The sequence below is a fragment of the Eschrichtius robustus genome, chromosome 16, assembly GCF_028021215.1.
Source record: "Eschrichtius robustus isolate mEscRob2 chromosome 16, mEscRob2.pri, whole genome shotgun sequence".
Lineage (NCBI taxonomy): Eukaryota > Metazoa > Chordata > Mammalia > Artiodactyla > Eschrichtiidae > Eschrichtius > Eschrichtius robustus.
Window position 1 is genome coordinate 26,542,283 of NC_090839.1, and position 143,001 is coordinate 26,685,283.

Consider the following 143,001-nt stretch of genomic DNA (forward strand, 5'->3'; position numbering starts at 1 on the left):
GACCAAAGGAGAGAGAAGAGCCGAAGGAAAGGAGACTTGGAAGCCAGGAACCAGGGTAACTGAGGGAAACGCCAGAAACATTTCCAGAAAAGGGAGCATTGAGGGAATGTGGCTTAATGCATGTGATGTTGGGCCGTCCAATTAGAAATAAAAAACAAATACCTAGAAATATGGGAACTGAAACTTGAGTGGCTACATTTAGGGGATAGAGAGAGGAGGAGAAACACACAAAAGACAAGATGGGTCAACCAGGAAGATTGGGATGCTCCAGAGTGAGCCAAGATGATAAGAAATGAAGGCCACTGAACACGGCGATGAAAGGTCACCAGTGAGAAAGCTGCAGAGGTGTATTCATAAGTCCATTTCCGTTCAGAATATTTACCTGTATATGTTGCCACCTGCATGGAAAGAGAGCCTGGAAAAATAAACTCCAAATGTAATGTCAGTTATTTCTGGCAGGTGAGATTACAGATAATTTCTATAGTCTAAAATCATGCATCTCTCTTTTTTTTTTAATTCAAAAGAGGTTCATACCAATCTTTAAGATTTATTTCAAGGGAATGGATGGTGGGTAGCAATTTACTCATCTGTGAAAGACCGTTGTACAAGAGTGGTTGCTGGGAATTCCCTGGCAGTCCAGTGGTTAGGACTTGGCGCTTTTACTGCTGGGGCCCGGGCTCGATTCCTGGTTGGGGAACTAAGATCCTGCAAGCCGTGCAGTGCAGCCAAAAAAAAAAGTGGTTGCTGCAACATCGTTCAGAGCAGCAAAAAATAAAGTGATGACTATCAGTAGAGGAATGACTGAATAAATCAGTACACCTGCACTCAGGACGTTACCCAAGGAATCAAAAGGATGAATCTGACCTTCGGCAGACGACTAGGAGGGATTTCCATGACATACAAAAAGAGTGCACAGAATGATGCCAATATTTATAAAAGAATGACAAACAGGTACGTGCTTACACATATAAGTACGTGTGTACACATACACGCATCTGTAAATGGGACTACCCTTAATAATTATGGGGCCAAGAGCAAAAGAACAAATATTGGTCCACATAGCAAGTCTAGTTATTTAAAATGTTTATAAATTATTACACTGCTAAATAAAATACATTTTATTCTCCTACCTTCACAAATACACTTTCCTAACAAGCTGGAAGGCCAGGTTCAAATTTAGAACTCTTGAATTCCTCAGCTCACTGACAGAATTTGGCAGTGTGGCCTCCAAGCCCTCTGCCCAACCCCATGTCCTCTCCATCCTGCTGAGGGGGCTTGTGGATGGTGGCATGTGGACGGACATCCCAGCCCATACACCCAGGCTGCATCTCCCCCATGCCTCCACTGCTCCATGGCCACTGCAAGCCTTGGCAAGGCTGCCCTCAAAAATGATGCTCTGAGGAATAGGCCTACAAAGACTCTGGAATCAGCTTCAAAGTGATTTGGGTGGGGAATTCCAGTACTTAGAGCAGGGGACGGGGTTGGGGGGGGGCCGGAGCGGGCAGCACATCGGTGGGGCCTGAGTGGCCATCTGCTTAGCCCCTTGAACCTACCTCATCTGGTGGAGAGGGACACGGCCAGAGGAGGGACAGAGTGGGATGCCCTAAAGCTCAGCCCGGGGCAGGGGCCCTTCTTGCCTGGGTCTAAGGGGGTACTGTACTGTCAGCACATACAAAATTATGAGTACATATGGATTATGGGGAGTTGGGGGCCAATGTGGCAGAAAAGGTAGGCCAAGAATAAAGGAATACAAAAAAGTCTGCACTAACACAAGGCACGTATATCACCACATTTATATTAAGCAACAAAGCACTGGTATGTATACAGAAATCAAGTATACTTTGTTTTGCTTTAAAGTCCTGGTTAACATGTGATTAAAGTTAACATCACTGATGAGGGAGCCAAAGGCCCTGCCTCCTGCCGTGCTGGTCTCAAGATCACCACTTCCGCGGTACCATCCACAAACATACGTAACCTGACAAACCCAAACTGCAGGACATTCTACGAAGTAACTGGGTTTTACTCTTAAAATCTGTGCCATGAAGAACAAAGACTAAGGAACTGTTCCAGATTAAAGGTGACTGAGAGAGCTAACAACTAAAGGCAATGCGTGATTCTGAACTGGATCCTAGACTGGGTGGGGAAAAGGTCTAAGGGCCTTTATTAGGACCATCGGCAAAATTTAAACATGACTACGTTCTTAGATAATATTGAATTAATGTTGTTTCCTGCTTTTGACAACTGTTCTGTGGTTATACAAGAGAACATCCTTGGTCTTAGGAAATACACACTTGGGTATTTAAAGGTAAAGGGACACAATATCTGTAATTTATTCCCAGATGGTTCAACAAACGTATACGATGATAAAGCAAATGCGGCAAAATGTTCACCATATTAGTCAGTCTGGGCAAAGAGGAGTTCTTTATACTATTCTCACAACTATTTAAATCTTTTTATTATTTTATAAATATTTTAAAACTACAATAATTATTTTATTTAAAACTACAATAATTAATTTATTTAAAACTACAATAATTATTTTAAAACTACAAGTTTTATGAGAAAGGGAGGAGCTCTGTATGTTCGTGGACTGAGGCCACAAAGGGGAAAAAATATTGGTAGAGGGCAACAGAGACACCCAAGAGCAAAGCACAAGAGTAAGAAGCAAAGAGAAGTACTAGTCCTCTGATACTGGAAGGAAGAGAAGATTCAGCTGTAGAGTTAAATATCTATCTGGAATGAGAGCAGGTAAGATCAGAGGAAGCCTCCTCTGAGGGGAAGGGGGCCAGGGTGTGGGGTTCGGTACAAACCTGGGAACAGGGGTGAGAGCTTACAACTGCCACTAGGGAAGTAGGCAGAGGACGGGAGAATAACTGGTTTGCTGAGTAATTCGTTTGTAAGAATTTACAGGGGCAGATGACTTAAGGCCAAATGCAGTTAAAGCTGTCCTGGAAATCTAGCTCAGACAGGCTCAGCTCTCCTGTTCGGCCTTTAATCTCAGGCAAATGGATTTTAGGGCCCAGGTGTCCAATCTTTTGGAGATGACTTTAACCCCAAACCCTCACTCACCCTGACCCAATTTGCTCTCCCCAGTTAACACTGCTGGCTATATTTGACAGAGGCTTATTGGTTTTCAACTTCCTTCTCGACAAGAGACATCTTGACAGCTGTCCCCAAGTCCAAAGTAGCTCCTCTATGAAGTCGCTGTGGAACTCCAAGGGCCTCAACCTGACTGCAGGGTCAGCTGGCCACACTTAGAACCAGGAAAATGAGAAAGAATTCCGTATGCAGAACACAAAACAGAACAGCAGAATCCATCCCACAAACCATAACCACACAGCCATGTTTCATCTAATCTGAGACTTTCTTTTTATGGATGAAGTTGAACTTACAGCAGACAGTGACAGGAGGAGCTACAGCACACAAAGGCAGGACAAGTATGAGTGAAGAACGACCCATAGGACAAATACAGCGCAGAGCGCCCACAACTCATGGAAACTGTGGAAAATGCCCGGGAGCTTAATGATAAAGCAGCGTTCACCAAAACCAAAAGGCCAACTAGCCCCCACAGCTGGAGGACAGTGGGAGGCACAGCAGCTCTCTCAACATAAGATGCGTGAGCTCCAACTCTTTGAAAAGAGGAAGACTACAAGAGCACTGTGTGTAAGATGGGAGTCCTATAAACCCAGACTTCATGGCAGGCCTGGACTTGATACAGCACTGTTCAATCTTGCCCCTGGCACAATTCAGCAGCATGAGCTGGCCAAAGGCAAATCTCTTGGGCAGAATTCAACCAGGGACATGGATTCCAGACTTAAAGATACCCAGCTGAATCACATTTCATGATGATCTAGATGTTACCAAAATGTTAACTGATCACCAAGCCAAGACCCCTCCCCATATCTTCACCACAAAGAGAACACCCACACAGAGAAAAAATTTCTGCTCCCATTTCATCAACAGTGGAGACAAAAGACTTTGTCACACTGTAAAACATGAAAAGTAGAGTGGTTCAATGAAATGTCATAAAAGATGCAGAAGGTCTTTTAAATCAGAGTTTTATTAAACTAGGTATTAATAAACTAGAAGGGTTTATTAAAAAACAACAACAACAACAAAAAACAGAAACAGGCTGATTTGACTATTCCCCACTGTCTTTTGGTTTGGGGTTTTCATTTTCCAATCCAATGTTATCATTTCTACTTACAGCAGCCCCTGCGTTTATCAACATTTTTACATGGGCCAAAATATGCTAAATTCTATCACAATAAATGTAACTTTCCTTCCCAAAGAAGAAACATGAGAACAAAGGGGAAATAGTAAGACGCATTCATTCCACTTCTTAGGTAAGGAAAAGTTCAGAAAACCCCCACCTAAAACGAATAAAATCGTGATCATCAATAATTCAAGTTTATTAACTCAAGAAGTAGGAGGGAAGGTGTTTAAGGAGAAAAAAATCTCGTAGATAAACCTCTGCACAGAATAATTCTGGAAAAAAGTTCAAAGTCCTACTTGAGACTAGTTCAGCCATCGCTTGCCAATCCTAAGGAGATTCTACTCTGCTCCCTAAAAGCAGAGATGGAATGCTGCCCGAAGGCTTCAAGGACACAGTTACTGCTCCAGGGAAGGCAGCTCCACTCCACTCAGCAGCAGCGCCAACTCTGTCCTCGCCAGCTTTACCACTGCGGGACTTAAAACGTAAAAAATTGTAACCTAACATACAATTTATATGTGTGAATTACTCTTCAGTAAAGCTGCAATTATTCTTCACAGCTTTATAAAATTTATTGAAAATTTTAAGGTGCAACTTGATAGCTAAGAAGACAGGATTTTTCCTTTTCAAAATCGAATAAACAAGACAGAAGCCAATGACCATTGGAACTGGAGGGGACCCTGAGGATTAATGTCAAGATCACACCTTTAGTTGAGACTAACAACTCAACTCACATGACATTTAAAACAATGCTCTTCCTACCACACTGCCAAAGAGAACTCCGGATTCACATACCAAAGATTTCAAAATACCATGATTCAAGAAAAACAGCAGATTCTTGGGGTGGTTCAGTACCTAATTACCCATCTCCTCCCCAAAAAAGAAAGAAAAACAATTAAGTCAGAGAGTTACAAATTCTTAGGAAATTTTTTAAAATAATTTTTATTTCATTCAACGTTGAATTACTGTTTCTTCTCTCAGCCTTTAAAATTACTAGGGAGGGAGGCGCACACACAGGGGCAAGCTGCGATTAGCCTACAGCTACCTGTAAAAAACAGGTTATTCCATTCTTCCTAGTAGGGTTTAAAATTTCAAAGTAAAAACAGCAGTCATATATAATTACACATTTAACTCACATTATTTTGTAGAAAAACATAAAATACGAAAAAAAGGGCAATATCAGGTTAGAAACCTTTAGAATGGTAAAATCCAGATGACCCTGAGGTATGCTGGATCTTAAAATCACTAGAACTACTCCAAAATATATAAATGGGCCCAATCAGGAGAAATATAAATATGAACGTGATGAAACAATTGTGAAGCAAGCAAGACAGGAAAGAAATCTGAAGGTCACTCAAGCTTAGACTAGGATAAATGGTGACAGATCCTGAGTGCAATATATTTAGATTCTTGCACTAAATGGTGGTTCAGGGATGGATGTATTAGCAAAGTTCTCCCTGCAGCTTGCAGCCTGTGGGAAAAAAAGCCAAACACATGTGTTGAGCCACTTTTTACTTCATCTGTCAAAATCTCTTCTTTTAGAGTCAAAACTTTTATTAAAATACAAAAGGATGTACACTTTACAAACCATTTCATTGTCAGTGCAAATTTTTTCAAAATTTCACATGCAAAATGTATGTAGCTGATGCTGAGAAACATTTTGCTTTTCTCTGAACCAAAACTTTCTCAACTGTTGAAAACTGGCCTCCAGAGGCAACACTTGCTGGAACTGGGCACTCTCCCACTCTTTCTGGCTCTGGTATCCTACTGGCGTTTACAGACCTAAGTAACTTTTCCTGGCTCAGAAAGGTTCCTGGGGAAACAATCCTCGCTCATCTCTTCAACTGAGCCAATGAAAAGCCATGCTCTGCAGACCAAGGAGGCAGGGCCTGGAGAAGGACCCTGGTCCTGATCCTTGGCCTCCTGATCACAGCACTTCTCCCTTGTTCATTTTGGAGAAACGCTCCAGCCACACACTCCCTTTATATATTCAGTCTACCCACTTGCATGCTTGACCTTGACTTAACTTTAATAGTCTAAACTGCAATTTGTGAATCATCCATGAAAGCTGAATCTTAGAAACTCATCTTTGTCCCCGCTGGAAACTAGTAAGAGCCACAAAGCCAGCTTTGTTAAGACCTACCCCGACGGACTGAACCTCACTACAGCTTCCCAAATCTCATTCTCCCACCAAAACTGAAAATTAAAGACATTAGCAAATGGAATAAACTGCTCTTCCTCCTTTTCCTCATACCTACATCAAGCCTATCCTCACCAATTCCTGCAGACTGCGAAAAATATTCAAAGTAAACCAGGAAAAAGTTAAGGAAAAAAATTTTTAACTTTTAAGGTAAGACATCTCACAGAATTCCAAACTCACTTTGTAATTCTAAATCTATCTCTTGATACCATTCACAAAGTTCTAGGCTTTGATGGCTAACTTGCTTTGCTTTTCAAATGATCACAAGACAAAGATTTGCCTCTCCCTACCTGCAGAAACATGTCTGTGAAGGCTACTTTCATTTTACAATTCAGAACATCAGAGCATCCAATACAAAAGAAATATAGGTTACTTTAATTTTTTAAATGTGTGTGTGTATGTATATATGTATATATGTATATATATATATGGTCCTGGAATAAGGGGCCTAGAACTCTGACTCTAGGGCTGGACCTGCTTACCTAGATAACGAAATTAATGAGGCAACCTGACCACAACCTCAACAGAAAGCTCTGTGCTCCAGGCTAAGGTAACACTGCTTTCCAACTCAGAATAAGCCAAAAGGGAAACAGACCTTCACAAATTATACCTGCATAACAATCTGGCTGAAGGCATCTGGGATAATGGTTCTAAGGATAGTCAAATTCAATGTAAAAGCACAGAATTCCTCTGTGGGCTTTCTTTCGGACAAGGACTCTGCATATTCAGTTATACTGTCACATGTGAAAACTGAGAAAAAAGCTGCAAGTGTAAGAAATAAGTATGAACTCATCGGGTTTTAAAATTTTATAACTGGAATGTATGAATTCAAAAATACGACATACTCCTAATTTTAAAACAACAGCAACAGTGCCAGACCAGCAAAATGACTGGTGATTCATGAACACTAACTGAAGGCTCAGGTTCAGCTTGGTTCAAAGCAATTACTTCCACTCTGTTGACAGCAGTCAGATTTGGGTCACCCACATACTAGCAAATTAATCTGATTAGGCTGATCAGGCTTAAAGCCTAGGTTTTGTTTGTAGACTATGGTGAACTATGGTAAACATCACAAAAGGAGCTCCTCATACCAAATCTCATAAAAACAATCCTTAAAGAAAAACTTCCCTAGACTCATTTTGGTTATAGCAAAAGAAAACTGCTTCCTTTCCAACACCATATTATATTCTAGAGAGTAAACCCTGAAGAAATACCTATCTTTAAATCAATGAATCAATTACTGAATCACTGAATCTTCATTTAAAAGAAAAAGGGGAAAGGTGTGTTTAGAACACGATTTCACCTGGGGGAAAAACAGGATGAAAATCATAGCCTGAAAACTAAAAGGATCTGGACTCATCAATCAATCCCCGCAAGCTGAAAAAGAAACATTAGAAGAACTTGTTACTTACTTTACAAAATACTCAAAGTCTATCTTAAGGATCACCCTCCTGAATTGTGCCCTAAGCTTTTCTGATCTATAAACAATTTCAGACTGGATCAAGAACCCATGCAGGGCTTCCTAACACTGTGGTCACCTTTTGTTTCTCAGCTCATTCTGATCTCAACAAGCACCCAGTGAGGGAGGCACTGCAGCCAACATCATCATCCCTGTTTAGCAGGTCAGAACAAGAAAAGGGATCAATTAGCTCAAAAGTCACAAAGCTAGGAGGGACCTACAAAGACTCCAATCTGATATCCCCCCTGCCAGAATTAGACTTGAACTTGCAGGCATAAATGTTAGGCCAAAAAGTACACGTCTGAGGACTACATTAAGCCCAGGTCACCTGAGGTATATAGTAAAATGCAGATTTCTAATCTCCTGACTCAGAATTTCTGGGATTGGACTTTAGAAATGTATGTCAATCAAGTTCTACAGGTGATTCTGAAGCCCATCAGTTTGAGGACCACCAGCATGAGTGAATCCTAAATCTAAATCCAGCCATCTGTTTACCTATACCGCATGCAACACAGAACCTGCCAAGCAAACCAAGCTGCTTATTCAAGTTCACCGCACCAGTGATCTAACCTGAATTAGCCACATTAGAAGACTGTGCCTCAGCCTAAAGAGCCAGGCCAATGGACTTACTAGGTCAGAGATACACACAGTTATCAGCGTCACTCTTCCCAGGGTAACGTCTCAGCTGACATTACCCAAAATTATCTTCACAAACTCCATGCACTCCTGGAGGTAGCCTCTTGTAAATTACAAACACATGTGGTATCCAATTCCTTCTTGAAGGTGCCTAACATTTTAAGGAAGGTTTCATACCCTTAACTTCTACAGGAAGTAACATGGGTGTAACCCTAGTCAAAATCATCAAGTTGGGTTTACAGAGCATCCATAACTGTGGTGGGTACCCTAAAGATCATATAGCAAACTACCTTCTGACCATTTAACCTTCTTTTATACTGAAAATGGCAGCACGTCGCCTTTTGAACTCGTTTCTTACAGCACAGAATTTTAAAAGGGAAAAAAAACGGTGATGATTTCAGGTTACAGACTGACTGTGTTCACTGCCTTTGAAACATACTTTCAGGAAAAAAAAGTATTGCCCCATGGTATCCACCAAGCTCTGTCCTGTATATCTCTGGAGGAAACAGCCTGAAAAGGTTTCACGGTAGCTAGGCCAAGCCCTGGACTTCTGAAAGACCTCTCACAGTAACATGAGAGTGTGAAACAGCAGGAGGCTGAGAAATGTACTGTGAAGAATGGAGAAAAAAGAAACAGCCTTACAAATAAGCACATTTGAAAAAAAAAAACAGTGAAGGATTTCAAAAGATCAGTCCTGATTTAAGAAAGAAGCGTGGGTACCTTATCATTTGAACCTAAAATAATATACCCAGGGCAAGACAAATTTCAGAAGACATGACACTCTTGAAATACAGAATTTTATTTAGAAACTGTTTAAAGTAGCAAAAAACCCTGTCAAGACAGACCAGGTGGAAAATGGGTTCCCAATAAAATGGAATTTTAGGGCAACAAAAGTCTAAAAGGCCACAAAAGAGAAACAGCACCACTGTTATTTGAACAATGGCTAGTTACTTGCATTTTTTGGCATTGTTAATCACTGAATCTGGGTTTTCCTCTGAATTCCACACAGAGCATGCACTACACAACAATTTTATCATAAAATACCTGCTTGCTACACACATTTTAGGACAAGCTACCACCAGAAACAAATCAATACAAATATATCAGGGGCAGAACAATCTCAGTAGTGGGTAACACACATTTTGCAGAATTCTGCCGAACAAAGGAACTGAATAGGCTGTGGGCAAAGCAAATGAGGGAGTTAAGGAATGAAATATTTTAAATATTAATAATTAATTCAGACATGGTACTGTATTTTCTGCAAAAGAAAATTAACATTTCGTAACACGCTAACATTTTTATCTCCAAAGAGATTAGTGCACTGGCAAAGTATTCCGATAACAGTGGAGGGCTGTGGACAGCAGGTACCGAAAACACCCAGCCTTGCAGATCCCAAGGTAGCAGTGGCCTTCCTTCACTGATCACTCCCTTTGCCAGAGGTCCAGAAAGAACTTGCAGCATGATCACCTGCCTGCTGAACTTCCACTCTAAGCAGCAAACTTTAAGGAGCCAAAGAGGAGTCCCCAGTGGGCAAGGGGAGCAGAGAAGAGAAACATGTTAAATGTAAACTTAAAAGACAGTAAAATGGGACACAACCCCCATTCAAATCCCAGAGATGCGGGCAAGTCCCCAAAAGTAGTTGTTAGATTTAAAAACTGGACACACCTCATTTCAAAAAAAAAAAAAACAACAACAACAAAACACAGTACATAGAAATATCAGGGATAACTGGAAAAATCACCAGAGAAATGTTCTGTGAAAATCAAGCTCTTCAACTCAACATGTCTCAGGGCTGAAACACACCCTCTATTCATCCAGGCAACAATGCCTCTTGCTTCTTATCAGGGATGCAACTGGTCAAGGACACTAAATGGCTTTACAAAGCAACTTTTCAAACTTTCCTTTTGGGCCAAGGTCTGGGCCTATGAGGATCAGGCAGCCCTGTGAGGGCTGGGAACAGCAGGTCCCAAAGGTTCCAGGTTCTGGCCCTTCCTTCCCAGACACAATGTCAAACACACAGAAGCTCCTGTCATGTTACATTTTACATTTTGAAATATGGAAGCATCTTTTAAATACTCTTAAGGCATTGATTTATTAAAACGTTCTCTATCAAGATTTCACATTAGCTTAAAATTCAAATCAGTCTTTACACTTCTCTACTGAGAGGTCTCCCCCTTCTCCAGCCATCAGTGCTACCAGCATCCACACAGTGAGCCCCATGGTCAGCCTCTTTGTTCCCTGGGTGAACCAACTAGATGTTAATACTGCTCTGCTACAAGGTAAAAGCTCCTAACTCAAACTTATTGGAAAAGGAGTGAAACTTCTGCAAAGTGCACTTTAAGAAGAGGTACTTTTTGCTTATGAAAAGAAACCAGTGAGTCCTCTAAGAATAATAAAAGGGAATATTTTACAGTTAAGCACATGATTTGGAGTGAAGAATTCGGATGATGCTCAGCTGGTCCAGGCTGTTAATACTCTTCTTGTTCCTCCTGCGGGCCCCCTTCATCAGGTATCACGAAGCCTTCCTGAAATGGGAAAATGAGAGGGGAAAGTTATTACTCAACGCTGAATGAAAGATCAGTTTCTACTGTGGGTTCACTTTCCTCATATTTAAAGCCTCTCTAAGTCAACGGTTCTTCCTGTCTTTACCACACACTTGGCATTTAATGGCACAAGGCCAAGTGACCACTATTTTATTAGTTAGGCAGTGGAATCACATCCCACAAAAGGCAAAAACTGAGCACAAATTTACTCTCAATCTTTCAGGGGTGATGGATGTGTACACTGTCTTGATTATGGTGATGATCTCACACATCAAGTTGTACTTAAATATGTACAGTTCATTGTGTCAATAAAGTTGTTTAAGAAAATTTACCCTCAAAAATCCCTGAAGTCACCATAATGGTGCCATACCATCTCCTCTCAATAAACTGTCCATACAGCCAGCTTTTCCTTCATTCATTCTTTTGCCTGCACTTAGGAACCATGCACACATGCTACTGCAGGTGTTGTGGGTGTTCTGTTTACCCAAAACACCCACAACACACATAACAGCCGCAAGGCTGGGCCAACATCAGAAGCATGGGAAAACATCACACCCACGGCTCCCACCTTACACTCACTCCAGGGCATATGGCATGTGCTAATGGCCACACTACCGTAAGAACTTAGACTTCCCCTTCAACCCCCATCTTTTTTTTAACTAAATATCTATGGCTAAATTTACTTAAGCTATGACTCCACTAAAATAATACTCAGACTAGATCAAGGACACCTATATCTTCAACCCCTTTGTTTGTATTATCTGGCACAGAGCAAGCCCGAAATAAGGATTTATTGAACAAATTATCAACTTTTCAGTCATCTGTCTTAATCCCCCCCAATTCACTTGATATGTTTAGAGCACACTGTTAGTAACAGCATTAATGCTGCCTTATATTTGTATACCGCCACATACTACGAAACACGTAGACATATACTGTAGTTTGATCCTAAAGACCTTGCTAGGCATGCAGAAGAATTATAAATAATTGCAGCCATTAAACAGTGGCAAGATGTCAAATCCTAAATCTAGGGAAAATCAGTTTTCCTTGTTCAGCTAACACAGCATGATTCATATCAGCAGATTCGGCTGTGTAATACACATGGATCTCAAGAAACTTGACCACAAGGCACTCTGGGGAAATAGGAACCAGATACACTCCAGGTTGGGAGAAAAAAGGTACGCTCTGACAGCTGTGGGCAGCAGACATCAAACAGGGGCCATGTGCCTGGTTCTCCAGGGCATGCCTTGGGCCCTATTAAAAAGAAGGCAGCACCTCAGGCTGAGGGGTCCAAGCTGAAAGGGGTGGAGTGGGGATAGCGGGGTTAAGAGCACCTTGTGGCACTCATGACCTATCAGTGGCCACAAACTACAGAAGCAGGGCAGCCAGCCACCTGAGTGTCCTATGCCTGCCTCAAAGGCTGACAGACCTCAAGGCAGAGGCTGAAGCTGGGCAGAGGTGCCCTCTCTGGCTGACTTTAAGGGTCAAAGATGAAGTCTTTTGATGAATGTTATGCTGAAACACAACAAGCATCAGTACTGAGTTCGCCGAAACCAACCAGATAAAATTTTTCTATTTTCTCTTAGGTGGCAAAACGGCAAGAAAATATCCTCATGTCAACACGTACATCTGTGGCATAGAGAATGTCCACAATCCTCTGCAATACAGGGTTGTTTTCCCCCTCGTTCTCCTGGCAAATCAATTCAATGTTCCTTAGCTTTCCAAAGTAGAAATCTCTCTCTTTCTCCAAGTCTTCGACGGTAAGTTTCAATACGTTGACCTGCACAAAACATTAGAAAGGATGAGACACCTGGCATTCATGCACCAACAGCACATCAGATAAACTTCTAACCCAAAAGGAGATGTGGGCTTTCATTAAACTCTCTAACAAGGACAAAACCCCACTTTAGTTTAATGTCAATTTTCTTCAGCCCCAGATAAATAACATGGGCTTGTTCATGGCACCCTGACTATAACAATTCCCAGGAAAGGACAGGCTATATCATGGAACATGCAGGAACTTCTCAGGGACTACGACAAGATCAAAGAGAAAAACCCATGGGAGCCTGAGACAAATACAGAAGCAGAATCCACAACCTGGCCCAGCAGAGTGGATGCCCATCATATACTGAGTCTTTACCAGGGCACTTGGTCAATCAAGTTCAGGTCTTTCTGCAAGTTGAAGTCAATGGTAAGAGAGGGTCTGGTCCAAGGGAGCAGGGTAGAAATGATGAGCCAGGAGGGGAAAACTATCTAAAGATGACTAATACTAGCCAAAGACAGCTAGCACTGAGGCAGGCCTGGGCATGGAAACTCAATGGTTCTTTCTCCCCCCCAATATGTTGGGGCTAGGGGGCGATCCATGACTCAAAAGAAAAGCATTCTCTGATGAGAGGGTCCCTGCATCACTCTCTCTCCCAAGAGAGTTTCAAAATGGAGAGAAGATAGCAGAGGCAGGGAGCAGACCCCACCACATTCCACCGCTAGCTCCCCTGAGCAGCCTGTCAGCTCACACCACTTGTGCTGCAGGATCCTCCAGGAGCCCCACTGAGGGACTCTAATTTCCACAAAGGGGCAATGAAGAAATAAATCTCAGTGCTTGCGCCAGGACTCTATCCAGCCACAAGTAATAGAAGTCATAACAACTCTCACAGCCCTTTGTGTATTTTAAGCACAGTATGTCTTCGTTCTAGTATACTCAAATCTATGACGTGAATTCAATTTAACTCTCACTGAATGCAAATTACATGGCATAGGGTGTAGCATAAAATCCTCACAGGCCTTACAGGCTAGGGCCCCATGGAAGGCCGAGCCAGGGAATCAAAGGTGCAGCTGCTGAGAACAATTTGGGTAGCAGGGAATTCTGAGAGCCAGAAGCACCAGAGAAATCTAGTCCACCTTCTGAACTTCTAGCTGCAAAAACAAGCAAACAGCTTATCCAGCTTCCCTGACGAAGAAGCCAGACCCAACCAAAGGATCAAATCCTGTCCTTTCGGAACCTGCAGTTGAGAAGCATCCAGAGATGATCCAGGAGCAGGTGACTGGAACCACCAGGACCATTCCGTCAAAGACTTAATTTCAATGTTCAACATCAAAGGACTGAAAAGACCAAACTAGAATCAAGGTTCTAGACACCCTCTCACTACTCCTTTAGCAACCACAGAAATCACTTTTAAAATAACTGAAAGGATTTCCCTGGCAGTCCAGTGGTTAAGACTCCGCGCTTCCAATGCAGGGGGCACGGGTTCGATCCCTGGTGAGGGAACTAAGATCCCACATTCTGCACGGCCAAAAAAATAATCAAAAAAAATTTTTGGGCTTCCCTGGTGGCGCAGTGGTTGACAATCTGCCTGCCAATGCAGGGGACACGGGTTCAAGCTCTGGTTTGGGAAGATCCCACATGCCACGGAGCAACTAGGCCCGTGAGCCACAATTACTGAGCCTGCGCGTCTGGAGCCTGTGCTCCGCAATAAGAGAGGCCGCGATAGTGAGAGGCCCGCGCACCGTGATGAAGAGTGGCCCCCGCTTGCCGCAACTAGAGGAAGCCCTCGCACAGAAACGAAGCCCCAACACAACAAAATGAATAAATAAATAAATAAAATTTAAAACAAACACAAACCAAAAAAAAAAAAATTTTTTTTAAATAAGTAAAAATAAAAATTGAAAGTTTCAATAAAGTACTAACACCACCTAATCACCAGCAAAACGAAATCATCCATCTGCCCCCACCCTCCCCACCCCTGCTTTAACTGCTATTTGTTGCCTTTCCTTAAACTATCAGTTACTCCCAAAGTGGAGTGAGTACACGAAGGGGACAAAAGGGCAAGAGTAGACTATCCCCAGGAGTGGAAGCTGCCTTGGATCTTCAGCCCAAGGTCCACGAGCCAGGGAAGAGGCCTTCTAGTCACATGAGAAGGAAAGGGAAGTTAAAACAGCTTCACGAGGCACGGTAGCTTGGAGTCCATCTGTACACACACGTTACACTAGTGCCTCCCTCACAAACCCACTGAACCCTTCTCTGGCCTACAAATCAACAAGGGCACCAGAACCGAGCCGGATAGGTCCCACCCACAAGGCCAAGCAGCAGCCCTCCTTGACATCACTCAATAACTATGAATCCACAAGAAACAACACGCATACAGTAAGTCATCAGCTTTCACTTGGCACTCCTCTAACTGGTTATTTATAAGGTTATTAAAAATCTGTGATTAGTAATCAGCGTCACTCTTAGAACACTCTCTTATAGTTAAGTAATAGCTGTAACCTAAGAAGCCCAAGGAGAACGCTTTGGGCCTGCACTGGCCAATACGGTAGCTATGAGCCACATGTGGTGTTTTGAGCCCTTGAAATGTGGCCAGTGCAACTGAGACAGGCTGTAAAGATCAAACACACACTGGATTACAAAGACCTAGTACAATGTTCAAATGTAAAACATCTCACTGATAATTATCTGTAATGATCACATGTCAGAATGCTAATATTTTAGATATATTGGGTAATGTGTTATTTGAATTAATCTAACCTGTTTCTTGTTACTCTTTTCAATGTGGCTACCAGCAAACTTTAAGTTCTATATGTGCCTCACATTTCTGGTTTACATTCTATTTCTACTGAACAGCACTGCTCTGGACTAAAATCAACTAAAACAACATTTCTCCAGGATGACTTAACAGTGTGGAATCATTGCAGATCTCCCAAAGGCTATGGACACCACAAGGTAATTTGTGTAGAATACACTGTTCTCCTCTTAGCCCACCAAGCCCATGTGGCTCTACTTTCCCATCAGTCGTGTCCCCCAGACCTCCACACCTTTATCAAGGGTCACCACTTCAAATACTTTCAGGGTTAGAGACATCATGTAAATGAGCCATGGGAGTCAGTAACAGGGTGTGCTCAGGACTTTGGCAACCTGGAAAGAACCTAAAATCCTTCATATTAAAAAAAATAATAATAAAAATCAAAACCCTGTTCAGGCCAAACAAATCAGTTCTGAGGCAGGGCTGGACCAGCTGGCTGTGAGCTGGGTCCAAACTCCAACTCAGGCTATTTAACCTCTCCGAGCCGCACTGTCCTCTGTAACACCTCACACGGCTGCTGCAAAAATGAAAGAAAATGTTTAGTAGAGCACTGGCGCTCACACTCTAAAAATGGTAGTTTTGTTTTTGCTATTAACAGTTGTGTATTTCACCAAAAAAAATCTAACTCCTGTGAACTTTTAAAACATACTTCAGAACCTATTTCACTCTATCAAGCCCACAGACAAGAACCATAACAATCACAACTGTCTTTCATCTACTGCCATTTACCCCATTTATCCCAAAAACCCTTCTAGGTACTTGGCAAAACATCAGCTCATGAAATCCGCTCAACTACCGTGACCAAAGTATTAGCCCCACTGCATACGAGGCAGTGAATCTGGAGAGGTTAACTGACTTGCCCCAAGTAGAAGGTAAGTGGCAGAGCCAGGATGCACCCCAAATCTACACAACCCAAAGCCAGAGCTCCCTCACACCGGACACAGCTGAACAGCAGTCCCATGGAACCCACTGCATCTTCTCCTGGAGAGCACAAGGCCAACCCAGTGCTGGCTGCCGGGCCTCGGCACTGACACCTCTTTACCCTATTTCTCACTGAGACTGCTTCCTGTGTACACCTGTGCCTGGACACCAACAGTTACAGGGAAGGCTCCTTATTCTCCAGGACTTATGCACTCACAGTGACAGTGCCCACAGGGTGCTTGAAGCTGCCACAACAATGGGGATGGTGACCCAGTCACTTCCACACTCCCAAGGCACCTATGACCATGGGGCACACACAAATCAAAGAATGAAAAAAACCAAATGTGATCTTTGAGCAGGCTTTTGTGTTCTGATTTCCTAGAAGTATGATCTGGGTCACAACAGGTTCTGGATTAAAGTGAGGCCATTTCCTCCAGGCTTTAGGACTTGGCTTTTAAAAGGAAAGTAAAAGGGTTCAATCCCAAAGTCACAGGAATCACAGAGCATCCTTGATTTTAAATCTGGAATGAATCAAGAGAATCATCCAAAAGCAAACAAACAAATAAAACAACTATAAGAATTAGTGAGAAAATCTCTGAAAGTCTAAAACTTGTTCTGATCTACAGAGACCTCTCCCAAGTACCTTCAGGATATTTAATCCTGAAGATGTTTCAAATCATCGACCTATTAAGAACAGAAAAGCAATAGGCTTTGCATACCAGTTCCACTCTCAACTTGATACTCTAGTGGCCCAGGATTTCAGCAGAGAGACTGCGGAATCTTTTTTTAAATTACCATTTAGAAGGGAACTCTATCTTTTGTCAGAGCCAAAATTCAGGAGACATTCTCCAAATCCCACAGAACCCTGACAGCGTTCCAAACACTTTCAACAGGGTTCCATCGTATGGGCAGGTTTCCAAACAGACATCGGTTACTAATAGAAATAGATCTAACAGCGCTCAGAAATGCCTGGCACCCCTCTCTTCCATCATCACCTCCAGGCTCGCAGTCCCCACCAGCTCCAAAGCGCTCACACGTGTCACGAGGACTGCTTTGGTACGCAGACAAGGCATGTCTTCCCACAAGAACACGGACAAGCCTCCCTGGTCAGGGCAGCAAGCACCCCTTCCCCCAAGGCAGCTCCTGTCTTGGACACATGAGGTGCCTACCTGCTGCATCAATTCGGCTGCTTCGTCATCCCCGTTCCCCACACCAGGATTCTTCCGCACCACGCCCGGGCCAGCCTTAGGGGTTGCAGTAGTTCTGTGTGTTGCAATGGGCCTCTGTGGAGCTGAGAGGAGCAGAGTTGTTTTTTTTTTTTTAAGAGGAGAAATTTCAAGACAAAAAAGAACCCACCAGACAACAAGAGGAGGCTGTGACCAACTGCCCTCCACAGTTATGCAGTGAGGAGACCCACCAGAGAGAGCCCAGCATGCAAGACTGCACCCCATGTCTGCCCAAAGTGGTTTTTCATCCTGGCAGCACACTCAAGTACCAATTTTAGCTACGATCTTTCGTGCTGGGAATAAGTCCTTTGGCGTGGCCTTTTTTCCGCTGGGGTGGACAGGACTATCATCTGAAAGAGGCAAAGTCATCCTGGTACATACAGATGATCTACCTTAACCCAGCTCCAACCACATCCACAGACAGGGCAGCTTTATGGAGCAAAGGAAAACTTCAGGCCAGGAGCTCACAGTCCCAGCTGTTGTGGGGTGCCCACAATTCCCCATCTGGAAAGTAAGGTGCCTCCTAACTCAGAACCTCAGGCTCCTTGGATTGGGAAGATGAGGGGGTAGAGCCTGCTTTGACCACTAATGACTTCAAAACCCCATCCTGCTTCCCTTTTAAAAGGTGTTTAGAAGGGTTAGGAGAGAAAAGCAGCACACTGACCAGGACTTAAAGACTTCTCTCAGTGTGAATGGCCAAAGCAGACAAAGATGAGGAAAAAGCTACAAGGGGCCAATCTATCTACAAGTTAAAATAATTAAGAATAATCAAGAATGGGCTACCTCAAGGTAAATTTATCATTCATTATTTTATTCATTCAGCAAGTATTTTGTAAAGCTTGTACATTATGCCAGGCTTAGAAATATCTCATTTTCCTGACATTCCAAACTGTTCAATAACTATCAGGCCTTTCACCCACAGTAACAGGCATTTCCGCTGGAGGATCTCTAGCATATGTTCAACCTGAAGACTAAATACTTAATGCAAGTCTCCACATGCCTGTTAGCAGCATCTGAAATATGAAATGCACAGGGTTATCTATGCAGTTCCCCATTCTAAGAAGCTAAAGAATAAAAGTACTCAATATTTGGAGAAATCTGAACCCTCATATACTCTGCTGATGGGAAAATAAAATGATTCAGTCACTTTGGAAAACCATCAGGTAGTTCTGCCAAAGGTTAAACACAGAGTTACCATACAACCCAAGACTTCTGCTCCAAGAGTATATACTCTTGGAGACAACCCTCAGAATGGGAGAAAATATTTGCAAATGAAGCAACTGACAAAGGATTAATCTCCAAAACATACAAGCAACTCATGCAGCTCAATATCAAAAAAACAAACAACCCAATCCAAAAATGGGCAGAAGACCTAAATAGGCATTTCTCCAAAGAAGATATACAGATTGCCAACAAACACATGAAAGAATGCTCAACATCATTAATCATTAGAGAAATGCAAATCAAAACTACAATGAGGTATCACCTCACACCAGTCAGAATGGCCATCATCAGAATATCTACAAACAATAAATGCTGGAGAGGGTGTGGAGAAAAGGGAATCTTGCACTGTTGCTGGGAATGTAAATTGATACAGCCACTATGGAGAACAGTATGGAGGTTCCTTAAAAAACTAAAAACAGAACTACCATATGACCCAGCAATCCCACTACTGGGCATATATGCTGAGAAAACCATAATTTAAAGAGTCATGTAGCACAATGTTCACTGCAGCTCTATTTACAATAGCCAGGACATGGAAGCAACCTAAGTGTCCACTGACAGATGAATGGATACAGAAGATGTAGCAAATATATACAATGGAATATTACTCAGCCATAAAAAGAAACGATATTGAGTTATTTGTAGTGAGGTGGATGGACCTAGAGTCTGTCCTACAGAGCGAAGTAAGTCAGAAAGAGAAAAACAAATACTGTATGTTAACACATATATATGGAATCTAAAGAAAAAAAAAATGGTTCTGAAGAACCTAGGGGCAGGACAGGAAAAAACACACAGACGTAGAGAATGGACTTGAGGACACGGGGAAAGGGAAGGGGAAGGGTAAGCTGGGACGAAGTGAGAGAGTGGCATGGACATATATACACTACCAAATGTAAAATAGATAGCTAGTGGGAAGCAGCCGCATAGCACAGGGAGATCAGCTTAGTGCTTTGTGACCACCTAGAGGGGGTGGGATAGGAAGGGTGGGAGGGAGACACAAGAGGGAGGAGATATGGGGATATATCTATATTTATAGCTGATTCACTTTGTTATAAAGCAGAAACACACCATTGTAAAGCAATTATACTCCAATAAAGATGTTAAAAAAAAAATTATTTTTAAAAAAAGGGTATATACTCTTGGATATATACCCCAAGAGAAAACATACGCCCACACAGAAACTTGTATATGAATGGTCATAGCAGCATTGTTCGTAAAAGCTAAAAAATGAAAAGAACTCAAATCACCATCAACTGATGAATAAATAAAATATGCTACAACCATACAATAGAATGTTATTTAGCCATAAAAAGGAATGGAGTACTGATATATGATACAATATGGATGAACCTTGAAAACATTATGCTAAATGAAAGAAGCTAGACACAAAAGACTATGTATTCTATAATCCCATTCAGAAATGTTCAGAATAAGTAAATCCATAGAGAGTGGATTAGTAGTTGCCTAGGATTGGCAGGGAGGGAGGAGAGTTGGGGGAAAATGGGAAGTGACTGCTATTAAGCACACATGAGGTTTCTTCTGCGGGGTAATGAAAATGTTCTAAAACTGATCATGGCAATAGTAGAACACATCTATGAATGTACTAAAAACGATTCAATTGTATACTTTAAATGGGTGAATTGTATGGTAAGTGAATCAGAGCGCAATAAAGCTATCAAAATTACAAAGTACTTAATGTCCCTCTCTGCCTACCAGATGGATCAGCCTCTCTCTCAAGGTACTACGTGACTTCAACTGACGTTCTTGCCACCTTCTGAGGAGGAGTTAGCACCTGCAGAACATCCACCCTGCCCCAAAGTATATGTTCTGTGAGTGTACTACTGCAAACAATTTGGGGAAACCCACCAGGACAAGACTTTTAAAGAAAGTCTCTATAAACAGCCTCCCCCTGACTCCTAGATTCTGCTGGCATCACAGAACTTAGCACTCTAGGGAGGGCAGGGAAGCCGTGAGTAAGCACAGGAAGCTGGTCTGCAGACAGAACAATGACGCAGAGCCAAGAGCAGTCCCCAAGAGACCTAGAAAGCTCCTTCAGTGCCTGGGAGTTCAGGTATGGTTGCAACTTCCCATCCGAGGGCTCTAAGATGAAATGCCCTTGTGTTCAAACTAACTCTCTTTTATGTGAGCTAACCTGAGGGACTTCTATTCCATACAACTAAAGTGTGTTGGCAAAATCGATACAGTAACTCATTCAGGCCTCAAGAACAGCCCTCTGGGGACAAGTACTGAAATTCCCCTTTTACAAAGGAGGAAACAGCAGGGTAGAGGTGAAGTGATTACACAGGGCTCCAGGGATCTAAGAACAAACACAGGACTCTGATGCCACAATCCATGCCTCTGCCATATGGCTGGGCTTACGCTCTTCAAGCTCCCTAAGCCTACGGCTACCCAAACCCTTCTGACTGAATACTATAAGAATGAATGTATTTGGAAATGGTATTTTTTGTGTGTGGATTTTTGGGGTTTTTTTGGTTTGTTTGTTCGTTTGTTTTACCTGCACTGCTAGAGCTGAGAGGTTTCTTCGGTTTGTTCAGAGCTGGAGCAACAAGGGAGGGGGCCACCGCAGTTTCTTGACCTTGTCTGGCAGCTACAGGGTCATAGTCTTTCCCATCATAGTTTGCATCAAAAAACTTCTTGAACCACTGAACGAATTCAAAATTGTCCTGAAACTTTCCTTTTACTAATTTGTCCACAGGAATTATCTGTAGAGAAACACAAGACTATTTAGCCCAAAAGCTAGAAGAAGCTTCTGGCAAGCATCAAACATGTCCATCAAATCAGTATAAGGCTCTGCCAAAGGAGAAAAAAATATTTTAGAGGCAAGAACTAAGTGCTAAGTAAGCCCCTGGAAGTTTGTAGAGCAAGTTTCATTCAATTTGCCTTCCACAGAGAACTTAACAACAGCCAGTCCCCCTCTAAGTCCATCAAAAGAAATCAGAAATGCAAAAGAAACAAGTATCATACATAAGTCACATATACACATCCAAACACATCCTAAGATATGTCATTCCACTGTAAAGAGTAAAGCTCCCATGGAACTTGCACGGCCATGGTGCCTGTCACAAGGTATGAAATCCAGAGCACAAACTAACCACAGGCATCCACGACGAACTGTGCTAAAAAAAATTGTCTTAAAAATAGGTCAAGGTATGGAATCAGTCCTGGGATAGACTGCTACAAAATGATATGTTTTTCAAGTAATTCCAGTCCTATTAAAACATACTTTAAAGGACCTGTAAGTTTTTTATTGTACCAGAATACTGTGTTACCAGGTACTACTTCAAATGGTGGGACTGCTGGCCAGAGCTTAACTATCTTTTAACTCTTCAAGGATTCCAGTTACAATCTGAACTATATCCACCCATCTGAGCAAATAAATTTTTAAAAATTTCTCTGTGTGATACTGAAACATTTACAAATAAAATGTTATGTAACTCACTTCAAAATAATCCACGAGTACAGGGGGTGGGATAGAGGTATACATGAAACAAAATTGGCCATGAGTTGATAATCACTGAGGTACATGGGAGATCACTGCACTATTCTCTCTAACTTATATACTTCAGAAATTTTCCTTATTCAAAAAAATAAATTCCATAAAAAGAAAAAGAAAAATAACTGCGTATAATAAGCTACACCTAGTTTAAACTATGCCTGATAACTAAATGATATTCTTCCAACACAAATGTGTATTTTATATATTGTACAGAGACAAAACTAAAATAAAAGACTGATTTCAAAGTAAATAAAAACCAGATACAGCAGCAAGATAATCAGGGGACGATTACAAGCTTTACTAAAAAAAATGTGTCCCCCCCCCAAAATGGCTTAAAGGATAAGCCCCTTCTAATGGGGGGAAACTACTTAATTTTGCAATAATATGTTATCTACTAAAACAAAGCTATTTACCCTAATGAAGCCTGGTGGTCTGTGTTTCTGGTAGCTTCAAATAACCTTGGGGGCAAAAGGGAACATTCCAGCACCTGCCAGCCATCTTCTTTGTACTTTGCTATAAAAATCAAGTTCTAGAATCTTCTCTATTAGAGCTACTTATTCTACCATATGGTATGCTTTACAGAAGTAAATTCAGAGATTAAACGAGTTAGACCTCAGACTAATAGAAATTAAACAGTAATAAAATTAAAAAAAAAAAATCACGGGTACAGATTTACAGATTGATCTTTCAGACAGTTACCAACTTCATGATGAAGAAAGAAGACAGTAAGAGAACCGGGGGTAGGAAAGTAGAGGGAAACTTTGCTCCCAGTAAATTGTTAACTGGAGAAAAGATAACCATATAAATTGGGAAAAGAAAAACAAAAATGTCCAAAGTCATGGCCCAGAATCTGTATCCTTAGTAATTACCACTAGTTAAGAAACACCCTAAATGAAAGAATAAAGTTTACTTACTTTGTCAACACCCATCCTCTTAAAACCTGCTTGTAGTATTTTGAAGTTCTGGATGTATTCGTGTTCTAGCTTAGCTTGGAATTTCACTTTCTTCAAGGCAATGGAGCCAGGGAACAGCATGTCCATAAACTGACAATAGGCAGCCCCTGAATGAGTAACAGAAGAAAATACACACTAGGTCATTAAATGCAGTAGCTATTAAAGCAGCAGGGTGAAAATTTACCCAAACCTGCTTAACCCACTAAATTTTAAAAGTTGTGAAGTGGACCTACAAAACCCCAAAGCTTCATTACCACTCGACTTCGAAATTGATAATAGGACTGTGGTTTTACCTGGTAAGTTCTACAACAGACTTGCAACCTGGAACCCCATGACGAGAAGAGCAATGTTCCCATGAAATTTTAAAACTATTCTTTATAAGAAAACCAGCATGACAATAAAATGACAACTACAGGGGCTTCCCTGGTGGCGCAGTGGTTGGGAGTCTGCCTGCCAATGCAGGGGACACCGGTTCGAGCCCTAGTCTGGGAAGATCCCACATGCCGCGGAGCAACTAGGCCCGTGAGCCACGATTACTGAGCCTGCGCGTCTGGAGTCTGTGCTCCGCAACAAGAGAGGCCGCGTGAATGAGAGGCCCGCGCACCGTGATGAAGAGTGGCCCCCACTTTACGCAACTGGAGAAAGCCCTCACACAGAAACGAAGACCCAACACAGCCATAAATAAATAAATAAATAATTTTTTTTTAAAAAGTAAAGTGATTCTTTAAAAAAAAAAAAAAAATGACAACTACAAAGAAAAATGAATGTCAGCGGGAGGAGGGATTTCCCCAGTATTTCAAAGATCCATCCTCTGACACAGGTTTAAAAAAAAAGTTTTTTCTAAGATGTTTGCCTCCCTGAGCTTTTTACATCTCTAAATAAACTTACCTATCATTTTATAAACAAAGTTGAACAGAAGACATTTTTGTGTTCCTCCATTTAAATTTTTTCAATTTTAAAGGCCACTATAAGAAATTATTGCATATATTTCATCCCATTTGCTCCCCAATTTCACTCCTTCCTCCATTTGCCCATTTTTATCCATCACCACCCCCAAAAGTGTTTTCTTGGCACTTAATATTTCCAGGAACGTTACTTCTCTAATGCCTACCAAAATACACTCTCCTAATACAGGGCAGGCTTCATGTGCACTTACTGCCCTTTCAGGAAAGGAGACAAGAAATCCAGCGACTAAGCAATAGGTGTTGTGCAGAACGAGGCCGCCTTAATACGCATATTCAACTTATTTTACATCAGGCCAAATTGGCTCCCTGCCAGATCTGGCATAAACAGTGCCATTATCATTATTTTTGGAAAGATACAAAGAAAGCAGAAGCACTTCAATGACCTGAGTGACATGCTTAGTAGAAAGGAGCACCAGAAAGTGAAAGCCTGATTTTTTTTTTTTTTTTAATAAATTCATTTATTTATTTTTGGCTGCTCTGGGTCTTCGTTGCTATGTGCGGGCTCCCCATTGTGGTGGCTTCTCTTGTTGCGGAGCATGGGCTTCAGCAGTTGTGGCAAGCGGGCTTAGTTGCTCCAGGGAAGCCCAAAAGCCTGATTCTTGAGGTGGCTGATTTATTTACTCATCCAACAGAAATATACTGTGGGAATTATGTACCAGGCAATGAATTAGCAATATTTATGCTTTTTAAAATGGAGGCACTGGGCTTCCCTGGTGGCGCAGTGGTTGGGAGTCCGCCTGCCAATGCAGGGGACACGGGTTCGATCCCTGGTCCGGAAAGATCCCACATGCCGCAAAAGCAACTAAGCCCATGCACCACAACTACTGAGCCTGCACTCTAGAGCCCACGAGCCACAATTACTGAAGCCCAGGCGCCACAACTACTGAAGCCTGTGCACCTAGAGCCCGTGCTCCGCAACAAGAGAAGCCACCGCAATGAGAAGCTCACCCACCTCAACGAAAAGTAGCTTCTCACCGCAGTGAGAAGCCTGTGCACCGCAAAGAAGAGTAGCCCCCAGTCGCCGCAACTAGCGAAAGCCTGCTTGGAGCAGCGAAGACTACGCAGCCAAAAATAAGTAAGTAAAATAAAGGAAATTTAAAAGTCATAATTTACCAATTGCAATGTACAGATCTGGTTTGGATCCTGATGCATACAAATCAACTTAAAACACACACACACACACAGAAGATAATCTATTAAGCATCTATACCCACAGCACTGCTTTACACATGAAAGATATTCTTTCTGAACCAGCAAAATAATGTGCATTTACTAAATTCTCAGGCCATTCGTGGGACTTTCCATTCAAAACAGCAGTCATCTGCTTCTCAGAAAAAACCTGCTTGAAGAATGTTGCTTTTATTTTAGAGATGAAGAATCCTTATAGCCATTATAAATGTAAAAACTGAGGACCAAAAACTGTAGCCAAAGACTACAGAGGCAAGAGACCAAGCTTAGAACCAGACCCCAGGTATCCTGACTCCCTGTCCATTGCTCTTTTCCATGTCATTATACACCATATTAGAACACCCTACCCTGGAATAAAGAAGCATTTCCTGAATCAGGGAAGAAACTGGTATACCATGCTGCTACACTCTGACTGAAACAGAGTTAACAAAGAAAAACACTGAGACCCCACTAAAAATAGACAAATCAACTGGACAATTCACACAAAAAAATGTAAGCAGCTGATAAACACATGGGGAGCCAACCTAAGGAAATGATTTTTTTAAAAAATATAGCCTGGCAGTCCACTGGTTAGGACTCTGCACTTTCACTGCCAAGGGCCTGGGTTCAATCCCTGGTCAGGGAACTAAGATCCCACAAGCCACCAGTGCAGCAAAAAAAAAAAAAAAGTGAATTTAATAAAGTAATACCAATTTTAAAAAAATACAGCAAAGATTTACACATGAAACTTGTGTAACTTTATTTACAAGAGTAAAAAATGGAAGCAACCTATATGTCCCAAAGTAGGAGCAATCAATTACATAATCTGCACACCATCACCTAAGAGAATATTATGCAAGCATTCAAAGCACTTTTTTTTTTTTATAGAACTCTTTTTATTTATTTATTTATTTATTTATTTATTATTTTGGCTGTGTTGGGTCTTCGTTTCTCTAGTTGCGGCGAGCGGGGGCCACTCTTCATCGCGGTGCGCGGGCCTCTCACTATCGCAGCCTCTCTTGTTGCGGAGCACAGGCTCCAGACGCGCAGGCTTAGTAGTTGTGGCTCACGGACCCAGTCGCCCCGCGGCATGTGGGATCTTCCCAGACCAGGGCTTGAACCTGTGTCCCCTGCATTGGCAGGCAGATTCTCAACCACTGCGCCACCAGGGAAGCCCCAAAGCACATTTTTTTAAAATTGTGGGGGGAAAAGCTCAAGATTTAATATTACAAGAAAAAGCAAGATACAAAAACATATCTATAAAATGTCTTCATATATGTAAAAATATCCATCTTAATATATATGCATAGAAAAAAAAAAAGACTAGAAGAAAACACAATGTGGAGACTTCCCTGGTGGTCCAGTGGTAAAGAATCCACCTTCCAATGCAGTGGACGTGGGTTCAATCCCTGCTCAGGCAACTAAGATCCCACATGCCACGGGGCAACTAAGCCCATTAGCCACAACTACTAAGCTTGTGTGCCTCAACGAGAGAGCCCGCATGCCACAACTAGAGAGACGCCCGCACAATGCAAGGAAAGATGCCGAGTGTCTTAACGAAGATCCCGTGTGCCACAACTAAGACCTGACACAGCCAAAAATAAATAACTTAAATAAATAATATTAAAAAATAGAAAACACAATGTATTAGATTAAACCATACAAAGTTATTGTTTTATAGATCAAAAATGATTGAACAGTGGCCATATCTGGGGACTGGTACTGAATACATTCTATTTTTAAAATATTAATTATGTACTACAATGAATATTACTTTTATAATCAGAACACAAAAAAAGAAGGTAAATGTTTTTTACAAAGAAGTCTGTCAGCTGCTTTTTTACAAAAGGGCTCAAAACTCCTGGCCTGTAGATGTCTCAGCTTGTTTCAGAAGAGGTTAAAAGGGGCTTTCCTTCCAGTCTCTGCCTTAATAACAAAGGCTGGCAACATAAGCAGGGTAAGAAGAGGACCCCTCAGGTCTTCCTTGGTGGTGCAGTGGTTGGGAATCCACCTGCCAATGCCGGGGATGCGGGTTCAATCCCTGGTCCGGGAAGATCCCACATGCCTCAGAGCAATTAAGCCCGTGCACCACAACTACTGAGCCTATGCTCTAGAGCCTGCAAGCCACAACTACTGAGCCCGCGAGCCACAACTACTGAAGCCTGCACGCCTAGAGCCCATGCTCCGCAACAAAAGAAGCCACCGCAATGAGAAGCTCACCCACCTCAACGAAAAGTAGCCCCCCCACTCGCCACAACTAGAGAAAGCCCACGTGCAGCAACGACAACCCAATGCAGCCAAAAATAAATAAATTTTTAAAAAAAAAGGAAGAAGAAGAGGACCCCTCTTACATGGCTGCTGTCCCAATGATCTGGGGCAGGAGAACAGGTCCATGTAAAATCTGTGGCTGGAAAATGCAGACAGACTTAGGGTTGGACCAACTGTGTCATGGCACCAACCACCAAGTCTCTGCTGACTGCCACAGCCCCATTCTACCAGGATCTGTGCTACTAGCAAAGAACACACAAGGGCACAATGCAGCCCCTTCTCCAAAAGCCTGCAATATCTCAAGTGCACTGGCTCTCAACCCTTTTGGGTCAAGGGTCCCTTGGAGAATTAGATGAAAGCTGAAGTCAATATTCTACACAGGATAGATGCCTTTCAGGACTTCCCTGGCGGTCCAGAGGTTAGGACTCTGCACTTCCAATGCAGGGGGCATGGGTTCGATCCCTGGTCAGGGAATTAAGATCCCACATGCTCTGTCACGGCCAAAAAAAAAAAAAGGATAGATGCCTTCCTATCAGAAAACTCTAGATTAAGAGTCCTCAAAGTTTTACACATAGGAAACACTCTATTAAATGTAAAAGTGTTCAGACTTTTGGAAGTAGATGAGGCTTAAGTCATCTTAAAGGATGAATAAAATTTGGAAATAGAAGGCTGTGAGGAGTCATTAATGCAGATATTAAAAGTCGGCCTTGAGACATTTTAACAACTGAAACATAATCCTATTTTAATTTTAAAAGCAAGAAAGAAAACCGTACAACATTGTGTGCTTGTATTTGTTACTTACTGCAACAGTCTGTAATAGCAATAGACTGGAAACAAACTAAATGTCCATTAATAGGGGACTGATCCAAGGAAATTATGGTACTACACAGCCATAAAAGAAAAGAAAGTGGCACCTGCTACATGGATATGGAACACTCTCCAGAGTGTCCAGTGCAATTAAACACTACCACTTGTGTAAAAGGGGGGAAAGAGAATACACACACAAAATACAGACAGATGGATGTTTCTGCTTGTATACACTCTCTCTGGAGGCCACCCAGCTGATAACACTGGTTACTTCTGGGTTGGGGAACTGGGTGGCTAGTAGATGGGCTTACTTTTCACAGGGAGACTTTTCACTGTTTTTTTGTTCCTTTTGAATTTCAAACCATTTGAGACTTTCAGTTATTCAAAAAGTATGTCAATTATGTTTTTAAATTATAGAAAATACTGAATGTACAGCTAAAATGAGTAACCTTGGGCAAGCTGTTTAACTTCTCTGTCTCAGTTTCTCTATCTATAAAATGGGGATGACAGTCCTTACCTCCCCCCCACCCCCCCACGCCGAGGTTATATAGGTAAAGCACTTTAGAAAGTGCCTGGCCTATAGTAAGAGTTCAATAAATAAAACCTTAATTAGGGGGAAAAAACACAGCTAAAAGATAACAATGACTATCACTTGTGACAATACAGCAGATTATGGTTTTCTTCTTAATGTTTCTATGAAGAAGACCTAATTACTTATAATCAGAAGAAAATAAGTTTCTTGTCTCTTGCTTTAATTAACACCATGAGGTACTTGAAGAATTAGGCAAAAAAATTTAAAGAGATACTTCCTTGAGCAGAGAAGTGACAATAAAAAATGGTCTCTTTGAAGGCTGCAGACTATCTGATACAATAAAAGAAGAGTGGGGGAGGGGAGCCTGCAGGGAACGTAGGGCCCTGTTAGGAGGCCACTATGGCAGCAGCCTGCAAACTGAGAAGGGGTTACAGCAAAAGACCCTGCAGAAGACACAGAGAACTTTGTGAGTTAGCCTAAAAAGATGATTCTCAGGCCTGCGACACTAGAAGAATGGTGGAATTATGGCCCAAAATGGAGTGTCTGGAAAAGGGAGCCAACTTGAGGAGAAAACAAAGTGGGTGAGGCCTGGTCAGGCTCCTGGTCTCACTCTCAGAGCAGCTCTGGGAGCAAGACTGACAAGCTAGTTTATATCAACTCGAGGGCTGGCAGGGCCCCACAATGAGCTAAGAAAAAAGGAAACCTAGCTTTTGCCTGGGAGCATCTGAACACCTCTCCTACTCTGTACAGCACAGAACTGTGAAGGAGGCCAGGATGGAGGGGAGAAGGCAAGGAAGGGGGATCCGAGAACATTCAGTGAGGGCCACCTGACATGTTCAGAGCACCATGCTGGGCCCTTGGAAAAGCGCAAAGGGGCCTGATCGTGGACTGGAATCGAAGGAAGAGAGGAATGGAAAGCAAATGGCACCCCCACCCCCACCCCTTCTTTTGGGCCACACCTCCTGGCTTGCAGGATCTCAGCTCCCCAACCAGGGATTGAACCCAGGCCATGGCAGTGAAAGCCTAGAATCCTAACCACTAGGCCACCAGGGAACTCCCTTTTTTTTTCAGCATCCCCCTTCTGACACAATCGATCCCATCAGAATCTTTCTCTGTGATCAGGGTTTTTTCCTTGATGACTATCTTTTCAAAATACTTGACTAACTCTCCAAAACAGAGAGACTATGGAATGTAATGAATCTTGAAACAAGCGGCCAGCTCTATCACTGAAAGTCATCCTCACCTTATCTCACTACAAGAGCCAAGCAATGGCTCACTTCACTGTTGGAGGCAGGGAGCCCACAATGCTGATAAAACTCAGCCATTTCACAGGCAGCCAGCACATGAGTAGTGTAGGACCTCAGAGCTTTGCCCTCTCAAGGGAAAAACCTATTCCTACCTTTCAAAGCTTGGGCTTGGTAGAGAATTCTGATCTGCATGACCCCCTGCTCATAAGAGGTAAGACCAGGAGGGACCAGGCTCCAGTGTTAAACGTCACTCGGATTCTCCTCGGGCTTCAGTAAACACAAGGATCTGAGGAGCCTCATTTTCTCTCTGACTCCAATCCCCAGGCAGCAGACCTTTTTCGGGGACACAGTGTCTGCGGCTCATCCTGTTTGGTCTCATACTTGAAGCTGAGACCCCATTTCCTAAAGACCAATGTGAAACACAACACAACCTTCTACATACTCTGAGAAAAGTCCCACACGGCTCTCAAAAGGTGAACTAGCTGTGAACAGAAGTTTGTTTATAAATCACGTGCATAAGTATTCTGCACTGGGACTTCCCTGGTGATTAAGAATCCACCTGCCAACGCAGGAGACACGGGTTCGAGCCCTGGTCTGGGAAGAACCCACATGCCACAGAGCAACTAAGCCCGTGCACCACAACTACTGAGCCTGTGCTCTAGAGCCCATGAGCCACAACTACTGAGCCCACGTGCCACAACTACTGAAGCCCACATGCCTAAAGCCCATGCTCCACAACAAGAGAAGCCACCACAACGAGAAGCCCACTCACCGCAACGAAGAGTAGCTCCCGCTCGCTGCAACAAGAAAGGCTGCGTGCAGCAACGAAGACCCAACACAGCCAAAAATAAATTAATTAATTTTAAAAAAAAAAGAAGTATTCTGCACATTATACTGGGGAAAAGCCCTTTATCTAGGATACGAAAAATGGCAGGCAGCAGGCAAAGTTGAAACTCTTCACAGATTTTTAATGAGACAATATCACTATAATTGATAATATGTAATTTACATTTGTTCAACTCTCCTCCAAATGCTTCTTTTAAAAAGACAGAGCATGTATACAGCAGAAAAGAGTACAGGCTGTGTGGTCAGAAAGATCCTGGGTTCAAAATCAGGCTCTATAACGTCTAAGCTGTGCCCCGTGCAGTCTCCTCCTGTGTAAAACGAGAATGTGTCCTGCCCCTTGAGAGACCTAGGTTCACCTCAAGGGTCTGGTGCAGAATCAGTATCTGAGAGCTATTTTTACAGGTAAGCCTCACAACAGCACAAAAGGTGAACCAGATCCTACTACCCCAGTTTATAGATGAGGAACCAGAACATTATGGGACTCGGGACTTCCCTGGTGGTCCAGTGGTTAAGACTCCGTGGTTCCAATGCAGGGGGTGTGGGTTCAATCCCTGGTTGGGGAACTAAGATCCCACATGCTGCATGGAGCAGCCAAGAAATAAAAATAAATAAATAAGAATAAAATAATTTTTTTAAAAAAGTTATGGGGCTCGTCCAAAGTCACATGGCTCAGTGCAGACTGAAGTCTCTTCATGCCCAGTCCTGACTACTCATGACAGCTCCCTGTCTGAGACAAATCTGAAGCCAGATCAGCACATATACAACTTATCTACATGTGAAAAGAGATCTCATTTTTGAATTAACTAAGTGAAATACATCTTGGAGCATATTTATAATAGAAAGAGGTAATTTTTAGGGAGAAACTGCTGGTGAAAAAGCTGGCTCCAATGAACACTAAGATGACCTCATCCCCCCCCCATTAATCACAAGGCAAACAAGTGCTTTAAAAGCCTCCAACAAATGGGGATGTGGCAGTGAAACTGAGGAAATTAACAGAAAGTAGGGGGAAAGCAGCACGGATCTAAGACTAACAGCCAGTGCCTACGACTAACAAAGCAACTGATGTTTAATAAGCATGACTCCTGGGCAACTCTGTCTCACTGTACAACTTCACATCGAGCCTGTCTGACTATCTATAAAACTGAGATTAAATCTCACAGGGGAGGGATTTCCCTGGTGGTCCAGTGGCTAAGACTCCGTGCTCCCAATGCAGGGGGCCCAGGTTCGAGCCCTGGTCAGGGAACGAAATCCCACATGCCACAACTAAGAGTTCACATGCCACAACTAAAGATCCGTTGGCACTTCCCTGGTGGTCCAGTGGTTAAGAATCCGCCTTCCAGGGACTTCTCTGGTGGCGTAGTGGTTAAGAATCTACCTGCCAATGACACAGGTTCGACCCCTGGTCCAGAAAGATCTCACATGCCGCAGAGCAACTAAGCCCGTGTGCCACTACTGAGACTGCATGCCACTACTACTGAAGCCCGCGCACCTAGAGCCTGTGCTCCACAACAAGAGAAGCCACAATGAGAAGCCCACGCACTGCAACAAAGAGTAGCACTGGCTCGACACAACTAGTGAAAGCCCACGTGCAGCAATGAAGACCCAACGCAGCCAAAAAAAAACAAAAAGAATCCACCTTCCAATTCAGGGGACACGGGTTCGATTCCTGGTCGGGGAACTAAGATCCCACGTGCTGCTGGGCAACTAAGCCCACACGCCACAACTACTGATCCCGCGCCGCAACTAGAGAAGCCTGTGTGCCGCAAAGAGCCCACGTGCTGCAACTAAGACCCGACGCAGCTAAATAAATAAATAAATGTAAATAAATTTAAGAAAAAACCAAAACAAAAACAACAAAAAAACGAGGTATGCCTGTACATTTCTACAATCATCTGAAAGTTTACAAAACTTAATAACAAAAAAAAAAAAAACCCCACGTGCCACAACTAAGACCCAACTCCACCAAAAATAAATAAATAAATAGATTTATTTTTAAAAAAAGAGGGTTTCCCTGGTGGAGCAGTGGTTGAGAATCTGCCTGCCAGCGCAGGGGACACAGGTTTGAGCCCTGGTCTGGGAAGATCCCACACGCTGTGGAGCAACTGGGGCCGTGAGCCACAACTACTGAGCCTGCGTGCCTGGAGCCCGTGCTCCGCAACAAGAGAGGCCGCGATAGTGAGAGGCCCGCGCATCGCAATGAAGAGTGGCCCCCGCTTGCCGCAACTAGAGGAAGCCCTCGCACAGAAACAAAGACCCAACACAGCCAAAAATAAATAAATAAACAAATAATTTTTTAAAAATAGTAAATATATATTAAAAAAAAAGAAATTAAAAAAAAAAGCTGAGAATTATAAAAAGAAAAAAGAAAGAAAAGTTGGAAATAACCTAAATGTCCAAAAATTGGGAAGATATTAAACTCCACCATATCTACAGAAAGAAATAGTATACAGCCATTAAATGTAATTATTTCCAAGACAGTGAAAGACACTAGAGAATATCCACAATTTAATGTTAAGTGAAAAAAAGCTGGAATATATACAAATATATGTGAGCACAGAAAACACCCAAGCAGTGGCTTTCTCTAAATGAAACGACCAGCATTTTTTATTTTCTTCTCTCTAGTTTTCTAAAGGTTATACAATTAGTATAGACAGAAACAGAACATGTTTTTGTTCTTGTTTTAAATCATTACCTCTCTGCCGGATTCTTAGTAAACAGTAGGTCAATAAAGTTGTGGCTAAAATGGCAAACTTGCCCGAGTTTGGGCTTGTGCTACTTGGGAATAAGAAATGCCACTGAGGGCTTCCCTGGTGGCACAGTGGTTAAGAACGTGCCTGCCAATGCAGGGGACATGGGTTCGAACCCTGGTCCGGGAAGATCCCACATGCGGTGGAGCAACTAAGCCCGTGCACCACAACTACTGAGCCTGCGCTCTAGAGCCCGTGAGCCACAACTACTGAGCCCACGTGCCATAATTACTGAAGCCTGCGTGCCTAGAGCCTGTGCTCCGCAACAAGAGAAGCCACTGCAATGAGAAGCCTGTGCACCGCAACGAAGAGTAGCCCCCACTCGCCACAACTAGAGAAAAGCCCACACGCAGCAACAAAGACCCAATGCAACCAAAAATAAATAAATAAATAAATAATTTTTAAAAAAAAGAAACACCACTGATAAACTAATATAGAACTAGAACAATTACAATTATTGTCCTTAAATAAGTCACTTCAAATTTGGATGCACAACAGTGCAGATGGAGAAGCTGGGACTAAGCTGCAGGCCTCAGAATGGAGCCTCTACAGCGGGAGACGGTGGACACACAGGTCAGAACAAAGCACACTCTTTTTAAGCACAGTTCCTCTCAGAAGTGGAACCAGGGCAGAGCTGAAAGAAACGGGGCAGCCCCAACACAGAACCTGAACCTGCACCTTTTGCAATCAGATATGGGCCTGTGCATCCCTGAAGGACCCGCAGGCTTTCCTGGAAAAGGGGCCGACTGATTTCTCTTACCTGAGCACAACTGTTCAATCTTTGTCAGATTCAACTGCAGAGACTCATTGATCCAGGCCAGCATGTCATGTCGACTGAGGTTATCACTGGTGACCGACGTTGAATACACATTCACTGCCATCTTCTATAGCATGTGAGGAAAAGAGAAGGACTCGTGTTATTGGGCAGCAAGAAGGAGCAAGCATTTCCTGGAGTCACCAGAGCAGACCTGTGGGGACACTCAATTTATAAGCCTCACCTTCTTCACCAACAGGCCAAACCAGAGACACTAGGATTCCAGCCACGAGCCTGGATTTCCATGAATAAACACGACCTGAAATGAACTGCCCAACATCAGCCAGCCTAAAATTCAAGCCCCATTTTAATGTGATTGGTATAAAATTTTAAGCTACAAAAAACACTAAGTAAAGGAATGATTAAGTGTTTTATGAAGGGAGGCTGATGCACAAGCAAAAATGTTCTCTGCTTAGAAAACGTCAATCCAAGTTTATCCACTAACTTATCAAAATGTTTACACCAGTTTTCTTCAGATGGTGGGCTTTTGTATTAATTTCTCTTTATATTTTCCACTATGAAGTTTTCCAAATTTTCTTTAAAGACTATGTCCACTTTTATAATCAAAAAAGTAAATAACCTTTTCAATAACCTAAGTACTACAAGGTGTTGGCAAATGACCTCACAGTGAAGAGACCTTAGTACCAATTCTCTGCTGAGCCTCCTGAAGACAGGGCATCTGAGGGCCTACTAAGCACCAGGAGCTTAGCAGACACTTGTCACTTAACCCAACAACTTGCTGCAAGGCTCACTTTATTCTCCTCATTTTACAGATAAGGAAAAAGGTGCAGCACAGAAGCCCTAGGAACTGGCAGCCAAGTCTGCCCGGCCCCATCACCCACATTCTTTCCCCTCCCCAAGAAAATCTGCCCCTCACCTTTCTGCCAGGCTTTCCAATTCAAAACAACAAGCACAGAGAAACACATTAACTGAAAATGTTTACCAAGCACTGTTCTAGGGACAGGGAAACAGATATGCAGGAAAGACAAGTTGCCTGTCCATAGGAAGCTCACTTTCTAGTACAAGTCTGACACTGACCACATACACAAACAAATGTCATTTCACGCGACCATTTACGCAATGAGGGTGGAGGGGAATGTGGTCAGGGAAAGCTTCTCGGAGTGGATGTTTGAGCTTAAGAATCAGAAGGAGGCAACCCCGCGGAGATGTGGAAGAAGGGTGCCTTCAGCCCAGTGAGCAGAAGGGATAGCAGGAACAGAAGTGGGAAAAGAAGTGAAGAAGCCAGATCCTGTTAGGACTCTGCAGGCCGTGATGAGGAATTTAGATTTTATTCTTTAACTGTTAAGGAATCCATTGTGGGGATTTAAGTGGGGTAGAATCACACTCTCGTTTAAGTTTGAAAAAATCACCCTGGGACTTCCCTGGCAGACCAGTGGTTACGATGCCATGCTTCCACTGCCAGGGGCACGGGTTCGATCCCTGGTCGGGGAACTAAGATCCCACAGGCCGTGTGGCACAGTGTGGCTAAAAAAAAAGAAAAAAGAAAAAAGAAAAAAAGAAAAAGATCACCCTGACAGCTGGTGGAGAACAGACAGTGGGAAGGGAAGACTCAAGCAATACGAGATAAGGGCAGGTGTATCCAGATCTAAATGAAATCCATGGGCAATTACCATGAGGACACATGACTATAAAATATTAAATTTCACGATGACCTTGACACTTGTTATTTTCCTTGTTTCATATGACATCAATATGACCAACAGGAGGAAAAAAACTCAGAGCAAATTTGGAACCACCATGGGTCGCCATGCTCTCTTGTGGCACTTCATTCCTTCACCTAGCGACTAGCTAGACTTCCCACGTGTCTCCTGCACACCTCACAAGTCACAGCTACAGAATGTGAGAGCCGGAAGACGAAGATCTCCCATCCAATCCCCTTTTTATGAACAGAGGTGACTGCGGTCTAGAGAGATAAATGACTTGGCAGGTCTGTGCCCTCACATCCCACATTCCCCCATCCCCCACAGCACTTGGCACACTGCCTTGCACACGACGGGCTCAGTAAATGCTACCTGTTTTCAGGCTGGCAGGAGACAGAAAAATGTGTCTGTGTAAACTTTTTTCAGAAAGCAAACTATCAACACTATTACTTAAACTTAAGTGAGAAAACCACGTTATACAAGGAGCCAACACAATTTAGTTCCTGACTCCACTGGGAAATTAATCCCACAGCACTTCATTCAAACCTCTGCAACTGTCATTACCTCTTCATTTCTGAATAATTCCCGGATGAGATCTGGACCGGTAGGCAATTTGCTCCATACCAAGAGCTGAGTATTTGAAGCCTGGGTTTGAACATGAGGCTGTCACTCATTAGTTGTATGACCTTGGGCAAGTTACTTAACTTCAATATACCTCAGTTATCTTGTGAGTTAATGCTACCTATCTGAAAAGGGTGAGGTGAGGTTTAAATGAGATAATGCACAAAAAATGGTTTGGTATTAAACAAACAAAAGCGCCAGGGCGGGGAGGGACCTTGTCTCACTCATCCTCCTATCTCCAGCACCAAAAACAGTGCCTGAGACCTGCCACCACCATCTCTCATCTCCATCCACCACAACAGCCATCAAATTAGTCTCTAACTCAGACTGTTTTTACACAGCAGCCAAGGAGAATCTTCTGAATCAAAAATAAGACCAAGTGTCTCCTCTGTTTAAAATCCCCAAATGAATGAATAAATGAAATGCATACTGTGTGCAAAATGCTATTATCAAAAAAAAAAAAAAATGCTATTATCAGGTACCAAGGCGAGACACATCCAAACAAAAACCACCACGGTCCCAGGCTGAGCACTTGTAATCTATTTTGGCGACATTCATACATACATACATCGGGTAATGTGTGTGTCATGCTGCCATAAAATGTAAGCAGCTGGTTAAGCCACGTGTGTCTCCTGACCACACCCCAGCTCAGAAAACATTAATGGCCTTTCATCATCATATAATTCAAAACTCTTTCATTAGCAGTACATTAATACCTGGCCCCATGTGCTTTGCAAACTCTGCAACCACTAAATACATGGGGTTAGGCACCCTGTGGATGTGCAGTAAACATCCACTAACTCAACTACTTAATTGGCTCTTCCGGGCAGTCAGAACAGAGCCCAATTCTCAGAGCATCAGCTACAGCTAGCGACAGCTCACTCTTCCTCTACAAGGATCCCACTGCTTGGCCTCAATGGAAGACCCCACAAACACCACGCAAACCTCACCCCCTTAAAAGGCTCCTTGATCCAGGTTTCAAGTGCCTTGAAAAAAGCTCCCCCTTGCCTCTCCAGGTATCTCTTCTCCTTCAGCAGGTCTCCTAGCAGGCCCCCCAAACCCACTTTGATTCACTGATGGCTGATGAGCACCTATTACTTTCAAGGCACCATACTGAGCCCTATGGAAAGAGGGGGAGGAAGGTGCCACCAGAAAAAAAGCAATGTGACCCTAAGTAAATACTTCACCTCTCCGGATCACAAAGAGCTCACCTGTAAAAGATGAACAATATCTTCATCACAAGATGGTGGTGAGGATTAAATGAGAATCTGAGTGAAAGCACAGCATGTCCTAAGCTTCCCTATGTGCCAGAAACCACTACACACTTTGACACACCACCGCAAAGGGCACATTGGATGAAACATGCCCTCTAGATCTGGTCCTCAGGGAGGCAGCATAATACAGAGGTTAAGGGCCTGGACTCAAGAGTCACAGATGTGGATTCAGCCACTTGCTGGACACCATAAAGCAAATCATCTCTCAGAGCCTCAGTCCCCTAATTTGTAAACTGAAGACAATAACTCTTAGAGACAGTGTAATATTAAATGATATAATGCCACACAACACCTGGCACACAGCAAGTGCCCAATTAGCAAACAGCTATTATTACTACTCTTAGAGATACCTCATTACAGAGGTGGATGGCAGGCCCGGTGCACCTTCCTTCAATGGGCCTCCGGAGTCTCATTCCCAAAATGGAGGAGAGGCCAAGCTCTGCCCTGCAGCACCCCAGGTCAGCTGTGAAGCAGGGACTGAAAAAGCACTGTTCATGTCACCTTGTTATATTGTCTTCCCAGTGAGCATATAAAATTATCTTTTCCAGGTATTAATTTTCTCATTTCCTGTCTTCCCACCATAATGTAGATTCCTAGAAAGCAGGCCTTTGCCCTCCTGCTCCTGGGTGTATAGCCAGCGCTTAGCACAGTGCCTAGCACCTAGTGGACGCTCAACAAATACCGATGAAGAAAGAAGGAAGTCCAGTGAGCTGGCATGCTTTTTGCTTTTTTGCTATGCACCACGACGAGAGCTTTCTGCATGTAGTATCTTTGTCCCCCGTTTTACGGACGAGAAAACTGAGGCCCAGAGAGGTTAAAGCACCTGCCCAAGATCGCACAGCAGGGAATTCAATACAGGTATGAATCCAAAACCCGAACTCTTAATCATCAGGCAGCACCGTCTCCTACAATGGGGGTCCTCAGACCTCCCAGCAGAACCCACTTCAACCACACACACGCCCCCTACCCGGCCCAGCCACCCCGGAACCTCCTGCCTCCGCCGTCCGGGCTCCACGCCTCGGCCGCGGCCCATAAGCCCCCACGCCTCCGAGAGGCAGCCCCCACTTCCGGCCCGAGGCCCCGCCCCCCGGCAGAGCGGAGAGCGCGCGCCCCCCAGCCTGGCCCGCGCGCGCCGGGTCACGGCCCCGCCCTTCCCCCACCCGGCCCGAACCGCACCGCTGAGGGGAGCGGCCCGAGCACCGCTCGCAGGACCCGCCGGCGCTCTGCCCGCCCCGAGGCCCGCCCGTCCGCCCCCGGCCGCCGCCCCGTGTCCGCTAGCCGGCTCACCAGCTCTCGGCTGGACCGCGTCCGCTGACCGTACCCGGCTCCGGTTCCGTCTTCGTCTCGTTCAAACCGCCTGACCCCGCCCGCCCGCCCGCGCGATGACCTCACACGCACCCCCCCCCCGTTACGCGCCGACGTAAAGGCTCATCATTGCCCGCCGGCTCCTTTTATAGAGAGGGACTAAGCCGCGCACTGGGGGCGGAGCCCGACCCTTGATCGACGGCTGGGGTGCCCAAGGGGCGGGGCGCCGGCTGCCGGGGCAATGCAGCCGCGTGGTCTGCCGCAACCAATGAGATCCCTCCTCGGGCCGGGGTGACTCCGCCTAGAAGGCGGGATCCAGTTACAAATTCTACACCCCAGTAGCCAAAAAAATTGGTTTTACAATGAATTTCTACAAAAATGAGTTATTGGATAAAAAATAAATCAATACGGTCTTTGAGGAAGGACTTAAAAGTCACCTCAGAGACACATTCTGTGACTCTTCTATCTAGAATGACCCTATAATCTCATCATCCGTTTTTTTCTTAGTATAGTCATCTTGTTTGTTTATGCCTTTATTGTCTGCCTTTCCATAAGTTCCACGGAAGCAAGGTTTTTCTCAATCCTGTTCCCACCGTGTCCCAGAGCCTGATACATAGGTTCTTAGTAGAGACTTGCTCAAAGAATGAACTACACCCACTTTACAGAAGAGGAAACTGAGGGTCAGAGAGGTCAGCTGCCCAGCATCACAATGACTGATCCAGGTTTCTAGCTGGTTTCCTTGTCCAAATATCATTTATTCTTGTGTTCAACAAATATTTATTTTCCCTGATCAATCAGGCCCTAGGATTTTGGTGATGACCAAGAACCAGACATAGCCTCTCAGCTCTTAAAGTTTCCAGTCCAGCAGGGAAAGCAAAGCACGTAACTAATTACACATCACTATTTAATTACAAACCAGACTTAGTGTTAGGCAGGAGGAGGCTGTGGCAGGAGTGATGGCACCTGCATTGCAAGAGGTAGGGTCCTGGAGGCCTCTTCTGGGCTGGGTCTCTCCCTCCCCTGAGGCCTGGAGAGATGTTCAGGGAAGAATAGGTTGGGGAGCTGGGGCAGGAGCTATTTATCAACTGGCTTGGAGGCACTTCAATATTTTAACCACCAGTATACTGCTGGGTAGTCTCTCTGGTATGCAGCGCTCCAAGAGTGCAGCATGAGACCTGACCTCACCTGACCAGTATGGGAAGGCTTTCCAGAGTTGATAGTTGCCCTAAAATATGAGACGTTAACCCAGCACAAGAGTAAGGGTAGGAAAAGACAAACAAGAGGATGCAGCAAAGAGCCCTGCAACCATACGATTACAGCAGTAGTAGTAATATTAGCACTATAGTGAATTGATACGAAGTCTGGATAATTGAGTAAAGATATTCATAAGTGATTTGGGCAATATAATGTGTTATCATCTTATACACAAGGACATTAAGTTTCCAACAGTTTCAGTGAATTTCATAAGTAGCAAAGCCAGCAGGCCTGGGTTCAAATCCTGACTCTGCTAGGAGTTAGAATCAAATGATGTGTGTAATGTTCTTAGACCACTCCTAGCACATAGTATGTGTTCAATAAATGTTAGTGATTTCGAAGTCCCTTTCGATTAATGTCAACATTCAATTACTGTCAACTGATTGTTGTCAGCAGTACCTAAAAGCCATTTTGGGTGGGGGAGGAATGGGTGTGGGGAATGAAAACCAAGTCAAGAAGAGCCTCAAGTGCCAGTCTAGAGTTTGAACATGGTTCTAGAGACACAGGACATCACAGGTTTCTGAGCAAGGGCCTCAGAAATAAAACTCATCTACCCTCCCAGGAGACAGCTCGCCAAAGAGGGAGGGCCACGTGATCGCCTCAGTCTCCACCCTCCTCCCTGAGGAGGTTAGCCAAGGTTGTCTGGGTCAGATTAAGCTTTGACTGAGAAAGGCCAGAGGGTAAACAGAAAAAAAGAACTTCCATCCAGCAGGTGAAAGTTGGGAGACTTTACTATGCGTCTCTAAGCTACCGTTTTAAAGTATGAGGTAATCTCATTTTCCCAGATAGAAATTGTGAGTCTCCTCTCCGAAAACAAAACAAACAAAAAGCTATGACTTCAAGACCCGAGTTTTCCAAATGTATGACAAGATTATTGAACTAAAAAATGGTGTCAGGTCTCATTTGCCTTGAGGACCTCACAAGCTCATGGAGGAGAGGACTGCAAAAGTAAGAAATGATAATACAGAGTGCTTTGTGCTGAGATGGATTCTTCTATCTGTCCACAGGGAAGGAGGGCTCAGATTAGGGGATGTCTCTTAATGCTGCCTAGAATGGAGGCAAAGGAGGCTTCCTGGAAGAGGTGAGAACTGGAGGACCAGTCTGGCAAAGTGGAGAAGGCTGTTCCAGGCAGAGAATAGCACATGCAAAGACAGAGTAAGCAGTCCCAACTCCAGTAATAAAGTTAAACAGAAAGAAGGAAGAGAGGAAAGAAGGCAGAAAGGAGGGAGGGAAGGTAAGCTGGAAAAAAGTAAGAAGGGAAGGAAGCAAGAAAGGTAAATTGTACCATAGGCTGCAAAGGGCAGCAGGTAATTTCAGGATCCAAACACACACACACACACACAGATGCAGGTGAGACCAATGGATTCACAGCACAGATTCTAACTTACACCTCCTTTGCCACTGGCTGTGTGGCCTTGGGTATGTTAGACTTCTGAGCCTCAGTTCTCTTACCTATGATCACAGTAATCACTGCCTCACTTCAGGGTTGCTGGGAGGATTCTCTAACAGTAAACATTAAAGCAGCTGCCGTTTACTCAGCACTCACTACCCGCAAGCACTCTGCATGTGCTTCACATACACTGAATCATTTGATCCACACATCAGCCTTATGAGGTTATTATCTCCGTTTTACACTGGATAAACTGAGGCACAGAGTGGCTATGGAACACATCCAAGACCACAAATAAGGAGGGGGTGAAGCCAGGAGAGGCATCCAGTCTGGCTGCAGAGAGGAATCAAGGATGAAACACAGGCCTGGAACAGAGAATCACTCAAGAAGCAGTTGGCTGGAAAACCAGAGGGACGGAGGTAGAGTGGGGCACCCTCTCTGTCTAGTGCTGATCCCCCACCAAACAACCATGGAACTGTCCAGAGGTCAGTCCCTGCACCCCCAGGAGAGACCCCTTCCACAGGTCTCTGGGGTGCCGGTTGCCAAAGCCACCCCCATCAACTCTCCCTAACAAGGAGCACGGGGACCCCAACATGATGGGGGGGAGGGGGGTGATGGACACAGTTTCAACGCCAGATGCTGTTGCTATAGTTAGCATCTGAGCCCAGCTCCTTTGAAACACCTAGGTGAATTATTACCTGTCCCTCCTTTTCAAGACTTTAATACATTAATATTGGATGTTACCATCACTACCAGCACCGTCATTAACACTGCATTGATTAATGGGTTTCGTTATCACAATGCCATTTAATACATGTGAGGGCTTACTACATGCCAGGCACCAGGCAAAGCAATTTACCCAGATCACAGCCTTGAACATTCACAGCAGCCCTAGGAAGTAGGTAGGATTTATGATCCCCACTTTTATAGAGATGAAAAATTCCAAGGGTCACCTGCCCAAGTGACACAACATGCCAGACCCCAGATACAGCCCCAGGCAACTGGAAGACCTTTTCAGAAAAGGCCTACTTGTGGTACAAACCAACTACTTCCCCAAGATCAGAATTTTCATTACATTCTCCATTTGGCCCCAGACCTGGGATCACTGAAATCCAAACCTGGCCCCCATCTTGAGAAAACACAGAGAACTGCCCCAGCAGCCCCAACAAGGTCTCCCCGCTAGCCTGCCCACAGGTAGGCCAGGACACCCAGGGGCCCCTCACAGGGCAAGCTAGTTCATCTCCTCTTGGGGTTTTGAGGCCGAGGCTGTTTATTTTGCTTCATCCTGTCCTGGCATTTGGTGCAGCACTGTATACAAGATGGCTTAATAGGGCGGCCAAGGCCCCTGGGGCCTGAACACCTGAGCAGAGTGCCAGCCTGGCTTGGCTTGCCAATTGACAATCGTCTCACCATGGCAACTTGCACCTGGGCTGTCCTAGCCCAGCAGTGCCTAAAAAAATAGCTGGTTTCTCATTCTCCAACTCTGGGCCAGACCCTTTCTGAACTTGGCCTTATTAAGGCCCACAACTCTAATCATGGATGTGGCCATGATTATAACCTATCTTATGTGAAGAAACTGAGGTTCAGAGGTGCCAAGTCCAACTGAGGCTCAATTGATACACTATGTGCATCCCATTTACACACCTTTCTCCCTCTGCACGCACCAGCTGACCGATATTAACCTCTGGAGAGCTATTGAAATCAGCTCCTTTGCCCTGACCCATGGTTAGAGATAGTGAGACATGAGGATTATGGCATGATGGGCTCTGGGCTTGGGACACCTGGCTGGGTGGCCCCAGGTGAACTTTAAGATGGAACTACTGAAGGGAGTTGCAATGTTAAGCTTAAGCAAGATACACATTCCACCCAAAGAGCTGGGGCCACTGGCAGCTATGTTAAAATCTCGGACCAAGGGCCACTCCCAACAAGTCCCCTCACTGACTGTGGCTGAACTGTGATATGACAACTTGGGAGCAGTGGAACAAGGTGCAGGGAAAGCCTACAGAGGGACAAGGAACTGGAGGATCAGCCCTGGGATTCCTGAGTCATCTTCACCAGCTACCCAAGAGCTGTAATAATCTGGAGATGGCTGTTCCAGACATCAAGGCTTTAAATGAACTCAAGCACTCCAGTTATTTGTTTGGGGAACCAAGGTTTAGAAACCCATTCACTAGCCGAGATTGGTTCTTGGACCAGCAACATGGAATTCTCAGGCTCCACTCCAGACTTAATGGCCCAGAAATCTCCACTGAACAAGCCTTCCAGGGAACGCTGATACATTGGAGTTTGGGGACCATGGCACTAGATTTGGGGGCCACCATGGTACTTATGTACTGGGCTTGTTGAATGAATGACCTACTGCGACCACCCACCTTTCCACTTTAACCAGGCCCTCACATACCCCACCCACCTGACCTGCAAAAGAACAAAAGGGACACCAGACTGTTAGAGAAATACTGATTTTAATTCAACATAAGGTAAACTCTAGGCATCTGTCATCTTTCAGCCTAAAAATTAGCAAAACTGTTGAAACAAGGCACAATTTTTCCCCATACTTTGTTACATGGCTCCAGTTACAAAAAAAAAAAAAATATGAAAATGTTAAAACAAAAATAGATGTCTGAGATTTTTTAAAAAAGTGTATAAAAAAACCTCCCACAAAACCTGTCAACATTGTTCCTTAGTCTACAAAATAGCACCAGTAAGAAGAGTAAAAGGTGTTAAAAACCATTACGACAGCATTTCTGAAATGCAGCTTGTCTGACCTCCCATTCTCCCTAAAAACGATTTATCGATTTATCATGGAATAAAAAAGGACTTTAAAATCTCTGGAGGGAGGGTCGAGCTTTTATTGCAGTTTTCCCCCTGCAGTCTCTTAGATGAGGGGAAAGTGCGAGGAATGTGCTTCTGCCCCTGGCTGTCACTGCTGAGTTTAGAGAAGCCTAAGGAATTGGGGTGTCATACTTCTAATCTGGGGACCTGTGCCTGCGGAGTAGTCTGGAGGGTGGGGGGATGGCTGGGGTGGCGTCTTACCTAAGCCTCCTCCTTCTCCCCCCTCACACGGGGAAGGGGAGAAGACAGTGAGAATCCATACCTGTCTACACAATATATGGCAGCTTATAACCCAGCCCACCCCTTCCTGAGCTTCCAGAGGGTTCTATTGCAGTCACTGGGAGGGATTTAGCTAAGGGTAGCCCTGCCCTTGGGTTTATGGGGAAAAAAAATAGCCCTGAAAGTGATGATGATGTCATCCCGGCTGAAATCACCATCCTTGTGGAAAATACTCTAAATGGGCCCCGGATCCCAGCCCTTTATACTGAGGCCAGGGGAACGTGCCGGGGAAAATTCAAGACAGACATGGACATCATGTCCTCTTCTGCTAGCCCTAGAAGAAACCATCCTAGGCCCTTAAAAGGTCCCTTAGCTACATGTCTACTGCCACACACTCCTGGAAACAAGGAGCTGCAGACATTTAAAAAATTAAAGTCTTGCAGTAACTGTCTTGGGTGATTTTTCAGCATTAACCTGAGTATCGGAGAGCTGTCGGCACTGTGGTTTTGGTATCTTAGCCATCGTTTCTCTGAGCGGTAAACCCAGGAGGGAAAAAAAAGCCATCTTACTACCTATTTCAAGTTTTAAAATCTTAGAAGACAAAATAAGCACCGTGTTTGGCCGCTCCGAGCGGCCAGGTCTGAATTGTGCACAAGGAGATGGCACCTCGGGGTCCCCCTGCCAGGAGGGGACAAGGCAGCTCTGCTCCTGACGAGGTACTCGGCCCGACCCCACACAGCTGAGCTGGGAAGGGCAGAGCCTGGGTGCACCTCCTGGGTCGTGGCTCTGCCCACACGCCCTGGTGCCTGGGGTACTATTCACAGGCAAAGTAGTCCTTCAAGGGGGCGAAGAGGTGTCGGATGACAGGTACACTCCAGGACCTCCCGAGCAGCTTCTGGCGGGCAACACGGCCCATGTTGGACACATCTGTGTAGTGTACGGGAAAGCCGAAGATCCTGGGGGTGGGGAGGGGGGCACCAGAGTGAAAACACAGGGAGTCAGATGTGCCCCCTCCAGCGTGCTTAACGCCTCTGGGAGATCCTCGCCTTGGCAGCCAACGTGGCGCTGCTCTTCCTGACCTTTGACCCGTCCCTTCCACCAGGCCCACCAGGCCTTCACATGAGCCCTCTCTTGACCCCCAGAGGTCAGGCCCACCAGTTCTTCAGCACAAAGGACTGTCATGAGGGCATGGTCCCTCTCTGAGGGCACCTGTCTTGTGCATGCCCCTACACTGGCACAATGCTCCGGGCACATAGATGGTGCTCAGTGGACCTTTCTCAAATGAATGAATGCCAAGATAGCCAGCCAGCCAGCAGACAGAAACGTACCTCTCCTCAAACCACACAAGGACAGAAGTTAGGCAATTGCCTTAGTAAAGAATAAGGACACTCACAAAATGGACCTTATTTCCAATCATCAGATGCTCAGATAATTTACCATGAGTAAACTGAAGCATCCTGCATTTTCTTTCTTTCTTCAAAGCAAACTGCTGGATCAAGGGCCAAGCTGGACTTAATGGTAGATGGCAACCAAATATACCAACAGCCTCCTGAATGGAATTCTACCACAGGTCTGGGAAGAGGCTACAGATACACTGACCTCATTCTTTCCCAGGTTTACAATCTAATACCACAAATTAAACCAAGAAATAAATCCAGTTGTAGAACTAAAATATCTGGAATGTAAATACTCTATCAAATAACCGCAAAACACAACCAAAAATGTAAAGAGGAATAGTCATAGCCCTTACTACATTCTAATCACAATAACAAAATAAAACAAAAGGAGTGAGAGAAAAAAATTAAATACAGAACAGGAGAAATGAAATCTAAGAGCTGGTTCTCTGAATCAAAATAGACACACTACCAACTTAGTCAAATAAATGGATAAGGGAGAAGACAGACTGTGGCTAAGGAGGAATCAGCTTTAGAACAAGCAACTTGGCAGGAGGAATCCTGAGAAAGAGCAATGGCATGTTGGCGGGGTTTCCTTTAGCTGGATCCTCATACATCTTAGTGTCCCAGCATGGTGGGGCAGGCAAATGCCAGGGCAACACAGCCAACATAGACAGATGTGCTGTCTCATGACCTCATGTGTTGGATTCCTCACCACCACAACCCTTTTGCCATTTCTGCTAGGAAATAAACACTAACTGAAAAGGTTACTCCCAGCCATGCTAACACAGAAGTCAGTGAGAACATGTAGAATTAAGGCAAGCACTTGCCCATTCGCACTGCTGGCCTTAACCATGTTTTCTTCCCCTTTCTCTCTATCTGCTTGATTCCCCTTTCCACATACAGCCTTGCTCACCTTTCTAGCTCAGTGCACCACAAAACATCTTCTTTGCCATTCATGACAACAGGGAAAAGTTGGTTTTTCCCCTGTCTGATCGAGTTCGACTTGGTGGTTATTGTCTGTACTTTCTTTAACTGGAGAACAAAACGACATCATGGAGTGAGCACAGAATGAAGGGTTCTGGGTCAAGGCTCAGAAGCAGGTAAGGGAAGGAGGAGGGAGGGTGGGTGGGAGAGAGAGAGTGGCAGGGCCGGGATCCAACAGGGAATGAGAAAAGGAGAGTTGGAAGGACAAGAACACTCTGTGCTTCCCACAAACGCCAAGAAGTTAATGAACAGGAAGGACGAGCCTCAGAGAGAACAAGAGATAAACAACAAATGACCACAAATGAGATCACATGGGGACCAAGAAAACAGAGTTATTGATCAAGCAAGATTAAGCAAAATTAAAAGTCCACCCAGATTGTAGAGGATGGTCAACCAGGGTTTGAATGAATGAAGCTTAGCTTAATGGAAACATTGAAAAGTAAGTTTATGGAGATCTTAATAGAATTATCCATGACTTAACCATAGATTTTTATTTTATTTTTATTTTTTTTGCAAAAGTGTACTCATTTCTCACTGGGAGGATGAGCTGAGTCTCCGTGGAGTGTGCCTTCACAATCGGAAAGTCTACTTGACTTTTCTCAGTGATTTTTGTTTATCAAGAACTTCTCCTACACTGTACTTGAAGACAGGATAGAACAATTATGTGGGGAAAGAAGCCCAGCACCAGGGAGTCACGTGGGGGGAGGGGCAGGAACAAATTGGACACCAAGGTCAAGTCCCGATTAGAGATCACCAAGTGCATTTCCCAGTGGGCCAGGCACAGAGCACATCTTACCTTTGCTGTCCTATTGAACTCCAGGCAGTCCTGCAGCTCGAGTTTATCATTCTTTGATGCTATCACAGGCCTGAGAACATCCAAAACCCATTACTTTCTACCACCTGGAAAGGGGCCTTGGCTAGGTGCCTCCCAAGGTGGGAGTGAGAGCCCAAGCTGCAAAATGTGCTCTGGCAGTGAACTTTGCTACAAATACATGATAAAAATGGCCCTGGCATGAGCACAAGCCTGTGTGCTGAGCCAGGGACAGACTAGTCCCTTGATGGGGGCCGAGGGTCGGGGAGCCCAATGTCCAGGAGTGAATGCTCCTCCTTCCCAAATGTTAACAGTAGTCAAAGCTCCTTCACTGAGGGGAGCAGGATAGGGAAGCCCATTGTTGGAGGAGTCAGGAGACGCCTCAGTCTCAGCCCCACTGCTCACTGGCTGAGTGAATGACCTTGAGCAAATTCTGCCACCTCTCTGAGCCTCAGGAGCTTGGATTAGGTCTTTGTGGGTCTACTCACTACAACTAGCACATCAAACCCATGATTTGTTGGCTTATTGCTGGAATGCAGCCTCAGGAGGCTTTCTTTAATAGTGGGTCCAACTAAAGACAAAAGGTGGTTCACAAATGGACTAAAATTAATTCCCCCTTGTAACTTTCACCACTGAAACCTGCAAAAGCAGAGAGAGGAAAACAGGTGCTTGAGAAGGAAAATGGATAGAACTTTAGAAACTGAAGTGCTTAAACTGAAGTCCAGACCAGAAAACCAGCGAGAGGTGTGAATGCACAGAGTTGATGAATGCCACAGCATCCCTGTGTAAGGAACTCCAAGGCCAAAAAGAAATCAGACATAAGATTGGATATGGTGCCCACAAGAGGGGCCATCGAACACAGAATAATACCTCACTGACCTCACCCTCTCTCTATTCCCAACTCTTCCATGGACCCAGGGGAGCTAAGGGCTCACAGCCCTGCTCTACCTTCTGTTGATTCTAGGACTGAAATCTTAACAACCAAGATGTTTGGTCTAAAGGCTGGATTTGGGTCTGTGACCCGTGGTTGACGCTGGCTGAGTCATGGATCCTGCAGAGCCCACATGTAGCAGTTCACTTCTCATCCCAACTCAGATAATGCTCAGCAAATCCCATTATCTAGAATCTGATCCCTCCCTGTAATTCCACAGGACACCCTCCTGGAGCCACTGCTCTCATTGTGTTCAGTGCATGTGGATGGCACCTCTTGGGCACAACACAATAATCAAAGTCAGAGCCCCCCTCCTCTGAACAACACCTCAGCTGCCTCCCCACTTCTGCACTCATCATGTGATAGTCTATTATTCTTCCACCATAAACCCTGAGAACCAGAGACACAACTCATCTCATCCGCTTAAAATCTCACGTGAACTCCTGGGTCAAAGTAAATGTGTTGCCATGACTACAAACCTCACATAATTTGGCCCATACTTCGGAGTCCTCAGCCCTCCTCTCACACCCACTCCCCACCCCTGGAACACTGTTCTCCAAGCTGCTCTGCGAATGCCCATCACTGGCCTCCCTGACCCTCTCCCTTCTGCTCTCAACTGCATGTCTCCACTCCATCACTTTGGGTCCTGCTGGGATGAGAAGCCTCCTCATCAACTCTTCCAGTGCCCCCTCCAACCCTGACCCTGAAATCATTTGTCTTCTCTACGCCTCCCCCACTGGCTCTGTGAGAGCCAAGACTGACATCTAGTCACCACAGAACTGGCAGCAGGAACAGAAGTGCCTGGCAGGGTGAGAGCTCAGGAATGGAGTGAATAAGCCAAGTTCATTCCAGACATGGACGTTGCACCATCTGATGGGCTGATAATAAAAATGTAAGACACCCAACAGAAATCCCAAGCTATTCCAGTACCTTCTCACCTCTGTCCACACTTTGCTAAATGTCTGAAAGTTATGCTTCCAACACTTCCTTTTAAAGAAGACTTTTTTTGAAGCTAACTCATTTGCAAGTTATATTACCATCACATTTGGTATCTTAATTAGCAGGTTGGTCTCCGTGAAGCCACATAAAGGAGATAATTAATCCTCAGCCAAGCCACTTGCCTTGTGGCTTTCAACGTGAAAGGACTAATGAAAAGTTGGGGAAAGATCTCAGTCAAGAAAATCCAAGCGAGACAGGCTTTGGGCTACCAATTGTTATCTCAGCTCTGCCACCTGATTGGTCACCACAGGCCTGGTCCAGGGATCACTTCATCTCAGGGGCAGGGAGATTAAGTTCATTTCCCAATGGACCGTATCTGGGAGGAGAGGTGGGGTGTAGAAACATCAGCATCCCTTGCTGGGAAGAAGCCTGCTCCAACACATGGCACTTTTAAGCACCAGGTCCCTAGGCAGAGCAGAAATAAATGTACTGAGGAATCCTGGCCTGAGATTCTCAGGTACTTGGTGTACAGCCTAACAGGCTTCAACCACAACCCTATGGTTGAAGGGGTTGGTCTGAAGCAGAGGGTGAGGGCTTTTCTCAGCAGAGCCAGCTCTTTCTACAAGGTTCCAATGTGTCTCTTTCATTAAGAGTCGATGGTTAATGGCTCATACCATTAGTTATATTAAACTTGGCTGTTACCTGCCCCACTCGGAGCCCCTTGTTACCTGTTCATCCCAGGCAGGTTGCCCCAGAAGTATCGGGCTCTGTGAGCAGCAGACACTTTGATGGCATCAATCATCACTGGATTACACTGCAGGGAGAGAGAAGGGCAGCTGCTGGGAGCCCATGGCAGAATTCAGGCAGCAGACAGGTGACATGGCAGTCCCCTGGCTGTGGAGGAGGCATGGTTCCTGCCAGGCAAGGGACAGACCAATTGCCCTCAAGAATCTGACTGAAGGACATAGCTAGTGCCGCCATATTAATGGTGGGGAAAGAGACCAGATCAGACCGGCAGGTTGTAAGAGAAGGTATCCCCTGGGGCACGCCACGTTATTATAGAATGTACTGTGTACAGTGGTAAAAGCAACTCAAAATTGAAATCCAGCAGGTTGAGATCCTGGTTATGGAAATGCAGTGTTGGCAAAATCTGACTTCTGCCACTGATTGGTCAGGTTCACACGGCATGAGGGAACTGACCAGCCAGTTCTATAACCTCACTAGCAGAACTTAAGCTCTAAAGTTGGGGGGAAATAAGTATGTACATAAAGTATTTACTACAATGCTTGATGCATATTAAACAGTAAATAATTAACTTGCCTGTGGTCCCTAATGCAGAGTTTCTGGGAACAAGGGTGAGAAAAAAAAAACTCTCTAGAGTAAAAAATCTCTTTCATGATGCCTCCAAAAGTAGGTGATGGTTTCATCATCTGACTTCAGTGGGTTTGGGGTGAGGTGAGAGATCAAATGTTTTCCAAGTACTAAAGAGAACCAACCCACTCCATTCCATTACTCTCAGACCTAGCCATGCCCTCCATGGGGAACCCGGAAATCATTCCCAGCACTGGAAGTACCCTACACCCCCGTTGCCAGCAGGGCCTTCATGCTCATGTTATCTTGACAATCAAGACCCCGGGTCCCCTCACCTCCAGGAACCGAGAGATGTCCCGCTTGTCGCCAACCTTCATGGCCACCACGTTCTCAAACATCCAGAAGAAAGGCCGGTCTTCACCCTCCTTGGGGCGTGTGTAATTCAGCAGGTGGTAGAACTCAAAGAAGAGCCGGCCTGTGCCCTCTGAGCCCACAAAAGAAAACGGCAGAGCCAGGTTCAAAACGTTCAGCCCACCCCTCCATATTGAGACCAATGGGTTCCCAATGACCAGCTAAGGCTGATGCCTTACTGTCCCTTCTCCCTGCCACCCTCTGCAATGACAGGCATCAGCACTGCAGTACTCATTTGTATCTCTGGGGACTGGGGAGTCACAATGAGGCATGAACAGAGACAACAGGTAAGTTTGGCCAGAAGCTAACAGCTCCTTCTCAGGCCACTCCTCCTGGACCAGCACTCAGGGGACATAGGGTCTCTTGGGGCCATGGGAAAGAAGGGATGCTCACCATACAGGCCTTTCCTGGCAGGGTTCACATTTGAGAGATCATTGCATGGGCTTCCACCAATCACCAAGTCAAAGGGGCCCCATTCTTCAATCTGCAAGAGAAAAACAGTCAGGGATGGGGGTGAGGATGGAGAGGTGAACAGCCTGGGTTCCAGGTAACCAGCTAGAAGAAAACCCACTTCTAGGTCTTGCTTGGTCATTTCAGTCGTCCAACTCCACTTTTGACCCAAGAAAACCAAATGCTCAGGATATGCTAAGATCTAAATCATTCTGAATGATTTCCAAGTTGCGGGTTTAACACTACAGCTTGATGGAACCAAACCTTCTCTTCTGCCACAACCCCGGGCATGGAGAAGGTGGCAACGTGGCTGTGAGGACGTCGGGGGCTCAGGGAGTGGAGGAAGAGGGGGGCTGCCCTCACGTTTTTCTTTGTGATATTCCTGACGTCGTTCACATATTTGATATTGCCCTCATGCTTAACAGTTCCAACGGCGATGGACTCTTCACACACTTCAGAGGCGACATATTTCTCCACTTTGATGCCCAATTCTTTGAGGACCAAGTACCCTGTTTTGGGGGGGGGGTCGAGGGGGAGAGAAAAGACATCAGGGTTGTCCTGCCAAGGGCCCCTCCTTTCAGTTACTCTAAGCCATCTCCAGAACTCACACCAGACACAGCAAGGCCATGGCAGTCCTCAAGTGGACCCCTGCAGATGGCAGGGTCTAACCCTAACTGCACACTGGGCCCCCCAGGCTCTCTGTGGAGTTTCATGAAGAAAATATGTATGTATAACTGGTATAGCCCACTGGCAGCATTTATTAAAACTGACAGGCACATAGCAAAGGCCCCCCATCTACCGCCCCAGCAGAGTCAGATACATGAATGGGTATCTTCTCCAAAACCATGCTGAGAAAAAAAAGCTTTAAAAACTGTCAGTGTTTTAGGCAGGTGGACACTGGTGAACAAATAGAAGTACAAGTGAGGCTAAGTGCACAGCAACGCATTCTCACTGCTTCCTGCTCTCGTGAAAGGGAAATGTTCCTAACAATTCACCACAGGGCAGTTCTGACAATTAAATGAGTTAAATCAGGCAAAGTGCCCAGGGGCAAACATGCATGTCGGCTATGCTTATTCTATACATGGGAAACCTAGAGGAAACGGGAGGGAACCAAGATTAGAGATGTTAGGAGGAGAGTTGCCCAATTAATAATCTCCAATGTATCTATGCTTATGGAACGGAAAATAATTTTCCAAAATTCCTGTACATAATAAAAAATAAAATGCAGAGGGTAAAATATCCATGCCTTTAAAAAGGACCAAAAGAGGACCAGGTGGGTGAAATGGTGGAGAGGTTTGAGGAGAGAAACAAGGAGCCAGTGGATTTCTCAGAACAGGTGACCAACAGGTACTTCCCAGGGGTCTTTCTTGACACTGACAACGGACACCTGGATCAGGTGAGCATCCCCAGGTGAACCCCTAACTCACCTGTCGCAATTCCGTCAAACAGGGACAAGACTCGAATGGGTCGCCTTCGGTTTGCGGGAATCGCAGGGTATAACTTGGGGGCTTCCTGCCAGGTTAAATAAAGAGGTCATGGAGGTCAAGGTGTGGGTGTGGGGAGGGGGACTCAAGCTCTGGAAGAAGGGCTGGCCTTCCTCTGAGGGACACAAGCCCTGAGCTCTGCCCTTTCTTCGCTGGGATGCCCTGGGGAGCTTTGGCACAGATGGCCCTTCCACCCTTAGACACGGAACAGATGAGGCTCTGACATGGGTGCAAAGTCACCCACAAAAAGACATGTGCTCCTCCATGAACTTGCAGCCCAGGAAAAGCCATATATGCCCACTAAGACTTGGGAGTAGGTCCCAGGCTTCCCTCCCCTCTGCAGTTCCACTAAGACTAAGTAAGTCTGGGTCAGTTCCATCCCTATTTCTTCAGCAGGCCCTTGAAAGAGCCAGGCCAAGAGGGAGGGGAGGGAAGAACACTGCAGCCGCCTGGGAAGTGCACACGGGACAATTAATTAGCCGGGGCTCCAGTCTGAGGCTCTCAGACGCTCCTCCGTACAGCGGGGCTTTGTTTCTGTGAACTCCATGCACTGGGGTGGGTGCCAAACTTACGTAGTCGAGCCCCGGGTCGCTGGTGAAGAAGGCCTGCAGGCGCACACTCCAGTCCTTGCGGCGCCGCAGGACGCCATGGCAGCGCTGGGGCAGGCACATGTAGCAGCTCCAGGGCTCCTGCAGCTTGGCGTCCGCCGCCGTGCCCGGGCCCACCAGCACCTCCAGGCACTCCACACAGAAGCACCTACGCCGGGTGGCGGGGAGGAGGGGTGGCCGTCATCAGGCGGCTCTCCTGCGAGCCCCACCCTCCCCACAGGGCTGGCGTGTGCTGGCTGAAACCCTCTCGGGCCCCCAGTTGCCCCTCCCCATGGGCAGCAAGGCCCTGTGTGCGAGGAACAGCAATCTCTCCCTGGAAACCTGGGCACCCTCGGTCCACAGGCAGCTCTGCGGATCCTTCTCTAGCCCGCTCCCTGCCTTTCTTCAACCCATCCCGACATCCCAGTTCTACTTCAGGGACATAGAACCTTCAAGAACAGGCCCCCACAGATATAATACTGGCTCCGGGCCCCATCCCCAGGTCAGCGAGGCTCCAGTTCCCATGCTCACCGGCAGCAGCTGGTGTTGCTGCAAAGGAGCAGCTCGCGGCCCTCGCAGCACACGGTGCAGTAGGACTGGTAGCCGTCGTCGTCGTACATGTAGAACAGCTCAAGGAACCGGTCCTGGCAGCCAGAGAGAAATGCCTGTGAAATCGGAGACCAGGGACCTCCAGGCCCCGCTCGCTTGCTCACTGGCGGAGGCCCTAGGACGCAGCCACAGAACAGGTCATGGGCGGCCTGGTGCTCTTTACAGGGACAACTAGCTGGGGTCTGCGGGGCACCGCCCCTTGGAGTGAAGGGTGGGGCGATCAGCCCCACTAGAGCCTTCCCTGCCGCCTACACGCAGGTGCTTTAGGTGCTTTATTCTAGGGAAGTGCAGGGAAGTTGAGAAGAAGGGAAGGGGCGGGAAAGTCCAGGGCGGGGATTGGTCTTACCCGGCATGTCTGGCAGAGTCCACCCTCAAAGAGAGGGTGGAAGGACACGGGGTTTTTCCTACCACAGGACAAACAGCTATCTGTAAGAAAGACAGGGATGCACCTTGTGGCAATGACAGCCCCAAGATCAGCTGCTGAAGCCTTGTGTCTCGTTGTTCTTATGTACTCCACGTTAGGAATATGCCAAAGATTCTTCACAATTTGTTCCTTTGACTGTGCTTCAAAGTTGCCATCTCTGTTCCACAGATGGAGAGGCTAAATCGACAGCTCCAAGCAGAAGGTCCCACAGGACAGACAAAGGTCTGACCCAGAAATGGGGGACAGGGTGGTGCCCACAGAACAGAACAAGGAGCAGCTGTGCCAGCAGAGGAACCAAGCTTGGAGGGTCTGGTATGAAAAATCTTTAAAGACTCTTTACAGGCTGGGACTTTTGGAGAATTTGTGGTGATGCCAGTTTGCCTGTTGTCTCATCATGATAGGACTTGCCCGTGACCAATCCTACACACAGCCATGGCTGTAATTTCAGAGCCTGGGTCCTTTTACTATAGGCTATCCTGTCCCTTCACATCAGCAGGTCTTACTGATCTACATCACTGACCAGGTGGACCAGGCCTGCAAAATAAATACCAAGCACTCCCTGCCAGGAAGCAGACAGATGAAGGAGCCTTGGGGGATAGGAGGATCATGGGTCCAGGTTCCCAGAATCAAAAGGGCCTGCTCCAATCGGGGCTCCCTGGGTCAACAGCTCTGTTGTTTTCCTACCCAGCACTGACTATCCACTTAATATTTGTTGACTAAAGGACATCGGGCTGAGGAAGCAATAGACAGCTGTCCTCACACATTCCGAGTTCCGTTAGATGTGTACTGGGCAGTTTCAACTCCAGCAGAATTCCCAGCCAGGGCAAAGAACCAGAGTTGGCTTTGAGAGTGACAGTGGTGAAGTGTGTCTGCCTTTCACCTCAAAGCCAGTTGCAGTGCTTGTTCAGGGGGCTCACGAGGCCACAGATCATGGTTTCAGGTTTTGGGCTCTCCTGGCCCAAGCATCCTCATTTCCATTCTGTCCCCAGGCACACCTCCCGCTCACTGACCTTAGGAATCAGCCTCAGTGAAAACCAGGCAACTCATTCTAAGTAGCATCTAAGTAAGATGCCCACGCCTCGACCTGAGGTCAACGCAGAGTAGGGGGTGGACCTCTGCAGGGCAGACCAGCAGGCCTGGAGCACAGGCTGGGAGCACTACCCAGGCAGGGAAGCCAGCCAGGGATAGGGCCTTACCTTCGAGATTGCTCTTGTTGTTGGAAACATCCGAAGCCATTTGCTCTGTTGAGAAAAGAGAAGGTGTGAGATGAGGTCGGGGAGCCTCTTACCGATCATCTACGCCCTTGCTGAGTGGTCCTCACTACCTGCCCACTTCCACCTGAGGATGGACCATCCCCCAGCCTCCTCGCCCCACAATCACCTCGACTCTGGTCCTCCTCTCCTCGGTCTTTGCCATTGTTATAACAATTTGTCTTGAGGCGCTTGGCTGGGGGGCAGTAGTCAGAGGTGGTGGAGTCCTCAGCTGTGCGTCTTCGCGTCTTGTTCTCTGTGAAAGGTGAGGAGAAGGCAGCCATGGCTGGGTGGGAGGAGGGTGCTGGGAGGACAGGACCCTACTTGCTGTGCCTGGGTGCCAGCTGCATCTGGCCATGACATGAGTCTACCCTGGGTGTCTCAGGTCCCTCCATGGAAAATTTGCATGAGGACGTAATTTAAAACTCCTCACGTAGCTAACCCACGTACAGGGTCTTCAACAGCTGTAGTTGGAAAATACATGCTCTAGACCCAGCACAAAGAGAATTAGGCACAGCTCAGTCTACAGATGAAACCCTGACACTGTCTATGATCCCCAATGAGCTGATAGCCACATGTAGCTACTGAGAACTGGCAATGCCACTTGTACGACTGAGGAACTGCATTTTACATTTAACTTCTACATGAATTTAAAAACTGCAATTGATCCAATTTCTAATGAGAATTTAGCATCCAAATTGAGATGTTCTAAGACACATCAAAAACGAGATATTGAAAATAGGACTAAAAGGTCATGTAAAATATCTTAATTTTTTTTATACTGACTGTTGTAAATGGTAAAATGTTGGAAATAGATTAAGTGTATGATCAATATTAATTTTACTCTTTTTTTAAGCTTCTTAATGTGGCTACTAGAAAACATTTAATTATATTAGGTGGCTACTGTTTATATGTCTATAAATTCCATTGTATTTTTATTCAATCTATATAGTATAATCTATAAGGGACATGGTTAAGTTTGACTCTGACCCTAGGAGAGAAAATTACACAGCCGTTAAAAATCATAAGGACCCTTTAGTGAGAAAATGACATTTAACAGTGCTTATACGATAAATATTGAGAAATAAAGGGAAAGCAGGAATCCAACCAGTGTACAGAAAGAGCTGGAAGGACGTGCACACCCAAAAATATTGCCCTGGAGGGCAGCTGTGAAGGTTGGAGTGAAGGGGCAGGGGTAAGAGTTCAGGTTGACTTTTAACAGATTTGATTCTTTTCCAGTGACCACTGTGTATGCAAAGAAATTGAAAGAAAGTGCAGAGAAAATAGTGCATAGTCAAAAGATGGGGAGGGAATACCGTGTTTCCTTGCTTCTAAGTTCCTACTGCCTGCACGACGAACCTTCGACTTATTAACCACTTTTGGCGGGGAGGGACAAAACAAAACAGAAAACACTGCGTTAAATATAAGGATTATAAGACAAATCCTGGATTTCTGGAGAGTGACAACAAGAAACCACAGATCCCTAATAATGGGGGAAATGCAATATTGGTCAACGTGAGGATAGATGATGCCCCTTTCTGAATGGAGGTGACTTATAGATTTTGGGTGTTTGTGGGGTTTTTTTTAAAACACATTCCAAGTTTTCTCCAATATGCAGAGCTTAATTATTTTTTCCTTTTAAGAAAAGGTGCTAGTGAAGATTCCATCTTGACTCTGTTTACTCAAGCTTTAAGAACAGATTCAGGGAGGCGCAAGAGGGAAGCGATATGGAGATATATGTATACAGATAGCTGATTCACTTTGTTATAGAGCAGAAACTAACACAACATTGTAAAGCAATTATACTCCAATAAAGATGTAAAAAAATTAAAAAATAAATAAAAAACAAAGAACAGATTCAATCCCGGTTATAGGTACTTGACCTTTTGGCAGGAAAGTGTCCAGTGAAACTAGAAAAGGCTAGGCTGTTGGAAAAAACTAACTAAACTAAGGAGCCAGCCAGGGCTGACTGGCTACTGTAAAGCCGGGGTGGGATGAGAGGCAGCAGGGGGTGACTGCATCTCCCCAGGATGCTCCCACCAGCGGCAGCAGGGGTGCTGCCGCAGGGAGCCATTCCCACCTGGTTGCCTGTTGTTGGGTTTGAGGCCCTCGATCCCGGTGGGTTTAAAGCCCCCGTGGGCCCACTCCAACATGGGCTTCAGCTGATCCTCCAGCGAGTCTCCAGGGCTGCTGGGGAAGGTTTTGCCAGCCCGTATCCTGGCTTTCTGCCGAGATAGAGAGAGAATCTGATGAAGAGGAGGGGCGGGTGCTTGCCTGGCCCCACCCAGGGATGCCCCTTGCTGGGGCCTGCATTCCCCTTTACACTGGGCCCTTTCATAGCCAGACAGCTGTCCTGAGCTGTGGTATGTGACAGCGAGGAATGGCCTGTGCAGGGACAGGCCATGGGGGGAGCCTTAAGTCTCCCCACACAGGCACCAGATATGATCTCTTCCCTGTAGGGAACTGGAGTGGTCAGCTCCCTCTCGAGGGCAGAGGATCAGAATTAGCTGTGTCACTTTTTAGCTATAGGAGAAGCATCAGCCAGCACTGTCTCATGGCCTCTGAGAAAGCTCCAGGTTTCTTGTTTTATTTCCCTAATGAAGGTGTGGAGGTGTTAAGTCCTATTTCAGAAGCACCAGGACTTACGTGTCTAATTAAGCACAGAGCTTGTCTCATAAATGCTGGACAGAGGACACTGATCTTTTCAGTTGCAAGTCAAGGTAGAGGAAGGACAGAGCCTGACGGATCCCACAGACAAGGGGAGGAAGCACCTGACCCTCAGCAGCTGCCCAGTCTTGGCCCTGAACCACAAGTTCTGGAAAAGCTTGCTCACTGATTCGAATATCGCCTCCTACTTCCCAGGGCTCCTCCTTCCTCATTCAGTGGGCAATTCAGACGGAGACCAGCCGGGAGCTGGGGTAGCACTAGGAAATCATGGGCAGTCTCAAATCCCTTCCTTCCCTTCCCAGCACGGCCTGTCAGGCCACTGTCTTTTAACCTCCTTCCTCCCTGCTTGCCCCGGTCCCCTCCAACCCATCCTCGGCCACACCGAGGCCTGAGTTGGCTTTCTGTATGTTTCTTGCTTTAACCCCACCCATTCTTGGGGCCAGGCCCTAGCCACCCACCACCATGTTACCTCCAGAGCGTGGTACATGGCCTTCCTGTAAGAGACCAGCTTATTGAAGGTCGCCAGGTTAAAGTGGTGGCTGAACAACCCCAAGGCCACCAACTTATCTGCTGGTATCTAGAAGAGAAAGCCATCATCAACATTCACCTACAGCCTGTGTCTTGGGTGCCCTGGGTTTCTCATGAGCTTATTCCTGGGGATCAGGTTCACAGATATTTTCAGAGCAAATGACTTTCATGATCCCTGGTGTGACCCCCTTGCAGCTCAGTCTTGAAATTCACCATGGATGCTACAATTTTAGGGGTTTTGCACATGTTCTTTCCTCCTCCGTGAGCATGACAAATAGCTGTGATTACTATTTACTGTCTACTTACTTTAGCCTTTTATTGAGCTAATGGATGTGTTTAGAGAACAGTGCCTGGCACAGAGTAAGCTCTTTTTAGTAATCGTGAATTGTTAATACAAGAATTCCACTGGGGCTAAAGATTCATATTCTATAAGTCTCATTCCCAAGTCCCCAGGCCATGCATGAAACACTTGGGTTGCCAATTATGAGATGAAACTGGGCGTTCAGGTTTCAGAGCTGACAAGACATGTGATATTTCTTTCTCCCCAGTGCTGGCACTCATGCTCCCCTCTCAATCTCTAAGCCCAACCACCCATAGGGGTGTTGCCACTACTGGTGAGAAGGAACTGGGATTCAACACAGTTGTGCATGGAAATGCAGGTGCTACCCCAATGCCAAACTGCTTCAATACAGCAAGCGGCCTAAGCACCAGGCCCCATATTGCAATCCCATCCCATAATGCTAACATAACAGCATCTTAAATATTAGCATCAGACGCAGTCTTGCTAAGTCTTGCTAAGCACATTTTATGTCTCACTGGGCCAAAGCAATTACAAACACTCCATGTTTTTTTTCATTTCATTGCACACAAGTCATCGCCCTGCAATTAGATGCTTCAGGGAGAGCACAGGCCCAGGACATTCGTCCTTCAGCTCCCTCTGCTGGCCAAGGAGGACCTCTGTATGCAGACTCTCCCCACCAGGGAGACTCCAGGTCATATTAGTCTTGCCCTTTGAGAACTTCAATGTGTTAATGGCAAATGGCCCAATTTATGGGAAAACCAAAATCTCAACTTGAGGCCAAGTCCCACAGATGTACTAGGCTGGTCCTTCATTCCCACACCTGCCTCCACCCCAGCGCACTTGTTCTGCTGTTCCTCACCTAACCTCTGGACACGTTGAGGGATGCGCTAAAGACAACATCACAGGAAAAGTATCGTTTGCCGCATTCTAATCAAAACCTGGAGGTCTACGAAGGTGTCTTCAAAAGGTGTAAGAATCAAAACAGCCTGATTCATCCCCAACATAGACTCTCATCAAGAAAGATGAGTATTACAACAGGACAACTTTCAAAAATCTATGTACATGAAAAGAAGCCAGACACAAAACAGTACATATTATATTATCTACATAAGTTTGTGTATAATCCAAACTAGTCTATAGTGATAGAAATCAGAACAGCGGTCACCTATGGGAGTGGTGTGTACAGGGAACATACTGCAGAGGTCGAAATGTTCTATATTTAGGTTGAGATATTGTTTACATATGTCCATACATTTTTGAAAATTCATTGAATCATAGATCATTTAAGATCTATGCACCGCACTGTAAGCAAATTTTTATCTTAATAAAGTATTTTTTTTAAATATATATATGTATATACAAAAGGTGAGCTTTAAATGGCTAATATCAATAATCAAGAAACACTGAAATCACCACTCAAAGAACTTTTCCATAACTGTCAACAGGTGACCCTGGATCCATCTCTAAGCCCAGCCAGGGATGTCTCTGCCCCTAGGACTAAATGACTGAGTCAGACACCCCTTCTGTCTCTTCCAGGCTTCTCCACTGGAATACTTCACGGGTATCTTCCCGGGTGGCCACTCCTGCCCCTCAGAATCCATACTGGTGACTCTGCCACAGAGAAATAGACCAACAGAGCCCAGGTGGCCATGGATCCAGAGCTCTGGGCATGTGTGAGCCAATGAGCAAGGGAAGTTTTTGTCCTCCTTTTGGACACACAGAGTCACAGAGTCTCATCCATCTGCAGAAAGAAGGCCGTTATCTTAAAAGGCAACTGTAAAAGGAAGGGAAGGAAAACACTGTGGGTCTGCAAGCCCATGAAAGCTCGCCCTGCCCTGGACTCACCTCGGAGAACTTGCCATCGCCAAACCACTGAACCCACCGCATGCCAGACATTGCCTGACGCTTGGAGGTGGCCTTCCAGGACACCACCATGGCAGGCCACCAGGAGAAACCCTTGATCTTTCCCCACACGAGATCCCCTATTCCAAACTCTTTCCCGTCCTGCAAGAAAAACCACATGAAGGAATCGCAATGAGACAGACCAGTTGGGCCAAGGAAAAACCCTGCCTGTCCCACTGACCCCGATGGCAACTGCCTCGGAGTCCAACACAGGGCTTCCTGCAAGTGCAGGCAGAGTTCCTCAGGAAATTCCCTACCTCCAACACTTCCTGGTTGAAAATTCAGTGAGAATGGCTTGAAAATAAGGGGCAGAGCATGGGCAGGTTTGGTTGTTTGACAGGAACGTGGGGTTTTTTATATTGGATCTATAATATGTAACCTGTAACATGTAACCTAGTATCTGGAAAGATATTAACTGAAAACTCACAGGAAGTAAGATCAGAGTAAAAAACCTGGATATTCCCACCACAGGCCATCAAATGGGATATTACAAAGCCATTAAAATGCAAAAAATTTGGCCACTTGCACATAAAAACTTGCCATAAAAGGTGAGATGCCCATGGAATCATGCAGGTTATTAAAATGTATCTATAAGATCTACTCTGGGACTTCCCTGGTGGCGCAGTGGTTGGGAGTCCGCCTGCCAATGCAGGGGACATGGGTTCGAGCCCTGGTCCAGGATGATCCCACATGCTGCGGAGCAACTGGGACCACGCGCCACAGCTGCTGAGCCTGCACTCTAGAGCCCGCGAGCCACAACTACTGAGCCCATATGTCACAACTACTGAAGCCCGCATGCCTCGAGCCCAAGCTCTGCAACGGGAGGGGCCACAACAATGACAAATCTGTGCACCGCAGCAAAGCATGGCCCCCGCTCGCCACAACTAGAGAAAGCCCCCATGCATCAGTGAAGACTCAATGCAGCCAAAAATAAATAAATTAATTTTTAAAAAAAGATCTACTCTGAAGTCATGTACATGGAAAAAAGGATTTCTACATGATATGTGTACATACATATACACACGCATATGTAGCAAAGCCTGAGTGAAACCAACAAGCTCAACTGGTTAATTATGAACAACCGTAGACGGATTACACAATACAGTGGATTATAGACATGAAAGTGAGGCAACTCCAGTTCCTAATAAGGGAAAGAAGCAGATCAACAATTGTATATGTAAACATGATGAACAGAATTATGAATTATGTATACAAGGTATATATATTTCTAGGTACAAAGATGTCATGTTCAGAAAATCAGTAATCCGACGGTAAACTAATCTGGTGCTTGAGTTATGTCTAGGAGATAAGGATATAGCAAGGACCATGTAGCATATGAAAAATGTACTTGGCAAATGAATTCAAATATTATGATAAAAGTGACAAAAACCGTAGTAAGTCACCTCTGGGTAAGTGTTCCCTTTTCCCTATATTCAGCCCTTCCCCAGTGGTACCTGATACTCAGTGCTGTCTGCATCTCTGCCCTCTGCGTCCACCTGCGGGGACTCCACGCTCTCCTGCTGGCTGTCCTGGGCCAGGCGGGCATAGGGCGTACTGCTGCTCTGGGGCACCACATCATCATCTGTGAGGTCAATAGTGAGGTAGGGGCTGGCAGGGGACAGCCATGGCGTGCCTGCAGATGATCCTGTCCGCCGCCTCAGGGACTGTGGACAAAAGGACACATAGCTTGGGCCACAGCAGACCAGGTGGGTGACCAGAGACCAGTGGTACCCCCAATGTCTTCCCAAGCAAGCAGAAGTGAAGCAGAGTGAAGACCTAAGTTAATGAAACAGAGACCACCAAGGATGGTTTTCCAGGAACAAGTAAGTGTCCCTTAAGTGGCGAGAGAAAGCAACTTCCTTAAGGACAAGGACAGAATCGTTATCCTCATCAGGATAACGAGTGATGCTCAGAGAGGGCTCCCTGGTGCCCAGCCTTGCAACAGGAGTCGAGAGTTGCTGTAACCCGTGGGGTTGCCTGAAGAGAGTCACTGAAGATACTAAGGAGACAAGACAGTTCTGGAATCAGTGGTTTGAGCTTTTTCCGAGGAGGAGTAAGAACCCAGTCAACAGACAATTCTTGCATTCCCACCACGGTTCCATCCAGGGATCAGGCCAGGAGAGAAGTCATCAGGCTTAGGAAGAGCTTACCCAGCACCCGGGAGAGAAAGGAAAGGTAAGACCCTGAAAGGATGATAAGTGTGAAGAAAGGAAGCAGGTTATACAGCGGCCACTTTCCGTGGTGTGGTGAGAGGGGCAGATCTTCCAGTTAGAGACTGGGGGCAGGGGTCTGAGCGTCCGGGGAACCAACCCTGGTAGCTGAGAATTCCACGGGGGACTCGTCCACGTGGTTGCGGCCCTGCCGGCCTCGGGTGGAACGTGGGGAGGGCCTGTGCCTCTCCCGGCTGGAGGTACTGTTGTTATTTCGGGTTCGGACCTGGAAGCAAGAGAGGATAAGCACGAGGCCTTTGGTGAATGGAGGCTGGGGTCTTAAGACAGGGGGCCCAGAGGACTGGGCTTGAGAGGCAGCCTCAGGCCAACAGAAGTGAACAAGGTGCTCTAGCAGGAAGGGATTCTGGACTGGTCACTTCCCACCCAGAAACTCCCCACTTTGTGGGATAAGGGATCAGGGTGGCCAGCAGGGCTGCCTGACAATCTACAGCAGGTCCCAGTCTGCCTGCCACAGCTGAAACTGGCACCTGCAAATGGAATTGAAAAATAAAATCCAAGTTTACTCTTAATCAAACACTTTTCTTTTCCAAAAGCATTATTACTATTGTTGCATTCCTCCCGAAGGTACTGGATCATCGAGACGGATGAGAAGCCCTTATGCTTCCTTCTCAAAAATGGCATGAACTTGGGTGTTGCAGACCTGTGTTCAAATCCTGCACACAAGAGTTAATGTTTAACCTTGAGTAAACTACCGGCGTCTTCTGTCACCTGTAAAAAAATGGGATGATACACATCACATGGGTGAGATTATCAACTGCACCTGCCATGGTCACCAAGTGTCAGCCTGCTTTCTAACAGGCTGGGTGACCATGAGCAGTAATTGCCTTCCCATTTCCAGATTTTAAGTCACAGAATCCACCTACAGAAGCGACTCCCAAAGGTAACTGGCAGTTGAATCATCCACCTGCAAACTATCACCCTTGGGCACTTCTTAGAGTGCTTCCCAAAAAAGTAGAGAACTGCCACGTGAAAACCTTCACAATGATAATTCATGAGCTTTGCTATCATTTTCCAATTTCAAAACATTTGTTCAAAGTTCCCCCAGGGAGATCCTGGACAAGATTTTTAATGCAGGCTGATGTGTGGTTGAAGTGTCTTGGCTTAGGGCTGGCACTTACAGCTGGGCTTTCTGGCCGAGTCCTGGTTTCACGGAAGAGTTTTGGCATCACTGGAGTGTCGGAGCCATCTCCATCTTCCCCTTCGCCATCTCCGTCGCCCGTCAGATCCTTTACAAATGAAACATTATGAATTTTAGGATGTCATATAACCAAAATAGTTTTAAAATGAAGAGCCAATCATATAGAAAACAATCATAATATTGGTCTGAGTGACTTAAAAAGATTTTCAACCTCATTTTGTTCAAAAAATATTTTGCAATGGCTTACCACATGATCATGAATTCAAGAGAAACCTTGGTGGAATTAGAAAACCAAAGAAATGGTGTCAATGCAAAGTGCATCGTGAAGCCTTCCGTGCCCACACCATGGTTAGTCTAGCTTGCTGTGCGCAGCAGGGAGACCTGGTCAATCTCCACGATTAACAGTGTCTGGGAGAAACCACAGGCTCAAGGAAGATGCTTCTTGATACAGTGACCAAGAAGAAATGGTGCCAATCCTGTGTCAAGTGCACGTCCCATGCTGCACACCAAACCCAACAAAAACTGCGCATGAGAACCAGAGCAGTGGTGAGTGGCTCGAGGTCTGGCCGGGGTGTTAAGAACTTGACTTTCACTTGCCAACTAAGGCCTCGAGTGAGTCCGTTCCTCTCTTTAAAATTGGTACAACGTTCTTCCCTTATAAGGGAAGAACAGGCTTATAGTGAGAATCAAATAATGCACGCTTGCCCACGGCAGGGCACAGAGGAAGTGCTCAGAGACTAAAACAGCTGTTCTGAGCCTCTGATCCAGCACTGTCCCTTCCCAATTCCCCACACAGCTCTCACTCCTCATCATCTGGGTGCCCACTTGTTGTCTTCCATGAGGATAAGAGAAGCTGTATGAGGGTAGGTTTTCATTGGTCCACAACTTTTGTCCATGACTTTGTCCCAATGCCTGACACTGGTTCCTTGAAAAAGTAACCGAATTGACAAAACTAATATGATTAATAGGAAAACAGAAGGCATAAATAATGTCAGGAGCGAAAAAAAACATGGAAAAACTATAACTTGGAAAAAACTAATCAAGCAGAAACACTGATATTGCAACAAGTGGTAAAAGATATTTCAGTGATTGTTGAAAATCCACTAAAACAAGCCAGGCAAAGTCTTTCCAATGTGAAAAAAAAAATCCTTGAGGCCACATGGCCACACAACCTTGCTATCAAACCGGACACAGATATATTACAAGAAATAAATCATACATTCATTTTACTCATGAATAGATGCTAAAGTACATCCAATTTAAAACATACCACGAGCAAGTTGGACTCATTCCAGGAATAAAAGGACAGCTTGCTACAGTAGAAATTTATCAATGTAATTGATCATCCAGATTGAGAAAAAAATAATTTCAAAAACTTGGCAAATAACAGCAGCAGATGGCATCCTAAGTGAGGCTGCTGGAAGTCTTCTGTGTGCCTAGCAATGTTCAAATTCCTCATTCAACAAGTATTTACTGGGTACCAATTTAAGTGGGCCTCAGGTTCCCTATTTGATGCAAACCAAAGAGAATTCCCCTGAATCACAAAAAGTGAGAGTGGAGCGGGTACCTGAGTATAACTTAGCAGGCTGGAGACCTCCCTCTTGGACAGTCGTGAGCTTGATCTGCGGCCTGTGGAGGAAAGAACCAAAGTCTGTTGAGGAAGGGGGAGCCGCCAGGCTGTCCTGGTCTCTTCTCTGGGCTGTGGCCTGGGGTCTCCCTAAACCCAGTGGCATCTTCAGGGGTTAACTCCTAACCCCTCGGGACCCATAGTCCCCTCAATGTATTAGTAAAGCAACAGGACCCAAGGCCTGCATGAAATAGAACCCGAAACACTACTGAAGGTACTCTTGACACATTCCTTCCAGAACTGTGCTGCCCCAGTCAGTGGTCACTAACTCCACTTAAATGAGCATTCCAGTGCCTGCCATCGCAGCCACATTAAGTGCTCACATGTGGCTCCTGGCTGTCGTAGTGAACAATGCAGAAATAGAACACTTTCACCCTCTGGAAAGTGCTGTTGGACAGCACAATTTGAGGAGTTCTCAACAGCAGGATGAGACAATACAGGGGTTTCCAAACCAGCTGGGCCAGAAAATCTCAGTGGGGAGGATCCCAAGCGATCTGATCTGGGAGCAGCAGAGGGGAAGGGAGGAGAGGGTGGGATTGGCAGCAAGCCTTAGACGCTCCCTGCCTGAGTGTATTTCTTCCCATAAAATTCACAGGCCCAGGTGCTAGGGGAGAGGGGTGCCCCTGTAAAAGGGCCAAAGACCTCAGTCTATCTATGCCGCGACCACCCCCATGTCTGGAAAAGAACAAGGGTCATCGCCTTGGGGTCACCTGCTCAGAGTCCCAGCTGAGGTGACAGGAAAATAGGGAGGCCAGGGGCTCTGCCTCCATCCTCTTCCCTTCCCTGGAGCTTCCCCAGAGCCGTGGTATGAGGCTCTCGCCCCACAACCTGCCTTGAGCCTGCTCGGAGGCTCGTGTGCCAGCTGTGGTCCCCAGTGCCTGCCCACCCGTCCTCCCCACAGGCCAGGCCACCTCTTCCACCTCTGCCACCTCTGATCTCCGGGGTGCTGATAGCCTCCAGGATTGGGGGCGAGGGCGCGTCCTTGGAGTCGGAAGACTGGTCACTGCAGCCCCCGTTGGTGAGGATGGAGTCTTCCCTCCTGCTGGTGTCCTCCTCTCCGTTGAGTTGTCTGGTGTCTCCCTTCATTGTTTCCTGCGGAAGGGCCAGAATGACGAGGGTAGCAGGGAAGCGAGGGCACAAGGGGGCAGCACGCCCCCAAACCTCCCGCCAATGGCTCCAGGTCCTCAGGCCAAGAGAGGCCCCATGACTTGTCCTCAGGGTGATACTCCCGCCCAAGGACCCCGCCCAGGCTGCCCCCCATAGCCTGCCCCCCTCACCAAACTCGGAGGATCAGGACTTGGTTCCATGTGGCCACTCGACCTGAAGGCTCAGAAGCCAGCACCCAGGACAGAGGAGGGGGCTGGGCCGTGGTATGAGGCTCAGGCTGCTCTGTGCAATTAGCCGGCCACTTCAAACAATGCCATCTAGGGCCCGCCTGCCCCGGCCTGCCTGCCTGCCGCCAGCCTTGGTCCCCTCTGCCCCTGGCCCTCTCTCCCTGCCCAGCCTCTGCAGGGCCTCAGGAAGCCAGTGCATTATTTTCCCTCCTGACCCCTTTGTTTGCTCTCTCCCTTCCCCTCAATCTCCAGGTCCTCTTCCCACCCGCCCCCTCCTCCCCCACAGAACAGCTTCTCTCCTCTCCATGGCAGCACAAGCCCCGCCCCACCCCAACCTCAGGGGCCCATTGGTCTGCTGGCCTGTCGCTCACTCCCGTCCTCCCTTACCAGCTGGGGCTCAGAGTCCCAAGTTCCCAAGAAGGGAAGGGATGGAGGAGACACAGCGGGAAGGACTGGGGCATTTAACAAGGGGCATGCTCCCCATCTGCTCCAGCCACACCCCACCTCTGGGCCTTTGCCTCCCCACTGCTGCCCACCCTGGTAACTGCACCATCACTAGGCTATTCAGCTAAGACCAGCTCGGGCCAGGTCTTCAGCGATGGGCCAGGTCTTCAGTGATGCGTTGGAGGGCTGTGCGACCTTCGACCTGGCCCACTGCCTGTGACATGTTGGCCTCAAGAACCTGCACCTTGCTCTCATTTATTCCTCCTAATGTGACTGGGCCCATTTTATAGAAAAGGAAAACTGATACACAGACCTGATTAGTCTCCAAAGTCAAAAAATCATATGTAATAGACCTGAAACATTGTTAATCAACTATACTCCAATATAAAATAAAATTTTTTTAAGAAACCACATGTAATCGGAAGGGTGAGGCCCCCAGGCTCCCATTCCTTTGTTTCCCCCAAGCAGCTCCAGTATTTGGTGCCACACTGTCCTATCCTGGAACCCTGCTTGGGAAAAGTTTCCCCAGCAAACGGCTGCCTGTGGGGGCTGATCACTGCCAGCCCCTATTCCCCATCTTGGAGACTCACCACATGGTGCCTGATGACCAAGCTAGCCTCCAGGGTACCTTCCAGAAGTATCGTCTAGGCTGCAAGCTGCAGTGGTGACGCTGGCACCATACCCACCAGGGGGCGCTGCGGGGCTCACTGATGAGGCCTGCAGTGCCCCACTGCGGATTTGCAATGTCACGTGGGTTCTCAATTCCGTCCTCTGCACAGGTCCATCCCCCAGGTGCGGGTGTGGGACAACTAGACCTCTGCTAGTCCTCATATGGCCCAGGGACCAGGGAATCACCCCGGAGCTGGTTAGAACTGCAGAATCTCACGCACCTACTAAATCATGATCAACATTTTCACAGGATCCCTGGGTGATCACTATGCACGTTAAAGAAACACTGCCTTGGGAATTCCCTGGCAGTCCAGTGGTTAGGACTCAGCGCTTTCACTGTGGGACCCTGGGTTCGATCCCTGGTGGGGGAACTAAGATCACGCAAGCCACTCGGAGCGGCCAACAAAAAAAAAAAAAAAAAAGAAAAGAAACACTTCCTGGGTCACAAATGTATACACTGATGTAGTTTAACCACCCCATGTGGTCCAGGGTATGTATGCAGGTTCACAGTTCCTGGTGTTTTCTCTCAACACATGTTAAGGACTCTCACCAGCCCCAGGGAAAAGGAGGAGCGCCTGACCCAGCTACTTCTCAGCCCCTTTCACTCTCAAGCCCCGACCCGGAAGAACAGGTTGTCTGACCTATGGCCAGTTCCTGTGAGTCCAAGTGGCCAGTATCCCAGGAAAACTGCTGGAGTGTGGTTCAAAGTAATGATTAATTTCCAGCGTTTCGCCTCAGGCCAAACCAGTGAACTAAATAACTTGGGTGGCCTGGCAGGGGGTGGGAGGCTGGGCCATGGGGTACAAGACACCAGGAGGGTCCAAGGGGAGCTCTGTGGAGGGGGGAGGGGCAGACAGGGCTTCTAGTGAGCAGCTGGTATCAGGTCAGAAGCTGAAATCAAGGGACAAGACTTGCCTCTCATCTGGGACCCAGGATTCCCTCAGACAGCTCCCAACTGGATCAATGGGAGTCTCGCTCCTAGACAGACCCATTTGGGGCCTGCAGCCTGGAGCTGACAATGATTAACTATGACTAACCACCCTCAGGCTTCCCCAGGGCCTCAGCAGTGCTAACTTGTCCACCAGCCTGCCAAGAGGGATGGACAAGTGAGCAGGGGTCCTTCCCAAAGCCAGATCTCAACATTCAGGAAAAATCCTGCCCCTAGAACCTAACCCATGGCCACTGGAGGAAGACTCAGGAAAGGAAACCAACCAGCTGTGTCACCAGCTACCTGGGTGCCCTGGGGTGAGCTGGGCATGTAAAATAATTACTTCTAGTGGCATAATTCAATGTGATTTCATTAAAAATTCCTTCCCTGTAGTTTTCATTACCCTGGATTTGCAACGACATTAGCTACACCACACACACCAGCATCCAGAACCGGCATGATTGAAAGATGCCCAGCTCAGTTTCTCTCCCGTCCAGGTTATACACAAGGCCAAAGAGATCCAGCTCCAGGTGTGTGCTGCTGCTGGTCCTCAGCCTGGAAGCCCTCCCCATCTCCCATCTCCCTGTCACATACTCAGATTTCAAAAACCACAGTTCAAAAGCCAGGAAGGGTTCTCTCCTAGGCCTCTGCTTCAAAAAGTGATAATCTGGCCCTCTCCATGTAGATATACAAATCCTCTCACTTGATCATTTTTTTCAGCGTTTACTACTATATGCCAGGCACCTTTTTGTGTTTTACCTGTATTAATTCATGCAATCCTTACATGAGGTACATATTATTATCCCTGTATAACAGATGGGCAAACTGAGGTTAGGCAACATAATACATACTTGACCGGTGAGATTTGTTTAAAGGTGCTCAAAGAGTCCAGGGAAATTAAATAAGAACACACGAATTTTAACTACATGCTCTTGGCAACAGGAAGAAATTAGCACCAGGCATTGGTTTGTAATGGTAGATACAAATCTCCCTCATGAAGCTGTTTGGCTTGTAATGAGTCAAAATTGGCATTTCCCAGATAACATGGCCAACACAAGCCAGCTGCTTCATCTAGACTGATGGTTCCAGCGCTGGAGGATAAACTGGCCGGATTACCTCCCTGACAGAGGTGGCACCTTCCTAAGGGATTTTTCAGCGGGGCTCACATACCAGCTTCAGGACAGCCTTGCCACTTGGCTGTTCTAACAGTTCCCAGGCCCCTATTGTAAGCTACAGGCAGTACAAACCTCTAACCCCTACCCCATCCTGAGGCAAGTCCTCTTATCAACCTGCTGTCAACAGGCTCAGATGAATTAAGTCACCCAGCAAAGTGGCAGCACCAAACTCATGCCCAGGCAGTCCTGGGCACGTGCCTGTAACTGCTGTGCCCAAGACAAGTTATGAACAATGCACCATCTATCCCAGGGGCTACGGGAGCCCTATGGCTGAGGGACATGATACACCAGCTGAGCATTCACCTTCACAGGAGGTAGTGGTCCGTCCTCGTGATGCAGGTGAACTCTGACCCTTTCCCAGAGGCTGGGGTCCAGCACGTGACTTGGGGGTGGGCAGCAGTGCCGGGTGGGCTCACCAGCAAGGCTCCTCCTGCAAGGCCCTGCCTCATTAGTGCAGGGTGCTTGTGTCCCGACTGAACCAGGTCAGACGTGTCCAAATGCAATGTGGCAGACAGAAGAGTGGGTGGCACCCCTAATTAGACTCAGGGAGGAGGCCCAGGGACTCCCCCCCCAACCCAGCTATAAAGCTGAGAAGTGATGTCACTCACTTCTTCCAGGCTGGCACCAGCAGCAGAACTATTTCCCTGGCACCTTGTAAATGTTAATTGCATTAATTAAACTCACAGTGCAGGAAGGGGGGAATGGTGGGCATGATGGCGAAGTGGTGGAACGGGGGTGGCCACTTGGGCGTCCCTGCCCATGGTTAGTCCACCCAGGGCTTAGAGATTTGGTGAAGTAAAAAGGGAGAGGTTGAAAGATAATCCCACCTCCCCTGTTTAAAAAATTCCTTCTCAGCCTGTGGGGGGGATATCTTGACTCCTGACTCCTGCCCTTGAACTACTCAAGCCTTTCTTAGCTGTTCCCCAAAAATAGCTGAGATGGAGCAATCAGTATGTACCTCACAAAAAGAGCTACTCTTATGATCCCCATTTTGCAGATGAGTAAACAAGCTCAGAGGAAACAGATCAGCAGATTCCTTGCTGAGGCTTCCAGAGTGACTAAGTGATGGAGATTGAGGCCTTAGTCCAGAAGTCAGATCTTAAAGACATTTTAAAACGATGCAGTAAGCATAGTTATAAAAGGTAAGCCCAGGAGGGACAGCTCACCCAGGTGAGTGGAGAGGGAGGCAGCCAGGCAGCAGCGACAGTACCAAGTCAAGGAGGCCAGAAATAGGCTGCCCACCTGGCTGCACACAGAGCACAGGGTCCCAGTTCAGTGCCTTTGCCTGATCTGGGATCTCCACTAAATTCCATAAGAGATCAGATTCACAGGAAAGCGGGAAGAAAAAGTCCTCACTGTCTTCCTCAAGCCCCAGTTTTATAGTCTGTGAAATGAAGTGACCCCACCTAATTCCTAGGTGGTTGGTGCTAGAGATCGCAAAGTAGATGACAAAACCTTAAAACCTGGAGATTACGCTTTCTCGTGTGCTGTCTTGGCAGACTTCCCAGTTCTGTCTCACAAAAGGAAGCATCCCTTCATCCACGATGATTCCAAAGTCTGGAGAACTGCTCAGTGCCTCTGGGTCATGGCTACATGCACCACTGTCATTGTACAGTAATAGCCGGTCCTTGGCATATTTATCAGAATCATCATAAGAATTGATCCCAGCAGGGGTCAAATTGGACAAGTAAAAAAGTTGACTATGAGGATGTTCCTTGCAGCATTGCTCATTAATAGCAAAATACTAACAAATACCTGGATGTTTGTCAATGGATTGTGGTAAAATCATATATCATTACCTTTTAGATAATTCACAGGAAAACCTAGGAACGTACAGACAGATCTGAAATGATATGGCAGCTTAAACTGGAGTTTGGAGTCAAACTTTTTACCCTATGTAAACAAAATGCAAGCAACCAGCCCCCTTCCCCTACAAGTTATTTGGGAAGCCCTAGGAAGGACGTGCAGATGTGGACAGGGAAGCCACAGGTCACCCAGAATGACAGGTGGGGCATGGTGAGACGCAGAGGATTCTGGGAGCTGCCATGCCCACTCCTGTGGCCTTGTCCTCCTTGGCAAAACCAGAGCCAAAGCACCCTCTGCCCTCTTCCCAGGGGGTAAGGGAAGAAAGGAGATCACTATTCAGAAAAGCTACACCCTCAGCTCTGCCCCTCCCAGCAGGCTGCATCTGTTGCTTCAGCCAATGTCTTAAATCTCAGCCCATCTACATACCAATGCCATGGGAATATTGATTCAGCCTTGAAAATGGCAATCTGACAGTATGATCTCACATGTCAAGTGTCTGCATCCTGTTACACAGGATTCTACTACGAGGAATTGACTCACCACAAAGCTCTCACCAAAACCTGTGGGCAGGATCGGCACTGTCTTTCTTTGTTGTAGCAAAAGCTGCAAACAAATGATCAATAGGAGACTGGCTAAATTATATGCAGCCACACCGGGGAGACCACTGAGAAGCAAAGAATGGGGCAACTGTTGCTAGATGAAGCCATGTAAAGTGAAAGTCTGCCCAACAATACAATCCCATTTGTTAATTCATTACCATGGGCATTAAGCAAAGTTCCTCCAGCATTTTTCCTCTAACTGTAAAAAGTTAGGTCTCTCAGGAAGGTAGCTTGTGGGGGAATGGACAACCATATCCCCATGTTACTTTCACAGTCAGAAAGTCAACTTTAAAATGTCACTGTCCAAGAAACATTTCTTCCTTTGAAAATGTTCAAGTTTAGTTAACCTGAAGTTATTTGTATATGGTTTGAGGTAGGGATCTCAATTTTCCCTATAAGGAAAGCCAGACACATATAATAACTAGTACGTCCCAACTCCACCTCTTTTATAAAGTTCCTGTATATAAATGGGATGTCTCTGGGTTCACTTCTCTTTTTGGTATTTACCCCTTGCAACTTCTTTTAATCGTGGTAGCTTTATAATAAATGCTCATACCTGCTAGGACAAGCCTGCCAACCTTATTGAGAAGTTTCATTGATTTTCTCCTTAAAGGTCTTGAACATCCCTTAGTTTGGGTTTTCTTGTTTCTAGTTCCCTCTTCTGGCCCTTAGATTTCTTTTCTAGGGAGCTTAGCACTGCACGTTAGACATCATTCCTAGTTGTTTCCATGAGAGGACTTACAGATTAATCAGAAAATTAGTTCTTGAGAATTACTTATTTTTAAAAAATACAAAAAAGAAAAACTAGGTGCAATGTATGAGGGAAGTGGGGAAAGTGATGAAAAGGTATGAACTTCCAGTTATAACTAAGTCCCTATGTTATGTCCCTATGTTTGTTACTATGTATGTAACTAAGTCCCTATGTATGTTACTATGGGATGTAACATACAGCACGGTGGCTGTAGTTAACAAAATTGTACTGTACCTTTGAAAGTTGTTGAGAGTAGATCTTAAAAGTTCCCATCATGGGAATTCCCTGGCGGTCCAGTGGTTAGGACTCCGGGCTTTCACTGTGGGGGCCCGGGTTCAATCCCTGGTCGGGGAACTAAGATCCTGCAAGCCACACAGCACAGCGAGGCCAAAAAAAATTAAAAAGTTCTTTTTTCACAAGAAAAAAAGTTGTAACTATATGAGGTTAAAATGGAATTGCATACTAAATTGGCTTTTTTATAAAAGCCCATGATATCTCACATAAACGGCTTTTTGAAAAACTAGCCACAATTACCTGGCAGGGGTTTGGGCCCGCCCACCTCAACGCAGTGGTGAATCAGGCCTGCAGACAAAGCAGTCAGCAGACAGGTACTCCAGAGCATCTTAACCCAACTGCATCCTGCCAGTTCTGTGGGTCTAAGCCAGGTGCAGGAGGCAAAGGGCTCAGAAATTTCACAGCATTTCAATGCAGATTCCACTCCCTGCTAGCTGTGCGGCCGTAGGTAAGGGTGACAATATTTAATATTGAGCAGTTACTCTGTACTGTGCTTTCAGCCCAACACATAACATCCTAGGACAGATCAGGACCCTGGAAAAGGCCACTCTTATCCATTCAGATAGGAGTTCCTGCTATGCTTCAGGAACCATGTTCAGTAGAAGCATCAAAGGCAGGCAAGGGCCAGCCAGCCCCTGCCCTCATGGGGTTGAGGTTAGGAATTGGGGGGTAGGGAGGGCCAGGGGACAGTGGAGATAACAACAAGGTAGGCTCACCCCCAAAACCTGTTCTGCTCTTACACTACAGAGGACAAGATTTCACCCACACCTCTATGCACATTTGCTCAGAATTTTCCAAATCCTATCATCCTGCCTCCCATATAACCCAGAACAACCCAGAAAATCCCTGCAGACAGCACCTGCCTGTTCAGTGCCTGAACCACTGCATTTCTCACCGTGTCCCAGGTGAGGTCTCCTGCTCACCTGCAGTGTCCCCTCTGGGTTTCAGTGCCGCAGCTAGCTACAGGACACTCAGGCTTGACTGAGGCCTGCTTTTGCTGCTTTACTCAAGTTACACAGCACACATTCATGGAGCCAGGACGTCAGGGGCCCCAGCACTGTGCTGAGGAATGGGAACACTGACCAAAAAGGCATCATCCCTTCTCCAGGAGCTGAAGCGCAGTGGAAGGCCCTGGCTCTGGCCCCAGCATGCCACCATTTGCTACAGGAAGCAAACGCAATGGGAAATAAATGCTGCTTAGGAAGCGCAGTTAACCTCAGAAGGTGGGGCTGCAGGGAGGGATGGAAAAGAAACAGGTAGGCAACCACTTCTCCACCCGGGCTGCAACACAGGAGACCTGATCAGGGGGAGAGATTAACACCAAACTGAGAACTCCCCCGTACCTTTTTCCCACAGCCAGGCCTGTACATCTCTCTGGGCAAGGCACTAAAGATTCCTCTGCTACGGGGAATAAGACAAACCAGTATCAGAGAACTTCCTTCAGATTTTGGGAGACCCAAAGACAAGTTCAAGTCCCTATCCCACAAAGAAACCCTCCAGTTTAAGTCCCACAGATAATTTCGGTCTCTCTCAAGTATGGAGATAAGTTTCAAAACTTAAATATGAGAAATGAAAACAGTAAAAACAAACAAATAAAAAGACATACTCAGAAACATTGTACGGAGCACTAAACGCTAAATGAAGATTCTCAGGGAGATACGGGATGTGTCCAAAAAACAAGATGAAGACATCATTACAAATGGCATTTGTAGGACAAGAACCCTTCAAAACATAAAAGCTGAGGACACCAGAAAGCAGAACTTAAGGACAAATGGCCAAAATTCTACCAGGCCAGGAGGCACCACATCTGATAAAGAGTAGAAAAAAACAAGGGATGCAATGGCTCAAGGAAATTTATTCCCTCAACTTCAGGAGAGGAGTCCCCAACGATGTTGGGCCCACTCCTCCCGTTATCTCCTCCTCCCACACACCTGGTCAGCATCAACCTGTCCCCAAAAGGAAATTTGTTGGTCAAGAACATTTCCCCACGGATCCCTCCCACCCATCAATTATCAGTCATTTCTGAAAATGCACTTCTAACTTCCTGCTCATCATAATCTTTCAATGGCTAATTCCATCTGCTTGGGAAGCTGGCCCCAAAGGTGACCACAGTGCCCTCGGGCACCTGCCCCAATTGAGCACCTTTCCTCACCACTCTGTACTTTCCTTGCGTTCTCATCCCTTCATTTAGGAAGGGCTGCTGGTCCTCTCTACGCTTTTCTCCACTTCTAGAAGAAATTGGGAAGACCCCCTCCCCCAGTGAAAGCACAACATTCATTACGTTGGGACTGTGAGATTATAGGCCATGACCCGTTTTTTTTCTTGGCATCTGAAGATGGTAAATTTGATTTTCATTTGTATCTAACACAATAAAAGTCATTTTTTAAAATATTCCAATTGCCTACACAAAACAGGTCCTCCTCACTTTTTGCTTATTCCCTGAGGAAAATCTCAGGAATGCTAAGCAGGATTGTTTCTCTCAAGACGTAAATAATGACCACTTGCTAATATTTCAGTATTTACCACATAATGCGACATTTATTGAATCCTCAGTATGTGCACTTTTTAATCTATGGCGTCTCAACTGACTTCAACATCCCCTGGAATTGGCCAACAACGCATCCCTATTTTACAGATGGAGCAACTGAGGCTCACCACCAGCTTATAAACTGAGTGAACAGGAATACAAATCCAGATTTGATTCCAAAGCCCAGGCCCCGTGAGTGTACTGACTCCAATGACTAACATGACCTAGAGCATAAGAGGCTTTTTTCAATACTTAGGGCCCCCACCTAACTCATTTTGTGAAAGTGCACCCTAAGGCTTGCTAAGCTAAAAGGCCCCTGGATTCCATTTCGTCCTCCTACCAACTCTACTGGGTGTGTGTGTACTTGTACCCACTTCACAGAAAGGTAATCCAGCACAGCAGCCCCATGTGTGGGCTCCCTCTGCGTTTACCAGGCCACTTCCCTCCAGCCACAGCCAGACACATCTGAACACCTGGACTGGGCTTGTTCCCTTCTGGAAGGACAAACTCTTGGTCCTGGGATACTGGCAGATATGAAAGTTCTGAAAAGCACTAACCACCAAGCTGCCGAAGTACCTGGATCTCCCCGAGTTCCATCAGCTGCAAATTTTTCGGCCCAGTGAGAACATCAGCCCATCACTTCACAAAGAGGATGCCAACGACACGAGGAATTCTGTAGTCCTCCAGCCCTGGTCCACCATGAAACTGAAAAATCACCCTAAATTCATGATTTTAAAACTCACTCAACACCAAGAGGGTGCCTAACCTGAGATCCTGTACCTCTCAAAGGCTGAGGTGGAGGCACTTGCCATGCTGTTGGACCAAGAGGAGTTTCAGATTCAGTGAGGACCATCTCAGGTGAAATTGGAAAGTATCTGAGCCTGGAGGCGGGACAGCTGGCAGCAGAGCTGGTCTGAGACAAAGGAGTCAGTCCCACGGCAAGTCTTCTGGGAAGGAGAACTTGCCCAAAACCGCCCCCCCACCCCTCAGTCAGGAAGCTTGGGGCTGCAGTAAGAAAGCGCGACAGGCCCCTCTGGGTTGCAGGCCCCACGTGGCTGGAGGAAAGGAAGGAGGGGAAGCAGTCTCTCCCAGCCCCACCTCCCTTGCTCCTCCCCTTCGCCCCCTGCAGCTCCCAGATACCCTCCTCCCCTCCTAGCCAACATTGCAAGGGGTGGAGGTATTGCTTATGGCTCTAAGGAGCGGGATGCAGCCAGCCCCAGCCCTGGGCCCTTTGTCTCAGCCTTCTCCACCCTAATGGGGAAAGGGAAAGGATCTCACTTAGCTCTACGCCTTCAAGGTAGGCCCCAAATTTGGGCGGAGGTGTAAAAATGGCCCCAACCCATAAAACAAAAACATGTTCCTTTCAAAAAGGAACAAAGGCACTCCTTCCTGCCAACTCCCAAATTGAGGACAATGATTTGGAAAAGCTTTCATAGCTCAGAGGAATACCTTGGTGGAGGAAGGCAGGAAAGGAGGGGCCAGCAGAGGTGCCTCCCTTCATCCCCAATTCTCATTAATGGCCACCCTAAAAAGAGGGGCTAGCGGTTAATTAGTACAATGTCAACATTCACCACCTGCTATGCCAAGCACTATCGCATTGAGTCCTAACCCAAGCCTAATGTGATAGGGGCTATTACCTCTGTCAGACATCTGAGGAAACACTGAGGGTTAGAGGTTAAATCACGTAAAAACTAGTTTCGTTCTTACACAACTTGGGGTTATCAGTACGATTGTTCCTATTTCACAGATGTAATAACTAAGGAACAGAGGGCAACAGATTTACAGGGACAGATTTAAACACATGCCAAAGACCTATGCATTCCCCTAAAAGAGGGCAGCCTGCTTCTTAGACCACACACTAGATAATGATGCCAAGAGTGGCAAGCCTTTATTGAGGGATTACTGTATGCCAGCCCTATAAAATAGGTAGCATCATCTCAACGCTGGAAGAATTAAGTCTGCACCTGGGGATTCCAGTGGCTGGGGTGCAAGAAGTCACAGTAGTCCTGGTGGCGGAGGGCAGAGGCAGGTCGGCGTCCTGGGCCCTGGAAGCGAGGGCCCCACCAGGGATCCCAAAAACAGCTACCACCAGTTCACCAAAACTCACAGCATCCAGAAATCAGGAGGCAGAAAGTCAGAAATCATAGTCTTGTCCTTAATTCTCTTTAATTCATACACATCTCAGCTTGAGGGGATGAGGAAGCACAACGGCCCAGCCAGCCTCTTTCAGCCCAGATGATAAGGGAAGGAGGCCAAGTGGAGGCCCAGGCCTGGGGCTGGGCCCAGAACTCCTGCAGCCCTTCCCTGCCACAGGTGAGTGACTCCAGCGGGGAAAACCCAGGCCCAAAAGCAACTCTCCGTTGCTAAATCGGCCGGCTCTTTCCCAATTTCCACTTCCTCCCCTGTGAAGTGGGACTCAACACCCACCCTCCCTCGCCGAACAATCACACGGGCACGGAGGTACTGCTGGATGTTTTCAGGCCTCAGTTTGCAAGTTTGGGAAGTGGGACCAGCCTGACTCTGGAAGAGGGGAAAATGGAAAGTGAGCCCCCAGGGCAGGCAGCGTGGCCGGGGCAGGGAAGCGCCGCCCCGGACCGGCTCCTCCCGGGCCAGGTGTGCACAGGGAGAAGGTAGCCTCTCCCGAGGGCATCCCGGCAGCCCCGCAGCGCCTCGCTCTCCGTAGCTCATCTAGGGAGGACCCCGCGAGCCCGCTCCTCTGGCACACGCCCCCGAGAAGCGCGCACACCCCGGCCCACCTGTTCGCCCGCACCCATCCACAAGCTCTCTCCTAGCCCTGGGACGGAAAAGGAAAAAAAAAAAAAAAAGTCCCTCGGATGAACCCCCAGGTACAAGTCATAAAGGACGGACGCTCACTTCCTTGGCCGAACTCTCTTCTATTCCGTCCCCCTCCCCAAGGAGGCTCGCTCTCAAGCCGAGGCCAGGTAAGAATACCCCTCCCCATTAACTCCACTTCTCTCCAGTGGGAGACTTCCTCCCCTCGGCTCTAGACCCCAGGAAGGCCGCCCATCGCCCTCCCTGGGGACGAACCTCTTTCGTCCTCTGCGTCTCAGGAACACAGCAAGTATCCCTTCCACTCGTATCGCTGTAAGACACATGCTCCCCGCCCATTTTATCCTCCTTGCCCGTTTCCCCCAAGTAGGATCAGGGACTTCTCCTCCCCAAGCATGCCTGGTCTCCAGCCGGATGGGAGCCGCCTCCCCAGGAGGTCCCGGAACGGGATTCCCTCCCTGCAGTCCCGGGACCCCGCCGCTATGCCCTCCCCCACCAGCCCACGGAATCCTCGGGCTGGCGAGCCTCCCCGGGGCCACGGGGCGCTCACCTGCCGAGAGCCTGGCTCGGGTGCGGCTCCGCGGTCGAGCCGCGGATCCGGACAGGCTGGCGGGAGGCCGGCGGGCGGCCGCGCAGGGCGCTCGGCTAGCGAATCTCCGGCGCCGATCGCCGAGCTACGTTTACTTGGCCACTTAACCCCCGCGCTGCCGGCCGGGCGCGGCGGCCGCCCGCTTGCCCGCCTGCCGGTGGGCCGGTGGCGTCCGTCGGGGGGCGCTCGGGGCGTCCACGCGGGCTGCAGCCGCCGGGCCGGGGGTGGGGCGGCTGCTGCGAGGAAGCGGCGCGGGCAGGACCGGGCAGCTGGAGTGGGTGGGGAGGGGGCGGTGCCGAGTCCCCTTGTAACCCCGGCCCGACACTCGCCCCGCCCCCGCCCGAGGGCGCCCCCGCCGCAGCCACTCAGAGCCGGACCTCGGGCGCGGGGGGCGGGGGGCGGGGACGAGGGAAATTTGAAATCACTCCGGAGCCACCCCTCCGCTCCTCCTCCACAGGCGCCGCCTCCCGGCCCCCCCCCGGCAGATTAAGTCACCACCGGGATAACAGGCCTTCAAGGGGACCCTGCAGACGTCCCCCAACACTCGAGACTCCTCCCAGGGCCCGTCTTCCCCGCCCCCCACCCCGACCACGGACACAGACGCGCAGGTCTGGATGCGGGGGCCCAGAAGAGGAAGAGCCCCCACCGGAGTCACACAGCAGCCGGGTCTCCCCTTTACCCCCACTCCAGCCGCAGTGCCACCTGGGCCCTGCGGTGTCCCCGCGGGTCAGTCACCCCGCTCTGGACCCTCGGACTAGTCCTTCCTCCCTCCCTCCTACCCTGCTGGCCCTTTGTCGGCCATCTTGAGGGGAGGGGAGGGAGAGCAGAGGAGCGAAGACAGTCAGGTCCCTGGCTGGGTTCTGGGGTACAGCTGGCATCACCCGAAGGAGAAGCCCCAGTCTGTTAGAGGTCTCGACGGCCTCTGCCCTTAAAGGGGCATTGAACTACTGGAAAACAGCACTTTCTGATATTTCTTATACCTGGTATTTACGCTGACGGTATTTATTTATTTACCTGCTTATTGTGTGTCTCCAGGGATGAGACTGTGAGGGCAGGGTCTCAGTGTGTCTCAGCACACAGTTAGATGCTGAATAAATGTTGAATGAATGAAAGAACAAATGAATGATGACAAGATGGCCCACAAAGGCCCTAGGTGAGCAGGCTCCAGCCTGCCTTCCCAGGCATCTCCTAGCCTCGCCCCTCCCTCACTTCATCTAATCTTCTCACCTCCTTGCTCTTCCTCAGATACATCAAGCATGTTTCTGGATGTGCTTTGCCCAGATCTCTGCACCATTCAGTTTTCTCCCAAAATGTCACCTTCTGGAAAGATTTTTCTGACCACCCCGCCTGAGCAGTCTCCCCTCCTTCACTCCTATTTCACTCGCTTTGTAGCATGTATAGCCATTTGAAATTGCTTTGCATATTTCCTTGTTTACATCTTTCTTGTTTTACACACACACACACACACACACACACACACACACACACACACTGTGAACTCTACTCCATGAGGGCAGAAACCACATCTGTCTGTCCTGTTCCAAGCTCTGTTTCTAGTGCCTACAAGGAGGAGTTCAATACAAGTTTGTTGAATGAATGAACACGGGTTTCCTGACTCCTGGGCTCCGAAACCACAGCTTTTTCCCTTCATCTCTTACCAGGTATTTGCAAATGAGTAAATGGTAAATTCTCTGGAAGCCGCAAACGTTTCTAAACTTACTGGATCTTGTTCTACCTAGGAACCCAGAGAGAGACTAAGGAGATACGAAAGTGAAATGGGCTCAGCAGCCAGGAAAGCCTCATGTGAATGAGTGGCAGGAACTCCTTGACCTTCTGGCACAAACATTCAAAATTGGGTTCCAGTCAGTTGGTGCAGGAAGAAGATCTGTCAAGAGGGCCTGTGGCTTGTCCCCACCATCTGTGGTAAGTCTTCAGAGGAAAGAAATTGTATGAAGCTCGTGGGCCTGTGGAGAGGGCTGCTGGGTCTCTGTTTTCTGATCCATAAGCTAAGACCTGCCACATGGCAAAGGATGTCTGTGTACCACCAGGAATGCCTGGGAGGTGTAGTTAAGATGCCAAAGAGTAGGGTTTTGGGGGACATGGCAGGCATTTCTAGGGACAGCAGACCACCTAACTCCAGGAAGAAAAACATATAAGGTCTGAATAAGCAAATGGTCTCTGTCCTGTCATTTGGAAAGGAGGTGAAAGAAAAATGGCATGTTTCCCCATGGCACAGGACTTTATAGTTTGCAAAGTTCCTTGGTCATATTTACCACCTCATTTGAGCCTCTCAGCCACTCCGCGAGGAGCCAGGGCAAGGAGAATTGGGGACCCCATTTCAGATGAGGGGACTGAGGCCCACAGAAGAGAAGGGCTTGTGCAAAGTGAGTCAGCCATGCAGCCTGACCTTGATTGAGCATCTGCTATGTGGCAGCTACCTGGCTAGGAATTCAGACAGGAAGGTTCAGAGCTTACATGCTGGTTAGGGAGTGTCAGGCAAGAAACACAAATAAACAAACAAGAGAAAGTCGGGTGTGGATAAATCTGGGAAGAAGATATTGTAAAATGGAGACTGGAAAGACATAGCCAGGGGAAGACCCAGGTCAGGATCCAGCCTGGCATGTGGGAGGGACAGCCAGGGGGCCAGTGTGGCCAGAGCACAGGAAGTAAGGAGGGAAAAAATAACAGGGGGGCCATGTCCTATGAGACCTGGCAAGCCATGGTGGGGATGTCACCATTTGAGCCATGTTCTGACTCAGATGTTTAAAACAGACCTGAGTAGGGAGGTGGATGGGGAGAAGTCTGGTGCCTTATCTGGAAGACTACGGATGGTGGTGGGAGCAGAGGAGGTGGAGAGAAGTGACTGGATTTGGGATAGATTGTAGAGGATGAGCCAAGTGGTATTGCTGGCTCCAGTGGGTAAAGGGAAGAGTGACATCAAAGATGACGCCTGGGGTTTTAGCCTGAGCACCAGGGCGAAGGGTGGTATATTTACCTAAATGAGGAAGGCTTGCAGACTGTGGATTTGGAGGGGAGCACAGTGGGTCTGCCTTGGCCGTGTGAATGTGGAGTCACAGCATGGGCTGGGTTGGCACCCAGGTCCCCCAACTCTCTGTCCAGTGCTCTTCACACTGTCTGGGTGGTAAGGTGTGCCATATACATCTCCCACACCACACCCTCACCCCCAGCATCCACTCCCAGAGGGACTGACCCCATGTCCAAGAGGGGGACCTTTCACCAGATACTGTGATTTGAATCCGGCCTCTAAGATCATGTGAATCTGATAAATCAGTCACTTGGTCTCTCCGAACCTCAGTTTTCCTCAGCCACAGAGAGAGAAGACTTCAGGGGATTGCTGCTGGGACCATTGAATGCATTTAAATGAACACATTGATACTGGATTACCCAGTTAGGCAGACAAGGCTTTGGTCCCCAGTGAAATATTTTTAAGAAAGATTTTGCTTTTTTTTCTCCCAGACCCCCAAGATTTTGCTTTTTGATATTTAAAAAAAATATATAGATGTTACTACATGCACACAAACTTTTTTTTCTAGATTGATTTCAGATTTTCCTCTGGTTGCGTACAGGTACAACAGTGCTTACTTAAAAATTTATTGTAACAGATCACAATCATTATGATGTGATGGCAATCAATATTTATTAAGGAAACAACAAAAATTCTGTGCTTAAAGGACATTTGCTTTGTCATCAAAAAAACATAGATAAGAGCACGTTCTCGCTCTTAGAAAATAAACACGAAAGTATTGAGGCATAAAGGGGCACAGTGTCACCAATTTGCCCTTCTATGGTTCAGAAACAATAATATGCATATATATGGGAGAGGGAGGATGGAAAGCAAGTGGCGCAAAAATGTAAGCAAATGGAGAATCTGGTTAAAAAGACATTCATGAGTTCCTTGTGCTAGTCTTACAACTCCTCTATAAATTAGAGATTATCTCAAATAAAAAGATTATCTCCCCCCCAAAAGATTAACATTAAAAAGAAAAAACACACATACATACATACATACATCCTTGATGCCCTCATGCTAATAAATCAACACATTGATGGACTTTTACCTATGTTGTGATTAAATATTATATTTGTATAGAATTATACCATCATCTTTTCAGCTTTTAGAGCAGCTACAGGTTTTTAATAACATTGAAAAGTGCCTGATGAGCAGTTAACTTCTCCATATATGGTCAGTATTTTTATGAGCAAGTGACTTCACCTCTCTGTGCCTCAATTTCTTCACCTGTAAAACGAAGGTAGTAATAGTACCACGTTGTAGGGTTGTTGTGAGAATTATACGAGTTAATACATGTGAGGCCAACTACTGAGCCCGCGTGCCACAACTACTGAGCCCGCGCGCCTAGAGCCCGTGCTCCGCAACAGCAGAAGCCACCGCAATGAGAAGCCCGCGCGCCACAACGAAGAGTAGCCCCCGCTCCTCGCAACTAAAGAAAGCCCGCGAGCAGCAATGAAGACCCAATGCAGCCAAAAATCTTTTTAAAAAAAGAAAAAATACATGTGAGGCATTTTGAACAGTGCCTGGCACATGGAAACCACCATAAAACTGCTTGTTAAATTAAAAAAATACATTGTTATTGGTAATGAGTACTTATTTCACCGCGCTCCTGTCTGTCCCCCCTCATGGCAGGTGCAGAGATGAGCATTCTCCCTGCCTTCTCAGGGACATAACCCTGTCCCGTGGGTTCCCAGCTGCTGAGGCCAGCCCAGTTCACCTCCACAAGCCGCGTCTAGCATGATGAGCTCCACTTTACAGTCGAGGAGACTGAGGCTCTGCACGGTGAGGCGGTTTGTCTGAGCCACAGCTGGTTGGTGGCAGCTCAGGGACTAGACTCCTGGCTCGACCCCCACTACCTGTGACCCCCCCCACTCCACGTGTGCTATGCTAAGGAGTTTGAGCCTCAGTCTTCTTCCCCTTCTAATTGGAATAATAATAATAATAGTGATGCCTACTTCCCGGAGTGACTGCGGGGATTCGCAGAGCCCATGTATGTGAAAGAACCCCATTGTAAGGTACTCAGTCTTAATTGCAGTGTCATTATAGGCCACGTTCATTTGCAAAGTGGGTTCCTCACCTTTCATTTTCAACAGGAACACCCAGACTCCTTTCTGCCCCGGTTGACCATGGAAGGAATTCTTTTCTGTTTTTTTAAATCCCCAAATGGGCCATTGAAATAGTTGCTTTAAATATACCTGCCTAGATGAGTACACAGCATCTGGCCAGGTATTATTCTTTATAATAATTATTATTAAATAAGCGTCTTAGGGGGAGTTCCCTAGCGGTTCAGTGGTTAGGGCTCCGCGCTTTCACTGCCAAGGGCCTGGACTCAATCCCTGGTTGGGGAACTAAGATCCCACAAGCCGCGTGGTGTGGCCAAAAAGATAATAAATAAATAAATAATCACATTAACAGTAGCTATTGTATCGAGAAAATACGGTGTGCCAGACACTGAGCTGGGGGTTTTACACGTATTACACATGGACTTTCATAGCAGCCTTATGAAGTAGGAAGGAGTGGTATCTGCATTTTACACATGGGGAAACAGGTCCACAGGTAGAGTGATTGTCCAAAGTCATACTTCCAGGAAGTGTGTCGCAAACTTGTATTAAACGCCAAGCTATGGCCTTAACCACTTTGCTACCCCATAAAAGGCTTAGCACGGTGCCTGGTACGTGCTCCTTAAATATTAGCTGTTGTTAGTATTCTTATTACTGAGTAGGAGGCCCTGCACTTAGGAAAATGAGGCTCAGGAAGAAGCAGTAACTTGCCCAAGGTTACACAGCAAGTCACTGGTGGGCAGGAGGTTGGATCCTGAGTCTCCTTAGGTCCTAGAGCCCTTTGCTCAATGCACAGTTCCACGACTTTCCTTTGCCTGGGGAGGTGAATCTGCCCCATCTTCTGAGCCAGGAAAACTATCCTGAGGCTTTGCTCCTGGCGTCTCCCTTCTCTTCCTCCTTGTCCTCCTCCAAAAAAGGGAAGTGCCCTGGAGTGGGGATGGGGGTTGGGATAGGAAGTGGGGTATACCCCGCCTCCTTGTCCTGACAGCCCACCCTCTCCATCCCCTGCAAAGCCAGCTTAGAAATTCTTTCCTTGTTACCCTCACTGAATGGGATGCCTTGGAGGAGGAGGGGTGTGGATTTTTACTGAATCTATTGTAGTGGGACTGGGGATAAAACAGAGAACAAAAACAGACTTCTTCCTGGTCCTGCCCTCCTGGAGCTTACAATTGAGTGAGTAAGAGAAACAGACATGAATTAAATTTATCTCATGAGAAATTATGAGATTACAGTTGTGTTAAATGCTAAGAAGACAATCACAGGGTATATAATAAGAGGAAGGATTTTCAGTGACGGGGCCTGAGAAAACCACCCTGGGAAAGTGGTGGCCAAGCAGTGATCTGAGGGAACACAGCAGTTAGGAGGCTACAGGTGAGGAAGGTGTTTGGGGGAGTGAGACCAGCGCTTGCTAATGTCCTAGAGCACAAGGAACCCGGTCCATACAAGGAACTGAGGGGATGCCCATGTGGCTGGAGCCGTGGAGAGGAGGCTGGAATCTGGTGAAGAAAGCAGGGCCAGGGCATGCAGAGTCATTGGAAGGTTTTCAGCAGGCAGGTTAGTAATGTGATCATATATGAATGAAGCATTTTGCATGGTGTCTGGCACAGTGGGAGCTAGCAGAAAGCAAGAAAGCCCTCCCTTGGTAAGGGAGGGATAAACTGGGAGATTGGGACTGACATATACACACTAGTATATGTAAAATAGATAACTTAATAAGAACCTGCTGTATAGCACAGGGAACTCTATCTCAATACCCTGTAATGGCCTATATGGGAAAAGAATCTAAAAAAAAAAAAAAAAGAGTGGGTATATGTATATGTATAACTGACTCACTTTGCTGTACACCTAAAACTAATACAACATTGTAAATCAACTATACTTCAATAAAAATTTTTAAAAAAGAAAGAAAGAAAGAAAGCCTTCCCTTCATTCTGCAATAGTCTCTGGATCCAGATAAGATTTCATCCCCATTTCGCCAGACATCAAATGAATGAATGTTCAAGTTATTCATTAGTAGTAGTAGTAGCAATGATAACATTACTTCTAACTTGCCTCCCCTGAATTACCCAAGACGATCTTTTTTAAAAGGTATAAGATGTAAAAAAAAAAAAAGGTATAAGATGTGATTTAGGAAACGTAGCCCTACTGTCCGCTGCCCTGAAACACACCCCTCATAGTGGCCCTTGTGAAAAGAAACTCCCGCAGAATTGTCCGTAATTGGTCTTTGTGGCTTTTGACTGGGAGCCCAGGCCTAAACCACTGATGGCTTTCTCCATCCTGAGCCTTAAAACAGATCGGGGGACTTCCCTGGTGGTCCAGTGGTAAAGAATCCGCCTTACAATGCAGGGACACGGTTTCAATCCCTGGTCGGGGAACTAGGATCCCACATGCCGCGGGGCAACTAAGCCCACGCGCAACGACCAGAGGGCCTGCAAGCTGCAACTAAGACCTGACGCAGCCAAAAATAAAAATGAAATAAATAAATAATAAATAAATAAATCTTTAAAAAAAAAGAAAAACAGATCTGATGCCTTACCCTTTAGAGAGTGCCCCACGGCCCCTCCAAATTTTGTGATGATCATGAAACGAGGTAACATTGATTTTGATTCATCCGCAGTTGATAGGTTTCTAGTGTTAGGAAGCTCTTTGTAAAAAGTCTTGCTTCTGCCGCTTGTTACCTGGCCTGACGAGCTTACCTGTCTGAGCTTCACTCCCTCCGTCTATAAAACAGGGGCTGGTGAGGACTGAAGGCGGTGATGCACAGCCTCACATCTGTCCTCACGCACAGCAGCGCAGACTTCAGCCTCGAGCCCTCCCTGAAGGAACGTCAACTGAGACGGTAGTGGTGATGGGGACAGGGAATACAGGTGCCAAGGAACAAGGCCATGTTCACCGTTTGCAAGTTCCAGGCCCTAGCGCCCATTCCAGCTGCATTCTGGGGCCTCCAGGAAACGTCTGTCCTCCCCCGTCTGCTGTCCAGGTTCCAGGGTTGCCACCTGAAGTTCCCGTTTGTTTGCTACTACCAGACAGATGCCTAGGGGTCCTGTTGAATTATAAAGCGTTAGTCCCCCTACCCCACTACCCTCAAGCCTCTGCTTAGAACTCGTACACAGGTTGCCCTCAGAGCAAAAACCGAAGTCCTGGAGGTAGGGTGAAGGCCGTGCTATGTTGTGTGTGTATCACATTTTGCCCTTTCCTTGGTCAACCCAAGGGAAAATGGCCGTGTCAGCACTTATGACTCTTTGTCATTCTTTTGAAACTGCTTCACAGAATTCCACAGTATGAATGAACTGCAAGTTATTTAACAGTTTATCCTGTTAATGGACAATGAGTGTGTTTGCAACTTTTCCCGATTACAATCCGTTACAATTTTTTTTCTTTGGCTGAGCTGCACTGCTTGCAGGATCTCAGTTCTTCAACCAGGGACTGAACCTGGGCCCCTGCAGTGAAAGCCCAGAATCCTAACTGCTAGGGCACCAGGGAACTCCCAGATATTTTCAGTTTTAAGAGTTACTGTTAAATTGTCCCAGATGACTATATAACAATTAATTAATTATTTTCATAATTTTCCAACATTTTATTATGAAAACATTCAAGCATTCAGTAAAGTTGAAAGAAATTATGAGGAACACTCTTATACCCACCACCCAGCTTACACATCTATCCATTTATTCATCCATCCATCCATCTTATTTTTTGAAACATTTCAAAGTAAATTGCAGACATCAATACACTTCCCTTTAAACATTTCAACATGCATATCACTAACTAGAGTTTAATGTTTGTTTACAGTTTTTTTGTCTTCAAGGTAAATTTTACATACAAAGGTACACACAAATCTTAGATGTACATTTGTTAAACCTTCACACGCACACACACACACACACACACATATATACACACACGCCTGCGTAACCCAAACCCCTGTCAAGATACAGAACATCACCATCACCCTAGAAAGTTCTCTGGTGTCCCTTCCCAGGCAATCCCTGCCCCCACTCCTACAGAGACAATCAGTGTTCTAATACTTTCCATCATGGACTGCCTGTTTTAGAGCTTTATATTTTTTTAAAGAGAAGGAAAAAAAAATACTCCCTGTATACTCACACATTTTTTTTCTCCATATTTTAGTGGGAGAAAAAAATATCCTACCTCCTCTCCAATCCCTAAAGGAATTTATTTCTTCCTGTACAGATGAGTTCCATTCCTTCTCTGAGTTCCAATAAGCAATTAACTGCTCGTTCTCTGGGATACACATATTTAGGCCTTGAGCTACCTGAGAGCAAGGACCCCATTTACCCACAGTAGGTGCTCTGACTCATTATTATCTTTCTCCCACTCTCAGACAGACCAGCAAGTACCGGGGGCCTTCCCTTATGTTTGGAAGCTCAGGCTTGACTCCTGAGGTGGGGTAAGAAGGTCAGCAGCCTGGGGCCGTGGTCTTAGTCTCCCTTTAACCCATTGAGTGACCTTGTGCAAGGGTCTTCCCCTCTCTGGGCACTTGCTTCCTCCACTGAAAGCAGATGTTAGAGCGTGCAATGGGGCCAAAAACTTTAGTGTCATTCTTGACTCCTTTGTCTCATGCTTCCACACTGGATCTAGCAGGAAATCTGACAGTTCTTCCCTCAAATCAGATCCAAAACCTGACCCTCACCATCCTTCCATTGCCACCACCTTGGTACAAGCTAGCAAGCTACCATCCTCCTCACTAGAAGACTACACCAGCTTCCTTCCTAGGCTCCTGGCTTCCAACTTGCACCCTGTGTTCTCCTCTGAAGCAGCCAGAAGGGTCTCTGCAACACTTAGGTCAGACCACCCTCTGTCTCTGTTCAAAGCCCTCCCATGACTCCCCATCTCAGGGCAAAAGCCAAAGTGCTTCTGATGGCCCACAAGGGCCCCCATGATCTTGACCCAATCTGACCTTGACTTCACCTTCCATCGTCCTTGCAGCTCTCACTACACTGGCCTCATGGCTTTCCTGGAACACACCAAGCATACTCTGATCTCAGGGTCTTTGCAGTTTCTTTCCCCGTGCCTGGAATTCTTCCCCCAGACAGTTGCGTGGCTTATTTTTTCACTTTTATTCAGGTCTTTGCTCAAATGTCACTTTATTAAAGATGCCTTCCTTCACCTCCACCATTAACAGAGCAAACCTCCACCTTCCTCCACAAGCACTCCCCACCTCCCTTCCACCTGCCATCATCCAATCTGCTATGTATTCACCTACTTATTATTGTCTGTCTACCCAACTAGGATGTAAGCTCCATGAGGGACAGCTTATTTGTCTGCTTGACTACTGCTATATTTTGTTCCTGATGTACCTAGAACAGGGCCTAGCTCCTAGTAGGTGCTCAGGAAATATTTCTTGATAAGTCAGGAACAGGGGTTTGGGACTTACCTCTAGCACATCTTCTCTAAGGCTTGGATTCCTCCCTTTAAAGGGGTCCCGGGACTTCCCAGGTGGCGCAGTGGTTAAGAATCCGCCTGCCAATGCAGGGGACATGGGTTCGAACCCTGGTCTGGGAAGATCCCACATGCCACGGAGCAACTAAGCCCGTGCGCCACAACTACTGAGCCTGCGCTCCAGAGCCTGCATGCCACAACTACTGAGCCAGCGAGCCACAACTACTGAAGCTCGCTCACCTAGAGCCCGTGCTCCACAACAAGAGAAACCACCGCAATGTGAAGCCCACGCTCCGCAACTAGAGAAAGCCCGCGTGCAGCAATGAAGACCCAACGCAGCCAAAAATAAATAAATTTATTTATTTATTTATTTATTTTTTAAAAAGGGGGGGGTCCCAATGTTTTCCTCATTGTGAAAGTGAGATGGTACATGGATGCCTGTTATAGAGTGCTGCCCACAGGTTGAAGGGGGAGAGGTCCTGTGGCTTAGGGCACTGGCTTCAGACACCTGTGTGACCTCGGGCAGGCCACTCAGGTTCCCTGGCCCTGTTGATCTCTGCTTCAGAAGTTTATTGAGGGTGAAACAAGAAGCCATGTGGAAAGTGTTTAACACAGTGCCTGATATGTAGTAATAATAACAACTGTTATTGTTGCTGAGGGACTGGAAAGGAAGGATTCTACTTCCTGAGTTTGCTCTGCATCTGGACTCCGCCTCCTCTTTTGTTTCGGGATAAACATAGAGGGGATGGATTCTCCCTTGTCCAGACCTTCCCTGATCTCTTCTGGGCAGGCCCTCTCCCTCCAAGCCGCAGGAAGTCCATATACACATCATGCCGATAACCCTACCTGCAGACTGGGCTTTGGAAAGTGACTGTGAGTTGTGCTGACCTGCGGAGTAGTGGGAGAAGGCTGGGTGACATGCTTAGGACCCCAGGGCTTTCCTCCTGGGTTGTTTAGTTCATATGTTCAAGGCCTGACAACTCGGCTTAACCTCCATTCATCTCTCAGGTCTACTCATGCCTGGTTTCCTCTACCCCTACCCCCACTGAACCTGCTCACAAGCCCTCACTCTCTTCCTAGCATTTATCCCTTTGTAATGTCTTTGAGTGACTCTTCAGATACGGTGTATCTCCTCCATCAGATTGGGAGCTGCACAGGGGTGGAACAGTAGCCTGTCTTGTTCACTGTTGTGTCCCCAGCACCTAGCACAGGGCCTGGCACATAGTAGGTGCTCAGTAAGTATCTGCTGTCTGAAGGAGTCAATGGACTCCTCCAGCCTTCAGATAATCAAAATGGTCTAGAAGAGAAAGTTCCCCTGGGGAACTCCTCCAAGGTTACACCCAGGTTGTGTTCACAACACCCAGCAGCAATTTGCATTGCAGTCCTAAATCAGGGCCCAGAGCAGGCATTCACTTTATAATCGTCCTGAGGAGAAAAACAAAGCAGACAATAGGGATCCAAGCCCTCATTTTCTCAGGCAAAGTGAATCCCACCTTGAATTTGAAATAAGGGGTGAGATTCCCAAAAGGTGGAGGCATTATCACCCCCACCCTCAAAACTAGGAACTGCCAAAGGGCCCTTTAAAAAGCAAATTTCTAGAGGGGACGGTGTAAATGTCCATTGGAGCTTAGGCCAAGGATCTTAAACAGGCTTAAACTTTACCCCAGGAATTCCACTTCTCAAATTTGTCTCAAGGAAAAATCTTGAGATTTGGAGTAATATTTTTGAACAGACAAGCAAGTACATCACCACATCCCATACAAAAATCAGAGAATAGGAACTGTCCTAGGAGTCTAACAATAGAGGTTTGTTTACATTCATTTACATGTATAAGGATTAAAAACTAAAAGTGGAATTGACTCCTCTCCCCTGGCTGCAAACAAGCTCAGAGCCAATTTGAAAACTAATCAGTAATCTCTCCACTGCCCCATGTGTTGGTGAATTTGCTTCCGACCTAGTCCTGATTTACTATCTTTTTTTTAAATCTTCCTATTTTAAGCATCTCATTTCCTCTGCCCTTAACAGCCTCCCAACAGGGGAGTTTTTGTCTCTAGTTCACTGCTCTGTACCAGCATCTAGCACGATGCTGGGTGCATAATAAGTGTTCAATAAAGACGTGTCCCATGAATGGACAGATGTCTCCACAAAGCTGACTTCAAATCTTCTTGGGCGTTAGGCAAATCCTCCCCAGATGAGAGGTACTGACCCAGGGAGAATTCCCTGGCGGTCCAGTGGATTAGGATTCGGCGCTTTCACTGCCAGGGTCCGAGTCTGATCCCTGGTCAGGGATCTAAGATCCCGTAAGCCCTGTGGCGTGGCCCAAAAAAAAAAAAGAAAAAAAAAGGTACTGACCCAGCAATTCCATTCTAAGGCCCAGCAACTCCATTCATAAGAGTGCAAGTGTCTGTATATGGAGGAATGTTTCCTCTAACATTGTCTGTAACAGTGCAAACATGGGAAAACCCTCAGTGTCCATCAATAGGGGCCTGGTTAAATCAGATAGGATTCATCCAGACTACACAGCTATTGAAAAGGAAATAGCAAGTCTATAACTGCTGATGTGGAGAGAGCTACAAGACATGCTTCTAAGTGAAAAGGCAAGATGCTAAATAGTGTAAACAGTGTATATATGAGTCCATGGTTCAAAAAAAAAATAATAACATGGAGAAAGAAGTCTAATAGGCCATTCCAGGGTGATCCTGAGAGCACATTTGGGAGGTTCCAACCTCAGTCCTGCCCCTAACCAGCAAGTGACCTTGATTAGCACCTTTCCTCTCTAAGCCCATCCCCCCTTCTATAAAAACAAGGATGAGTTATGACCTCCTGGCGGGGTTACTGAGAGGATTAAGGAAGAAAATGCATATAAATGCCAGGCACCTCTCTCAGAGTGAGTACTCAAAGATATATTAGTTAAAATAGAAAATCATTTCTCTCATCACAGGATGGGAATGAAGATCATTTAACTTTTTTAAAAAAAATCCTTTAAAATGTATTCTGCAAATAAATCGAAATTTACAAAAGAGTTGCAAGAATAGTACAAAGAATCCCTGTATATTCTTTACCCAGAGTCACCAATTGTTAAACATTTGCCATATTTGCACTACCCCCTCCTCATTTTTTTTCTTGAACCATTTTATTCCTCTTTACCTTATACGTTCAGCATATATTTCTTAAGAAAAAAGACATTCTCTTACATAAATCAAGTACAATGATCAAATTCAGGAAATTAAACATTGATACAATATTATATCCAATCTAAAGTCATGTTCAAATTTCATCAGTTGTCCCAGTAATGTCTTTTTTTAAAATTGTGGTAAAAAAAAAAATCACATAAAATTTACCATCTTAGCCCTTTCTTTCTTCCTTTCTTTCTTTCTTTCTTGCTTTCTTTCTTTCTTTCATTTTTTTTGGCCACGCTGTACAGCTTGTGGGATCTTATTTCCCCAACCAGGGATTGAATCCGGGCCCTAAGCAGTGAAAGTGCGGAGTCCTAACCACTAGACAGCCAGAGAATTCCCTTAGGCATTTCTAAGTGTACAGTTCAGTAGCGTTAAGGATATTCACATTGTTGTGCCAATAGTATCTTTTATAGCAACTGTTTGCCTCCATCTAGGATCACACATTGCATTTATGTAGTCACCTTATATTTTTGGTTTCTTTTAATCTGGAAAAATTCCTTAGCCTTCCTTTGTTAATGACTTTCATGACATAGGTGTTTTGAAGAGTCTAGGCTAACTGTAATTTTGTGGCTTTTGTTATCTGCTTTTATAATAAAGGAGATAATATTGAAGGTATGATGAGGATAATCACAAATGGAAACATAAAGGTATCCACAGTACTTTTTCCCCTAGTTTTTGGTAGAAAGAGCATCTGGAGTTTGTCCCTCCTGCTAAAATGCAGGATCCCAGCGGTGATGGAGATGTTCTGTATCTCTGTATCAATGTCAATATCCTGGTTGGGAGATTGCACTCTAGCTTTGCAAGATAGGATCTGTGCACAGAGAGAAACTGGGAAAAGGGTACAGTCGTCTCTCTGTATGATTTCTTAAAAGTATAAGTGTGAATCTACAATTATCTCAGAATAAAAAGTTTAATTTTTTAAAAGATGCCCTTTGGCGTTTCAGAGCCTGAAGTGTCAACAATTCTCCCAGGGAGAACCTAGCCCCTTGGTGAAATTCCCAGTGGGAATCCTCCAGCCTGAGAAAGGACTTCTTAATGAACTCCTTTCACTTGCAGGGGTGGGGGGAGGGGGCCTCCTTTGCCCTCTGCAGGGACATTTTAAAGTGAATGAAGGGAGCAAGGTCCCTCATTAAGGCTGAAATGGGAGCTGCTGGGGGCGGGGGTTCTCTAGGAGGCCTGGCCCCAGGTCTGCATTTCCTGCTACAAAGTTATCTCATTAACAGTAATCACCACGCCTTTCTATCTGAGAGTGGATTGTGAAGGACAACATTGGAAAGATAATTTTTATCTACTGTCCTTGTTAGTTGCCAACTTCTTAATAATAAAATTGAAAAATTGTAAAGACCTGAATAGGCAACCAATGGGGATTCACCGTAAGCATTATTATATTCTTGCTCAGTAGAATATTATGCCGCATTTTATGATGAGGCTTTTGTAGCATTTATAATTGAAACCAAGAATGTTGTTGTGTGAAATTTTGAGGTTTCTCTTAGAGGACTTGGAATTCTTCTCAGGGCTGAGGAATGTGGGTTAGGAGAGCAGGGTCCTCATCAGGGAAATGAACCTGCCACCGGGTTCTTGTTCAGGCTGAAATGCTAATTTCTGGGTGTTCTCAGATCAATCACGGTCTAGTCTCTCCCTAACTTGGAAGTTTGTCATCCTAGCGCTATTTTGAACCCTGAAAGTCAGAACATGATATCCCTTGACCCTTCTAGGAATTTCTCCTAAAGAAATAATCAGATGTGGAAAATGAATTGTGTACCAGGGTTCTTATTGCCATCTTCTTTTTATAAGATTGAAAAATTGGAATACTATTAATAACAAGCATTTATTGAGCACTTACCGTGGGCCAGTTGCTGTGCTAAGTGTTTTACAAGCATTATCTGATTTCATCTTTTCTAGTAGGTTGTATTATTGTCTCCATTTTTACAAACGAAAAAAGAAATGGAAGCACAGAAAGGTTAGTAATTTGCCCAAGACAACATAATTAGTAAGCAGAGGAGACACGTGTAAATGACAGCAAAAACACAATGTGATAAACATTAAAATAGAAATAATATGAGGGACAAGAGGTAGACAATGCAAAGTACTAACATTATACACAGGGTGTGTTTGGGTGCATAAAATAAAGCCCATCATGTGGTAGGCATTTTAAAACGGTGATTATTTGCACCTCAAACTTGAATGTGATCATGAATCACCCGGGGATCTTGTTTAAAATGCTGGTTTAGGGTAAGTCTAGGAGTCTGCATTTCCACCAAGTTCCTGGGTAATGTCCAAGCTGCTGCTCCAAGGACCACACTTTGAGTACCAGAGATTAAATAGCTTGGCAAAGTGGGAGAGCCCCGAATATGTAAAAACCAAACAAATCTCAGCGGCCCCAATGACCTGTGATATGGAAAAAGACTGGAAAACAATACAGTTACTGTCCTACTGTGGTGCTGGGCTTCAGTTTCAAGTGAATTTCTTTCCCTTCCTCTATTTTCTGTCACGTTCAATTCTACACACATCTATTGAGTGCCTCAGCACCAGTCACTGTGGGAGCAGAAATGAAGGAAATCTAGTGGTTTCCTCAAGGTTATTTTTTTTTTAAGTTAAAAATAAAGAAACACACTTAAAATGGGTGCATTTCATTGTATATAATTTATACCTGAACAAAGTTGATTTAATACTTAAAGATATGAAGAAATATAAGTCCCTGACAGGGATCTTTTTTAATAGGTTAAAACTATTTTAAAATTAAATTCCTGGACAGTGAGTCAGGGGTTCTGAGTTCAGTCCCTGTCTGTTAGTCACCCGAAGGTTTACTTTCTTCCAGGTACCTTGGACTTGGACAGTTGCCCTGTATACATTCTCAAAGCACTTTGTACTTTTTGGCATCATTTCATAATTTCACCCACGCGTGATTTTTCACATGTGTGTGTCTACCTCCCTGACTAAACTCTGACTTCTCCCAGGCCAGGCACTACATCTGGTTTTGTCACTGTGATGTCCCAGCACCTGTCAGGGCAACTGCCCCACAGGTGGTACTCAGGATTATCTGTTGAATGAATGTGTGAAGGAATTTGTTCATACCCGTTCCGAAGGGATTTTTAGGAAAGGGTAGAGAAAAAAGCCTGGTGGAGAAAGCCAGCCAATCCTCCCCACACTCCCCCACCCCGGGTATCTAGGAACCCTCTCCCTACCCTCAAGGCTGGGCTCAGGGGTAGGTGAAGGTGCTTTGGGGCTTGCAGGGCTCAGGTCTTAGATTCCAAGGAGCATGTCTTGGTTTTCTCATCTGTCCAGTGGGGATCAGGGTAATTAATACTTATCTCGGGCTGCAAGGGGTCCTTGGGAAGAGAGCATGGGGGTTAAAATGTTTCAGGGGCTGCAGTGATTATCACTGTCTCAATAATCTCCCCCACCAACCTGACCACCTTCCTGCCTGGCACTACCACAGTCCTTGCACTTCTTTGGGTCAGTGTTTCCTCCACTCCAGAGTTTCTCCAAATGTGGTCTTTGGGAAGTCGTTGGAAATGCAAAATTCTCAGGTTCTATCCCAGGCTTTTCTAATCAGAAACTCTGGGGGTGGGGCCCAGCAATTGGCATGCCCTCCAGATGATGCTGGTGCAAGCCCAAGTTTGAGCTTTCATTGCTCTGCTCTGACCCAAGCTCTCCCAGAGACACTTGGCCCGCCTGTTCACTTTTCTATCCCCAGTGCCTGGCATCTAAGAGGCATGCCCTAAATGTCTTCTGATGCATAGTAACGATGTTAATGATAGCAGCTAGCCCTTGGTTGAGGACCTCCAGTGTGCCAGGCTATCTTCTAAACATTTTAAGAGGGTGAGTGCATTTAAGGCGCCATCCCCGGGATCATTTTACGGATAGTGAAGCAGGTTCCGAGAGGCCACGCTCTGAGCCCAAGGGGAGATCACGCAGCGAATCCCGTGTTTCACCGCTGTGCTGCTCAGCGCCCTGGACTGGACACAGCGGTCGTGGGTATCCAGGGCTCCGCGAGGGCACCCCTGCCCCGCCCCACACGGGGTCCGCGCGCGTCAGCGGCTCGGTGAGGGCGCACCCGGAACCGGTCCGAAAGGAGCGCGGCGGCGGCGGCGGCGGCGGCGGCGGCGGCCCGTGGCGAAAGTGCGGCTGCGGAAGCGCGGCGAGGCTGGCGGCGCGAAGCAGGAAGTCCGGGGAGGCGCGGGAGCTGGGGGGTCTGCGGCGCCGAGCGGACGCCATGGGCCGCCTGCACTGCACGCAGGACCCCGTGCCCGAGGCCGTGGGCGGCGACATGCAGCAGCTGAACCAGCTGGACGCACAGGTGGGCCGGGCGACCGCGACGCGGGATCCGGGGGGGGGCCCGGGGCCCCGGAGGGGATGGCGGTTTAGGCCGCGGCCGCCCGCTGTGCGTTGTGGCCGTAGGGGGGGGATTCGGGGAGGGGCTGAGGAGAATTGGGGTCTCAGGCCAGTTTTGAGGGCCGAAGGATCTCGGGAGGCCTAAGGCCAGGCTGAGGGATCCCAGGGGGATCTCGGGGACCCAGAAATGGGACTGGGGGACTTCTGGGGGTCCTGGAACCAGGAGAGTTTGCAGGGTCCCGGAAGCGGGGCTGAGGGGAGTCTTGATGAGGCCGAAGGGAGTTGGGAGAACTGAAGTAACAGACTAAGGGCCTTGGGAGGCTGATGGAATTTGGGGAGCCGTGGAATTTGGTGGGCCAGGCGAGGGACTGAGACATTTTGTAGGAAGGCCGGGGGTCTTGGGGAGACTGAGGAGGGTCTCAGCATCTCGAGGGGGCTGAAGGAGCCTGGAGTGGGGGCAGGTCATCAGGGGGTGGGATGTGTGTAGGTAATGGCCAGGCCAGAATGGCTCTGTGGGCAAGCGATGACATCTTGTCCTCGCCACTCCCATCCCCCCCAATTAAGGGAGATACTGGTAGTCCCCAAGGAAAGAAACCATGTACCCTACACAGTAGAGGGCGGGTCCCTGATGGTAGTGGAGCTGGCAAAGGCTTTTTCAGGCTGCAGGTGCCAACCAGTCAACCTTGAAGTCTTCCTGCTCCTGTGCTGGTTGGGATGCCCCTTTCATACCACTAAGTCAGCAAAATTAAGCAAGTTAAAATGTCACTTCTCACCATCACAGCAAAGGTGCATTTATTTCCCCCACTGGGTTGTAACTTCCCAGGAGGTTGGGCCCCTCTCTTTCATCTCAACATCCTCACAACTTATTGTTTTCTCAGGAAGTAACACTAATTGTAATGCCAGTCATGTTCTACGGCTTCAGTGTCCAAGAAAAATGAACTGCAAGCCTCAGGTCTACTTTTACATTTCCTAGTAGCCACATTTAAAAATTAAGAAGAAACAGGAAATGAATTTAATGTGTTTTCTGTAATCCACTATATCAGAATATTATCATTTCAATGTGTAACCCACATAAAATATATCAGTGAGATATTTCACTTTTTGGTACTTAGGTTTCTGATTCTAGTGTGTATTTTAAAGCACATCTGAAATTAGATTAGCCTTTTTCAAGTGCTCAGTAGCCACACATGGCTAGCGGCCACTGTATTGCACAGCCCAGTTCTAAGTGCTTTTATGTGTATTAAGTCACCGAGTTCTTGCAACCACCCTAGGAGTCAGGTACTATTACCATTCCCATTTCACAGATGAGAAAAATGGTTCAGGGAAATAAATTGACCTGTTTAAGGGCAGGCAACCAGGAAGTGGTGGAGCCAGGAATTCAGGACCGGACACCTGACTTCAGATCCTGGGGAATTAAACACACTAGAATAGAGCTTTGTAGGTGGTCTCCCCAATCAGGTAGCTTAGCTTTTACTTGTTTATGTATTGGGGCTTTCTGAAAGACTTCCATTGGGAGAATAAAAAAGATTCTGCTGCTAAAAAACTTTTTTTAAAGCTCCTGGATTGTATGATCTCTAAGGTTACCTCCAACTTGGTATTCCAAAGATAATCCACCTCCTTTAAGATCAGAGCTGGACTCATTTTCTAACCTTGAAACGCACTTTAAACCTTTACCTTTGTTTTTAATACAGAAAGCATTTTCTTGATTAGCAACTTATCAGAGTCCTTTGGGCCATTTTTCCCCCTTTTCTTGGGTGATCAAACTTCTCTGAGTAGCCACTCTGTTAGCTGAACTTACCTTGAAGTCTGAGGCCCAGGCCTCAAGGAGAAAAAGAATCATTGTATTAATGTTGGCATCACCATTTATTGCTTATTCGGTGGGTATTTATCTGAATGCCTACTATGCACCAAATAGTCACTAAACCCAGTGAGATTTACAAAGGCTTGATGAATGAGGCCTCTTGTGCTGGGGCAGTTGTGATCTGCTGGGGCAGGTCAGAAAATGGAGACACGGTACAGCACCGAGTGGATCTGCATGTGCTCCCTGATGCCGTGGACAGTCCTAGGTAACGTGGAGCCTTGAGAGTAGGTAGGATTAAAAAATCATCATTTTTAGAGTGGTTATGAGAGGATATTCAGATTCAGAAAAATATAAAGAAGAAAACAAATGGTCTACAGTCTCTCACCTAGCAACACACACAGAAAATTCAGACAGTATTCAAAGGTATAAAATTAAAATAAAAACACCTATTTCTCTTGTCTCCAGAAATCATCATTTTGATAGTTTCTCATGTATCTTTATAGAAAAAAAAAGTCTGCAATCTGCCATCATATGTATGGGTATCCTTTAAAAACTTTTTTTTTTACACAAAAGGGAGTGTGATAAAAAAAAAAAAAGGGAGTGTGATATTCCTTGAAACAGATCTAACATAATTTAACCAGTCCCCTATTAATAGACACTTAAGTTGCTTTCAGTGTTTTATTTTTAAGAACAATGCTGTCAACAAACTGTGTGTGTCTGGGTTTACTTTCTAGAACATCTCTGAAGGGTATACTTCTTGCAGTGGAATTACTAGGTCAAAGGGTCTGATTGTTTAAAAAAGTAGATACGGATTTTGCTAAGTTACAGTCCAGAAAGGTTGCCCCAGTTTATCTTCTCAACAGTGTGCAAGCATGTCTGTTACTTTCACCAACACTGGTGTCATCAGACTATTAGTTTGAAGATCTGATAAGTGAAAACTTGGTATTTCCTTGTTTTGCTGATTTGCATTTCTCATCTGGAATGATCTTGAGCATCTTTTCATATGTTTAACTGCTAAGAATAGTTAAGATTTTGATTTCATGGATATTCATGAGCAGGTGAGCATTCCAGGGAGAGACAGCTATGCAGGTACAAAGGCAAAGAATGGGGAAGGTGTTTAGGGAAGATTTATTCAACAAATACTTACTGTGCACTTACAATAATTAAGGTGCAGTTGACCATACAAAGCTGGAGGAGGAACCTTCTCTGTTAAGACAGGTTTGTGTTCCTTATCAAGATTGAAAATTCTAAGTGCCCCCAGGTGAGGTTCTAAGAGGGAGCCTCAGAACTTAAGAATCTGGGTAGGTCCCTTTCTTGTTGGGAGTGTCCTGGTATCTTGGCAGGGCTTTGAAGGATAAGGAGGTTTTGGAAGAGTGGAGATAGGGATGGGGGTCGGTAACAGCCTACAGACCACAGTAGCTTGAGGTCCCTCTTGAGAGGAGAGGCAAGGATGAGACCACACAAGGAGCCCGAGCCTGAGTGCTAAGCTGAGGCCTGGAAATGGAAAAGCAGCTGGAGGCCTTCTCAGTCGCCCCAGTTTTTAAAAGGCCCCGGGTGGCATAGGAAACAAGGTTGGCCAAAGATCTGACAGTTCCACAGATCTGCAGCAAAAAAAAAAAAATTAAAGAAACAGGAAAACGCACAGTTTGAGGACACATTCTCAAGCCAGTCTTGACTGTTCTTGTTTTCACTGTATCAGCATTTGGGCAAGGCTGATACCCAATATCACAAATACTGCAGAAAAACAGCCCCTGGACCAGCATTGGTTAAAGTGTTCCCATGGAATATCCATGAAGTTTTGAGAAAGCAGACACCTCTATGCCATTGGGTGGTGGGAGTGTAAATCCGTGCAACTTCTTTGCAAGGCAGTTTGGCACTATTTTCTCAGAATTTAAAATGCATGTATCTTAGAGAATAAGCTAGGGGGGAGGGGCAAGATAGGGGTAGGGGATTAAGAGGTACAAACTATTATGTAAAAAATAAATAAGCTATAAAGGGCTTCCTTGGTGGCGCGGTGGTTAAGAATCTGCCTGCCAGTGCAAGGGACACGGGTTCGAGCCCTGGCCCGGGAAGATCCCACATGCCGCGGAGCAACTAAGCCCGTGCGCCACAACTACTGAGCCTGAGCTCTAGAGCCCGCAAGCCACAACTACTGAGCCCACATGCCACAACTACTGAAGCTTGCGCGCCTAGAGCCTGTGCTCTGCAACAAGAGAAGCCACGACAATGAGAAGCCCGTGCACTGCAACAAAGAGTAACCTCCGCTCACCACAACTAGAGAAAGGCTGCACACAGCAATGAAGACCCAACACAGCCAAAAATAAAAATAAATAAATAAATAAATAAATAAATAAATAAGCTATAAGGATATATTGTACAACACAGGGAATATAGCCAATATTTTATAAAAAACTATAAATGGAATATAACCTTTAAAAATTATGAATTACTGTGTTGTACACCTGAAACTTATATAATATTGTACTTGAACTACACCTCAACATAAAAAATGCATATATCCTTTGACCTAGGATGCATTTTAAGAATATTTCTTTTTTTTTTTTACCACACCGCGAGGTTTGTAGGATCTTAGTTTCCTGACCAGGGATTGAAGCCGGGCCCTCGGCAGTGAAAGCTCAGAGTCCTAACCGCTGGCCCTCCTGGGAATTCCCGAGAATATATCTTATAGACATACGTGTCACAAAGAAATATGTGGGAGGATATTCATTGCAGCATCGTTTACATAACACCAACAAACACACCCATTAATGTTCATTTCTAGGGAACTAAATTATGCTAAGTCTTTGCCAGTTGAATGTCATAAAGTTGTTAAAAGAACTGGGTAGATTTATATCTGCTGACATGATTGATCTTTAAGATGTAATTGAGTGAAAAAAAGGTGAGGTGCAGAGAGTGGGTTCTGTATGATCCCATTTGTATTTAAAAGAAATTAAATGAAAATAAAATGATGGGAGGGCCCCAGAGGTGTTAGCAGTAACTACCCTGGGGAGTGGGAGTAAGGTGGGAGGGGCCAGGGAGGGAGCAAGATATTTTATTTTATTTTATTTTATTATTTTTTTAAACATCTTTATTGGAGTATAATTGCTTTACAATGGTGTTAGTTTCTGCTTTATAACAAAGTGAATCAGTTATACATATACACATGTTCCCATATCTCTTCCCTCTTGCATCTCCCTCCCTCCCACCCTCCCTATCCCACCGCTCTAGGTGGTCACAAAGCACCGAACTAATCTCCCTGTGCTATGCGGTTGCTTCCCACTAGCTATCTATTTTACGTTTGGTAGTGTATATATGTCCATGCCACTCTCTCACTTTGTCAACATTTTATTTTATATTCTTTTATGTTAGCTGGGTCTTTTTAAAACCTTCTGCATATATTACTTTTATATTTTCAAACACTAGTTTTATATTTTAAAATAGAATACATTTTAGAATAAAATAATACAGAGCCTTGCCAGGGGTTTGCGTGGAGTTTAGTGTCATGGGAAAAAGGGCAGATGCATTTGACAGTCATATTACACGTATAGCTTTGGGGGCTCTGAGCTGAAGTATCTGTAATCTTTTTTGTTTAAATGTTATATTGCTTCAGGAAGGTGGCTCTATTGGCATAGTGACTTTAATTGTAGCTGTGGTAATTGCTACTGTTTGTTTAGCCTCTAGCCTGGCACTGTACTGGAGGCTTTGCATGTGCCAATTAGTACTGTTCTGGAAGCTACGTATTATTACCTTTGTTTTCCCAATGGGGACTGAATCACAGTGAGGCTGAGTGACTTGCCCAGGGTCACATGGGTGGTCAGCAGAACAGTGATTCACATCTGGATCTTTCAAACTCTTGTGTGTTGATTTTCCCTACTATGCCACACACACTGTGTCCATTGGGAGGGAACATGGGAAAGTAATGACATGTGTCTCAGTCTGCTTGGGCTGCTGTAACAAAATACCACAGACTGGGCGGCTTGAACAGCAGAGATTTATTTCTCACAGTTCTGGAGGCTGGTGATTCCAAGATCAGGGTGCCACCAGATTCAGTTCCTGGTGAGAGCTCTCTTCCTGGCTTATTTTGTAACTGGAAGTTTGTACCTCTTAATCCCCTTAGCCCACTTCATACCCCACCCCTCTCCCCTCTGTATCTGTGAGTCTGTTTTTGTTTTGTTTGTTTGTTTGTTTTTAAATTAATAGCTACTTTATTTATTTATTTATTTATTTATTTATTTAGCTGTGTTGGGTCTTCGTTTCGTGCGAGGGCTTTCTCTAGTTGTGGCAAGCGGGGGCCACTTTTCATCGTGGTGCGGGGGCCACTCTTCATCGCAGTGCGCGGGCCTCTCACTATCGCGGCCCCTCCCGTTGCGGGGCACAGGCTCCAGACGCGCAGGCTCAGCAGTTGTGGCTCACGGGCCCAGTTGCTCCATGGCATGTGGGATCTTCCCAGACCAGGGCTCGAACCCGTGTCCCCTGCATTAGCAGGCAGATTCTCAACCACTGCGCCACCAGGGAAGCCCCTGTTTTGTTTGTTTTGTTTTTCAGATTCCACATATAAGTGAGATCATATGGTATTTGTCTTTCTGTGACTTATTTCACTTAGCATAATACCTTCTACATCCATCCATGTTGTTGCCAATGGCAAGATTTCATTCTTTTTATGGCTGAGTAATATTCCATTGTATATACGTACCACATCTTCCTTATCCATTCATCTGTTGATGGACGCTTAGGTTGCTTGCGCATCTCGGCTGTTGTAAATAGTGCTGCAATGAACATTGGTGTGCTTACATATTTTCAAATTATGAATGTCTGTAACTTTAAGATGCTCAAAACAGGTATCAACATCTGTGTGTTCCTCTTCTCTCTTAAGGGGCTGTAGTAGGATGGGATGTGGGAACACTGACCCAGGAGTAGAATTTTACTGATGTTCTGTGTTCTCTTCACAGAAGTTCTCAGCCCTGACGGAAGTACTCTTCCACTTCCTAACTGAGCCAAAAGAGGTAAAGTATCTTGTGATAAGGAGCGTTCCCGAGTGTGGGCCTACAGTCCTGAGATGCTTAGAAAGTGAAGCCCTGGTTTGTGCTGTCCCCTCTCTGCAGGTGGAAAGGTTTCTGGCTCAGCTCTCTGAATTTGCCGCCACCAACCAGATCAGTCTCGGTCCCCTCAGAAGCATCGTGAAGAGCCTCCTCCTGGTTCCAAATGGTGAGTAGCCTCTCCCGGCAGCCAAGGCCAGAGACATTACTTGAACATTCCCTCAATCCACCGAGTTGGCAAGTGTGCTCTGGGCACTGAGCCAGAGCGTTTGGTAGTGAACCAGACATGGGCGGGACTGCAGTCTAGGAAGGGAAGCCAGGTAAACAGATAGCCATGGGAGAGTATAATTGTGGTCTACGTCGCAGCTTCCGTGCCCAGACTTATCTGGTCCTCTACGTGATAGGTGCAGAGACTGAGAGTAAGAATTTAGAAACTTTTATGACAATTTGATGAAGTCTCTTGAGTCTGTTAATTTTTTTAAATGGGGCTTTTTTTTTAACTGTGGTAAAATAATACATAAACATGTAATTGACCATTGTAACCATTTGGGGCTTATATTTTGTATGTGTTTTTTCATTTCATAGTTCTAGGGATTAATTTTCATTGTATTTTACAAAAATATCAGTCCATGATGGATTGAAAAATTTAAAAGATAGGTCTTTTGCTGCAGATAGTTTGAGAAGCAGGGTTTGCCTTAGAGCAATCAGAGAAAGTTTCTAGCCAGAAGGGAGGTGATCACAAAGGTTGAGCTGTAGGGCTGTCTGTCGTAGCACTGTTAATGACAGAGAAAAATTAGAAGCAATCAAATTACCCAGCAGCTGGAAATCGGTGTAACGAGTTGTGGTCCATTTTTAGAGGGGAGTATCACGGTGGTCAAGAATTCAGTTTGAGTTAGTAGGACCTGGGTGTGAGTCTGGCCCTTGATAAGTAGTGTGACTTTGGCTAAGTACCTGATCTCTTTCAACCCCTAGCAACAACCGTCCCCCAGCAGTTGTTCCCCTCCATCTAAGCTTGTTTTTGGTGTGTGCATGGAGTTGTTTTGAAGATTAATTTAGATAATGTAAATAAAATGCTTAGCACAGTACCTCAGCAAAAGGTTGTTCTTATTTTTCAAGTTATGTAGTAATTTAAAAAGATGCTGTTGAGGAAAATGTAATGATATGGAAAACCTTTCACAGTATTCTGTTTAATACTGTCTGCCACTGTCCTATTTTTGTGTAAAAAAAAAATGTTAACTGTGGCTCTATCTGGGTAGTAGGACTGCAGGTTGTTTTAATTGTTTATTTTTAGCTATGTTTTGTCTAAAAAGTTGCAAGAATTAATTTGGCAATCTAATTAAAAGTTAATTTTATTTAAAGAGAGACATGACATTTGAGCCCAGTCTTAAGGAATGAATAAATGTCAACCGGGCTGAGAGGAAGTAAAACAGCATCCCCAGTTGGCATATTTTAAAAATCAGTAATAAGCTGATCTTCCCAAGATCTCAGCACAAAGGTGCATTAAAAGTTGGGTGCTTGATTTGTTTGTTCCTGTCGGGCCTTCTGTTATATCTTAGTGCAGATCCTTTCCTTTGCCGTGTCTTGTGCTCCTAAGGTTCAGGCGGTGTGAATCAGAACATCCCTGAGGTTTCCAGCTGTGAAATTTTATGATCCTCTGTTTGTGCAGTTCTTGCATTCTTTGCCCTCATGGCAGGTTAAAGCATGAGAACAAGGCTGGATGGGAACTTGCAGTCTTTTTAACACAGGAGTAAATTTTCATTATAAACTTAAAACTGCAGAGCTCTGGAGAGTCAAAGGGAAAATCCCCGTTTACTCTCATCCCACTCTTGTCTCTAGGAATAATCACAGTATAATTTTGGTGTATATCCTTTTTTTTTTTTTTTTAAATTTTATTTATTTATTTTTGTCTGCATTGGGTCTTTGTTGCTGTGCGCAGGCTTCCTCTAGTTGCAGCGAGCGGGGGCTACTTTTCGTTGCGGTGCGCGGGCTTCTCATTGCGGTGGCTTCTCTTGTTGTGGAGCATGGGTTCTAGGCACGTGGGCTTCAGTAGTTATGGCATGCAGGCTCAGTAGTTGTGGCTCGCAGGCTCTAGAGTGCAGGCTCAGTAGTTGTGGTGCACGGGCTTAGCCGCTCTGAACCATGTAGGATCTTCCTGGACCAGAGCTCAAACCCGTGACCCCTGCATTGGCAGGTAGATTCTTAACCACTGTGCCACCAGGGAAGTCCAATGTATATCCTTTTATATTTTTATATACACTGGTAGACATACACGTATGCATTCATGTAGTTTTGTTTTTCACAAATGGTAATAAACCATAGAATTGCTCTGCGGCTTGCATTTTTTCATACCTAGTACATCGTGGAGATCTCTCCACATCAACTTCATTCTTCTGATGACTGCGGTGTACCTTGGACTGAATATATCTTCTTCTAGTTAATCCATTTCCTGTTGCTGGACATTTTAGTTCTGACTCTTCACTCTTAGAAACAATATTGCAGTGAACGTCCTTAGGAAATCTATGTTCTCAACTTACATGAGCATTTCGTAGGACAGGTGCCCAGAGTGCAGAACCAGGAGTACTTATTCTCTCTATTCTCATTGCCTAGCCTACACCTGTGGGAATGGGGAAACCGGTGAGCTGTTGAGGATACTGGTTTTTCAGGAGATCTCTGTCTGGTGTCCCTGCCTCCATTCTTTGCTGTCCTTCTCATCTCTGCTCCCCACCACATTCCATCCTGCCAGACTGCCTTAATCCCTCCTAATCCTTGCACTCCAGCCTCTGTTCTACCTCTTTCAGAAAGTCTTCCCAAACCATTTCAGTCCACGGTGACCTCCCCTTCCTCTCAACAACCGAGATAGGTTCTTTTATCTGCAGGTCTCGTTTTGGACTGTAATCATTTTGTTTTCTGTTGATCATGCTGTTTTGTGTGTGTCTATCTCGTGGCCCTAACCTAACAGACAGTTCTTTGAAGTCAGGGGCAGGTCTGTACTACTTTCCTAAGCCACAGTCACAAGTAAAGTGAAGACATAGAGCAGGAGCTTTTAGTACATTCTAGGTGAGTTGAGCTGAACTTGGGAGACCCTGTGATCCTCCCAGGGGATGCTGGGTGTATATTCTTCAAGCAGGATTGATTATCAGTGTTTGTAGCAGACTGCTTTCTATAGATGCAGAGAACACTGAGGTATGCTGAGTTCCAGGGATGGGCTTTGCAAGCTCACTTGGATTTGAGTCTTGGTCATATCACCTAATGTATTTGGCCTTGGACAAATCAGCCTCTTGGCGCCTCAGTTTCTCATCTGAAAAACGGAATAATGAGAGCAGTTTATGGTGTTGGCATTAGGAATAAATGAGTTAGTACAGTGCTTGCTGAACTTCAACATTATTTATTGATTGTTCAGTTAATTTCAGTCCTTTGCCTCGATATCAGATCATCAGGTAAAACGTTCCTTCCTTCATCTAATGGAGAGGATCTGAATTCACCTCTTGACTGTATAATGCCCCAAAGCTTTTCAAGCTTTTCAAGTTCTAGAATCGAAGTCTCAGGTTTGCTGTACTTCTCAGTAGCTCTCAAGAATTTGTTTTACTCTTCTTTTTGTTCTCATGCAGTCTGACTTTTCTCTTCCTGCAGAGTTTTTCTGCTTGAATTCTCCATTTCTTCCAGAGCATCTCCTAAGCATCTGAGGTAGCTTGTAAGTCTCTTGGCCTCTTCCTCATCCCTTGGCCTGATGTGCCATTTTCTTTTCCTTTTTTTTTTTTTTTTTCTGCACTGCACGCTTGTGGGATTTTAGTTCCCCAACCACAGATTGAACCCGGGCCCTCGGCAGTGAGAGCATGGAGCCCTAACCACTGGACCACCAGGGAATTCCCAATGTGCCATTTTCTTTTCAGTCCCAAAGGCTGCCATCCCAGAACAAGTTCTTGGCCCTTCATGCCTTGTTACGGCAGCAGCATCTCTGCTTCTGTTCTCCCGTCCCAGCTTCCAGTTTGCCCTGGAGTGTAGTACAACTTGGACCCTTGGATCCTGTTGCTCCTCTCAACTGTTTTATTTTGCATAATAAATTCTGTAGTCCTTAACTTGGCATTCAAGGCCTTCCCCAAGCTAGTCTGAAGTGTAAGCCCCTCATTCTCTTCCCCTTCCCTCATCCTGGTCCTGCTTGTACAGTAAGACCTCATTGTAGAAGTGCAGCTTGTTAGAGCTGAAAGGACCTGGAAAACTCTCCAGATCAGTCTTCCCCAGATTGGTGTTTTCATCCAGAAGAGACTTCAGTGGCCAGACAGGGTCATAAAATACTGTCCCCTCACCCCCCAGCCTTGGAATCTTGGAGATTCACACACACATTAACATATCTCAGGCTCTGAAAAGTCCTGCAGTAAAGCAACCTGCTTAACCAGTATCTGTAAAACAGTTAACCATGGACCTCTTCTTTTTTTGGAGGGGGGGAGGGGGGCAGGGGGAGGGTCAAGTAAAAGCTTTGTAAAATGCTGATCTAGTCTGATCTTTGTCTTGGAGATAAAGAAACAGAGCCCTAGAGAGGGGAAGTGACTTACTTAAGATCTTACAGTGGAAAAGCTGCTGCTAGAACCTCCCTTGATTAGCTCAAAGCTTGTGGGGTTTTTGGTTTGGGGTTTTTTTTTTTTTTTTTTTTTAGTGTTTTTCTTTTACTACTTAGTATGTAATTCTTAAAAGCACCTGAGATCAACCTTTATCATCCCATGGACGAATTGCTTCATCTGTGCCCCACTAATTCTCCTCATTGCTCTCCAAACTGGACTATTTTTAAACAAATCTCAGATATCATATCGTTTCATTCAGTTCATTCAATTCCTAGTTATGTATCTCTAAAAGATAAAGGACTTTTTCCCCCTTATCAAGTCGCTATGCAATTATCATATCTAAAATTAAAATATGCAGTCAGTGTTCAGACTTCCCCATTGTCTCATACATTTTGTTTGTAAGTGGCGTTCTCATCAGGATCCCGAGAGGGCCCCCACCTTGCATTCGGTTCCTAGGTGGCCCTTGTGTGCTCACTTGTCACTGTGGCTCCTTCACAGCTCTGGGACCTTGAGCCAAGTCACTTAGCCAAATCACTCTGAGAATCAGTTTCTTCAGGAATAAAATGGAGCTAATACTAGTAGCTCATACATTGTTGCAAGAATGGAGAAAGATGGCAGTCTAGTGGTTAGGACTCGCACTTTCACTTCCGGGGCCAGGTTCAGTCCTTGGTCGGGGAACTAAGATCCCATAAGCTGTGTGGCGCAGCCAAAAAAAATTAAAAGAAAATAATTTTAAAATAAAAATTAAAAAAAAACATTTCTTCCCAAAAAATGGAGAAAGATAAATGTAAAGCGCTTGCTTCAATAATGAGTGGTAGCTACACTGCCGCTGGTGTGATGATTGATTGTCAGTATCATCATGAGTTGTCTCCTAGAAAAGATTACAGATAACTTCACAGTAGGGCCGTAATTTAAGTGGTTTTTACTTTAATACATTGCAAGATATCTGGCCCTTGTGGGTACTCAGTAACTGGTTGTTTTTTAAGAAAAGGTGATAACTCCCTTTCCCCACTCCCAAAGGAGTCTGTCTGGCTGGGCCAAAAAAGGAGTAATCAGCACTGAACAATAGTCACAAATGGTATTTAATCAAATGTTGAACTAAGTCCCCCAGGGTTCCTGACCTTACCCTGCTCTGTTACTTTTCTCTGTGGCACTTTTCAATAATACTCTGTATGGCTTTACCTACTTGTTACATTATTGTTTTGGTCTTTCTCCTCCCAAAAGATTGTGAGCCTCAGGAGAACAGAGATTGTTGCCTGTTGAGTTCATTGATGTATTCCAGGGTCCAGCACAGTGCTGGCACATAGTGGGTGCTCAGTACATCTGTGTACAGTGACCATGACTTCTGTTTCCCCGTGAACCTCGCAGGGGTGGATTCAGCTGGTCAGCCTTGAGGGTCAGTAATGACTGAATGAATGGGGCTCACGGTGCTCTCCCATCTGCTTCCTCCTCCAGGGCTCTTCACCAAGGCTTAGTTCTGTTGCTTGGGCTTCCCTTATTATACTGAATAAACTTACATAGATTTTGGCTGGAAGAATAATGTTTGCTAATTTTCCAACTGTTTCCTGAAACCCTCACCATCACATACACCTCTGTCTTGTCACCCGTCCTGTTTGATGGCAATGGGGGTTTGCCTAAGGCAGCTGTTCCTGTGAAAAGTGGAGCTCAAGGACTTTATAAACCATCCCAGATGGTTATCTGTGTTTAAAGGACATTCTTAGATTTCCCCTAGTGACATGTTCTGGTGACTCCAGCCCTGGAGTTCAGAGTTTTCTATCTGACATAGGGTCAAGGCTGCAGGCCTGTCTTGTGCTTAGGACAAAGGAATCACCAAAGGAAAAAGCTGAAAAAGAAGCCAAGGGCTTGAGGCCTAGCACAATGCAAATATATATATACATATGCATATTTCCAAAGTGTGGCTCCTGCCTGCCCCAGGTAATGAGGTGACAGCAGGACGGAGAGCTTGCTCTGGCGCCTGCAGCTTGGTAGCCTCTGTTGTCAGTCACTGTCAAGGCGTGGCCTGGTACCGCCTCCCCGACAGCATTTCAGAATGACCTGGAGTGGAAAGAGCCTGGGTTTGGGGACCCTCTGGCCTGTAAGCGACTTTCTCTGCCACTTGCCAGCTGTTGTGGCCCTGAGCAATTCATTTAATTTTTTTTTCTTGGGGTGGGGGGCATTTTTTTTTAATTATAGAAAGTACAAGAAGGAAAACAAAAATGGCTCACAATTTTACTATCTTCACATAAAAAAACCAATGTGCAGCTAGAACATTTTTAAATGACACAAAGAAAAACAAAGTCCCACCCAGTCCCTTTCCCAAAAGATATCCACTCTTAAGTTTTTTGTGGATATGTTCAGAAAAAATATGCCTTTCATCTGTCTACTTAGCTATAAGATAAGGATATAATTAAAGCTAGAAATAAGAATAGATAATATATACTTCTTTATTTATGCAAAAGGAATTACACTGTGCAGACTGTTCTTACCTTTCCTTTTCTTCTTTTAATTATATTTTGCAAATAGGCACATCAAGAGCTACCTTATTCTTTTTAAAGGTTGCATAGTATTCCATTGTATGGATTCTTTCATTCAGTATGTGTTATATTGAGTGCCAACCAATGAACAGTGCCAGGCACTTTTTTAGGAGCTTGGGACACAGCAGTAGGCAAAATGGACCAAGTCCTTTTTCTCATCAAACTGACATTTTAGTGGGAAAATTGACAATAAATATGTAACATAAAGTTGAGTAGTTATAAATGCGATGTAGAAAAGTACACTTGAAGAGTGGTCAGGGATCCTTTCAGAGGAGGTGTGATTCAAGTAGATTCCAGAATGAAGTGAGGGAATGAGCATGTGCGGATTTGAGGAAGTGTGTTCCCAGCAGAGGGAACTGCAAGGGCAAATGCCTGGAGGTAGGACCCTGCCTAGCAAATTACAGGAAGAGCTAAGCGAGGGAGAGAGCATAGGGTTCTAAAGAAGGCCAGATCCTGCTGGGCATCGTGAGAGCTTTGGATTTTACTATGAGTGAAACAGGAGCTATTAGAGGGTTTTGAGCAGAGGAGAGACGTGGTCTGACTTAAGTTTTAACAAAATCACCTCGGCGCCCAGGCGGTTGTGTGGATGCACCAAAACCAACGTACTGTTCCTGACATTTCATCTCTCCTGCCCACATTGCTGAAGAGCTGCCCACGTAGATCTCAGTGTATTTGGGGGGCATAGCTGCAGGTGAGTTCTTGGCAGTGCAGTCGTTGACTATGGATTTGCCAAATCTTCTCCCCCAAAAGCTTAATCATTCTGATCTTTAATTTCCTGGTAAATTAAAAGTTACAATAATAATCTCCACTTCAGAGTATTTTGGGGTCATCAAACAGAATATTGGATTTGAACTGGATATAAACTAAGGAGCAGCACCCGTGGTAGCCAGGAGTTCTTTGGAGTGTCTGGAATGTAGCCGCCTTCTTGGAGAGCTTTTATGGCCAAGGTTTCCTGGGGTCTTGCCTTTTTTATTTCCCGGTGGTTTCCTTGCTCGGTCTGATTTTGCAGATAAAAGATTTCCTCCCTTTGTTGACATGGTTTATTTTGCAGGGGACAACAGCCTTTAGGATTGTTTTTCTGGAGTGCGATGGGGGTGGAGGCTCAGGTTTAGGGTGTTACTTCAGGGCCCTCCCTGGATGGTGGTGGATGTCTTCTTACTCTTTGATTAGTCATCTTCTGGAAGACTAAGAAGTGGAAAATTTTAAAGCCGCTGCCAAATCGTGACTCGAGGCTGTAGCCCGCAGGTTAAATGTTGAGAAGCCCGGATTGCTGGCAGCAGTTTGTTTTCAGGCACGGGAGCCTGCAAGCAGACAAAGCGGCTCCCACGGGGTGGGGGGTTCCCAGGGCTCCTGAGGGGAGGTCTTGATAGCCCCTCTGCAAGTGACTTGGGAACTGTAGAGGCCAAACTGCTTAGTCCACCTGGGTTTACTTCCTGAGGGCTGATCTACGGCAGGCTGGCCAGTATGTAGATGGGAACGGTGTATAATCTGCCCTGACCAGTGCTGTGGCCCCTGGGCCCATGTGGCAATTGAGCACTTGGAACGGCTAATGCAACTGAGGAACAGAATAGTACATTTTCTTTAATTTTAATTCATTAAAAGTTAAAGAGGGGAATTCCCTGGCGGTCCAGTGGTTAGGACTTAGCGCTTTCCATGCCGAGGGCCCAGGTTTCATCCCTGGTCGGGGAACCAAGATCCCTGCAAGCCTCGTGGTGCGGCCAAAAACAGAAAAATAAATAAATAAATAAAGAGCCACGTACGTTCCGTGGTTACGGATCACACGGTGCAGCTCCAGGCTGTTACCCCTGCACCCTGTCTGACCTTGAACAACCCCACTTGGCTCCAGGAGTCCGTGGCCTTATTTCCTCAGATCAAGTGCCCCATCCCCAAGTCCATACAGTCTTTTCTTTTGTCTCTGACTTCATCCATACTTTCTGGAGGGGCCAACACTTGTGTGGCACAAAAAAACCCCCAATATGTGCTGCCTCGTTCTTCCTGGTCTCGGGGGCTCCTTCCTCCCCGACTGGACTGAGTGGAGCTGAGTCTGCTCATTCCTGTTGTCGTCCCGGTCACTTAGGTTGTGCCCATTAAATACTTACTGCCAGCTGATTGATTGATTTGCCCTCTTTGACTGATTTCTCCCCTCCCTCCTAGGTGCCTTGAAGAAGAGTCTCACAACTGAGCAGGTCCGGGCTGATTTCATAACTCTGGGTAGGTGACCACCATGGCTGCTCAGGGTCACAGGCCCTGCAGCCCTTCACTGTGTTCATGTCTCCTTCTGTTCTCTTATAGGTCTCAGTGAGGAGAAAGCCACTTACTTTTCTGAAAAGGTATCATAATTCCTCCTAATCAAGGTTAATTAAGATCGCTTACATTTATTTCATGAAGAGAAACAAATGGAAAATGCTGACTAAGGAAAAAACATCAGTCATCATGTGCCATTTCCCAGCTTAATGTTTTTCATTTGGTTTCATGCAAATGACAGACATGCAGCTTTTAAACAGCACTATTCAGTGCATCTCTAATTTTTTCCCCCTGATTTGACTGAATATAAATGTCATACAGTTTTTGTTCCAATCTGGATTAAATCTGGGAATAAAAGAAAACATTTGTATAGTCTCCTGCCCCTCTTGACTCCCCCCAGCCCCCAGATCTGTGCACATAGGCTGAGCCCTTCGTTCTGCATGCTTCCCACTGTCTGTATAAAGACTAAACATGCTGTGTTGGGGGCGGGATGAAGAGGGGGGATTTTTCCCATTGTTAATGACTTTGGCTTTTTGCTTTTGTTCCAGTGGAAACAGAATGCTCCCACCCTTGCTCGATGGGCCATAGGTCAGACTCTGATGATTAACCAGCTTATAGATATGGAGTGGACATTTGGAGGTAACTAGTTAGAGCCAGTCCTGGGTCATTTGGGTGATGTAGGGTTGGGTGGCAGAGGCTTTCAGATGACTTTGCTGGGGAAGAGGTGTCCTTGGTCCCCCAAGACTGTTGGGTCCAGCACCTGCTTCTCTGTGTCGCTGTCCACATTCGGCAGCTCTTTCTATCCACGAGTCTCAATAAGTTCACTTCCTGAAAAGCACATTCTGCTGTCCTCATACTGGCCCCTACGTGGCTTCTGCTGTACAACTTGCAAGATTGGGGTCTTCAGAGTGAGTCCTCAACCAGTCACTTACTGGTTTTCTCTTTTGTGTCACAGTGACGTCTGGGAGCAGCGAACTGGAAAAAGTGGGAAGTATTTTTTTACAAGTAAGTCTTCTCCTGATCTCTGAAAATTGGGAGATTTTTGACTTGGTATTCAGTCTACATCGGGTTTCTTTAATATCCAGTTAAACGGATGTTCCACTGAAGTGCCTTGTATATCTCAGAGCAATGTGGTCAGTCAAAGATGTAGTCACTAACACGCTTACTTTCAGATTAATAGGATCTGGATATTGTTCTTGAAAGTCTGATTGTTCCTGTAATCGTGGAAATTGTTAGAAGTTTTGGTGGTGGATGATCCAGACTGCTGCCTAGTAACTCTCAAGTTAGATGCTGGATGCTTTGATGTTTACGTGACAGCTCAGGTTTCAGGAATTTCTTTGCCCTGTTGTCATCATTTTAATTTAAATGTTTTATTTCTCTTTTTCCTTTTTGAATCAGTTAAAGTTGGTGGTTAAGAAAGGAAATCAAACTGAAAATTTATACATAGGTGAGTCCAAATTCCCATTAGAGCCCTTTCCCTTTTTCCATGTTTTCTTCAGTCATTGGGCTTGTGAAGCCCACCACCAATCACTTTTCCAGAAAAAAAGTCATAACCAAGCTGTGGAGTCACCATTCTGCTGCCTTTGCTCTCATAAATAATAAGCCGTCAGCAGGTTGGAGACCCCACAGTTTGAAGACTTTTAGATCTTTTTGCAAAAGGGAAAGGGTGAGGTAGGAATGGCGAATATCGAAGAGCAAGAAGCTCTTGCTGTAGGAGCCACATCTACTGTCCTGAATGACCCCCTTTCATCCCTTTGTGCTGGGGAGTTAATGCCATTTTAAATCCCCCCCTTCCTTTTTTTTTTTTATGGAGCTGAGAACTTTCTATGTTCAAGGCTTCAGTTCTTTATTATGATCAATTACCTGTCAAGAACTGCTTAGAGGTACTAAACCAAAAAAGAAAAAGAAAGTCTCTGGGTGGAAATTCATTTTCTTGGATGATTCTGTGGAGTTGGAAACATTCACCTGAAGCTGCATTTTCTCTCCCCAGAATTAACCTTGCCTCAGTTCTACAGCTTCCTGCACGAGATGGAGCGAGTCAGAACCAGCATGGACTGTTTCAGCTGATTTCTGTCCCCCTGCATCTCCACCTCACACCCCCACCCGCCCCCTCCTCCTCCCCGGTGACTGCTCAGAGAGACCTCTCACTCCCAGGCCTGTGGCCGCTCCTTTGGGCCTGCTTGCCTCTTGGGAGCCCAGGTGCAAAGGTTTCTGAAAAACAAAGGATTAAGTACTTAAGGAGCCTGACAGGCTGGTCCTGAAGAGTCTTTGTTGAGGGACCCTCCATGACCTATCTCCCAGGTCACCGTTTAGATATTCAGAGAAAAGATTGCATCTCAGATGCAGGGGAGGAAATAAGTTGAGTCACCTCCCTTTCAAAGTTCCAGAGTAAACAAATGGTCTATCGCTCAAGATACGCACTGATGACCTTCCCCGCCAAAGAACAAGGGCTTGTTTATGGCTGAGGAAGAGGTGGACTCCGTGAATGACACACGGGGGAGCCCCCAGCGGAGTTTGTATGTTTGTGGTGGTGGTGCTTTGCTGATCAGTCTTTAGTGGACACCTGTGTAAGAATACATGCTGGGTCTGCTCTGAAAAAAACTAAGGCTTCACTTCAGGTTTTGCCCTGTTGTGTGTAATGAGGTGGGCCTTTTTTTTTTTTTTGAGGTGGGCCTTTTGAGGCTATTTCAGCTTGTTTTGGTTCAAGCTGACCTTCTCTGGTGGTTAGAAGAAGAATAAAAAAAGTTCTGAAGAACAGGTCTGCATCTGGTCGTCTCTATGCATGGATTAAAGAGTCACCTGCCTTGCAGAGAGCTAGTGCTCTTATCTTCAAAAATTATCTTCCTGATTTTGGTGAGGGCCCTGGGTCTTCAGTGAAATTCACCGTGGTCCAAAGTGGGAATTCGTAAGAGCAGTTCAGGGGAAACTCAGGTTAAAAACTTCATAAAAAGCGGAGTGGATGAATGCTTTGTGTTCAGATGACTTTAGTACCACCCTGGCACGTAAGTTCTCCTCCTACCTCTCCCCTTCCCCTCAGAAATTTTTAAAACTTTTGAGTAGATTATACATGCCCATGATTCAAAAAATACATTGTAGAGTAATTCCTTCTCCCGCCCCATTCCCCACTTACCTAGTTCCCCTCCCCAGAGGGAACACCTGTCATGAGTTTATTCTGTGTTCATGCATTTGCAAATACACAGGCACTGAGTTTGACTTTTCTTCCCACACAAATGGTAGCATACTGTACACACCGCGTCCTGCACCTCGCTTTTTCCCACTTAACTTGGAAATCATTGCACATCAGAACAGAGAGAGCAGCCTCATTTTTTATAACAAATGGATGATTTATTTAACCGCTTTCCTGCTGATGGGTGTTTGGGTTGTTTCCATTCTTCTTCTTCTTTTGTTTTTTTAATAAATTTATTTATTTTATTTATTTATTTTTGACTGCGTTGGGTCTTCGTTGCTGCGTGTGGGCTTTCTCTAGTTGCAGCAAGCGGGGGCTACTCTTTGTTGCGATGCGCGGCCTTCTCATTGCAGTGGCTGTTCTTTTTGCAGAGCACGGGCTCTAGGCGTGCGGGCTCAGTAGTTGTAGCTCGTGGGCTGTAGAGCACAGACGCACACGGGCTTAGTAGCTCTGCGGCACGTGGGATCTTCTTGGACCAGGGCTCGAACCATGTCCCCTGCATTGGCAGGTGGATTCTTAACCACTGCGCCACCAGGGAAGTCCCTCCATTCTTCTTTTCTTATGAACGATGCTGCAACTGAATTTTATATATATATATATATTCCATTTTGCATGTGGGGAAGTATATTTATAAGGTAAACATGTGGATGTGGAATTGCTGGGTCAAAGAATATGTGCATTTATCAAAGTATATAGAAGGAGTAAAGCAAAAAGCCCCTCTGCCCTGTCTCCCATTACTCAGTTCCCCCACTGCCCTCCTCCAACAGGTAACCCCTGCTGTTAGTTTCTTAGCTATCCTTCCAGAGAGTTTTTCCCCCAAAGGTAAGCAATACGAATTTTAAGTTTTACTCTTTTATTGTTGTTTACACAGATGATTATACACTATACACATTATTCATAATATATCTTGGAGATCTTTCCATGTCAGTACATAAAGGGACTGCATCGTTTTCTGTGGCTACAATATATTCTGATATGTGGATGGGTTATAACCAGCATTTACAATTTTGATAAATAGTGTGGGTATTAGTGAGAGTTCTCCAGAGAACAGAACCAGCTCTGTGTGTGTGTGTGTGTGTGTGAGCGAGAGAGAGAGAGAGAGAGAGAGAGAGAGAGAGAGAGAGGATTGATTTATTTTAAAGGATTGGCTCACAGGATTGTGGAGGCTTGGTAAATCTAAAATCTGTAGAGTAGGCTGGCTGGCTGGAGACCCAGGGAAGAGTTGCAGATCCAGTCCAAAGGCAGTCTGCTGGCAGAATTCCTTCTTGCTGGGAGGAGGTGGGGGAGTGCGTCTTTGGTCTATTAAGACCTTCAACTGATTGGATGAGGCCCACCCACATTACAAAGGGGAATCTGCCTTTCTCTGGTTTAAAGTCCACTGATTTAAATGTTAATCTCACCTCCAAAACACCTTTATAGAAACATCCAGAATAATGTTTGATCAAACATCTGGGCACAGTGGCTCAGCCAAGTTAATGCACAAACCAAACCATGACAGTGCCAAACTGACCTGTTCACAGATTGTTCCAATTTATATTAAGATTACTGCCCACATGTCCCAAAGAAGAGCAAATCAGTGCCTTTGGACAGAACTTCCAAATGTGTCCATGAGGTTTCTTGTGCCTGGCATCATAGGAATCTAATATAAAAAGAATTCACAGAATGTCAGAACAGGAAGCTACCTAAAGTGCAATCTAGTTAAATCCATTCGCATTACAGATGGGGAAACTGAGACTAGAGATCGAAACTGGCTGCTGGCCAGTGGTCTGTGCTGCCCTGTGAACCTTGGGGTCTGCTGGGTTCAGAAACGGGATCCTGAGAGACCTGAGGGGGATCAGCCCAGCAAGCAGCCCAGGGTTGGTCCGTGTCAGATGTTCTGCGAGAGCTGTACCTGGCTCCCCTGGGCGGATTCTGACCCAGGAGCTCCTGGCCCTGCCCAGTTCAGGCTCTCCTGCCCAACTGGACCGGCGCAGTGGCTTTGTGATGGCCCCTCGCCAGTCTTCAACTTCCCAGCTTCTACAGCCTGGCCTGGCCCTACATGAGCATTCTCACGGGCGAGACTCATGTCGCCGACAGATCCAAAGGCTCATGGTTCTGCTGGGGGCCCGGGTAAAGTGCAGACTCCCTGCACACCAAGCCCCATGGTCTGGCCCTGCCTGTGTCTCCCAGGGCTCCATCTCCCGTGCCTCCTGGCGGTGTCCCGTACCGCAGGTCTGGTCCGCCATGAGGCCATTTGCCTCTTCTCCCCTCGGGCTGCAGTGCTTCCCCCACGCTTCGGGATGTAGCAGCCAGGACAGGTCTGAGGGCCTCCTCTGACAGCTCCAGGCCTCAGGTCTTCATATCTCTGCGGCAGGGGCCAGGAGTGCAGGCTGTGGAGTCAGACCTCTTGGGTTCTTTTCCTGGCCCCTCTGCTCACTGCCTGTATGACCTCAGGCAAGCGCCTAACCTCTCAGAACCTTAGTTTCCTCGTTTTAAAGTGGGTATAGTTCTCACCTCACAAGGTTATTGGACAGATCACTTAGCACAATGCTCAACTAATGGTGAGCTCTTCATTATCAAATTATTGAAATTGTTTCCAGAATTCTCTTTCCCACTAGCACGTGAGCTTCTTGGTAAGAGGCTTGCTTTTCTTTTTTTTTTTTTTTAATTTTATTTATTTATTTATGGCTGTGTTGGGTCTTCGTTTCTGTGCGAGGGCTTTCTCTAGTTGCGGCAAGTGGGGGCCACTCTTCATCGCGGTGCGCGGGCCTCTCACTGTCGCGGCCTCTCTTATTGCGGAGCATAGGCTCCAGATGCGCAGGCTCAGCAATTGTGGCTCACGGGCCTAGTCGCTCCGCGGCATGTGGGATCCTCCCAGACCAGGGCTTGAACCCGCGTCCCCTGCATTGGCAGCCAGAGTCTCAACCACTGCGCCACCAGGGAAGGCCCAGAGGCTTGCTTCTCAGCTCAATAACCCCAACACCTGGCATCAGTCAGCTGTACTCCTCCCCACCCCCATCTGGTAACAGGGTAATAGGCCCCGTTGTTACTTGAAATGAGGCTGTGTAGACCCTCCATGCAGGACTGTTAACAAACTTGCGTGGCTTTAGAAGAATAAATCTGGGGAAGTTGGTTTGATTGTTGGTCAATTGTAACATGGATCATAGATAAGTCTTTACCGTGAGGTGGCTGGCCTGGGCACCCATCTTCCAAGACCAGTTGAATGCCTTGCTCACAAACATTCTTGGAGCGCCTCCTATGGGCCAGAGCTCCACTGGGCCCTGTGGGAGCAGGTGATAAGCTGTGCACACAGATGGATGACCCTTTCTTTTCAGCGACCTTATTTCTGTGCAAGAGGAGGTTATATCCTCAGTTCCATTTGCTGTAGTTCAGATCCCATTATGAACTCCAGGAACTACTTCGGTCCCTTGGTTGTATTGGAATTTTGTCACAAATACAGTCTATTGAAGCAGGAGCATTGATCAGGGCCATGGACTGCGGGGCAGGGATTTTGACGCAATGCTGGCAGATTTGAGCAGATTCTTTCTCAACTGTTAGCACTTCATCTTTGTACTGATTCCCCTCTTGTTCCTATTCTGCTTAGAAATCTGCTGTCCGTTAGCCTAGTCTTTGGCTGCAGGTTATTCTTATTTTATATTTTATTTACTTTTGGAGCATGATGTTCATTAAGATGGCAGTGGTCAGGCCAAGAGAAGATCAACCAGAAATACCTGTATTCTTTCCCTGGAGGACAAAGGCTGTCCTGGTTGGGTTGGGGGAGGCGGTCACTGTTCAGTTCTGACACTGTTGTTTCTTTTTACTCTGGTGATGTTAGAAACAAACAAGCAAACAAACAGGTGATGAAAGGAGAACCCCCAAATAGTACAAAGTGGTCAGCTGCTCCCCAGTGGGACCAGCTGCCTCACATACGAGCATTTGCTAGAGTGTAGAAATGGCCGTTCCAAAAGGCTGCCTAACAACACATATTTTCCTGAGCACATTTGGTCTTTTCTAGATTTTTTTTTTTTTTTTTTACGTTTGCCGTGTTTCACAAAGGTATTTGAGAATTTCTGTGAAAAGCTCTATAGGTAATGCCTGATGGATGATACCTTATACCTGGACAGTACTATACTTTTTTTTTCCTTTTTTTGGCCGTGCCATGTGGCTTGCGGGATCTTAGTTCCCCAACCAGGGATTGAACCCGCACCCTGGGCAGTGAAAGCCCTGGACTGCCAAGGAATTCCTTATATTTTGTTTTTTTGAGGGGAGTCATTTTTTTTTTTCATTTTTAAATTTTATTTATTTATTTATTTTTAATTTTATTTATTTATTTATTTATTGGCTGTGTTGGGTCTTTGTTGCTGTGCTCAGGCTTTTCTCTGGTTGCCGTGAGCGGGGGCTACTCTTCGTTGCTGTGTGCGGCCTTCTCATCATGGTGGCTTCTCTTGTTGTGGAGCATGGGCTCTAGGCATGCGGGCTTCAGTAGTTGTGGCACACAGGCTCTGTAGTTGTGGCACACGGGCTTAGTTGCTCCACGGCATGTGGGATCTTCCTGGGCCAGGGCTCGAACCCATGTCCCCTGCTTTGGCAGGTGGATTCTTAACCACTGCGCCACCACGGAAGCCCAGGAGTCAAATTTATTAAGGCATAGTTTACATAGAGTAAAATTCACCCTTTGTAAGTGTACAGTTCAATGAGTTTTGAAAAATGTATACAGTTGTGTAACCACCACTGTTATCAACATATAAAATATTTCCATCACCCCAGAAAATCCCCTCATGAGTCTTTATAGTCAATCCCCTCCCCTCACTCCTAGTCCTGGTAACCACTGACCTGATCCCTTTCCCCACAGTTTACCTTTCTTAGAATGTTGTAAAAATGAAATAATTCAGTATGTAGCCTTGTGTGGCTAGCTTCTTCCACTTCGCATAACGTATTTCAGATTCATCTATGTTATTGACATGTCAGTAGTTTTTTCCTTTTTATCCGTGGCTTGTGTTCCATGGTATAGATACATCCCAGTTTTATAAATCTGTTTACCAGTGACCAGTGGAGTAGGTTGTTTCCTGCTTTGGTGATTATGCATAGAGAACAGCATTCATTCCTTCACACACACCATCTTGTTTGAAGCTCAGGACACCCTGAGAGTTGGGTATTGTTACACCAGTATCTGAGAAAAAGGACACGTCAAGAGTTACACTGCATGAGGTCACATGGCAACAATTGGAACTTTGGTCTTCTAACTCCCAACTAGAAAGGATTTTTGTTTGGTTTTTACCAAGATACAATTCACATTCCATAAAATTCCAATTAGAAAGGTTTTAACAGAACTTACCTAAATTAAGAAGTATTACAAAAATCAAACCCCCACTGAAACATCTCCATGAATATTTTACTTCTCAGCCTGTATTAAAACAGGAGGAATCTTAAAATGTCATCTCTTGATCCAAATGAGGCTCTTTCAAACCATGGGTAACCCAATGATGAGTACAATGTACTAGTCCAAAATAAACTAAAATCAATATAGCAAATAATTGAAAATAATCTAGTATCAGGCAATAAGAGATTAGTTATATACATTATGGTGTGTGCATGTAATGGAGGAGCATGTAGCCATTGAAATGGATATTGAAGACAATGAAAGGATCATGGTCATGATGTGTTGCTTAAAAAAGTCAGGCTACAAAACAATAAGATCAAGGTGAACATACTCTTGTAAAAAATGTTTACATAGACATAAACTAGTAAGTGGATAAAATGGGTATAAACGTAAACGTTAAGCAACTGTACTCCAATAAAAACTAATTCAAAAAAATTAAAAAATAAAGGAAAACATTATCAGTGGTTATTGCCAGGTCATGGAATTACAGGTTTTGAATTTTTTCTTTTGTTTATCTGTAGTTTCTAAGTTTTTCAATGTAAGCATCCATTAGTGTGCTCTGTTTATAGAGATAATACATGAAAGGTGTACAGTTAAAAAATTCAAAGAGAACTCCTTCTGTACCTGCCCAGATTGCTAAGAACATCGATTGTTTTTGGTAAAAATATTTTTTTTTCAACCAAAACAACTAAACTTCCTCCGCCCCAACTACCTGAATTATTTCTAGATACCTTGTCCCTAACGAGGCCCTGGTGACTCCCTGGGGCTGATCTGGGCCCATAACCTGGGCCTTGTCTTCACTCCTCTGGCAGGTGGTCCCACTTCTCCCCTGTGGCCCCTCTGGGGCCAGCTCCTCAACACTGCTTTTCATTTCTGCTGCACTAGGTCAGACCCTGAACCCTGACAGGAGGTTCAGAAAAGTTTTAGTCAGATCACTACTTTCATAAAGAGAGGGAAGAAAGTCAGAGAGGGGAAGTGGGGGGCGGGGAGGGAGGAAGGAAATAGAGAAAAGCTTTAGTCCTTTCCCTCCCAGAGCTTACATTACCTCCTTTGATACTTCCTGCTAATGTGGTAGAATGAGTCTGAGCTTTGGAGTCAGATTTGGGTTCAAATCCGCCTCTTAACCATCTGTGTTCACGGATGTGCTCACTCGGTGAGAACATTTTGACCTCTTGCTGTGCACGAGCTCCTGGGCTAAGTAGTGTGTGGCCTTGAGGAGGGTCGCTTCCCCTCTCCTCTCCAGTTCATCTGTAAAGTGGAGATGGTGTCGACCTCGCAGGGTAACTGTGAGGATTGAATGAGGTGCTCTCTGTGGGGCACGGAGCCCAGGGCCTGCTTCAGAGCCTGCACTGTCACCCCCTCACTAACTTAGTACTAAGCCCGGTATTCAGAGAAAAGGGGAAACGAAACACATTCATCGGCAGTAGGTAGCCGCCTCCACCCATGATATTCTCACCCCGGGACTAACTGAGTGGCTAGACTAGTGGTTCTCAAAGTGCAGTCCCAGGACTCATGCCACAGCATGAGCATCACCCGGAAACTCACTAGAAATGCAAGTTCTTGGGCCCTGCTCTAGACCTACTGGGTCAGGAACTCTGAGGGTGCGACCCGGCGCTCTGCGTGGTGACCAGCCCTCGGAGGGTGACTGTGATGCCGGCTTGCATTTGAGCGCCGCTGTGCTACACCATCCCCTGCGTTCGAGAGACTGCTAACTACGTCTTTAATAAACACGGGGTATTGCCAGCCCGCCGGGCCCCTCCAAGATCCTGCCTCTAACAGAGATGCCTCTGGATTGGGTTGTGGAGCCTTGAAAGCCACCCCGAAGTTAGGGACATCCCCTAAAACATCCTGGCTTCCCTTCAGGAGCACTTTGTGACTCAGCCTTGAACTCAGTGAAGAGTTTCGTACGTACGTTTTCTTAGATGGGGAGGTTCCTCGATTTTTCATCCTGCTGAATGAAGCAGGGCAGGTTTGAGACTTCACGGGTACTTGGGTCTGGGTGGCAGAGGGAAGGGGAGACAGACTCTCCCTTTGTACTCTGGGACTTCCAGTTCAATCAGCGGTTCTCTGAGCTGCGGCTACGTTGCGGGCAGCCCCACCTTCAAATATTCCGCCCCTTTGTCCCTTTGGGGACCCTTATACGTGTTAGACCTCTCCCGTGGGTTTTTGGTTTGGAAGTGCTGGTCCCTGTGACTGTGCACAGGGTCTGGTGCTGGGGTGGTGGGGGCGCCGTAAAGGGGGAGACCGGCCGCTCACCCTGGAGGAGTTGAAACCAAGCAGCTCCAGCAACACGCAGGAAGTCGTAAACTGACGCGGACAGGCTGTGAGCGGCGGAAGAGCAGGAGGACGCCCCAGGTGCTGGGGGCCGGGCCGGCGTCAGGGAGTGGTCGCTCTGCCCTAACAGGCCCAAAGAGGGGGGTCTCAGGGCCGCGCCTCCCCGTCACGTGGCCTGTGTGTTGAGCGAGATGAGGAAGCTGCCTCTGGCCTCTTTGGAGAGCCCCGTTTACCTACTGTTGACTAAATAAAGGCTTAGAGAGGCTTATGGAATAAGGCTGCTTTCACATCAAAGGGCTCTTACAAAACAGCCTGGTGATGAGTTAAGTACAAATGAATCAGAAACAGATGGACTCAATTTCCTAGAGAATACCCCTGGGCTTCAACAAGAAGAGGGAAAGTGCTCAGCCAAAGGCATTGTGGGTTTTTGCTGATCCTAAAATATGCTCAGTGATTTTGCCTGAAACAGAGACGAGGTGTTGGGACTGTCAGGCTCCAAGTCATTAGAAAGTCCGGCTGGAATCCTGCCAGCACATCAAGTGATCCCCAGCAGCCCCTCCCAGCTCTCCTCAGTGGCCCAGGAGGAGACCCCCATCGGCTTGGTCCTGCTCTGGGTTTGCGAGCCTGGGCCGAAGAGCCAGTGAGACCTTCCTCTTCCCGGACTATAAAATGCAGGAGTTAATGTAGATGATCTCTAAAGGCGTTTTCAGCATGGGTGTTCCATGAATAATAATAATGGTGATAATTGCCAACATTCACTGAGTGATTCCTTCTGCCAGGCACTGCTGCATTAAGGGCTTTATATACCTTGGCTTGTTTTACTGCTTTTAGCAGCCCTGAGTTAGCACTATAATTATCTCCATTGTACAGATGAGGAAACTGAGGCTCAGAGAGTTAAATAGCTTGCCCAAGTGCCCACAGCTGGTATGTGGTAGAGTCTGGATTTTAACCAAGTGATGAGGCATCTCTTGGTGATTTCTAGCCTGTCAATTCCTAGGTTTCTATTCTTGTGGCAACTTTCTAGTTCCTGGGTTGGTACTGAATAGTCTCCTCTCTGCCCGAGGCTGTCCGTTCTCTAAGAAGTCTTTAGAACCTAGCCAAGGTAAGCCAAAAACACAACTTGCCCTTGCTTACCCTCTGCTCCCCCAGCCTCTTACGTGCCTGTGTTAGATGCTAGGGACGCACAGCCTTGCTCTCAGGGAGATGGGCAGCGACTCCAGGGCAGTGTGATAGATGCCCACTGGAGGAGGTGGGCAGTACATGCCCTAAGAGCCCGGATGGAGCCTTCGGCCCCGTGGCTGAGGCCCCAGCAGGAGTGAAGCAGTCTGATGAGTGGGGGTTGAGGACACTGCTGTGGGCAACCGCGCTCCCTTTGCAGGGAGGTGGGAAGTCACGTGGCGCTTGTGGAAGAACTGGATGTAGTTTAAGATGAAGGCGCCCCTGGGTGAGTGTTGGGGAACGGGAACAGCAGGAGAGGAGGCGGGAAGATAGTCAGGGACCAGATCCTCCCAGGTGAGCCTTAGGACTTGGTCCTAACGGGAGTCATGGACAGGGGTTAGGCAGGAGAGGGACAGGAGCATCTGTGCCCTGCCTCCCAGCCTGGCCCCCTTCCCAGCTGTCTCCCAGTTCGAAAACTGGGAGTGGAAGTTTTAAGGGCAGGGGTGTGTCCAGTGCAGCCCATAGCAAGCACTCAATCAGTGTTCACCTAACATCCACCACCCACAAGAAAAGCCAGGTCCCCTGACTTGGGTCAGCTAGAACAGTCTAGAAAGCAAGCATCTGGGCAGTGGTTCTTAACCCTGGCTGCACATGGGGAATGTTTGAAAAACCCCGGCCCGTGTGTCAGGATCTCTGCAGCAGAGGGGAGAGCTGCTCAGATCCAGAGCTGCTCAAATCGTTGCAGTGTCTGGCCGGGGTTGGAATCACTGACAGCCTTCACTGTGCATCAGAATCTCCCTGGGCACTCGCCTTGCCCCAGCCCAGACCTGTGAAATCAGCGTGGGACAGAGTGGTCAGGGCATCTGTGTTTTTTCACAGGTTTCCTGGGTGATTCTAATGTACATATAATGTTGAGAACCCTTGACCCTGTCACTTGGATATATTTGCCTTGGCTTCTAAAGTAGGTCTGAGTCCTGGTGGGTCAGTGCTGATTAGAGATTGATCAGAAGGGTGACCCAGGTGCAGCTTGAAACCCTTCTCGTGAAGCAGCGATTGTTTGATGACTCTCTGCCACTCTTGGGGGCACAGAGAATAGAAATAAGAGCAGTTTCAGAGTGTCTTACAGAACGCCATCCTACAGTACCCACAGTGTCCTGCTGTCAGGGCGCCGACCTGGCTGGGTGGGGCCGAGTGGCCCTTTACCTGGGCTCCCGACTCCTGGCGACCACCCTCACCCTCCAGGGCTCTTCTGAGCCTCTCTGTCATGAACACCGAATAAGAATGATAAACTCGGAAGACGTATTCTGATCATTTAACTGCTCAACTTAGTGGTATGGTCAGAGGATAAAGGGACTCGAGTGCCAGCCTGAGGGGTTCTGATTGCACACAACGAGAAATCATTCAGTTCTTCGTGTAACAAATATTTACCAAGGGTCTTGTTTTGTACCAAGCATTGTGCAAGGACTTGAGGACATCATGGTGAGTAAAACCAACCTCTCAGGCTTACTCTCCCTGAGGAGACAGGCAGTAGACAGGTGAAGAAGTACACGACTAACTTGTAATATGGGTTAGGATGGGAACAATTTTCATGCAAGGATAGGAAATAATGTTGGTGGGGGGTGGTTCTCACGGTCTCTCCGAGGTGACAAGGAACTTAGTCTTGCAGGATGATAGGGAGCCTGACATGTAATGAATGGAAGGGAGAAGGGGTGGCATGTGAAAAGGCCCTGAGGCATGCTTGGTGTGTTTGAGAAACAAGGAAGCCAGAGTGGTTGCAGAAGGAGAGCAAGGGGGAGTGTGATGAGGGCCGAGGGTAGCAGGGCCCAGGCACAAGGGGCTGTGATAAAGAATCCAGTTCTTCAGCAGGAGGGCCGCATCGGGGTTTGAGTGATGGGACGTGAGAAGAACATGGAATATCATCTGCATTTTGAAGATGTGGGCTTTGAGTTTGAACTCCCATGTGACCTGGGGCAAGTCACCTCCCCCTGGGGCCCCCAGTTTTCCTTTGTGGGAGGATTGGCCACATGGTCCTTGTCTAGCTATGTTTAGTGAGGTGTCCTGGGAGCCTTCAGCTGTCTGTACATAAACTGAAGATAAAGAAGTGCCCACTACTGGCGTGGTCGTGACACTGAAAACGCTTTGGAATCTGTGTCACTGTCATTTGTTGATAATTGAGTGAAGTTGTCGCTCTTCTTGACTCAGCTGTCGTCCCCAGGGCAGGCGACCCGTAAATACTGATTTACCGAGGCTGAGCCGGCCTTATTTCAAGCTATCCCAGGAGAAATGTGTAAAGGGGCTGGGGGGTGGGGGCGGGAGGGTGGGCTGGAGGCACTGTGGTTGTGGAGCTGGTGCCTGACAGTGGCTGGGGTGAGGGCGGGCGCTGGGCAGGTGTCGTATTTTATGAATGATTTCCTGACAGGTAGAGAGTCTGACTCAGCTGGCAGCCTCCCGTGGGTTGGTGTGTGGGGCCTGCTTTTCCGGAGCCAAATGCTAATCTGCCGGGGGCAGCTGGCTCCAGGGAAGGAAGGGCCTCCAGCTCGGTGGGCTGGGGAGGGCAACTGTGCATCTTTGGCGGTTTTTCTCCCCCAGAGCTTTTCTTAGCTTGTCCGGGGTGGGCCGTGGGGAGGGAGCAGGACTCACCCGGTCTCTCTTCTCCTCCTCCTCTTCCTTTTCCTTCCCCCCATTTCCTCCCCTCCACACTCCTCCTCAGAGGCCTGCTGTCAGCAGCTTTCAGCTCCACTGCCCGCCTCGCTGCCTGCAGCAGATGTGCGCCCACCCGTAGGAGGGGTGAAGGGGTGAAGGCTGCTCCCCAAGAACCCCTCCACCCAGCGGCCCCTGCCACCCAGCGGGAGGCTCTTGGGGGGTGGGGCTGGGGGCCAAGCTCTCAGAAAACCGGGGCAGCAGTGAGGAGGAATTCTGCCCCGATAATTCCATCCATCTCTCTACCATCCTCCCCGCCCCCACCCCGCCCCGCCCCATCAGAGAAACCATCCAGAGAGAAGCCCTGTGCTTGTGGCCAGCCTCGGGGAGGATTTTCAAGCCTGTCTCAAAGGCTGGCAGAGAATGTGTGTTTCTGAGTTAGGGTGTATTTGCCATCACAGAGAGAGACAGGAAGGGAGTCTGCCGAGTGTCTGACCACCTACAGGGCATCAGGAAGGCCTGTCAGGGGCCCAGGAGGAGCTTTCCATCCCAGGGACACCTTATTTCACTGAATTCTTACTACAATGTTAAGAAGCATCTATTATTTTCCCCATTTTACAGATGAGGAAATAGGCTCAGAGAGGGAAATGCACTTGCCCAAAGTCACACAGCAATTAAGTGGGGGAGTGAGGCTTGAAACCAGTCTGCCCAGCCCCAAAGCCATTCCTTACACTTCACTTCCGGCCTCTTGGAGAGAAAGCCTGTGAAGAAAGTGAATTGGGAGGAAGGGTCCCTCTTATTGGTGAGAAGTGGGGGGGTGGGGGAGTCAGGGACTTGAGTCTAACCTGCCTTGTAATCCTGGGTAAACTGTGCCCTTTCTCTGCTCCTCTGTTAACCCCATCTGGACCAGAAGAGGTTGAAACTAGCTGCTTTTGAGATCCCTGCTCCGTGCCAGAGTTTTCCTCCTGAAACCACCTTGCCAAGGCCCAGAGTTTTGAAAGGGGCTGGACGCTGCCTGGCCTGAGAGTCTTGGCTGGCTGTGGCCACCAGGGCACCTACCTCCCTGTGGGTCTTCAGCTCCCCCTGCGAGGCTCACTCAATTCAGGGAAGGAGAGGCGCTGCTGACCCCAACCCCAGCTTGGCCTGGAAGGGTTGGCGACCTTGGCCTGCCCAGGCCTCAACGAACTGGACCCATGACCCACGTTCTGCCTCTGTCCTAAGGGCTCGGGGAGATGGGACACGCACGCACGCACGCACGCACCCACCCTGCTTCCTCCCTCTCAGGTGTTGATTAGATTGGGCCTCCTGTAATCATCAACACTTGGCAATTTGCAGGCTACTGACTGCAGGCAGTGGGGGCGGAGGGGAGCAGGCAGCCTGTGGAGGGCAGAGGAAATCTAGTTGCTGAGAAGCATCTGGGTCACCCTCCTCCCAGGCTTGTTTGCAGGCTGAGTCAGGCTTGCCCCCTGGTCCTGGTCTTTGTGTCAAACCCAAGGAAGAGGCCCCACCCTGCTAGCCCAGAGCAGGCAGAGTAGCAAGGGTGGCTGGTGATGCTGGAAATAAGATGGAACCAGTTGGCAGGTTTAAACACATTGGTGCCTGGACGCCCCGTCGCTGTTACCTTGGGGGAACATCTCTGGAACCAACGTGCCAGCTTCCTCCTTCCAGACCTACCCTTACTGCCTGGGGGCCCGTGGGCAAGTCACTCACCCCTCCTTGCCTCGGTTTCCTCATCTCTGAAATGGGGGCAATGGCTATTCTGGGGCTGTGGGAGGAGTACATGGAGCCAAGTGTGTGTTCTTGGCGTCCATGGTGAGCCAGTTGGTGACAGCCTTCGCTGCTGGGGTAGCTGTTGTTGTGGCAGGAGTGACACCTCGCCCAGCACCCCTCTTGCTGCTCTGGAATGGAGACGACCACCACCCTCGTCCCCCCCGCCCACCGACAGTGTCCTGAGGGGTCTTCCGTCTGAGCACCTGAACTGTACTTGCTTCTTTCCACGTCTGTCTCCTAGATGGTGCAGTCCTGGAATTCTGGGGCTGTGCCCTCCACAGCCGATGCCCATTCTTGTTGGATGGACGTTTTGACAGTCTCAGCAGGGGGAGGACAGGAGGCAGGGCTCGTCCCGCTGGGACTCCTCTGCACTGCCCCCTCTACCTGGGTTCTTCTTCCAGGTGGTGTGGCCACTTCAGAAACCCTGTAGCACCAGGAGAAGCAGAATGTTGGCCTTGGGAAGGAGCCGAGCCGGGCTGGCCGGGCTGCAGCTCATGCAGTTCCTCTTCCTTTCACACCTGCCACATCCTGAGCGGTGGTTTCTGTTCCTTTGTGAGAGCTGATAAACCTGCGAGCTGCTCCCATCGCACCTCCCCCAGCTTAGCTTTCTAGAAGGCCCCAAACCTCGGAGGTGCCTGGTATGTGGTTGCTGGATACCTGCTCATGGGGTGGAGTTTTCTTCCCCAGGCACCAACAAGGTAGAGAGGAGAGCCAGTTAAGTAACAGCCCCCAAATCACCGAAGACATCCTGAAATGCAGTTCTGCCGGCTTCCGCCCTTGAGGTGTGAAGTACTGGGCTTGCAGGGACACAGATCAGAGGTGAAATCGGGGTGAGGAGCTGGGTTCAGAGCTCTTTGGGGGCGCACAATGCTCTCAGCACCTACAAGCCCCCGCATCTTGGTGGCAGCTCTAATCAGCAGGTAGCAGTGAGGGCCAGGACCGACCGTGGGTACAGATGCAGCTGCTGCACGGCTGGGCTGACTCTGCCTGTTGGGCTACACTTGGGGAGCCTTTTGTGTGGCCTAGGGCAATGTCAGTACAGCCTATACGCTCTCTGAGCCCCTGCTGTTTTGCAGGCATCCTGGAGATGCCGAGATCCAATTCAACAAACGCTCCTGAGCATCGACTACACACCAGGCACTGGTCCTCTGAGGTGGCTGATGCAGCCCTGCCCTGGGAAACCCCAGGGTGGACACAGGACCCGATGCAGGTGATTCAGAACCATTTGAAGAGCGGGTTGGGTACCTTGAGTGGGGACAGTTAGGAAGGGAGCAGCCAACTAGCCACGGGGCCGTGCGCGCATCACCTGGTCCTGTGCCTCAGTTTCCCCATCTGTCAGGCCGTCCTGCACGATCCAGCCCCTGCTTCTCCTGTTGTGTCGTGTCTTGACAGCCTCTCCATCGACCCCTCTGCTGCTCTGGCCTCCTGAGGCCTCCAGGGCCAACTCCTCCTCGTTAGGCAAGTCTCAGCTCAAGTTGTCATCTCCTCCCAGGGGCCTTCCCTGACCACCGAGCCTCTGCCTCCTCCCACCCCACTGTTCTTATGACACTTGCGTCAGGTGCAACAGTATGTTTATGTGCTGCCCCTTGTCTTGTCTTTCTCTCCCTAGCCCAGAACTTGGCACCGAATAAATATTTGTTGAATGAATGTGCTAGATCCCGTGGGGCCTTGCTCACCACGCCAAGTGCTGCAAGGTGGGAAAGGCTGGAAGGATTTTAAATGAAGCAGGAACAACAGGACCACAACTGTGTTGTTAAAGAGCCTTCCTGTCACCCGGTGAGGGGTGAGGAGAGAGGGAGCTGGGAGACCAGACTAGAGGCTGTCACTGCCTCTTTTCTCTTTCCCCCCTCCTCCTCCAGGCTTCACCTCTTCCGAAATGGATCTTTTTCAGCTCAGAGCGCAGTACCTCATGAACTGTCATTGTAAGCAGCCTGGAGGCCAGGAAAAAGATTCTTAATTCTTTTTTCCTCCTTGAAAGACGAGCTTAATGAAAAACTACTGCACTGAGGGTAGAGAAACTGAGCTGAGAGGGGCCCGGGGATCCTCTAGACGGGGAAACAAGGCCCAGAGAGAGCCCCTCCCAGGGCCGGAAGCGGGCCAGGAGCGGCCCTGTGCCCCCAGGGTGGGTGCCTGACGCACAGTGTGATTGAGAAGTGAGGGACGGGAAGGGAGGGACGGTGCTGCAGGAGGCACACCGAGCCTTTGGGGGAGGGGCAGGAGGAAGGCCCCTTGGGCACCTGGAAACTCAGGCGGAGTAGCTCATGGGTGGTTGGGTCCTGTGAGGAGGCATCCCCGCCTCCTGTCGCTGGGTGGGCAGGACTGATCCCCAGGGCAAGCGGTGGGCCCCTCCGTTAGCTCACCTGAGACAAGCCCCTGCTCTCCCTCTCCGAGCCCAGCATCCCGGCTGGCCACGCAGTGGGGGGCGGTGCCTAGCAGAGGACGTGGGGTGGGAAGGAGCCTGGGGGTTCATGACTTTATCTTAGCCCCTCGGGTAAGGGGAGGAATCCTTGCCTGGACTCCTTGGGGTGTGTGTGCGGAGGGTGGGGAAACATGGCCCACCAGGAGGGCCCCAAACCTGCAGCAGACAGAGAGCAGGAGGATAAGTGGCTGGCGCCCAGCAGACGGAAGGAGGGATTGGGTCCAGGGACATGGCATCACGAAAATGCAGAGAGAGGAGGCAGCAGGAGAGGTTAGAGGGCTGAGCCCAAGGCCGGGACTTAGCTCACTGACTTTATTTGGGTTACCCTGGGCCCCAGGTTCTCTCCTCCGGGCCATCGTATATTTTGCGGCCTGGGCTGTGCCAACCTCGGTTTCCCCACCTGTTCACAGGAATAACAAGATCCGTAGCATCCATTTGTCATGAAGCCCATGAAAGGCATTGCACAAGTCAAGTTCCAAATTCTAACAAACTGAATTCTGACCGGGGAGCTTTGAGAGATGAAGATCTGGACAGAAATAAGCCCAGCAGAACAATATTAGAATGTAAGAGTTAAAATTGCCTTTTTTTTTTTTTTTTTTTGGGTAAGGGGAGTGGTTTATGAAAAAGGGCAGAGAGGACACAAAACACGTAGATATTGTCTGTAACAAAAGCTGCCAGGGTGCGATGAAGTAAGACTGGCACGTCCTTTGAGAAGAACTGGGTTTTGTCATTTTTGTCCGTTAAATCCAGGGGCTCTGGGCTAACCTGATCGAGACACTGACCCAAGGGCGCCTCCTGGTGGTCAGTTCTAAAAATACTGAAAATTCTCCCACTTGCTTTTTCTCCCTTATTAAAACAATGTATTGTACTTTTCTTTAGGACAAGTTCCTAGAAGCACAAGGGCTGGGTTGGTGGATGCTAGCATTTTGCATGTAAGCAGGTGATATCTAAGTCTCTTTCCAAAATAGTTTGCACCAATTTGCACTCCCTTTTTGGTTCAGATAAACGTGAACACCAAGATGAGACGGGGGTGGGGGGGGGTCACTTCATCTACAGCATTCTGTCCATAAAATGAAAGGGCTGGATTTTTTTAAAAAAAGAAACAAAGAGACTTCCCTAGGGGTCCAGTGGTTAAGACTTTGCCCTTCCACTGCCGGGTGCCTGGGTTCAGTCCCTGGTTGGGGAACTAAGATCACGCGTGCTGCACGGTGTGGCAAACAAACAGACAGATAGATAGATAGATAGATAGATAGATAGATAGATAGATAGATAGATAGAAACAAAGTAAGGAAACCAATCTTCTCTGAACAGCGTGATCCCTGCTTTGTGCTCAGAGGTGGGTGAGCTGAGCCAGCAAAAGTTGGGAGAGTCTTGCCAGGCAGGGACCTGCCCAAGGTCACACAGCCAGTGGGTCTTCCCAAACCTGTCTGATCTCCAAACCCTTGGCTGCCCCACGGCCTCACCCTCCTCCCCAGCTTCTTCATTCATTCCACAGACAAACAGTTCTTGCGTGGTTACCGGGGTCAGGCTCCCTGCACCATGTAGGGGACGCCACAGGAGCAAAAGCAGATGTGTCCCTGCGCACTTGAAGAATCTCACAAATAAACGCCTACTTGCAAACGGAGCCAAATGGCCGGGGCAAGAGGCACAGATGAGTGCAGGGTGAGGGGAGCCTACAGCTGGCCAGCCTGTCTTTATTCTGAGGGCACCGGGTGACCGTGAGGGGTTTTAAGCAGGGGAGGGAGTGACTGGGTGAAAATCAAGCAGAAGGACCAGTGTGTGCTTTTGAAGCTGCCATCCGTCACATGTCCCTCGGCGCCCCACCTGGGCCTCTGGGCTTGGGGGACCGGCGGTGGCTGCCATGTGGGGAGCGTATGGCCGTTGAGCCCACCTCCGGCAGCCAGGTCTGAAGAGCCGGCCACTTCCGCCCTCTGCTCTCCCTGTGGTTGGCTGCTGGGGCTGAGACACCTTGGGCCGGCGCGGAGGGGAGCGGGGCTGGCCCAGGAGGGGCCGGGGCCTCCCGACTCCCAGCTTGTCTGTGGTTCTGAGGGCCCGGCTCAGCCTCTTCCTGCCACTCGTCCCAGCCCTGGGCCTTATAGGGAAGGAATCTTTCCAGGGCTTCTCCCCACCTCCACCCCCATCCCCCGCTGCCTCTCCCCACCCTCCCCCAGGCTGTGAGCGGGGACAGAGAGGTACCCAGTCCTCGAGACAGAGGGGTCTTGGGGCTGGGGGGGCTTCTCTTAGGGACACTCCTTCCATATGGTTTCCATTCTTCCCTTCCTAAGCCCTTCAGGTCTCCTGGGCCCGATGCCAACGTTGCCTCCCCAGGTCCAGTCAGAATTCACTGTCCACCCAACAGTGTGTGCCAGGCCCCTACCCCTTGCCAGTACCAGTTAGATGGGGGTGGGGACAGAGGGGTGGGACGCATCCTGCCCTCCGCAGCTCACAGCCCAGTGGGAAGATGCAGAGCCAGCCCCAAATAAGTAAGAGAAGCATTCTTCTAGAACTGTGTGTGCAAAGTGCTGTGGGCTTGAAGGAAGAAGGGGGCGGGGGGTGCGGGGCGGTGGTCAGAGGAGGAAGTGTCCATGGCTTCCTCCCCTGGACTTCCAGACGCAAGGTCTAGTGTGATGAGAAATGGGCAGGGGCGGGGGCAGGGACGAGCAGAAAGCAAGACACACACACACACACACACACACACACACACACACACACACATACCCTGTGGTCTGTTTCCCCCACAAAACGAAAGCTATTTAATTTGAAGGACTATTCTTTATTCTGAGATTATAGCTTTCCTGTTTTTTGGTGTTCTGATGTCCTTTCCAGAAGGTACTTTGTTTGTTTTTTTGTTGTGGTTAAAGAGGACATAACATGAGTTCCACTCCCATAACAAAATGTTAAGTGTATGGCACAGTATTGTTAGCTAGATGCCCAGCGCTGTACAGCAGATCCCTAGAACTTATTCCTCTTGCATAACTGAAACTCTACCCCCATTGAATAGCAACTCCCCATCTCCTCCTCCCCCCAGCCCTTGGCAACCACCCTTCTACTTTCTGTTTCTATGAATTTAACTGTTCTAGATACCTCATATAAGTGGAATCATGCAGTATTTGTCCTTCTGTGACTGGCTGATTTCACTTAGCATGTCCTCATGTTTTCATCTGTGTTGTAGCATAAGACAAGATATTCTTTTTCATGGCTGAATAACAAACATTTCATTGTATGTATATACCACATTTTCTTTACTTTCATCCGTCCATCAATGGACATATAGGTTGTTTCCAATTCCATTGCAATGCTGCAGTCAACATGGGAATGCAAATATATTTTTGAGATCCTGATTTCAGTTCTTTTGGATATATACCCGGAAGTGGGATTGCTAGATCATATGATATTCAGTTTATTTTGAGGAACTACCAGATGATTTTCCAATGTGGCTGCACCATTTTACATTCCCACCAACATGCACAAGGTTTCTCTTTTTTATATCCTCCAACACTTGTTAACTCTTGTCTTTTTGATATTAGCCATTCTAACATGTGTGCGGTGGTATCATATTGTAGTTTTGATTTGCATTTACCTGATGATTAAGGATGTTGAGCACCTTTTCACTTGCTTGTTGGCCATCTGTGTTTCTTCTTTGGAGAAAAGTCTGTTCAGATCCTTTGCCCATTTTTAAATTTGGTTATTTGGGTTTTTGCTATTGAGTTGTAGGAGTTCCATATATATTAACTTCTTATCATGTGTATAGTTTGCAAATTTATGGTTTGCAAATATTTTTTCCCATTCTGTAGGTTGCCTTTTTGTTGATTGTTTCTTTTGCTGTGCAGAAGCTTTTTAGTTTGATATAGACCCACTTGTCTATTTTTGCTTTTGTTGCCTGTGCTTTTGGTGTCATATCCAAGAAATCATTGCCAAGACCATTGTTATGAAACTTTTCCCCTGTGTTTTCTTCTAAGAGTCTTATAGTTTCAGATCTATATTTAAGTCTTCAATCCATTTTGGGTTGACTTTTGTGTAGGGTGGAAGATAAGGGTCCAGTTTCATTCTTTTGCCCATGGATATCCAGTTTTCCCAGCACCATTTGTTGTTTGGTTTTAAAGGCCTTCTTTGGCAGAATAACAAATTTTCAGTCCTTTGCAAGTTCCCTAAAGTTTCTTTAGAAATGTTGCTGGTTTATGAAATCCTGTGAACCAGACTCTCATAATTTTATTATAGTGACAGATTGTTTTTTAAAAACTAGGATTTGTGGGCCAGTATACACATGGCTCTTATGAAAAGGGTGGGTCAGTCAGGAATGTTCCAGAAAATCTGAGCCATAGGGCCCATGTCCTTGGAGGCCACATCCCAGTCTGACTGGTAGTTCATTCCTTCTCCCCAATCAGGCCGTGAGCGGTTTGGAGTTCGCGGCTCCACAGAGAAGGTGCTTGTTAACGTCTGTCCCCTGCCTTGCAGCCAGGAGTGCTGAGATCAGAGAGGTGAAGCCCTTTGCCTACATCACAGAGCAGCTCAGGCAGAGGCGACCCAGCCTGGGATCTCCCAGTTCTCGGGCCAGCGCTGTCTTGACTGCCCTGTTATCAGCATGTGTCTCTCTCTCTGCCTGCACTGAACAAAACCTTTCTCACCCTGTAGTCCAGAGTGGCTGACAAAAAGCTTTTTCCTTCCGAACTGGAAAGCCTTGATTTTGTAGAGACGGGGCTTGTACCAGCATGGCACCTGGCACATGGGGAGAACATGGTAACTGTCTGAACGAAGGGATGGCCAGCATTTCCAATTGGGAGGTGGCTCCGTGTAAGAGCCAGAAATTAGAAAATTTAGATTCTGTTTACTGCTCTGCCGCAGGTTTACTGTTTGACACTGGGCAGGTCCCTTCCTGTCCTTAGTTATCTCATCTGTTAACAAAAACAGCAACAATTATGATAGATAACATGTAATGAGTGCCTCATATGTGTCAGGCACTGTGCTAACCACTTTCATAGGTATTAACCTATTTACTCTTCCCAGTCACCCCAGAGATAGAGGTTATTAATGCCTCTGGAATACAGATGAGGAAACACTAGCCCAGAAGTGTTATGTATCTTGTCCAAGGTCATACAGTTAGTTAGAGGGACAGCAGGGATTGCAACGCAGGCAGGCTGGCCCCAGAGATCATCCCATCACTAGGTGATACTGAGCATCTAGAAGATTTATCTTTTCTTGCTCAGAAATGCAGTGATTCTTTGAGACACAGAAAGTGGGAGCTGTTTCAGTTCTGGGCCTTTGGCAAACTGTTTCTGGTTGAGCGCCTGTAGGCTTTGTGAAATAGCAACCACGCAGATCTCTTCCTGGGAGGAAGGCAACTGTTAGGACAGGGTTACTTTGGAGGAATTTTGGCAGACAGGAAGAAAAAAAAGCAGATGCGAAGTCCTGTCTCCCTGTCACTCTGCCTCTCCACGGCCTCTTCAGTGTCCCCTGCAGCTCCATGATGGCTGCCCTCAATGAGGCCCAGGCCACCTTCAGCCCCGACCTGGGTGTCTCTCTGGCAGCTGACCTCACTCACTTGCTCCAGAGCATTCCAAGTGGTGGCCAGAGTCAGCCTCTAAAGACAGCAGTGAATCACATCACGCCCCTACTTAAAGCCCTCTCATGGCTTCCGGAAACTCCTGGAATAAATCCAAGGTGATCCCTGCCCACCTCTCTGACCTTATGTCACACCTCCTCCCCTTTGCTCACCCTCCCGTAGTCCTGTGCTGTCCTAACCAGTGGCCACTAGCCATATGGGGCTGCTGAGCCCTTGGAATACGGCTAGTCTGAATTGAGATGTGCGCATCCATGTAAACTACACACCTGATCGTGAAGCTGTAGTACAAAAAAGATGTAAGATGTCTCATTAATAATTTCTATATTGGGAATTCCCTGGCGGTCCAGTGGTTAGGACTCAGCCTTTCCACTGCAGGGGGCCTGGGTTCCATCCCTGGTCAGGGAACTGAGATTCTGCAAGCCGGGCTTCCCTGGTGGCGCAGTGGTTGAGAATCTGCCTGCCAGTGCAGGGGACACGGGTTTGAGCCCTGGTCTGGGAGGATCCCACATGCCGCGGAGCAACTAGGCCCGTGAGCCACAATTGCTGAGTCTGCGTGTCTGGAGCCTGTGCTCCGCAACAAGAGAGGCTGCGATAGTGAGAGGCCCGCGCACCGCGATGAAGAGTGGCCCCCGCTCGCCGCAACTAGAGAAAGCCCTCGCACAGAAACGAAGACCCAACACAGCCATAAATAAATAAATTTAAAATAATAATAATAAGTTTGAGGGTGTAATATACAGCACAGGGAATATAGCCAATAAAAAAAAAAAAAAAAAAGATCCTGCAAGCCACATGGCATGGCCAAAAATAATAATAATTTCTATATTGATTCTACATTGAAATGTTAATATTTGAGATATATTGGGTTAAATAAAATATTAAAATGAAATTCACCTATTTCTTTTTACTTTTTTTTTTACAATACCAATGTTTATTCTGAAAAGTAATTGTATGTTCCAAGTAGCAGATATTAACAACTTCCAACACGATCTCTAGGAGTAATTCACAGTTCTGAACTATGCTTTGGAAAAGCATTTCCAGCTGTCTGTGCAGGATTTATTCCTATCCCATCATTGGTAATAAGTGCACTTGTTGCTGCAGGAACTTTACATTCTTCTGCTGCAAACTTTAAGACTGTTGTGAAAGGTGTACTTTCAGGAACACTGTGTACTTTGTAAGGCAGCCTTGGGTCCAAGGTCAGTGTGATCTTAAAGGAAACTGTGGTGGAACCAGCCTGGACAGAGACCCCATGCCAACTCCCTCTTTTTACTTTTTTATTGTGGCTACTAGAAAATTGTAAATTGCATGTGTGGCTCACATTCTATTCCTATTGGACTGTGCTGCCCTAGCCACACTGGCTTTCCTTCAGTTCTGGACGGTGCCCAGCTCTTCCCAGCCCCAGGCCGCAGGCCCCTGCATCCCTCCTCCCGCAGCTCTTCTCCACCCCCTCTCAGTTGCCCTGCCCCCACCCCCCACTCCCGCTGCACCTCCGTTACACAATCACAGAGAACCCTTCTGTTTGCATGTTTGTTATCTTTTTTCCTCCTGGATGGACTGCAGGCTCCCGAGGATCTGCTCTTGGTCCAGTACCTGGTTCCGCGTTGGCTGGGAAAGGCCTGTGGTCAGTCAGAGGCCTGGGGGAGGGAAGGATGGGAACCGGCTCACATTCCTCCGCCTGAAGCCAAGGTGTCAGGGAGGGGGCGGGGGGCGGGTCTTAGGCCAGAAGGCTCCACCTGCTGTTGGCCAGGGCTTAGCAGAAGCAAGAGTAGGTAATCAGCAGCTCTGAGCGGAACACACGGGCTACAAGGGGCTTTGGGCTTTTCGTGGGGTCCTGGGAACCTCCTATTTGGGTAGAACCAGGGCTGCAGATCCTCCCAGGCTTCATGAGAACTCGTTTGCCAGCTGGGCCGGCTGCCACTGTCTGCCAGGCCCTAGGGAAATGCCAGGGCAGCCCAGGTGGACTTGAGCTTTGCTGGGGCTCCCCAGGGTCCGTCTCGGCCCTGCTGCTCACCAGCACGGTGACCTTGACAGGTCACTCAGCTCCCCTCCAAATGAGCATCAGCTCACTGCCTGGGGCCGGTGAGGACCAGAGGGAGGGACGTGTGTCTCCAGCACCGATGCGGCACCGTGTGGGAACACACAGATGTGCAGGCCACCCCGACGTCCTTGTGACCAACGCTCCCTCCATGCCAGCAGCCACCTTTGCAGGGCGCTGGCCACGATGGGGACAGAAGCAGTGCCTGGCCTCACTTCCTGAGCAAGCCCCCCACACCTCGCGATACGGGAGGACCACCAGGTCACCACCTCGTTCTGTGTTTTCACCCTGAGGACCCTGACTTTGGAAGTATCTGGAGGAGGCAGAGGTACCACCATTTCTGTGAAGAAGGCATGTGGGTTCTAATTGGCCACAAGCTCAGAGTGAGCCCACGGGTGACCTGATTGCTAAAATAGTCCAGGAGGAAGGCAGAAGCTTCCAGAACCGGGAGCGGGTGGGGTGGCCGAAAGGAAGTGAGGGCATCGTTTTGGAACTGGCCCAACTCTGCGGCCAGCTCTGGAGAGCAGGGAGCCCCCTCTCTCTGGAAACCTCCGCTAGTCCAGCCCCAGTGGGTGAGAACAGGGTGGGGCAAAAGCAGGTGCCAGCCAGACGCAGGGCTGGGTCGATGGGGGTGGTGGCGAATGCTGCATTCTGACTCTCCAGCCTTTTCCAAACACTGCTCTTGAATGAATCCAGACAGCTTTTCTAAGACCGGGCCAGTGCCCCCGGGCCTTTGCCTCTCAGGTTAGAAGCAGCCCAGAGCGTTGGGGCTGGAAGGGCCCAGGAGACCAGGTGGGACGGGCGCTCCAGTCCCACATGGGGAAGCTGGGAGCCTGCCCGGAGCCCGCGGGGAGAAGGTGACAAAGAGGCCAGCTCTCCTTCAGCCCTCCCGCTGCGCTCAGCGGCTCCGAAAGGGATGCAAGGAACAAAGAAGATGGCTTTTCTCATACAGTAGATAATGAATGTTTTGATTCTCAGCCCTGGAGAGGATCATCTCCCAGAGTACCCAGCCAGGAAATTTACATACTGCAGTTGACCCTTCCAGAGGGCCTGGGGCGGGGCCTGGGCTCCAAGAGGGCAGTGGCCCCTCGCTGGTTCCTCCACGGGCAGGGATGGC

At 46.8% G+C, this 143,001-nt stretch overlaps 3 protein-coding genes and 1 pseudogene across 8 annotated transcripts; 1 reads left to right on the top strand and 3 right to left on the bottom strand.

Annotated features, from left to right (window-relative positions):
- Positions 1-9,288: 9,288 nt before the first annotated feature.
- Positions 9,289-39,787, bottom strand: MAPRE1 (microtubule associated protein RP/EB family member 1). 2 transcript variants are annotated; one of them, XM_068565284.1, is made up of 7 exons: positions 39,740-39,787; positions 34,809-34,932; positions 23,431-23,576; positions 21,515-21,722; positions 17,719-17,840; positions 12,679-12,831; positions 9,289-11,033 (listed from the first exon to the last, which is right to left on the bottom strand). In XM_068565284.1, exons 2-7 carry the CDS (start codon positions 34,927-34,929, stop codon positions 10,977-10,979), a joined length of 807 nt encoding a protein of 268 aa, XP_068421385.1. In that variant the 5' UTR covers positions 34,930-34,932; positions 39,740-39,787; the 3' UTR covers positions 9,289-10,976. The 2 variants fall into 2 exon arrangements, with proteins under 2 accessions (XP_068421385.1, XP_068421384.1); XM_068565283.1 differs by having other exon boundaries at positions 39,706-39,784.
- Positions 39,788-45,025: 5,238 nt separating this feature from the next.
- Positions 45,026-81,460, bottom strand: DNMT3B (DNA methyltransferase 3 beta). 5 transcript variants are annotated; one of them, XM_068523780.1, is made up of 22 exons: positions 81,268-81,460; positions 68,330-68,492; positions 67,341-67,402; positions 65,754-65,861; positions 64,715-64,840; positions 63,859-64,068; positions 62,348-62,506; positions 60,143-60,250; positions 59,087-59,231; positions 57,137-57,262; positions 56,953-56,997; positions 55,679-55,758; positions 55,255-55,367; positions 54,709-54,892; positions 54,080-54,164; positions 53,016-53,161; positions 52,596-52,686; positions 52,127-52,275; positions 51,209-51,294; positions 48,596-48,665; positions 47,729-47,847; positions 45,026-46,374 (listed from the first exon to the last, which is right to left on the bottom strand). In XM_068523780.1, exons 2-22 carry the CDS (start codon positions 68,484-68,486, stop codon positions 46,233-46,235), a joined length of 2,511 nt encoding a protein of 836 aa, XP_068379881.1. In that variant the 5' UTR covers positions 68,487-68,492; positions 81,268-81,460; the 3' UTR covers positions 45,026-46,232. The 5 variants fall into 5 exon arrangements, with proteins under 5 accessions (XP_068379881.1, XP_068379880.1, XP_068379883.1 ...); XM_068523779.1 differs by having other exon boundaries at positions 68,312-68,492; XM_068523782.1 differs by lacking the exons at positions 47,729-47,847; positions 48,596-48,665.
- Positions 81,461-99,116: 17,656 nt separating this feature from the next.
- Positions 99,117-118,925, top strand: COMMD7 (COMM domain containing 7). The gene is made up of 9 exons (XM_068524558.1): positions 99,117-99,279; positions 106,065-106,118; positions 106,218-106,320; positions 115,396-115,452; positions 115,534-115,571; positions 116,034-116,124; positions 116,441-116,490; positions 116,884-116,932; positions 117,476-118,925. The coding sequence occupies exons 1-9, from the start codon at positions 99,196-99,198 to the stop codon at positions 117,550-117,552; spliced, it is 603 nt and encodes a 200-aa protein (XP_068380659.1). The 5' UTR covers positions 99,117-99,195; the 3' UTR covers positions 117,553-118,925.
- Positions 118,926-140,819: 21,894 nt separating this feature from the next.
- LOC137750353 (ubiquitin-fold modifier 1 pseudogene) overlaps positions 140,820-143,001 on the bottom strand; it is a 3,826-nt pseudogene continuing 1,644 nt past the window's right edge.

What these genes read in the sequence shown, in the direction of transcription:
- MAPRE1 (XM_068565284.1), bottom strand. Translation starts at nt 34,929, where the DNA reads ATGGCAGTGAATGTGTATTCAACGTCGGTCACCAGTGATAACCTCAGT. An exon ending in TCTCAGCTCTAGCAGTGCAG is followed by an intron (nt 17,841 to 21,514) that starts GTAAAACAAACG and finishes TGCTCCTCTCAG; the next exon opens with CTCCACAGAGGCCCATTGCA. An exon ending in ACATTCTCTATGCCACAGAT is followed by an intron (nt 11,034 to 12,678) that starts GTACGTGTTGAC and finishes TTCCCATTTCAG; the next exon opens with GAAGGCTTCGTGATACCTGA.
- DNMT3B (XM_068523779.1), bottom strand. Translation starts at nt 68,486, where the DNA reads ATGAAGGGAGACACCAGACAACTCAACGGAGAGGAGGACACCAGCAGG. An exon ending in GACTCTGCCAGACATGCCGG is followed by an intron (nt 55,368 to 55,678) that starts GTAAGACCAATC and finishes TCTGGCTGCCAG; the next exon opens with GACCGGTTCCTTGAGCTGTT. An exon ending in GTTTGACGGAATTGCGACAG is followed by an intron (nt 53,162 to 54,079) that starts GTGAGTTAGGGG and finishes CCCCCAAAACAG; the next exon opens with GGTACTTGGTCCTCAAAGAA.
- COMMD7 (XM_068524558.1), top strand. Translation starts at nt 99,196, where the DNA reads ATGGGCCGCCTGCACTGCACGCAGGACCCCGTGCCCGAGGCCGTGGGC. An exon ending in GGCTGATTTCATAACTCTGG is followed by an intron (nt 115,453 to 115,533) that starts GTAGGTGACCAC and finishes GTTCTCTTATAG; the next exon opens with GTCTCAGTGAGGAGAAAGCC. An exon ending in CCACTTACTTTTCTGAAAAG is followed by an intron (nt 115,572 to 116,033) that starts GTATCATAATTC and finishes CTTTTGTTCCAG; the next exon opens with TGGAAACAGAATGCTCCCAC.